Source organism: Salvia hispanica, chromosome 3, assembly GCF_023119035.1.
Source record: "Salvia hispanica cultivar TCC Black 2014 chromosome 3, UniMelb_Shisp_WGS_1.0, whole genome shotgun sequence".
NCBI lineage: Eukaryota > Viridiplantae > Streptophyta > Magnoliopsida > Lamiales > Lamiaceae > Salvia > Salvia hispanica.
Window position 1 is genome coordinate 44361871 of NC_062967.1, and position 118786 is coordinate 44480656.

Consider the following 118786-nt stretch of genomic DNA (forward strand, 5'->3'; position numbering starts at 1 on the left):
AATACACAATATTGAAAGTTATTAGTTATTACTGTAAATTAGTTAGCACACTAACGCAACCCCATTGCATGAAATACAAAGAATAGATGCAATGCCAAATCGCCTACGTGATAAGGTTTTTTGCAAGTTCATTTATAGATCTACATCAACCTGATTTTTTTTCTTCAATGATCATGGCGGATTCTTGAACAATACTACTAGTTCTCAAAACTATTTAAAGAACCGTCTTTGCCTCAAAATATTTGTTCGAGATATTCAATGAAATGATATATTTCAGAAGTACTTTAAAAAGGATATGTACGTATGTGATAAAAGATACTCTATCCGTCTCACTTATGGTGAGGTGTATTTCTTTTTGGACCGTCTCACTATAAGTGAGACATTTCCTTTTATGGCAAAAAACAACTCTCTCTTTCTCTCTCTCTCTCTTTCTCTCTTAGTTTATATTCTCTTATACTTTTTTCTCTCTACTCACTACAAAAAACACGCTAATTACCAACGGAAATATCCGTGGGTAAAATCAATTTATCCGTTGGAAAACAACATTACCAAGGGATTAGCAAGGGATAGTAGCCATAAGTAAAAGCGACGACGCTAATTTTTTTAATATCCCTTGGTAAAATTTCCAGCGGCAAATCCCTCGGTAAATCTAGCTCAGGGTTTAGGGAATTTCCAACGGCAGTTATCTGTTGGTAATTACTGATTATGGTTTAGAGAATTACCAATAAATAATGACCACCAAAATGAGAATTAGGATAGATAAACCTCAGAATTCTTCGTCAAAACATAACCAATGTACGAATCAAAAAGAAGCATGGAGTATAAAGTTTAGAAGTTAGTTTGTGAGACACCAATTCTAAGTAGTAGCAGCAGCATCATCATCATCATCAACAACATGAGTTTGACTTCATTGTTGGGGTTCCTTAAGTTAGGTTGTGAGACATCAATTCTAACCGGTAGCATCATCATCATCATCATCAACAACAACAAGAGTGTGACTTGATTGTTGGGGTTCCTTAGACATGAACCGCTTCATCATCTCTTTCAGCTCCAGCCCTTGCTTAAGAAATTCTTGCAGCCATCACTTCATGTTGCATTTGATCTCGCATCTGGTCCAGAATGGAAGGATCCAAGGCAACTGAGGGGTTTTGGGTCGAGTTGTTACATATGAGGCGTTTTGCAAAGTTCCCTGCCCCTATCATCCTCTTTTTCTTGTCTAGCTTGCCTCCAAGAGCATCATCTATGAAAATCTTGCTCAAATTTGGATTGTCACCCTTTGTTGCAGCAATAGTTTTCACTTTTGCCTAAATAATAATAAATTTATAATGTAAAATTAGCATTCGAGGAATATCAAACTTACACTTGATATTAGTTTAAGAACAAAACTATACGTGTAAATCTCATGACTGAACAATGGCCCTTCGCTAATAATCAGATGTTTAAACTAACACAATGTCAACCATAAGAGGAGTATTCACTTAACCTCACCAAAATAATTCATCTGTTTACAATCTGCCAATTCTACACTCAACTTTTCATTTGATTTCAAATCTTGACATGCAAATTTAGTTTTTAATATCTTTGCATGTTCATATCTCCTTGCTCATGAAGAAGCCCCTTTCTATCTAATAATTATGATTGTGAGTAAAAAATTGGGCTTAATTGTGGATTTTGTAAATTAAAATGTTGCATTCATCTCTGTTATTGGACAGCTGATACCACCAGATTTCACCAAGGTCAACCAGTCCATCGCCAACTATGATCTTTGCATTAGTCCATCACTAATCCCATCAAAATTACAACTTTATATTATCCTTTCCTTTTATCTTCGCAAATAAGAAAATCACAAAACAAAAGAAGCAAATAGCAGAGTGCCGTGAAGCTCAATTAATAGGACTCTTAATGAGGGATGAAGGAAGTATATACTGCATTTAACTTTAAAGAAGAAAAATAAATTAACATAACTATATATATGGAACTTCAATAATAATAATATAAAAATAAGAAAATCGAGTGAAAAATAAGCCAAAACAAATATAAAAAACTATGCTCCAACGAAACCAGAATCATACGAAATTCCACACTAATAACACCTACCATTTACCATCTCATGATTAAGCTAGAGTTTGATTTCTACTCCATGAGCTGGATATATATATTCTGATAAAAACACTAAAATCTCAAATCTCGACTCAAACGAAAACTTATTCAACAAACAAAAAATAATCTAAGAAATTGGACACAAAATTAAGATAAAAGTAGCATTGGATCGGACCATGAGCGCTTGATTCCCCTTTTGCATTTACGCAACGTGGGATCGTTCATTCTGCAACTACCATTTTTTATCCAAAAAACGAATCATCCCACGTCACGAAATTGAAACATTGAAGCTTCTCTATCCATCACCAGAATCATGTATATATATAGATATATATATATATATTGTTTTTTCAGCTAAGAATAAATGCTTTGCGCAGATAAAGAAAGTGTGTTTTTCGCTTCTGAGTTATCATGAGTTCATGAATGTAAATGATGTGTATATATAATATGAGTTGCATTAGCGTGCTAACTAATTTATAGTAATAACTAATAACTTTCAATTTAATGTATTAAAATTATCAACACAAAAATATAATTATATCAATACAGCATGTAAATTTAAATACCAACACAAAGACATAAGTTAATCAAAACAAGAATATTGATAAATTTATGTCTTTGTGTTGATATTTTCAACACACTAAATTGATATTAGTTATTACTATAAATTAGTTAGTATTTGATCGCACACCTATATAGTATAGCCCTAAATTTTCACACACACACAAAATAATATTATATAATGTTAGCATCAATATTTCTAGTATTTGTTCCATTTGTTTTGATTTTAATACAACAAAAACTGTTACTGATTTTATAAATTTCATAAAACTTGAACTTCATTATTTTTGTTCTTTTATTCGTTTATTAATTTGACGTTATAAGAAAATTCAGAATATGAGTTTTATTTTTAAATAATTAATAAAAGGGATATTGGCATCTAATATCATGAAACTTTTAAAAAGTTGAGTTTTTCCCATGAACTTTAAAATTGACAAATAATATCACGAACTTTACCCCGGGTTTATTTTTTCCCACGAATGAAAAATTCATGTTATTTTAATAGATTGAAGAACAATTTTGGAGGGTTTGCTTCAAGAAAAAATACCTTCAAAGATAGAAAAACTTTAAGTTCTCAAAATTGTTGTCGAGAAATTAAAAAAAAAAATCTGTATCATAATATTATTTGTGGGAATTTTTTCATTCGTAGGAAAAAACAAACCCGGAATAAAGTTCGTGATATTATTTGCCAATTTTAAAGTTCGTGGGAAAAACCCAACTTTTTAAAATTTTCATGATATTAGATGCCTATATCCCAAAATAAAATTAATGTTAATGTGGACTAAAAGAAGAGAGGTGATCATATTAGTGCAAATTCAAATTATGTAGCTAGCATAACATTAAGTTCACATTCACATTTGCATTCCTAAGTTTGATAAATATATTGATAGGGATGTGATCATATGATAACCCATATTTATGGTGATAACCTAATAACCTATCATTCTATGGACGAAATATATCATTTTATAGAACATAATATCATTTATGGATTTTAATATCAATTTTTTTTAGTAAAAATAATATTTTTGACCCATAAAATGATAGGTTATTAGGTTATCATCATAAATATGGTTATCATTCTAACGCACCCCTATATTGATATATATCATGTATATACGTAAGTGTGTGTATTTACGCATGCAGGGTTTAGTGAGGGACAGAGAGGGAGTGTCAATTTGGAGAGAAAGTGCAAAAGTTTGATATGGTTTTGTTGCCCTAAAGCTAGGGTCCTTTTTTAAAGTGATAAACAATTATGAATTCCAAAAAGGGTCTTTATCTAAGCTGTGTTTGCATTCTTGGATTTTTATGTTCCCGGTTTAGGTAAAGCATTTTCTTGCAAAGGAGATCTGTATTCGACTCCATCTAATTTAATTTTCTATATATTTACTAATATGCATGTTTATGATCTCTACCTTTCCACCTTCAAACCATGGAAATTTTCGCAGATTCTTTTACTCTCACTATTGAGCCATTTGATTAATTAACTGCTTGGGATACCATTTTCTCAGGTATCAAATTACATAATTTTGTTTGAGTTCTCTATTAAAAAAATCATACATACCAAATGAATTTGATCTTTCATTGACATAGATAAATTGAAATTATTACTATATAGATAGATATGGCTAATCAGTGTGTATACAGAACGGTATTCAATGAGTATAGATAAAAGATCAACCAATTTAGTTTTAATACCAAAATTCACTTTGGTCATATCCAATTCAATATATATCTTTTGATAATCACATGATATCTGTGTATGATGATTGTAAAATATTAGTACCATGAAAGAAAAATTTATTTTGTCGCGATGCTCACATGGGAAGGAAGAAGTGACATGGTCACCTAGTTAGGATCTCTAGGCTAATCTTGATTTGAACTCCACTCTTTCAATATATGCCACGACTAATAAACAAAAATGCGAAATTTAATAAATTATGATGCTGCTCATCATTGCCTAACAATGATGAATGTTAATAACCGATGAATAGCAGTTTAATCACCTTTTTAAAAAGCGTTAGAGTTATCAAAGAATATATAGAAAAGACATGATCATTATCAAGATGATGTTTAGTGATAAATTGATGTAGTGAGAATTTTCAGCAGAGTGGAGGGCATACAACATGTGGTCGGATCTGATTCTTTTGAAGTGCAGACCCAATCGATTGGACGGTTCGGTATGCGTCCAGTTCAAGACGGGAACATGGTAAGAGCAGTACATCCAAAACATGGGATTCCCACTTTTCCACTTTGTAGTAACAATTGTTGGAGTAAGATAGAAAAAAAGCCACGTTTGGTGGGGAAAAAAGCAATCCTGCTTCGCACGCCTTTGTTCATAAAGTGTTTCCTTCATGGACCAGACGTCGCGTGGAAGACAATCAAATATAGATGGAGGGCACACCAAACTAGTCTTTTCTTCTTCTTTGTAATATATATATATATAGGGGAGTGTTATATTGCTAACTCAATGCTTAATTGCTAACTACAACTCAATAATAGTCATTAGATATTCAAATTAAAGGCCTAGATCATTAACCACAAAATATCAATACGATCAACAAAAAACGTCAATAAGGCTATAGGATTAATTCCAATAAAAATCAAAGGGGTATTAATGTCAAGTTAGTTATAACTAACTTTTAAAAGAAATCTCAAAACTTTAAATTCATATAACATATATCAAATTAAAGATAGTTTTATAAGGATTCCAACGATATACTACATGCATATGTTCCGACGTCAAAATTTGAAAAAAAAAATCAAGAATTTTCTTATTTTTCGTACACAGGCTAATGTCAATACAACTAAGATAATATGTCAATATAAAGCATATACAATGTCAATCCTAAATTTGTGTTGACATTCTCAAAGCATTGTGTTGATATTTTCGAAACACTATATTGACATTTTCATCCAAAACCCTAATTTGGCGTTTTTTTTTTAATTTTTTCGATTTAATTAATAAAAATGAAAATTACACGTGGCAAATTGTAGACCACACGTTTTTTAAAATCATGTGGCCTTAAATTAGTTGTAGTTAGCAATTAAATGATGAGTTAGCAATTGATCACTCCCCTATATATATATAGGTCCTGTTAGGTTGAGATTTTTTTAGCTTAATTGAGAACTGAGAACCATTTTCTGCAAGTAGATTATATCAACTAGGGAGTATTATCTCATTTCATTTCAATAGCCAGAATATCAAATGTCAACAACCCGTATTAAAATGTCAACAACTAAAAAATAACACTTATAATTCACATATCAATACCGAGAATATCAAATGTCAACAACTCGTATTAAAATGTAAACAACTACTCCCTCCGTCCCACTTAAGATGACACGTTTTCCTTTTTAGTTTGTCCCAACTAAGATGACACATTTCCTTTTTTAGAAACTTTCTCTCTCCAATTAATACACTCAACCACTTTTTATCACTCTTATTAAAATATCCAACTTTCTTTATCTCTCTACTTTAATACTTACACCCACCATTTCTCTCTCCAATTAAACACTTTCACCAATAATTCCTAAAATCCCGTGCCGGCTAAGCAATGTGTCATCTTAGCCGGGACGGAGGGAGTAACAAATAACACTTATAAATTCACATATCAATAGCCAGAATATCAAATGTCAACAACTCGTATTAAAATATCAACAACTAACAAATAATACTTATCATTGTCTCGGGGAAGCTCTCAAATTACTCAAGATGACAAGAATAACATCTCTGTGATAAAATTGCCAACTCGCAATGAATAGTTTACAAAGATAGCAGGTCTAAGCTCAACATTTGCCCCTCTTGTGCCCTAGTGCATTGGGCGTCGGCTCTTCTTGTACGCAAAGTCGTATCATTGCGGATCACGCTTTCGTGCTTAACTTTGTCTATCATCATCTCAAAATTTGTTGCTCAAGAAAGCAATTACAGATTTATGGTCCATCCTTCGTAGTCCCATCTTAAACTACATTCTTTAGGGAAGTTCCTATTTTGTCTAGATTCTTTCGTTTCCTTGACTAGTGATATGAATCCGGGTAGCGCTAAACTAAGGAAAGTGAGGTGAAACAGGTGACAAAGAGCCAAGCCGCAACTGGAGTCAGATTTGAGCAGTGATTCGCCTATCCATATGATGCCCAAATGCTATTCGAAGGCTACCATTGTTTTCATCATTAAAAGAGCTTCGCGTGGATATCTTGCACGACTCAATCGGAGCTTGGATGAAGAAGTTATGGTCATTTTACGAAAGTCGCGAAGTCAAGCAAAGGAGGCTCCAGAAAGTTCACGCATGCGGGTGTTTTGTTGCATGAAAACACCCAACCAGGCGATTTGTGTCCGAGAAGAATTTAAAAGGCGGGATTTTGAATTATTTTGAGTGTCTTTTCATATTCCAACCCTAGTTTGAGTGACCTTTCACCTCCTAATCATCTACATCTATAAATAGGGTCTTTTGTATCATTTGTAAGAGATTAGAGTTGAGTTTAGAAAAAAAAGAGTCTCCTTTGTGAGAGTCCCTCCCCATGTTGGGTGAGATGAATGTTTGGAAAAATTCCACGGCCGGGCTATGGTTGCTTTGTGGATAGCCCGGGGTTAATCACTTAGTAAAAATGAGTGCTTGGATGAAAGTTGCCAAGGGTTGTTATCATCTTTTTGGTGGAGGTCCTTAGGTCTCCAAGAGGTTCTTAGGTCTCCAAGTGGTCATTTCCTCACACACTTTTCTTTCATTTCTATTCCCCCATCTATGCAATATTTTGTTCTACTCCCTCCGTCGTGAAAATTACATATTTCCTTTTTCGTCCGTCCCTAAAAATTTGTCACCTTTCACTTTTACCATTTTTGGTAGTAGACTCCACCTTCCACTAACTCATTCCCCTCACATTTTATTTTAAAATTAATATATAAAAGAAGGAACCACATGCCACTAACTTTTTCAACCCACTTTCTATTACATTTCTTTTTAGAGTAATATTTATTTAAGTTTCAATGTAATGTGTTTTTATGTTATTGTTGTAGTGTTTATAGTTTGTAATTTTAATTGTGTTGCTTTTACAAGAACAAGTCTTGGGCTAATTTTGAAGATTCATATCAACTAGAAAATTTTTGTCACACTTTGTCTCAGCTATCTCAAAATTCCACTTCTTCAACTTTCACTTGGTTGGTTGAACGTCTTGGAGTGTTGATCGAGTCGATTACTTGGAATGATCTAGTGAACAAGTCTAGATCTTGACTGAAGAAATGGTTGATCTCAGAGTAGGAAAGAAACTGAGGCTCTGATACCACTCTGTCACGACCGCATTTTGCTAAGGATAGCGAAAGCGGGTAAACCGCGAAGAATAAGGGGGATTAAAGAGAACGAGAAAGAAAAAGGGCTAGAACTTGAGATTATGAACAAATGCCAAGTCAACGATATCATAAAATAGAAACCAAATATTCGATAACATGGTCTCGAGATAGAATAAGCATCTCGTCAAATGAATCAGAGTTCGTGGTCTCGAGATAGAATAAGCATCTTGTCAAATGAATCAGAGTTCGTGGTCTCGATAACATGGTCTCGAGATAGAATAAACATGATTCTACAATTCTCTCTTCACAAAATCACAGCAGAATAAGTCCTTACAATTCTCACTTTACGACTTCGTGTATGAAGACACGAATCGTTGGAAGATCCACTTGATTATTTAATAACATCGACTCTAATCATCACTTCTTCCTCTTGACGTTCAACCTGCACATTTATTAATAATGCAGGGCTGAGTACAGGAGTAGTACTCAGTGGATACGTGCCGAAAAGCAAAACATACATTATATAGTTGTCAAGCTATCACAGTAACACGCGAGGGTTTTTCTTAAAAGGCCCGAGCTTACTAAATTCTTTTGTGAGCTAAAAGTTTGACTACAGACTAACTTCTTTCATTATTCATAATTCATCATTCATAATATATATTGGTCGGTTATTTCAGTTAACCGATCGGTTATCGGGTAGAACCGATATAACCGATAACTGGTGCGATGCCTTGCTCCCGGAACCGAACCGAACCGATAACCGAAATTCAAGAATTTTCGGTTCGGTCATCGGTTAACCGACTAACCGATGACCGAATTCCCAGCCCTAGATTGCGTATTAAAACACGGGTTGATTTAAATTAGGAAAAAGAGAGGAAAGGTAGAATTTGAGATGATTGCAAGAATTTGCAATTACATTTGATTTAATACATTCATACCGCAATTACATTTGATTTTGCTACATCCGAAGAGCAATTACATTTGGTAAATCGAGCCGCAAAAAATAGATTAATCTAGGTCCGGTCAATTGCATTTTAACATTCAAATAAAAATCTAGGAAGATAATAGATCTACTATGTAAGAAGCATAGATCTACATCTAATATACTATACTACCATACTGCATAATCAACTATAAATAACAACACAATCATAGGGCTGCAAGTGACGGTTGAAGAATAAAAGGAGACCTTGACCTCAACAACAAATCACTTGCAGATGTGCTTCGTATTTACCATTATGCATCATATTTAAAATTATAATATTTTATCGGTTCTTTAAAAATCGATCATATTTACCATATTAGGATATCCCTTAAAAATAGACCACTATTTAAGGAAACTTTGTTCTCACTAATAACAATACTTCAATCACGTTTTTATTCTACATCTATCTTACTTTACCGAATGCGTATTAAAACACGGGTTGATTTAAATATTGTCTATTTTTTGGACGGAGAGAGTATTATATATTCACTATTTTTCATTTTTTTTATTATGATATATTAAGGACTAAATTTCCTATATAATTATTTAGTATTATTTGTCACATTTTAACAATATATCATAAATTTCCTATAATATAGTTACAACATTATGTAAATTATTTAATAGATTTTATTTTATGTTGTTTATTACTCCCTCCGTCCAAAAAAAATAGAGCAATTGGTGCGTGACATAGGTTTTAATGTAGAATTGGTAAAGTAAGAGAGAAGGGAAAAAAGTAAGAGATAAGTAGTGTTAGTGGAATGATGTGTAGGGTTATTATTTGTTGAAAAATTTCCATAAATAAATGTGTTGTATTTTCTGTGCACGGCCAAAGATGGTAAGTGTGCTCTATTTTTTATGGACGGATGAAGTATTATATTTGAAGCAAATACAACTATACGAGTATATTTTTACTTATAGTGATGTTAATCTGGTGATACCAGTGGTCTGGCACCGACCTAGACCCCGCTGGAGCGACATTCGGGTATGGACCCTAGAGCAGGCAAGCAACGTTCAAACCTTACTCAAATATAACCCGAATTAGATAGGCATGGTGGTTGTGGTGGCTAGAGACATTGATGAATGATTCATCAATGGCGAACAAGGGAAATCATTTGGAGAGACTCAGTGACAGCGAATTAATACAACTTGGAATTCAAACGGAAAACAATGTCCACCACAATGGGATCCGGCTACAAATTGAAATGGTGCCCTTCATGCGTGAAGTTGATGCAGCCTCAAGGGAGACATATTGTTTTCAGTTTGAATTTCAAGTTGTATTAACTCGCTATCACTAGTCTCACCTAATCATTTCCCCTGTTCGCCATTGCGTTGAAGTGAGAAAGAAGTAGAAATGAGAGACTTGGTAATGGATGAAGACTTGTACAATTTTACTTTGCTACAAGCTACTAACGGGTCCGGTCATCCACGACCATAAATCAGAGTTAGATACAAGTCTATATTTGAGGTGGATTTTAACAAAGTTTATTAGTATAAATTTAGATGGTATCCCAAGTTTCGAGACCCCTATTATTTGATGTTCAAAGACTCTTCATCATTTACTTGATATATTTTAGGTAGGTTACTTAATTAAGAAAAAATATAAGTATATTAATATTTCACTGGCATAGCCAATATTTTTATATTGGGGTTTCGCACGGCACTACTATTAAAATTGTTGCATATCTTTAAGTATCGACGGCACCATAAAAATTTGAGATATAAATTAAAGATACATACAGTGACAATATATATGAGTGTTTCAATAATTAAAAGATAGATTTATATTAAAAAAACATCAATGAACATAAATGAACAAATAAACAAAAATTATAAGTACCAAATTACTAGTGTTAGAAAATTGAAAAATACTATTAATTAATTAATTACTAGCTATGAGTAAAAAAATAAATTATTTAATAGATAAATGAATTAGTAAGGAGAAAATTGAATAAAATAATTTTATGATTTGTTGGGCAGTCAAACTATTAGTGTAGTTTATTATCAAAATGCCACGAGCAGTAGTGGGATAAAACAAGAAACTATGGTAAGGGAAAAAATATCCTCCATAAAATGATTTTGGGAAACAATGTTAATTGAGATATGAAAATATGAAAAAAAAAAACCAAAAAAAACAACAACAACATATTTATCACGTAAAAAAGGTAAGTGAATTACAGTCTTCTTCTTGGAAATGCATCACCTGCTTCTCGATCCATGGTATAATATGGAGTATATGAAGGGTAAAACTTGTAAAGTAAAGCAAACATCATTAAACAAAGAGGTATGAGCAGAAGACGTGAATATAGCATTGTTGTCTCAATACATAACAAATTCATTCTGTTGTTCAATGGCCGAAAACCTGAATATAGCTGATTAATAATTAATATTACCGAGTTAATCCAGAACAAAAAGTTCCATGAGGTGTTAACCAAAAAAGTACTACTCCTAATAATAATGAAATGAATCTTTTCCTTTCTTATTGGGCTACATTAATGAAATCATTTGAAGGGGCTACATGGTCATGGTTTGGGCCGGCAGAATATAAATATTAAAGAGAATGGTTGGTTTTAAATTTAATGAGATGAAGTGGCATAGGAGTCTTGTCCGAGGATAAATTTTGGAGAAAGAATACTCATTTTTCAAAAGAGTCCACAATTTTCTAAGATAGATTTTTTTAAAGGAAAAATTACCTTTAAAGTCATGAACTTTTAAAATAGTTTAAATTTTTTTCATGAATTTTACTTTTAAAATAGTTTAGTTTTTTTAGTGAATTTTAAATGTTGCATATAAAGTCATGGACTATGAATTTTTTATCCAACCCGACCCGATAAATTTCCAACACAAACTTATCTTAGATAGCGTTTAATATTTTGAAGAGTTTTCTACTTAAAAGAAGTTCTATATTATTCATTATTATATATTTGTACAATATTTTACTTTCAAGTTTAGGATATCATTTTTGTATATTTTAAATAGGTTATGTTTGTTTATTAAAAAAAAAAAAAACTACTTTACGAAATGTTGCAATGTGCGATATAAAAGGAACTTAAAAAATTATGCTTCCAATTTCACGGACTTGTGGAGGCAGTTGTCATACAAAGAAAAAGAATGTCAAAAGCAACGAAATCAGAAGTGTTATTATAAAATATAATTGCACAATTTTATTGACGGACCACTTTTTAACTATTTATAGTCGGTTTTCTCCTCTTTTACTCACACCACTCCACCGTACACATACTTTGCTTCACCATGAATCTAAATACACTTATTGACAGTGATTTGATTCGTCTGGTGATAAACTCGTAGATTAGCAATTGTCTTGGATGTTTAAAAGTACATATTTTAGTGTTTTGAAGCACATTACTTGAGTTTTCATCTATGATCCCCTACTTTAGTGTTTTGATAAGTTTGTCGAATTTTTGTAGTCAAAACAGGTGGAAACGGGTGAAACAGCAGCCAAAGATTAGGCCGGGCGTTCTACTGCACGAAGCCGGGAGTTTGCTCCAAAGGTCGGGCGTTCCCACTGTCCCCGGGCGTTTTCCCATGGAAACTCGCTGGGGTCGGGCATTCGCAGCATCATCGTGGCTCAAGAAAAACGCCCGGGCCTGGTGTTTTGTTACTTAAAATCGCTCGGCCGGGCGATATGCCTGTGCGCTGATTTTCTTCTATTTTTCGCCCCAGGTATAAATAGGACCTACTCAGCACACTTTCCACACGCCCTAGAAGCAGTTTCCACATTTGTGAGCAGATTGAAGTGACAAAAAGTCCAATTCATCAACAAGTTTAAAGACGAAGACGAAGACGATTTGCCCATTCAATTCACCTTTGGGAGTATCTTTATTAGTTTTCCTATGTTCAATTCACTTTCTATGGATTTCTCTTGTGAACTTGCGTTGAATATGAGTGGCTAAATCTTTTGTAGAGTTTTGGTGAAGACTACAATGAACGCTTTTGATTAATTGAAGGACTTTTGATTACCTTTGCTCTTGTGATTTCTTTGTATCATTCTTGTGCTTTTTTAATTCAATTGCTTAGCTACCAATTGAGTTTGTTGACCTAGCTATGAGTAATAGAGAGATCCCTAATTAGGATTGATAAAAGAATTAACAACACTTAGATAATTTGCATTCGAGAAAAGGAATTTTAGAGTGAGGGCTTGAGCCTTTTGTTTTAAGGAATTAATTGTGAAGTATTAGACGGAGACTTCAATATTAATGATTAATCAATTGGTTGAGTGCACCCGAGAGAGGGCTTAGCCTAGACTAGCAGCTTTCCTAGTAATCCTAGAGACTTTAATTGGGTAATCGAAGTTGTTGAATTGTTCGCATCGTGTTCGTTGTAGTTGGATCTAAGGCTCTACTGTGTTCTTTTATTTGAAACTTCTCTCTTTGTTGTGTGCTTTTAGCTTGTTTATGTTTATTTGTTTTTCTTCAAAATCAAAACCAATCTTTCCAGATTCTCTAGATAGTAGTTAAAATCGGGTCATGGTACTTAAGTTGTACAATTTGTCTCTGGTACTTAAGTTGTACAATTTGTCTCTGTGGATACAATACTCTTACTTGTTTATTGCTACACTAACCCCGTACACTTGCGGATAATTCTCGTGTTTAAAATAAATCAATACGTATTGATTTTCGATATATTTTGGTAATATTGATAATACTTTTATTTGTAACATTCAGACTAATGTTTAATTATCATCTTCTTCCTCAAATGCAAAGCCATGAATAATTTGTTTGAAGATGGAGATTGGAGATGGAGATGAAAATAAGAGTATATCGTACCATTTAATCATAACAGCATAACATCAAACAAGATAACAAAAAATGCTCCTTCATTTGCAAAATACTAGTTCTACTGAATAAAAACATAAGCTAGTTGAATTGGAGACATATGTCTTCTTTGTTTCCCGTTCATCCGAATCTCTCTGTTAAATGAAAAAAGAAGTGAGATTTTAGATTAATGCAATATGGGAACAAGAATGAGCAAGAAAGACAGTCATACCTTAAAAATCTGTCTCGAAGAGAATGGTTATCCTGCTGCTATTTTGTCTTAAATAGTTTACTGAGTTCATCAATTGTACGACCATCAGTATCATCGGCCACGACCACCGTGCCTATCCAATTAGGAATATAATCTAGGAGGACCTCAAGGCATTCCACTTCTTGATGGGCTGCGCAGGCGTGCATGGAGAACTGGGAGTTCAAACTTCGCATAGTGAATTTCATCCTTCATGTTTATTCCCTCTGAAACCAACTCATTCTCACCCAACTCATTAATGTCAACGGGATTCTCCACGGTGAGAGGTGGAAGGAAGTGTGGGATAAAGAGAAAGAAAGAGGTGGAGCTAATATTTCCGGCACGGGTTTTAGGAAATGTTAAAAAAAATAGGTGAAAAAAAGTTAGTGGAATATGGGTCTCACTTGAATATATATAGTTTTAAATGATACGTGAGTAGAATAATTTTATGGATGTGGGGCCTTTTTACCATTTATGGTAATTATGAATCGGGACTCCTATTCGCGGATGGACCAAAATGGAAAAACATAACTCTTATTCACGGAGGAAGTATCATTTAGAGTGAGACATCCCAAAAAGGAAAATGTGTCACTTATTAGAGTGGGACGGAGGGATTATCTAATACTCTCTCCGTCCCATAAAAATATGTGCACTTTCCATTTTCGTCTGTCCCACAAAAATATGTGCATTCCAGTTTTGAAAAGATATCAATTTAATAATGTTGGTCCCACTATCCACTAACATTATATTAACTACCACTCTCCTCCTCTCTTTTACTTTACCATACCATTCTCTTCATCTCTCTTGCTTTATCAATTTTTTCTTAATTCTCGAGTCATATCCTCTGTATTTTTATGGGACGGAGGGAGTAAGATAACTTGAATCACTATTTGAAGTATGGTTGTCAACTGGGATGGGCCAGCTAGGCTCACTGTAGAACTAGGCTATAATTGGGCCGTTTATCAAACACATAATTAAGTACCGGTGTGCACATGCCCTTAATGTGCACCGAGACTAATAGGGAGTAGTATTTTTATATATTATCAAAAAGAGAGAAAAGAAAAAATGGTACTGTGTCAAGACATCCTAGTCGAATGAGGTTCAGAACTTGTAACAGTAGCGCTAAGGCTACAAAGGCGGCGAAAACCCTACAGTTTGAACTCACATGCGAATTATCAGCAATCACACAACTTATTTTGTCGTTTGGATAGCGTGAAGGGGATCGTCCGCCGGAGCTAGCCCGTCGGAGAATGTTGTCAGCTCTATCTACTAAAACTATTTTATCGTGAATAGATTGGGCATTGACTAAGGTGACCTTGTTCAAACTTCAAATCAAGAGGAAATAATTAAGTAAGTTATTCCTGTTGTTTCATTCCAATATTTATATTTCCGCATTTCAATTCTATTTTACAACAGACCTTAATGCCGTGTTTGGTTATTTGGTGGCACACAGTCATGAGCGGCTTAACGTGCCTTGGGCAGGGAATGGCGGCCAAGGCATGAGATTGGCTGCCGGAAACTTCAGCCATGGATTTAGCTTAAGGATTTGTTGCTTAATAAATTCTTGTTCACAATCCCAAGTTTGTGGACTAAATGTGTATTGCCTAATTTGCATTTATACCATGCACATACCATATCAGTCATACACGTTGGCCTGTTCGGTAATCATATCACTAAATTTTATAGGATGTCGATATTTATCACCATACTATAGATAAAATTTCCACATTTTCAAATGATAAATTTGCAAAAACAATAAAATTGCTCCATATTAATGCGTATATCGCTTGTCGATAGTTGATTCTTCAACCGGGTTATGTGGATAAAATCCAATGCTGTTTTTTTTTTTTTCAAATTAATTTTTTGTGAGTTGCTTGTATTTATCAAATAAATTACGTTTCACATTCAATATTATTTAATTCTGTTTCTTTCACCGACAGATGGTTGATATATGTGAGCAACGAAATTAGATTTAATTAGTTTTAATTGCCCCTTTTTTGTACATGGTTGAAAAAATGTGAACATGTAATCCTATGGGCCACTTCAAGAAACTAAGCATATATGGGCCGCTTACTAGAACGGGCCGAACAACATTGATTGGACTAATGGGCTCTCGGTCGTAGCCTGCTCCGTTATCATATACTCTTCTATAGGTTGTTCATATTAAAATACTTTAAAGTAGGTCAAACTTGATCATTTGTAACTACATTTTGTTTATCTAAATTTAATTAATATAGATATTAGCAAGTTTCCCCTATAAATTAACTTTACTAATATCAACTCTAATGGTTTAAATAAAATTGACTCTTCAGTTGTAATAGCAGTCCTACGTACGTGTATATGATCGAATATTTTGCAATACTATTAATAAGAATTAAACAAATATGAGTGATGATGATAGATTAATAGTAAAATACTAACATATTATCGAAACAACCCAAGATATTTTAAAATTCGTACCTATTTGTTTAGGGCCTTTAGGCATATTTTTAATAAACTAACAGATTATATATACTCTTATTTTCAAATATATAACAGACTATTATATACTAATCAAATTTAATAAATATTTATTAATTTGTACAGAAAAAAAAATTGTTATTAATTATCGAACTAATTAAAAACAACAAGTTGACCTTCTTTGCAAATAAAATGATGTAAAAAACTATTGTTGAGGGTGGTTGCACGATTGTGACAGATGTAAAAAAAACACCAAATTATACTACTAAATTTATTTCTACACATTGTGGGCCTCAAAATGATAATTTGTATACATAAGACATCTTTTAGAATTGCATAATTTTCTTTCGAACATACATTTGACAAAGTATACAAGTATAGTACCATGTGTTGCAATGCAATGAATGCCAACTCATTGGTGGAATATCCAAAAAGAAATAGATGCTCATTCATTGAGGTAGAATTATTTGATGTACGTGGGATAGATTTTATGGGACCATTCCCAAAACGGAGGAGTATCAATATATTTTGCTTGCAGTTGACTATGTCTCTCGATGGGTGGAAGCAATTCCTACCAAAACTAATGATCTAAACTTGTGACTTATTTTGTGAGGAAAAATATTTTTAATAGGTTTGATACACCCCGTGCACTCATAAGTGATGGAGGCTCTCATTTCAACAATAAATGGCTGGACAACGTGTTGGACAAGTATGAAGTCAAGCATCGAGTCACTTCACCTTACCACCCTCAAGCCAATGGGAAAACTGAGGTTGCGAATAGGGAGATTAAGTTCGTTCTGCAGGAAACAGTAAGCACAAATAGAAAGGATTGGGATGATGCGTTGTGGGCATATCGTACCGCATACAAATCTCCAATCGGTATGTCTCCTTATCAATTTGTTTTTGGAAAATCATGTCATTTTCCTTTTGAGTTAGAATATAGGTCTTTTGGGCGGTAAAGAAGTTAAATCAGGATTTCTACAAGGCCGGAGAAGATAGGCGCATTTTTCCTAATGAGACGGATGAGTTTAGAATGGAAGCCTATGATAGCTCGTCTACTTACAAAGCGAGGATGAAAGCCTATCTTGACAAAATGATCAGCCCAAGGGAACTCACACTGAGGGATGTTGTTTTGTTGCACAACTCAAGACTCTCTTTTTCCCGGGAAGTTGAAGTCAAAATGGACCTGCCCCTACATGATCAACAAAATCTGTAATAGTTGGACAGTTGAGTTGTTAGCTCCTGATGGAACTCTAATCCAAGCCAATGGCCACCGTGTGAAGAAAATTCTATAGCTCGGACAAAGTAATGGAGGAGGACGAGGTTTCATTGGAGAAACCTCCCAAAGAGTAGAAGGGGTAAAGTAAAGCTAATGATTATAAAAGAGCGCTTATTGGAAGGCAATCCAGTCATTTATTTCCAGTTTTTAAGTATTTTTTTGTTTTAATTTCGTTATTATGTTTATTGAAATTTCGCAGCTTCTGGACTACTCCCAGTGACCGCTAGCGCTTGCGCAGCGGTCCGCTAGGGCCTACTAGAATGGTTCTGACTCACTTCCAACGATCGCTGGATCTTTAACCGCACTCCAGCAACAATTTTTTGAGTTTTTGCTTTGTTCAGCCTCACCATGAAAATTTCAAGGTATCTATACTATTTTCTTTGATTACTCACGTCCCAACCGACTCTACAAACTTATTTTACACTTTGTTGTAAATAAGTTTAGAAGGATGACGTGGTGGACGGTGAGTTTAGGATGTTTTTGTATTTAAAACTCGAAGGTAAAATTTATGCCATGAACATAGCATGAAGAACTTAGAAACACGCATGTAGAGGGACACATTAGACTGAGTTGCCTATGATTTTAAATTCTTTCCACCTATGATTAAGTATGGCTTAACGTTTTGATTTGATGGTTTTGTGAAAAGATGCATACTTAGTTAATTGTTTGTTCGCCTTGAATCAAGCTTATACCTTGTGAGATTTGAGCCTTAATTCTTTCTTGTGTGATATATCTCCATGCATGTACATGTTTCTAGAACTTGCTCCTTATCTACCTAAGTTTACATAATGTTTAAGTAGATAAGGGAAGATGTTAGACAATCTTTTCATAGCTACTTTTTATCCAAAATTTTTGACCCTTTTCAAAAATCTCTTATTACCTTTGGAGCCAATTTTGAGCCTTTAAGTCTATTCCTTAGAAGCCAAAATAATGGGGACAATTCCTTGGGTTAGTGTAGTTTATTTTATTTTATTTTGAAGGAATTGGAGAGATAAGGGAGAAGTATATAAAGTGGAAAAAGTAGTATGCTTAAAGTTTTAAAAGTGCATGTTCTGAAATTGAAGAAATTTAAAGTGTGATTGATCTAGAGAGGATGCCTATGTTATAAAATAAATAAATAAAAAGGAAGGTTGTGAAGAAAAGAAAGAAGAAAATCAAAGGATTGGAAAGTGAGTTGAAGGAAGAATAAATGTTAAAAGTGTCTTAGGTTTATAAGAAAAGTGGGGTCTATTTTACTTTACTTGGGTTTTTTATTTTTTGTCATTTTTAAGCCAAATATTCCTCACCTACCAATGAGCCTACATTACAACCAAAATAAAGATCTTTCGTACTTTTGATGCTTCGTACTTTTGATGCTTAATCACATCGAGTAGAGGAGGGATTAGACTTTGAGCAAGCCTATGATAAACTTTGCATGATGCATGATTTGAGTGTTTATACACATTACCTTATACACTTCCTATCTTTGGAAGTTTGCCACATGTGAGTGCATGAATTCAAGGTGTTCCATGAGTTAGTAAGGAAAGTGCATTAATAAGCCTTGTTTGAATTGATTGTGTTAATTTACGCTTAATGTATTCATTCCATTTCCATGCTATGAGGCAATTCTGACGTCTAGTCCTTATGCAATCTATGCGTCTATATTGTTTCTTTTGTGTTTTGTTTGAGGACAAACAAAGAGTTAAGTTTGGGAGAGTTGATACGCTCGGTTTTTGCACTATTTTAAGGGCATTATTTGGTCTGTTATGAGTGTCAAAGTTGCATTACATGTCTATAAATTGTACTCCCTCTGTCCCTCTGTAGTAGAGGCAATTCTTTTCGGCACGGAATTGAAGAAAAGTTGTGTTAAGTGAGTTAAGTAAATGAATAATAAAGTAGGAAAGGAAAAAGGTAGAGAGATGAATACGGAATAAAGTAAGAGAGAAGAAAAGTTGTTGTATTTTGCCAAAAAAGGAAATGACTCAGCTACAGTGGGACAACTAAAAAAGGAATACGTCTTAGCTACAGAGGGACGGAGGGAGTATATTTTGTCTATTTTGGTATTTTGACGTGTTTTGTGAGAAATATGCAAAATAGAGCCTAAAATAATAGCTAAAAGTTGAAGTTGGAAATCTGAGTATTCGAGAGGTCCAGCGGCTCGCTGCAACACAACCAGCGACCGCTAAACAGATAGCGGTCCACTTTGGAAAAGTTAAGCTGAAAAGGAGGAACACACCCAACGACCGTTGGTTTGTGCACAGCGACCGCTCCAGATGATCCAGTAGCTACGGGATGATTGCCAACAACTGTTGAAACAAAGTGTAGCGACTGCTGATCAAGAGGCAGACGCTACGGAACACATTGCAGCGACCGCTGAACAACGTATAGCGGCCCACTGGGAAAATGCGGTGCACAGATTTGACCTACTTTCTCTTCAAGATTTACCATACTGTGCTGAATATTTGTCATAATTAAGGGACATGAAAATAAGGCTATAAATACCCCCTCAAGCTTCATCAACAAGGGACTTTTGCAGTATAGTTCCAGGTCAAGAATATTTTTTTAAAACACCTATATGAAGGAGAAAATTACAAATAAACTCCTATAGAAAGGAGGAAACTACAATTGATGTCAAGAGGGCTCGAACTCGTCACCTCATACAATAATGTCTAAGCACCTTGCCGCTAGGACAAAGGCTCTGGACCAGAGCAAGAATACTTAGAGAGTTCTTCCATTATTTATCAAGTTCAAGGTGTTTGAAGAAGAATTCAAGAGAAGATCAAGGCTACAAAAATTCTACATTTTGGTTTTTATCAATTTAGTTCTAATGTTTTCTTCGTTTTCCCTACAAATTATGTATTTAGATTATTCTATCATGTGTAACTAAACTCATAGTAGAATTCTAGGGATGTGTTAGTAGTGACTTTGGCTATACAGTTCTTATTTATTTAATATCCGTTTTGTTCATTACGCACAGCGACCGCTCCAGATGATCCAGTAGCTACGGGATGATTGCCAACAACTGTTGAAACAAAGTGTAGCGACTGCTGATCAAGAGGCAGACGCTACGGAACACATTGCAGCGACCGCTGAACAACGTATAGCGGCCCACTGGGAAAATGCGGTGCACAGATTTGACCTACTTTCTCTTCAAGATTTACCATACTGTGCTGAATATTTGTCATAATTAAGGGACATGAAAATAAGGCTATAAATACCCCCTCAAGCTTCATCAACAAGGGACTTTTGCAGTATAGTTCCAGGTCAAGAATATTTTTTTAAAACACCTATATGAAGGAGAAAATTACAAATAAACTCCTATAGAAAGGAGGAAACTACAATTGATGTCAAGAGGGCTCGAACTCGTCACCTCATACAATAATGTCTAAGCACCTTGCCGCTAGGACAAAGGCTCTGGACCAGAGCAAGAATACTTAGAGAGTTCTTCCATTATTTATCAAGTTCAAGGTGTTTGAAGAAGAATTCAAGAGAAGATCAAGGCTACAAAAATTCTACATTTTGGTTTTTATCAATTTAGTTCTAATGTTTTCTTCGTTTTCCCTACAAATTATGTATTTAGATTATTCTATCATGTGTAACTAAACTCATAGTAGAATTCTAGGGATGTGTTAGTAGTGACTTTGGCTATACAGTTCTTATTTATTTAATATCCGTTTTGTTCATTACTTTGCTTCTAATCTAAGTGTTGGATAATTGCTTCACGTTTGAGTGACATATTCTATGAAATTTATTGGCTTGCTACATAATCGTGAGAGGATATTGGCGAGCTAGAAGAGCTTAGTTGATGTTACAATTAACTTCCCTTAAAACGACACTATTAATTGAGAGCGAGAACATTAGGAGTCCTAGGAGCTTTTAGGAGTTATTAATCTAGGATTGACAACCCTAGTGTCTATAATCCACTTTGTGCAGCATGGACAATATAGTCGTGACTCGTTCTAGTAAAGTATGAACTGTGCTAGGGTGTTGTAGTTGGAATCTGTATAACCCTGAAAGAACATCCCTTGAGTTCCCTTATCTCATCTCTTTTCTGTCTGTGTTTTATCTGCAATTGTATTTTTCTTCGCTTTTACAAGTTTTATTTTCAAAAAATCAAAAACCTTTTATTTCTCCAAATAGTAAAAGAAACCTAGAAGATAGCCAATTTGTGTTCGTTTTCTCTATGTTCAATAACTGGTACTAACCTTTAGCTATACTATATATACCATGCATACTTGTATAATTATTTAGTGCTAATAAAAAATGCATCACATAGAATCTCCGTCAATGCACTCTTATTGCCTCGAAATTCAGCTTCAGCACTAGACAAAGCTACTACTCTCAGTTTCTTGCTTCGCCATGTGACAAAGTTCCTCCCCCACAAAGGTGAATAACTGGCAGTTGATTTTCTGTCATTTGGGTTTCTTGCCCAATCAGCATCTGTAAACCCATGAATTTCCAGATATCCATGATTCTCGAATAGAATTCCATGGCCTACCGTCCCCTTTAGGTATCGAACAAACCTCAGAGCTACTTGAGACACATGCATGAACTAATACTCCAACTGTGTAGGCTATATCGGGTCTAGTATGGGATAAGTATATCAGTTTCCCAACTAGACGCTGGTATCTGGTGTGGTGAGTAGCTTCGAGTCCTTCAACTATCTATAGACCGTGATTCTGAACTATGGGAGTGTCGGCTGGCTTACAATCCAGTATTCTTGTTTCAGTTAGGAGGTCTAGGACATACTTCATATGACAAATGAAGATCCCATTTTTTTTTTATCTTAGAACTTCTATACCCAGAAAGTAATTTAGAAGCCCCATGTCCTTCATTTTAAATTCTGCAAACAAATTCTTCCTTAGTTGACCTATCTCCTCTTCGTCATCGTCAGTGAGAATCATATCATCTACGTAGATGATATCTTTCCTTCTCTTTTCTTCAGGGACAAGGTATGATTAGAGTTGCTTTGCTTGTACCCGTATTTCTTCATTGCCTATGTCTCCCTCCCAAACTATGCTCTAGGTGACTGCTTTAGCCCGTACAGTGTCCGTTTAATTTGTAGACCTTCCCTCCTTCGAATTACATAGTAAATCCAGGAGGTGCTTCCATATACATATGGGTTTCTTTAGTTCCCCGTGTAAAAAGGCGTTTGTCACGTCGAACTAATGCAGTGGCCACTCCCTGGCTACTGCTATCAAGAAAAGTACTCAAATAGTACTAATCTTTGCCACATGTGAGAATGTCTCGGCATAATCAACTCTATATGTATGAGTGTACCCTTTGGCCACTAGCCTTTCCTTGTACCTTTCAATAGATCCATCTGGCCTTCGTTTGATGGTGAAGATCCATCTGCATCCCACAGTTCGGACTCCATCAAGTTTCAGACATATATCCAAGGTATTGTTCTTCATTAGGGCTCGCTGCTCCACTAGCATTGCCTCTCTCCACTGGGGAATTTTCATGGCCTTGCTATTGTTGTCGCGATCAGATTGCTCGCCGCAACCACCATTGCCACAACAGCCCTCTAGCGAAAATACCTATTCATCTCCAAGCAATTTTGATAATTCCGATGGAGTGAATTCCAACCTAGAAGATTCACATGAAAATGGCTATATATCTAGACAATATGGGACAAAAGGTTTTGTGAGATAAGATGTCAAATGCAAAATTGATTCTGACCTCTTCAAAGATACTTCTTGTTGCAGTGTTTCTAAGAAGATATTATATGATGCCGATGGCAGTTCAAATGAGGATCCAGAGAGACCTCTTTCTGGGGAAGATGATGCTAAAGAAACTAACGGGTTGCTATCTACTCTAGCAGTTTTTGGTGTTATACATGAAAAAGTAGGCGCTGATAACTCCAAGGCTAGTCACGACGTATCAAGTGTTTCCATAACAACTGTTTTGTGTGATTTGTTTAACAAAATCAGAATGAAGTACATCGACAGCACTGATGTGTGGACATTGGAGGAGTTCTATTCCACCACGAATGTCCGTACGCTTTGTCAGCTTTGTGCAAATCTTGAGGCGATACCTTGGCAATGCTTATGTTCGCAACGTTCTTCGTTGCATCGTGGTTCCCACCTTGAGGACAAGGTGGATTTTAACCGCGGGGGAGTCGATACATTCATTGTTCCATATCTCTATCATATCTTGCGTTATTATTTAGTTGCATTATTTAATTAGATAATTTAGAAATTGTATATCTTTTTCATATGTTGGTTGTCTTGCTCATTAAGTTAGTATTAGTATTATAAATAGAGAATGAATGTATATGAATTTACGTCTCTTTCTATTTTATTTTATGCACTTTGTTTAAGCTTGAGTTGACAGGATTCCGCCTCCCGAGACTTCTTGTTTATCGTCTCCGACGTCGTGATAAGGGAAATACCCTTATCATAATTGGTAATGATAATAAACTTAAATATATTTATATTTTGGTCTTCAAACCAAACTAACACTTAAATAATTTGTTATCGAACAAATTAAAAAAAATTTGACCTTATTATCGAACTAATTGAAAAAAGCCAAGTTGACCTTCTTCACAAATGAAATGACGTAAAAAAATCTATTGCTGAGGATTCACATCATAGTGGTTGCACGATTGTGACAAATGTAAGAAAAAAACAACACAAAATTATTCTACTATATTTATTTCTAAACATTGTGGGCCTCAAAATTGATAATTTCCATGCATAAGACATCTTTCAAATTTTTTTCCAACATACATTTGACAAAGTATACAAGTATAGTACTAAATTACACCGAATGGCAAAAAAAAACAACTTATGTATTCTCCATAAGATTCAAAATGAAAATGCATACTTAATTAATGCCAAATTACTCAAATGATATCATCTTCCTCCATCCATTGGCAAAAGAATATGATCCCTAGAGATGCTGTCATATCCCACACTTGAGTTCATATCACCATTACCAAAGTGACTCATTCCATCATCAATTCTAATCAACGACTCCATCTCTTCTTCATCGTGAACTTTAATTCGTGCCCACGAGTGCTTCCCTCCGAGTATTAGCCCTTCGAGCTCCATCGCTACCTCCTTCATACTAGGCCTATCCTCGCCTCTTACATTTAAACACTCTTTCGCGAGGACAGAAACAACAGATATTTCCTCCATATTTTCCAACCCTACAATATTTTCATCAAGAATTTCAAACAAGAGGTCTTGTTTGAGTACAGAAAGGAAATAGTTGGCAAGACTCTTCTCTTCTATCGGCCTATCAAAACTCAATGCTCTTCGCCCTGTAATTAGCTCCAACAGAACAACTCCAAAACTATAAACATCGCTCTTCTCTGTCAACTGGTTTGTTTGCATGTATTCAGGATCAAGGTATCCGAAAGTCCCTTGAACCATCGTGGATAGTTGTGCGAGATCAACGGGAACCAACCTTGAAGCTCCAAAATCCGACACCTTTGCTGTGAAAGTATGGTCTAAAAGAATGTTATCCGGCTTGACATCCCTATGTATGATGGGGGTAGAAGCTGAAGAGTGCAGATACGAGAGGACCTCTGCAGTTTCTGTAGCAATCTTCAGACGCGTGTTCCAATCAAGAAAGCGCGCCTTAGCCTTATTGTGCAAGTGGGAAGAAAGGGTGTCATTATTGATGAACTCGTAGACCAAAAGGGGGACATCAGTCTCCAGGCAACAACCAAGCAACCTAACTACATTCTTGTGGTTGATCTGAGACAGAACAACTACCTCGTTGATGAACTGCTCGATCTGTGTGAGATCAACTCTTATAGATCTCTTTATGGCAACTGTTCTTTTGTCTGCTAGCACGCCTTTGTACACGGTGCCAAAGCCACCTCGGCCAATGATCATACTATCATGGAAGTTATTTGTCGCCTTCTCTAGCTCGGATGAGCTGAAAATGGTGACCATATCCGGTGAGGCTTCTCATAATGACCAATCAAGACATATGCAATCTTCATATTGTGCTTCTTTTGGGGAAGAATGCATCCATGTTCACCTCTTCCATCACCATCTTGTTTATCCGGACATGAACATGTATAAGTCCCTTCTTCATTATTGCAATACTCCTTCATGGTGCAATTATTATGATTCGTATCTGCGCATTCATCAATATCTGTAAACAAAGAGAAAGAGGTTCATTAGTTGATTAGTCATTCATCAACTACATAACAAGGGGAAAATAATTTGGCGCAAAATAATACTTCACCTATACATCCTTTAGGTAGATAAGGGTTTCCTTCAAATCCGCCCACGCAGCGACAGCGATAGCCATATCCGTTTGTGGGATTGTAGCACTCAGAGTTTTCACTGATGCAAGCATAGGTGGTGGCATCTGTCTTGGCCTCTTCGCACGTGCCATTCCTGATAACCCAGTCAACCACCATAGGAAGCTTTCCTAACATTTGACAAGGTAGTAAGATATCCTTTGAGAAGTTGAAGGCAGAGTCCTGAACAACAAAAGCATAGCCACAGTTGTTGAAATCCCAAACATCGATATAGTTGGAATAGCTCTTGACCTCAACTTCCACCCTCGACACATTCTGGGGGATGGGAGTCTGGCAGCATCCCACTCCGGCACACGACCCTTCCGTGAGATCAGCCTCGGAACTGCACATGGCGGTGCAGCCCGTGGTGAAGCTGCGTTCGAGCCTAGTTCCCGAAACCAAGGCATAGGCATCACACCCCACAATTGTGAACTTGTTTGCAGTATTATTGACGGTGAAATAAGTAGCTAGATCGATCCACGGGTTGTTGTGGAAAGAACTTGAGCCGTTGCGGTAGTAACAATCGTTGGCTATGTAGTGCATCACTCTCATCTGGCCGTCCATGTATATGTCTGTGATTTCGACTTCCGAATCCCCAGAATAGCTTTGGATGATCGACATCTGTGCGGTTGCAAGTGACCCAGAATTGTATAGTGAGGTAGCATTCTTGTGTTGTGCCGAAAGGGAAGGGAATGCGTATGTCGCCGCAAGAGTTGTCGTCGCAGTGGGGCATAGATAAGGGATAATTTTGTGATGAAAGTACTAGTGTGGGTAATATGAACACGATCATCACCAAAATTGATGTTTGCATGTTGTTCAGTTTCTCTTAACACACATTAGTAGTAGTATTTATGTATATTTAGAAAGTAAAACTGAGCTAAGTCAATGAACGTCCGAGTCTTCGATCATCCACTTGAGCGTCTTATGTCATACTAGATGTTTGTATAATCATAATCTAAGAAAGCATTTACCCCTTCTTTACTATTTATAAATCTTCTTTTTTTTGGAATATACAAGTTGTCATCAAATAAAACAAGATGGCAGGAACTTGGTCATTCAACGTTGCACAGATATTAATGTGATGGTATTTTATTACTATATTCCCTTCCAAGTCTTTTATTAGTAGTTTCAATGTTTTTAGACTTAGTCTTATATGTTATATTTAAGTCTTCGATAGTATTAGTATTATTAAGTCTCCTGTTAATTTAATATAGTCTTTTGTAAATGGAAATTTATTTCATTTCAATGTTACATATATCCTCTATAAATTGTTTTCAGAACACTTTACACATTTGTGTTGAACTTGTACATATTTCTCGATAAGTTGTTCATTTAAAATAATGTCAACTAGGACAAAATAGATACTATACGTATATAGACACTAGCAGTTTGTTAAATAAATTAAATTAAATAATGTCAACTCTTATGGTTTAATCAAGAATGATTCTTCTCAATCATAAAGCAGTATTAACTGTGCTGCATATGTAGTCTCTTAATTATTTAAAATAAAAACATATGATCGATTTAATAGTATAATATTAAAATTTACTCTGCGCTGAAAAATTAAATTAGTTTTACCGTTTTGGATTGTCATAAAAAATTAGGCCAAATCTAATATAAAATTTTTTTAACCAATTACATACCATTAATAATGTGGACCCACGATCCACTAACACTATTTTTACTATCTTTTCTCTTTTTATTTTTTTCCATCTTTCTCTTACTTTATCAAATTGGACATTAAAACATGTGTCATGTACAAATTTGTCTATTTTTTAAGGCCGAAGGGAGAATGATATAAATCTAATGAAAACATAACAGATCGATATAGATGAAACAAATTTTATATATAAATTTTATATTTTATGCAAAATAAAGTCATTAACGAACTAGTAATTGAAAACTTAAGTTGACCTTCTTCACAAATGAGATGATGACAATAATATTACTTGTCGAGACTTCACATCATAGTGCCTATATGATTGCGACAAAAGTAACAAAAATAACTACCAACAACAAATTAATTTCACAAATAATGCTCAAAACAAAACTGGAACACCAAAATTGATTGAAATTGCGTTTCATAGTCGTATTTAGACATCTTTCACAACGGCAATCTGGAATTAAAATTGCAAGCACTAAATTGCATCGAATGGGTATAAACAACTTAATTATTCACAATAAATGAATAGCCATACTGAATGCCTATATATTCTAAGTCTATCGATTTATACGTGCTACTTCCTCCGTCCCCCAAAATTTGCTACACTTTGACCCGACACGGGTTTTAAGAAATGTAATGGAAAGTGAGTTGAAAAAGTTGGTGGGATGTGGGTCTTTATTTTAAAATATTAGTTTTATAATAAAATGTGAGTAGCAATGAGTTAGTGGAATATGGGGTTCACTATCAAAATTGGTAAAAGTGAAGTGTATCAAATTTTCAAGGACGGACCAAAATAGTAAACCGTATCAAATTTTCAGAGACGGAGGTAGTAGTAATTAGTAATGAGACCAAAACATAATTACATATTCAATCATGATATATAATCTTTCAAATAGAACTGGACAATTAAATTTTTGGAGAGAAAGAGATATGGAGGATATTAGGAATGTTGCTGAGGCATATTTCCATGGAGCAGGAGCAGCTGACGAGAAACTTACTGATGAATTTTTCCGTTCACTAAACATAGTCGGAGCGGAGATAGAAAAGTTAGCCAGAGTGAGTTCTGTAACGCGGTGGGGGCCGTTGGCAAATACCTCCTTCCAGGAGATCTTAGCCTTTTATTACTTAGGCAAGGTCTTGGTCCCATGTGCACAAGTTGTGACACCCTTCTTCGTAATTCCTATTTTTCTTGCTTGAAATGTCAAGCCAAAGGATCTAACTTCTTCTGCTTTGTATGCCACAAGATATTCACAGACACTGGGGACATGTTGAAGGTACTGGATCAAATTCTCGAGAACTCAGAGTTTGCAAATAGCCTAACTGATGATGAGTATGCTGCCCTTCCGGTATTTTCCACAAACTTTATTATTAACATACTACTCCATTTGTGTTTCTATTAGGTCAAAATATCATTATTGACCGTTAGTTTTTGACAGAAACTCAAAAAAATGATCACTTCAACGACAATTTCATTTGTTTAGGAGTTGATTTTTAAAAAGTAAATGTTCTCGACCAACTTCGTATTTCGGCCATATATTTAGGATAAAAAAGGACTTTACTCTATTGTTATACTAATTATTTAGACATTCGTTTTGTGCACTTTATAGGTTAGTGAAATTGGCTCTGAAGTACTATAAGAATTGATAGCTCAAGGTATACCTATATGCAAAACTTTTGTATTCTGTATTTTATATAGGTTTTCTTTAAAATAGAATATGAATCTCATAATTCAAAATATTAATGAACTAGCTAGAAAATTAAATACTTAACAAGGAATTTTATTAGTTTATTCTCAATCAAATCATTAGAAAGAACTTTACCATTACAACAAGGCCTCCAAATCGAAATAAAAATTATTATTCACCATTTCACCTACCCACACATTATTAATTCTTTGGTGCAAACTTGCCCTTTATCTTATCAACCTCCTTGGTGCCAATCTGAAACGCCTTGGTGAGCACATTATCCGGCACCGGTGGCGTGGCAGCGAACAAGGTGGCGGCGATGGACTGCGTTCCTGGGAGCTGGCTGTTGAAGGCGGCAACAACGGCCGCAGGGGAATCGCCGTTGTTCTTCTGAAAATGGACTAGCCCTTTAGGGAAAACGAAAACCTCCCCTTCCTTGATGGACTTGGAGATGAGGACGTTGGCGGTGGTGATGAAGCCGACGTCGAGCTCGCCTTTGAGCACGAACACGACCTCGGTGGCGCGTGGGTGCGTGTGCGGTGGGTTGAGGCCGCCCGGGGCGTAGTCGATGCGGGCCAAGGAGACGCCGAGGGTGTTGAGGCCCGGGATTTTCTGAACGTTGGCGCCGGTCACAGCTGACCCGAAGGAGTTGTTGGTGGCGCCGCTCTTTGATAGACCGGTGAAGAAGAAGTCATCCGCGGTTACGTTTGATTTGCATGTATATCCGTTCACCTTCAACTCTGTTTAGACAGAGATTTGCATTCATACAAATATACATATCAAAATATTTACTTTCGTTGTTGTTAAAATTAAAAAAATTGTATGTTCACTTTTATTTGACACAGATTCTAAGAAACGTAAAATAAAATGAGTTGAAAAAAGTTAGTAGTAGATATATAGTCATACTTTGTATATTAATTTTATAGTAAAATATGAGTGGAATTGAGTTATTAAACGCATGATAATATGAGAATGAAACTCATAGTACTCCCTTTCTTTGGTACTCATTAAATGTCTCATATTTGAAAATTGCGGGTTTTAAGAAATTGTTTAACATTATGAAGGAAAGTGAATGAAAAAAGTTAGTGGAATATGAACTTCACTTTTATATATATATTAATTTAATTTTAATTATTTTATAATAATTATGAATAAAAAGAGTTAATAGAATGTAGGACCCACTTAGAAAAAATAATAAAAGTCAAATAGGACATTTATTGTGGATCGTCTAAATAAAGAACTATGATACATTTAATGACGACTAGAGTCTTTTCCCCCTAAATTAATGGATGATAGTACTATTTCTTTTTCCCCTAAAATATATTTTATATGCTCCGTCTAAGATGACACATTTTCTTTTCTCTCTTGTTTTGAAAATATAATAAATAGGTAAAGTAAAGCAAAAGTAAAAAAGTAAGAGTAATGTTGAAGAGACCATCCTCTATATTATTCTCTTTCATACCTTACTTTCTCTCCACGTTAACTACTCCCTCCGTCCCACAATAAGTCATGTTTTGTCATTTCGGTCCGTCCCACAATAAGAGCCTTATTTTATTTTTACCATAAATGGTAAGTAGGCCTTACATTCCACCAACTTTTTCCACTCATATTTTGTTATAAAACTAATATATATAAGTGAGACTCATATTTTACTTACTTTTCTTTACGTTTTTTAAATCGTGCCATAACTGAATATGATTTTTGAATATTTATTAATATCATTTTTCTAAAATACGTGCAGAAAAATAAGGTAATATCATCTTAGCTGAGTCTGGGACAGGAGGGAGTAGTTATAAATTACTTATCTAATAAGTAGTTCAAAATATTTACGTATTGGAGTATTCTCTATAATTCAAGCTTATCTATTATATGTATTAATATTGCAACTACAGATGTATGAACATGTTTACTGTTTAGTAATGCTATTTTTAATAATTAATGAAGGAAATAAATTTGGTTGTTGAGGTGAGACCGACAGCTTTTACTAGCATCATTGATACAGATAGAAACATTATCTTTATTACTTACAAGGTGCTTTTACTTTATGGAATATACTTCCTCACGTTCTATTAAGATGGAATATTTATTTTTCAGCACATAATTTGATATGTTATTATTTTGTGAGTTAAGTGAATAGATAAAATAAGAGAGAAAGAAAAAGTAGAGAACATCCTAAAAGAGAAAATGTATCACAGTCGGACGCGAGGAGTATATAATTTTACTAATTAAATTTTATATTTTAACATATTCTACAAAGTAAATAATTTTCTCATACAAGATAGAACAAGTGACGTACAGAAGAAACAATTTCTTTTTATGACAAATTTGGAACAAACAAAAATGTTGGTAAAATGAGTAAGAAGATAAGTACCAGAAGTGAGATCAGCAACACAAACATCTTGAAGCAAGTCAGGATCAGCAAAAACTCTGCTGCAAAGCATGATAACAGCCACCATCACCACAGCAGAACCGGCACCAGCCATGACTAGAAGCAAAGTGTGTGTGTGTGGGTGAGAGAGAGAGAATGAAATTTTACTAGACAATTAAAAATCGAAGTCTCTGTGCCTTTTCTTTGGTGTTGAAGAAGATGAGCATTTAAATGAAAAACGAAACAGTACTGCCAAAGTAAGCCACGAAAATGACTCAAAATAAGTGTAGGATTGAACAATCATTGACTTAATTTGAAAGCAAATTAAATTGCTATAAGAAAATGACATGGTAGTTGGTGGAAGCACAAATGTTGTGTTTAAGATAAATACCTTATTTTTAAAGATTGTTTTTTATGATTAGGTGAAGCCAAAAGTTGGTAAATTATCTAATCTTTGTCGGAGGAGCTTTACCTAATTTTGCTTAATCGTCACACACACAACATTGATTAGTCTTCATTGATTACGATCAATTGGGAAGGAAGTGTGTATCGTCACGATTCATCTACTATTGCAGAAGTTATATATCCTCATTATCTTATGTTTGTTTCCTTTTTGGAATAACATTAGAACGATTCTCCAACTTTCACAAAGATGTCAGCAATCTTTTCTCTTGGTTCACATTGCTTATCTTCTCAAGTTTTGTTTTCAGTTTCTTTCCTAAGTCATGCGTCGTTAGTTGAGTGCATGTAACTATTTGCCACCCAATATAGATCAAACTTATACATAAAGGATTGATGTGTATTTAATGTTGTGAAAACTGTGTAAATATATAAAACACTAGCATGACGTAATATAATCCAATGAAAACTAGAGAAATTACACGCAAATAAATTGAAACAGAAAAGACAAATTAGAAACTATAAACCGTAGATATAACTGTAAACCGAGTCGATGAGTCATCTTTCCATAAGACGAGATATGCCCCGGTAGTGCTATCAGATTGGCATGTCGTCCGCAAAGATAAAACGGTTTCGTCTCTTAATTGGTAGCATTACTAGCAGTAGGGGCGGACCTATGTATATAATGGGTAGGGCTAAAGCCCTTAATAAAATTGTATTTTGAGTTTTTTTTCATTCATAAATTTTTATAAGTTATCCAAATTTAAGGCAAATTATTATGTAAAAGCCGTTATAAATAATTTAAAACACTCAAAAATATACTTTAAAACAAAATTTAGAAATCACAGCCTATCGTTATTTACTTCTGCGTCCGCTCCTGGCAGCAGAGCTCCGGCGAAATAGATGATAGCGAGGGCAAAGTTTCGACAGAAGACTATGCAGAGAAAGAGAGAGCTACAATGATATAGTGTTGAGAATGTAGGTGGGTTGAAATGCATGGACTGGGTACTAATTTAGAGGCCTAGTCCAATTCATGTGAAGGCTATTAAGCTTACTATTATGGTTTGACTATAACCTAGGGTTACAAACTTTTATCCTAGACGGGACATATCTGGACACGCCTCGCGTTTGGGATAGATCAAGATGTGGGCATCAGCCACAACACATGGCGCACGGGGCACTGGGAAGGTGGCACACGGCGCGGGGCCTGGGGCACGCGACACACCACTCATGACCACGACTGTCCATGGCCACGGTGCATGGGGCACGGCCACGACACGCGGCACGCGATTGCGTTCTCGGCGAGCCAACTACTCCAAACCAAACCCAAATTTATTAGATTTCTAATGAGTCAACCCAATAATGATATTAACCCCATAAGGTTTGACCAAAACCAATAAATTCATATGTATTTATGTCAAGTTTTCATGTTGTGTCAAAAAGTGATAGCCATACTAAACTCAACTGGGCCTTAAATTGAAACATAGATTTTGACTTGGGGAGAGGGGTGTTGGGAGGTATTTTCCAGCTGTGGTAGTTTATGGGGTAAAATGGAACATGAGGGACCTTTTTGCAAAATGAGGGTTGGATAAAAACATCCTACCCTCCCCCATTCAACCCTATCGGCCCCCGCCCCGGCCCCCTTTGTGATTTTCGCCTCCCCTTCAACCCTACCGCCTCATTTGAGAGGGCTACTTCGACTAGAACCCTACTCCTTCCCGGTCACCTGTGCCGCCTTTACCCGCCACTGAACCCTAGTCACTAAACAAGTTTTACCTTCTGTCCAGCTTTTGGTGGTTGCAACTAGGGTTGGCAATTTTTGACACGACACGTTAACACGACACGAACCGGCACGAAATTAATAGGTTTGGGTCAGAGCTTATCGTGTTCGTGTCCTTATCGGGTCGACCCATTAAGGACACGAAAATTTCGTGTCGTGTTCGTGTCGGGTTCGTGTTATCCGTTAACAATGCGTGTTCGTGTCGTGTTCGTGTTATCCGTTAACACATAATATTTTAATATTATTATTCTTATTAACACATAATATTTTAATATTATTATTCTTATTATTTTCATTTTTCAATACGTATTTTCGTGTCATTAATGGGTTCGTGTCGTGTTCGTGTCGTGTTGACCCGAAACGGTTCGTGTCGTTAATGGGTTCGTGTCGTGTTCGTGTCTGAGGGTAGCGGGTCGTGTTCGTGTTCGTATTTGAGGTTTTTTTAACGGGTCGTGTTCGTGTTTGTTGTTATCGTGTTCGTGTCGTTATCGTGTCGACACGATAACGACCCGACACGCACGATTTGCCACCCCTAGTTGCGACCGATGCTTTGGTCGTGTTGGCTGGATTCCCCCCACCTTTGGGTGCGTTGACGACTACGTCGTCGCCGTTGAGATGTAGAGGTGGGGAGAAGGTGGAGGTGGCGCGGAGGGATTACAAACACCGCCCATCAATCCGTCGGTGTAGGTGGCTCTGTCAACCCTCCCCCCCCACCCACCCCACTGCCGCTAATGCCTTTCCACCGCCACTTCCACCACCGCGCTTCCCATTCTGTCTTGCACATTTCATTTTGTGCCACTACTCGGGATATCCATGGAGGTGGAAGCATGTTTTCTGTAAGTACCTCTTTCCCATAGTGTGAGCAAGTTAATTTGCTCTAGTCTTTTTCCTGTCTCCAATTTGTGGTGAATTTGATCACCTGTGGAGGGAATGGTTGGCTCCGGTCAAATGCGTCTAGCCCTGTGGTGATTTCAGATTGGTCGGTCTCTGGTTTGAGCTCCTTTTCGTTGACTGTCTCTCTTCTCACCATTCCGTAAGCTTTGTCGACGGTCGGTATAAGGGATCTTGGTTGAGTACCTCTGTCTGATTTTGTCATATTTCTCAACTGGTGCCCATATGAATTGATAAAGTATGCGTTTTTGGGTCACCTTGTTGTATTTGTCGATGCTTTTTGGACTATCCATGGGATTGGGATCTCTGGTATCAACGGATATCCACGTATCATGGAATTTGTTCTAGAGGGCTTCCAAACATAAATCTCCTTGCTTCATCGCCATTGATTGCCAGTGCAAGTCATGCACTTGAAATGGATGTGCTCCACTCCCGTATGTGACCGCCAGACCTTCCCTCAGATCTTCGATTGTCTTGTATTGTGACACTTCATTTACCAAACTGGATTCGAGGTTACTGATGATCCAATTAAAGCAGCAGCGATCTCGTTGCTGCCATTTTGAGTAGTCGGGATCATCAGAATGAGGGGGTTCTGAACCTCCAGCAATGTGAGAAGTCGGCTCCTTTTCCCCTATGGCTCTTTCCATCAGATTGACCCAAAGAGGATAATTATCTCCATTAAGTTTATCTTTTAGGTTGATTTCTCCCAAAGACTCCAGGTGATGTTGTGGCTGTTTTGGGGAGGTTTCGAACTTGTTTCCGGATTTATTCATGAAGTTCATGAATTAGGCAAATTGTTCCGCAAAATCTACCATGGTTTCAGCTAGGATTGGTTTTATATTTTCTGCGTCAAAATTTGACATGGTTGGGTTTGTGTTGGTTTGGCAGATTTAAAAAAAGGCTGAGAAGGGTATGCGCGGGACTATGATGACATTGTTCTGAGTCCCAAACTGATTTTTCCTGCTCTAAAACCATCTTAAAGATGGTAATTGAGAGAGGTATAGAGAGATTGATAAGGCATATTGGAAGTAGAAAGTAGAGAGAAATATGTTTGTATGTTTCTTGTATGTTTGATCTGCTCATCACTCTAGTATTTATAGGGAAATTTAAGACTCTTCAAGTACACCAATAAATGAAGTTTGGAACTTTACATTACTAAGAACTCTACAATATTGAATGTAACCTAAGAACTCCACTATAATAAATAGTGGGCGCCCATTTATTCTTATTTTTCCAACATTATAACAGCCTATTTTGGCTAAGATCGTCATTTCATTTTGAACTTTGGCTAAAAATATCGGCCACAATATTTAATCAACCCTACATTATGTTATCAATCCTTATATAATCAACTTTGCAACTTTTGCAATAAATATATGGTGACGTAGGTGCCCGTGTTTTGCGGACATAAGCGTCGTTTATTTAAAACGACGTCGTCTCAACACCCCTCAAAACGATGCCTTTTTCATTCCATCATTTTCAGATTTAGAATTTTTTTTCAAACGTTCTTGGTTCAATTATTCCATTAATTTTTTTAATTATGTAAGACCTATCATAATGCCACATAAATACCATTTCTCTAAATAATGCCACGTACTAACTGAAAATTTTAGTTATGGGATAATTGCAATAATATCATAAGTTATGATTTAATTAGCTAATTTTATAAATTGTACTAGTAGTCAACCAAAAATTGTGATTTAATTGATAATTTTTCCTACCAGCTTAGAGGGGAAACTGCAGATACCAACAGCACTACTCATGCTACCAAGTGTGTGGTCCAAGACCAACATTGAAATTCATTTTCCCATAGGCATAATTTGTGTAAAAACTGCCCCTGGTAAATAAATGTCTATTGTATAACGAGATTTCACTAGTTTTTACTTCTTTTCTTTTCCATTTCTCTTTAGACGGACGGATAAATGTACACAGGGACAATACAATCTTATAGAAAGAAAAAATAAAGAATGTTATACTCCATCTGTCCCATTAGAAATGAAACGTTTTTCTTTTTAGTTTGTCCCACTAAAAATAAAACATTTCCTAAAATGGAAATATCTCTATCTCTATTTTTTCATCCATCTTACTTTACCAACCCTACATTAACTCACAAAACAACCCTACATAAAAACATGTGTCAATTCACAAATGTTGCATATTTAATGGGACGGAGGGAGTACTAACTAAGATTATCGGTGGAAGCATTTCACTTGAGAGTAAAAACAACTACAATAGAAATCCATCAGCAAAAAGTCATACTACAGTCTTCCTTCATCTATTTAAGCAAAACAAGCAATGTAAACAAGATGACACAAGGAGATAAACGTAAATGACATTAGTCTAAGAGTAAAAATAGTTAAACTAAAATATAAAAAATTCTGTTACTACTTATTATTCTTCTTGTTTCAAGAGCTTCGCTGTTTATCAATTCATAACAACTCCAACATGTACTATGAAGAAGAAGATTCACACGCAATCAAGAGACCAAGTTTGGATATGTCGTGCTACAGCCACCTATCCTGAATGTTGGGGGATGCTAGACTATGTGATCTCTTACGACAGCTAGTGAAAAAAACGATGGAAAAAGAGGATATGACTCAAAACACTACTCATTGGAAATGAATTGGATAAACAGACACAGTAATCAAGCTTCAATCAAGTCCGAATGGTGTGCCCCTGACTTACAAATCAGATTCAGAATCTTTGAAATCTTTGGAAATAGCCTTCCATAAGCTTGGTATGATCATATGGACAGTAAAATGTCCATAAATGAACCATGAGCATCACAAAATATGCAATACCATTCTTTAGTTTCGTTAAGGATTCGCAAGGCCGGAAAGAGGCACAGAGAAACTGATAAAAATGAGTGTACACATCTACGAACTATCAAGGGGCTTGGCATATCTCAAAGTTCCAATCTACCATACTACTATTAAATAGTGGATTAGCCTATACTTTTTATATCCATCGAAACTTATACTCCCTCCGTCTTTTGCACTCGTTTTGGAAAAATAATACTCCCTCTGTCCCACTTCAGGAGTTCCATTTGAGTTGCACGGATTTTAAGAAATGTAAAGGAAAGTGGGTGAAAAAGACAATGGAATGTGGGTCCTACTTTTATATATTAGTTTTATAATAAAATGTAATTGGAAAAAGGTTAGTGGAATGTGGGGCTCATTACTATTTATGGCATATTCAACCAAGACTCTTAAAGTGGGATATCCAAAAATGGTCAACCAGGACTCCTAAAGTGAGATAGAGGGAATAGTTAAAGTGGAGTAAGTAAAGTAAAACAGAGAATAATGTAGAGAAAACACTTCTATAGGAGTATCATTTTTCCAAAAACGAGTGCAAAAAGGAAGTGTGACATCGGGATGGAGGGAGTACTTAAAAGTAAACTCCTGCAACAAGTTTAATTTAAACATGCATAATTTAATCAATCTTGAAACAACAATCCCTTGGAAATTTGATTGAAGAACTTTCTCCTCAATGTACTTCAACACGATCAGACCAAACCAAAGACCCCAACACACATCATCGAACCAAACCAAATACATCACAATAATTCATTGAAAATATTGAGAGAAGATAGCCAAAACAGGACATGATTAATTTAAGATTATATCCAAAGAAACAATTTGCAGAATTGGGGATTTCCTAAATTGATCGATCAGGCATCCAAATGGGGATTGCAGTGTTGGGAATAAAAATCATTAGTTTCAATAAGAAGTCTCAAGTCGTCAAAAGTAAAGCGGGGACTATTAGGATCACTGGTGGGTGACTCACCGGAAGAATTGACCGTTTTGGGCTGTCGACAAATGCCACTCTGTTTCAGCTTCTTGTGAAGCAGTTTCTTCTTCTTCCTGAGGCGAAAAAAGAGGGGCTTTTTTCCCTTTCTCCCGCAGCGCTTGCACTTCCACTCATCATCATCAGACATCAATCCACCAAATTACATGGCGCCACCATTTGATTCTTGAAATTTGTGCGAGTTAAAGAATTTTTCGTAGGCCCCTTTAGCAATGGAGAGAGGAAGAGAGCAGTTGTCGTTTTTCACAGCTTCCTTGACAGATACTGCTTTCAATACATGTCGGTTTTCCTATTTCCTCAAATGCATTTATTCTTCTTTTCCATAATTATATTTGAATTTGACTAATGTATTTTTATATATATAAATTCATTATTAATTACGATCCGCTCGTAAATTTAGGAAATTCAAATTTAACTCAATATCCTTACTAAAGATTATGTACATATCTCAATAATTTTGAGATATGGAACTCTAATAAATGGAATTTAAAAAGATTATACTATATCTCTATCTTTTATACCAACTATTTAACCAAGCAAACTAGTACGTATATAGTTATCGACTTATCGTAGTAAAGGCGTAATCATGAAATTTTTTTATTTTATTTAATAAAAATATCAACCGGAAAATATTACTCCATGTGTAATAAAGAATAAATGTTTAATGCAAGTTACGAGTATTGAGATTAATTCTAATTATGCATTACACAAAATCCATTCATTGACAGGGCTAGAGAGAATATATGGCATAAAACATTTTAATATACAGTAAGTTTTCATTTAAACATGAAATTAGATAGGACTAGAGACAATAAATTAAATTATGTACATTTAAGTATTTCTTCCGTCACATAATAGATGTCATACTTTCCTTTTTAGTTTTTTCCAAATAAATATCATATTTTCCTATTTCCAAAAAATTCTCTCTCACATTAAAATAAATATATTATTTTCTCTTTTACACTTAACCCATAAAACAACATCTCTTAAAATCTCATGTCAATCACTAAATGTGACATCTACTTTGAACGGAGGGAGTAATAATTTTTATTTAAATTACAGTTCTGTGATAAGTTTTGATCAGTTGTTGAAATTGACTGTAATAATTTCTTTTTATAATTTTGGCTATGATCTTTTCATGGTTAAAATCGAAATTGATATGACAATTAAATATGATATGATAATAAAATAATATTATTCTATTTTAAGTATTAAATGAAACGACATCGATTAATACAGCTGCTGATTAATCTGAAACGGTTGATTCAATTTCAAATTCTATATTCATATTTGAAAAATTATAAGATTGATCAAAATTAATGCAAAGTTGTCATTTAAATGTTTATAATTTTATATAATTTTTAAAGTTCAGGCTTCAGCTACCGTTAACATTTATTTAATGATGAAATTAGCTTGTTGCCATCATATGAATTCTTTTATACTCTCTGGGATAAATGTTTCATGCTCCTTTCATTCAAAAAAAATAGACAAAGTTATAAACAGCAAGGATTTTGTGCAATTAATGAATTAAGAGAGAGAGAATATGATATAAGTAATGTTAGTGGATTAATTGTGAGTCCATGTTTAAAATAATGTATAAGGTTAGTACTGATTTAAAACTTTTCATTTTTATAATTAGTCTAATTTTGGTGGACGATCCAAAATAGCAAAACTAATCTATTTTTATAGACGGGAGGAGCATTTCCTTTCCATTCGTTTGTAATTAAGTGTCTCATTTCACTTTCAATTTTGATAAGTAAACCCAATATTCTATCAACTCATTTTATTTATATTTTATTACAAAAATTATTTTATACAAATAAGACTCATATTCCATTAAATTTTCTCTCTAAATTTAGTTAAGCCATAGGCTTAAAATTTGCCATGTCTTATAGTGACCACATTTTTTTTAATTACATACGAACATTCAATTACATTATACTCCTATTTTATTAAAATAGACCATTTTTGTTATTTTGCATATTCCTTAAAATTAGCTAATTCTGTTTCAGAGAAAACAAATCAATTGAAAAGAAGTGCACGTCACATATTCTGTCATGTCTAATGTGCATCTTGCGATTCTTGCCCAATCCCAATTTTAACGAAGCATGTTTATCATTTTATGAAAGTGGTTTTTAGGAAATTAAAATAATAAAGTAAGAAAATGTAAAGTTTTGACCTTTGACAGGAGGGATTAATAAACAGAGGTGGATGTGTTTGCGCTGTCTGATAATTTTATTTTTTTCAAAATAATTGGAGTGGTTGATTGATTTAGCATTTGGATTGTAATCATTTGGGATATGTTTATTTCCTTTGAGTTTGGTAGCTAGGTGTCATGCTTGACCATCTTCTTTATTGTTTAAATATCTTAATTATTGATTATTATTTGTGTGGTTGTTATACGGATATTGCCTTTTTATCATAATTCAGTTGACTAATAACTTCGAATGCTAATTGATGAATGAATTCAATTTTAAAGATACAACTTGAGCTAACAATATTAAAGTGCGTAGACTTCATTTACATCACTAAAATGCCATTGAAGGACCTAGATATTAAAATTTCCAACTAGTTAAACTAAAATATGTAGACTTCAGCTGCAAAACAACAGTAATAAAAATATTTAATTAAAGTAATATTATACTGATCCAAGAAGATTAAGTCGCTTCTTTTTTCATTCGTTTTAAAAATATAACAATAAATAGTTAAAATTGATAAATAGTACTTCCTCCGTTTCATAGTAGCAAAGTCATTATATCATTTTGGTACATTCCATAGTAGTAAAATTATTTTCTTTTTTATAAAAGTCAACAAATTTCTTCTAAGTTACTTTACTTTATCTTACTTTATTCTCTTTCATCTATCTATCTTTTTCATTTCCTACTTTATTCTTCTTTTATTTAACTCATTAATACAATTTTATTTAAATCACTTACATCACTAAATGCTGTTCTATTGAAGGACCTAGATATTAAAATTTCCAACTAGTTAAACTAAAATATGTAAACTTCGGCTGCAAAACAAAAGTAATAAAAATATTTAGTTAAAACAATATTCTAAAAAAGTTAAGTTGCTTTTTTTTTCACTTGTTTTAAAAATATCACAATAAATAGTTAAAGTGGATAAATAGTATTCTCTCCATTTCTATAATAGTGAAGTCATTATACCATCTTGGTATATTTATAGTAGTGGAGTCATTTTCTTTTTTAGTAAAAGTCAACATATTTCTTCTCACTTACTTTATTGTCTTTTACTTTATTTTCTCTATCTGTCTATCTTTTTCATTTCATACTTTATTCTTCCTTTCCATTACCGCGGAACGGAGGGCTTTTCTACATTATTATTGCTTTTACTTTTTTGCTTTTTTTATTATATTATATTATGAGCATTGGATGCTAAATATTTACTTTACTACTCCCTTCGTCCGCGAATATAAGTCCTATTTAGGGTTTCTTTATTGTGAGCATCGGATGCTCAATTCACGGACTACTCCCTCCGTCCGCGAATAGGAATCTTATTTTTTTATTTTAGTCTGCCCGCGAATAGGAGTCCTGGTTCTTTTTTACCATAAATGATAATAGGACTCCTCATTCCACTAACTCATTCCGCATACATTTCATTTAAAACTAATATATACAAGTAGAACCATTATTCCACTTACTTTTTGCCACCTACTTTTCTTAATATTTGTTGAAATTCGTGCCGCCAAGAAATGTGACTCCTGGTAGCGGACGGAGGGAGATTATTTATCAATTTTAACTAATTTATTATACGTGACCAAGCTTATTCTTGACAAACGACGGGCTCTCGCTAAATTAGTGTGATTAGCGTGGACAGGCAATCAAAAACACGGATTTCCGAATCATATCCTTCTCATGGAGATGGAGGCACTGCAAACACCAAATTAAAACTTTTTTTTACAAATGCTACTGATTTAAGGCAGCTGCTTGTAATTTTATCAGCGAATCAAATTGTAAATGAACACTAATCTATTATCTTAAAGTTAAATACTGAAATTGATAGATCCAACTGAATAACATTAAAATAACTCAATTTTATTTAATTCGTCAAACCACCTAATATCACCTAAATGCATTGATTTATTTACCATTTCTATTATATTGATAATACTCTCTTTAAAAAATTGACCATTTGTCATGCATGATACTTAATTGAAGAAATAATGCATTAGTATTAAAATTTGCATTGAATCTATATTGTGATTTAAGGACACAGTCTTCATAGAAGAAAATTCTACAGAACACCTCATCATTTAGTAAAAAAAATTACTATATTCGATATAAGAAAAGATTAAATTTTTATTTAGGTTCTCTTCGGACTTTTCTTTTATGTAGGAAAGTAGACATACATCATAATTGCCACTATCGATTTTTCAAGTAAACTCCTTAACCAAAAAGATAACGATATTGATTAAATTTGCACTAGGATCCGTTCTATTAAAAATATTATTTTTATCCTTGGATCAGCTGTTTCACCAATTGAGGTGCCTACAAATCAGCGCGGAGAATAGTCATTGGGACTGCCGGTGGATACCCTTGCTAATTACCAAAAAAATATATTATATTTAATAATTGAATATATATTATGTTTGATTCATTAGAATAAATCTCACATTTTAATCCTAAATGGATAAATTATAAGAAAATAAATCATAATCATCATCCCTGATGAAAATAATCTTACAACTTAATCCCATATGGATTAAAATAAATTAATAAATTTCATATGAATTTACTTCAACTTTTAATAATTTTTATATTATTACTAATAATAATAATATGGTCTATAAAATTAGGGTTGAACAAAAGGGATGGATGGGGCAGAGCTGCCACACCGGGATCAGTTTCAAAATTGAGAAGCAAAAAATGAATTATACTGCTATTATAATATCATTACTTTGCGTGCAAAATGTTCCCATGGATTAAATTCTCAATGGATCTACAGCTAGATAAATCCGAAATTCAGTTTTCCATTCGATTAAATAACCCTTCACGAATCCAATTCTAAACACTGTTTTAGTGTTTACAAAACTTTATTCTTGCAGTAAAAGTAATATTATGGATAATAAATGAACCTATTGTGCATAATGAAGTACTAATATAAACTAGTGAAACCTAAGATCATCATCTGTGTTCAAGGGAGGGAGAATGGAGTTGGCCAGGTCGTCGTTCAGCTTGACTGGAAACGCGGCATCCACTGCTTAGATTCTTCCGTGTCTTCCAGCCTCAAACTGCACAAAAACACCTTTCAGATTCATTACAATGTCACAAGGATCAATCAAAATAATAGATGAGTAGTAGACTGCTTTTGGACTTACTCTTTTAAGATTGAATTGATATCACCTCGGGGCTTTTGGACGTACTCTTTTAAGATTAAATTGATATTAGCTCGGGCTTCAGTGAAGAGGCGGATGTTCTCACGAAGCTGCACAAAATAGGCAACCATGATGTAGTCAGTATTATCGTTCTAGCGAGCAGCTTTGTGCCGTTTCATCACTATTTTAGAAGGCAAACAAATTCATGGATACAATCATACAATGATAGAGTAGTAGTCATAATCATAATCCATATACTTCAAATTAGAAAAGCTACAAATCATGTTAATCAACACATGAATGAAGAATAATACTTTGGTTAGTTCAACACTGAAGGCACTGAAACTGCAAGTACCTTGCAAGCAGACAAGTTGTTTGAAATTTGATCCAACGCCCAAGCATTATTCCTGAGAATCTGTCTAGCAGGATCATCGATAGCTGAAATTCACAAGTTTCAACGGTCAATATTGTTTGTAGAGATGTAAATGTTCTGAAAGAAAACTAATGTCAACAAGAACTCAAGAAAAATCAACACCAAGTAAGAATTAATTTTCAAGTGAATCCATACTAAAAGCTTTATTTTCTTTCTACATGAGTAAGCGAAACATAACGGCATATACTGTAATACCAACCATTCAATCTGTCAACACTGTCCACGTCCACTGACATCACTTCAAGTCCATTGACGAGGTTTGCTACTTGAGATGATTCCAGCAATGCATCTGAACCTTTTTCCTGAAATTTCCAAATTGTGCGAGAATATGAGTTAGATCAGTTCAACAGATTATAAATATAAGTATATTGATGAATATCCATTACAAGCTGATAATTACATGTACCTTTTTGCCTTCATTTTTCCTCGATGAACCAATATCCTCTTTCTTTCTCTTGCCATTCTGCTTTTTCTGCAGAACAGGAAACCATACACGTTAGCAGTAACGTAAATCAGATCAACAAAAGTTGCCTCTTCTTTGATCAACATCATCATAAATTGTGCAAAAATTGAAGAAAGGAGATTCTATAAACACATTAATTTGGATTTCAGTTTATAATTCCTTCTTCAAATAGATTCATGAATTAGTGGGAACTAAGTGTAGATCAGTCATCATGCAATATAGAAACTTTATTGAAGGGAATGATATCTCACTTTCATCCATATGCAGCGTAATACAACATCCCGAACTGTCTTGCTTCTTAAAGCATGAGCGATTCTAACATAAACGGTAGGTGTGCTTTCTGAGGCATATCTGCAGCAGGTAAATGATAAGTATAACAGCAATTTCTGTGCAGTAAGTAAAACAACTATAACCTTGAGTGTGTATTAAACAAATTTGCAGTAATGTTTTCACACATTATTCCTAGTTTTAGCCTGATTACATTCTGAAAAGTGAAATAGATCAAATTCAACTCGGCCTAGATACAGTAAATCGAAAAACAATCAGCAATTAACCAACCAATTCCCCGTTAAATGGCATTATACGTCCATAACATCAAAACCATCACTACTTCAACAATTTCACCTTCTCAAATTCAAGTAAACCCTGCTACATAATGCGAAATTGCGAACAACAATCCAATAGCTAGAAAACACGCATCAAAACACATAGCAACTACATCATCACATTCACAAAACGAAAAACGAAACTAAGAAAAGGAGAAGCTTACTTTTCCAGCAAATCTTCCAGCACCGAATCTTCATGGGGCTTCCACTCAAGCGACAATCCAGGATTATGCAAGAGCTGTCGTCGATTCGCCTTCACCGATTTGTCGCCGTTGCTATCGCCCGCAGCCATAAAATTGTAAAACTAAAAATTAAATAATGTATGTAGCTTCGATTCGAACTATCGAATTTGAAACTCACCAACAGCTCTGAATGTATATTTAATAACTCGCGGAAAGGGGATTTTATAAGAAGGCGCCAAGATTCCATGGGTCAGTTTTTGGTAAATAAATTGGTTTATTTCCTTAATATTTGCCGCATATAAATGGATATTTTGGATAAAATTTTAATATTGGCCAAGTCATCATCAATGTGTGAATATTTAGTTTAGGATAGGTTAATTTCACTAATATCTGTCATAAAAAATGGATAATTTCAACAAAATATGAAATATGGCCAAGTCAGACTGAGTAATCGTAATCGTAATCAATATGCATGTGTGGGTATTTAGTTTAGGATTGGTTTATTTCATAAATATTTATTGGCCAAGTCAAACTGAGTAATCGTCAATTCAAATGCATGCGTGAGTATTTAGTTCAAGATTTATTTAATTTATCTATTTATTAAGTAATTTAGGTCACAGTCTTCATATATGAAAATTCTAAAAAACACCTCACCATTTAGTAAATTATTTTTATATTTAATATAAGAAAGTACTTGTTGATTATTTATTTGAGTTCTCTTTAGAATTTTTAAAAAAGATAAAAATATTGAATGAAGTTGCATTCGACTTAAATGACAAGTCATTAGTGGAATTCGAATTAATAAAGTTTATATGTACTTAAGTTACTTCAACCTTTAATAGTATATTTTTAGATTATTAATAATATATATTTAGTCTCATAGATGATCAATTACTGACTCATCATTTAATTGTTAATTTTAACTAATTTAAGATCATAGGATTTTTGAAAACTTGTAATCTACAATCTGCCATGTATAATTTTTGTTTATTAATTAAATCGAAAAAGATTTTAAAAAAAAAAAAAAAACTACCAAATTAGGATTTTGGATGAAAATGTCAATATAGTGTTTTAAAAATATCAAAACAATGCTCTGAGAATGTTAACACAATATTTTAAGAATATTAACACATAGCTTATATTGACATTCTACATGTATTATATTGACATATTTTATACTTCATATCATTTCGACATTTGTTGTTGTACTAAAAAAATTTAAAAATTTTTATTTTTTAAAAAATTTTGACATCGGAACATATGCAAATGAGATCTCATTAGAATTCTTATGAAATTATCTTTAATTTGATATATGTTTGTGAAAAAATAATTTAAATCGAGAAAATTATATGCATTTTAAAATTATGAGATATTTTTCACTATTCTACAGAATATATATTATGCACGTTTTTCGTTTTTCATCCCTATATATATATATATATAGGGTTTTGATCTATGAAGACCAGATTTAAATACAGAAACGCAGAACGCGGTCATACGTAGGACATTTTTAGGTCATAGTTAGTTTATTTTTGGGTCATGCTAACAAAGCATGACCTAAAATGATCTTAACATGACATAAACCCAAATCTTATAATATGACCTAAAACTGCTTAATTATGACCTTCCGTATTTTTGGTTAATTATTGACCATTAGATCATCTAATCCTAGGGCCAAGATTTGGGCTGCATTTTTAGATTTAAACACATACTTGTTTTGATCATCTCCATATATATATATATATATATATATATATATATATATATATATATATAAAACTTGTGTGTACGTTTTGTTTCGTAGAAAAACTTTGTTTGATTGGGGTTTAATAGTTTATTGGGTTTTTTGACAATAAAGCCCACTGATAGATCAACGTTGGGCCCAAATTTACTTCTTTAACTCGTGCACACTTTTATTGGAGCAAACATTAATGGGCAAATTTTAGGAATCCAAACAAACTCATAGCTGGGAATTTATTGTGTCCAACTAATGCAAGCTTACGAAAAATTAATAACGAATCAAAGTGTGGTTGGGGGATCAAACTCGATCAAAATCGGTAATTGAATATGTCGTCGACCACACTGTGTAGCAACTCCGTCCAACTATTAGGTAGTGGGGGGTTCGTTCCGGTTTCATTTGTCATCCATTGTCACTGACCGGCCAACAGCCTAAAAATTCTATTTTCTGGACCTGTCATTGTGCCCAATTATGAGAGAATTTTGGATGTCATTGAAAATGTTCTCATAAGAGCTATAATTAAAATTCCAACGACGACAATTTTCTTGGCTCGTATCGTATTCAATGAAGATTAACCAAAGTCAAGGTCAATGTCTATTCCATGTTGGATTATTTTTTAAAAAGTCAATCTTCAATCACATACAACTGTATATTGTTGTATCCAAAGTCACAAGTCGTGAAGGTTTGAAATTTTTAGTTTGTGGAGATGATGATAATAGTAGGGGTGATTCAACAGTTAATGTTGTTTATAAAGAAGCTTTTCAAAATTTGTGAACTACTAGTTTGCTGTTATTTTTCTAATTTTTTGTTCCTATCTATGAATATCAATATTTTGTTGATCAAAATTGTTGAACTATTTATTTATTCAAATTATATGTTTTTTCCTCTTTGATCCTTAGTCGCACACTTACTTTTTAATTGTATGTCTATCTTATTCTAGCTAACCCACACATCTCCTCTTTTTCATTTGTTTTATTTTACTCCACTTATATCAGAAATTAAAAATGTATAAAATTATTTGCCGAATATGAAATGTTTCATTTAGAGTAATGGCTTGAGAGAAGTACATTTCTCTTTTTTATTATTATTTATAATATTTTTAATTATTTATAGTATTACGAATACTTAATGGAATCAAGACATATTCTTAACTATAAACATCATTATATTCTCTTTATCCTTTTTTTTAATCTAAACATTTATCTTTATTATTTGAAATTCTTATATCTTGTGTGGCATGTGTGATAACACTAGTTATTCATATGCCCTTTTTTAATGAGAATTTAAATTTTCGCCAAACTTAATATTGTATCGCTCAACTTTTCTTAGTCCATTAATAACTTTGTATCACACTTTTGAATTAATTCTATTAAGTTTTGATTAATTAATATGTATCCTATGGCTATATATAGATTGCTCCCTCTTATCACTTGTACACCAACCATAAAACTCTCTCTCTCTCTCTCAAAAAAAGAAAAGAGAAAAGTCCAAGACAATGGAAATTGGAAAAAGACAACCAAAAATAGCCACAAAAATATGGAATATAGTAAGAATAGCGATGTACATGATGAGGAGAAGCAAGGTGAAGAGGAAGATAATGGTGGAGCTCAACACACTTGTAAACAAAGGTAAAAAAGGAGCCAAAGCCATCCTCGACCACCACCACCACTACTCGTGCCGATCCAACGACACGGCCAACACGGCCTTCGTATCGGCCCGAGACTACGAGTTCAGCTGCAGCAACACTCCCGTCCCCAAGCGCAAAAACCGCCACAATCACCAGTACGATAATGATCTCAAAGTCATGCACAAGGCCTTCGGCATTCTAAGCCGTTACGACATCGTTGAGGCGTCCCCGTTCCACGGTGGGGTCGACAAGGACGCCGAGGAGTTTATCAACAAGTTTTACCGAGAATTGAAGAAGCAGAGGCCGGCGGAGACGCCGTCGCCCTACCGTGAATGGACTACCTAAGGTAGATGGTCCCATAATTAATTCTATCTACATAATTATATATGTTCGCTCAATCAATTAATGTTTTCGTTGCAGTTCAAACCATCCCATATTAGAAAATTAGAAAAAGTGCGAGCAATATATAAGTGCATCATTTATTAATTCCATGAGTACGAGACCTTTTGGATAGTGCTATGAGAATAAAACTGTGAGGGCAGTTGCAAGGGTTCGGCGGTGCACACTCGAACTCCATACCTATTAGTACTCTCTTTGTTCCATTAGTGTTGACACTTTCTTTTTCGCATTCGTTTCGAAAAAATGATGATAAATAGTTAAAGTTGAGATAGAGTAAAGTAGAGAGAGAATATAGACTATTGTTTATAGTTGAGGAGTACTGTGACATTGTCTGCTTTGGGCAAGGTCCTCACGCCTTTTTGTTTTTGAAATACTCTTTAAAATGCCGTATACTAATGGAATTAAAATAGCTTTTATATACTATTACTTTTAACGTTTAAATTTCTCCCTAATAGAGTATTTAATTATACTTTACCTCTTTTCTACGTAGCATCATACATCACGTGACTTGGGGATGACAACATACGATGGGCGAATTCATGTTTTTATCCTTCTTTTCAAATTTCTCAATAATAAGTGTTATCAATTCTATTTATGTATGTGACATATACAAACGAAAAATGTAGTTTATTGGCTTGAATGCATGTATCTAGACTACTGCTATGATATGTATTAGTAGTTAGCATTTATTGATGATATAGGTTTATCAATCCTATAGTTATAAATTTTATGCACGCATCCCTATGTGTCCATATAGTCATTGGTGTAAGATGTGGAATCTAAAATGAAATATTCAAAAAATACCGATACTAATTAATACTTTGGATAGCAAGAAAAGTGGGTTACCATCATCACTTTAATAGCTGATATAGTTTGTGGATAACAAGCACTGTCTTTATTACAAGTTTTTGTTTCTATTCTACTTGTGTTACTTCTTTGGTCATTTCGTCAATTAGTTGTTGGAAGGTCGCTATTCTTGTATAATAGAGGGAAAAGTACTACGAATTCTGTCCACGACAATTATTCCTTTTCTATAAATATATACATGAAAATAATAATTAAGTTAATTATTCATCACAACCGTATAATTCTACATTTTTTAAGTTATAAGATTTTAGGTTTGATTTCAATAGCTAACTAAAAAAATTTCATTTAGTTATGTTAGGTGATTTTATCAGACATTTGATCAAAAAGTTCTGCAATAAATTTAGCATTAAAAGTTGGGCCTGAGGATAATTAATTGATTACAGTATATCAGAATGATTAGTACTTAGTATACTTTTGGATTAAAGCTTTGATAATAGGCTACATGAATAATTACATTCAATTTTATATTACAAATAAGAAAAAAACCGTATCTCGTCATCTCAATTCATTTTCTTCCATCTATAATGAATTGCATGATAGAATGGAGAAGAAAATCAATAGGTAACTCGTACCTTCACTCAAAACATTTTAGGCTATTTGTTTGAATTTTACTAGTAAATTTTTTTGTCTAATTTCAAAATTTATGTTTGTTTGTATGCACCTTTCTGCTATTTTAAGTTAAAAGATTAAAATAAGATTTACTTTTCAAATTTGAAAAATGATTTAGTTTATTCATAATTAATTAACTGATTATCTTTACGTTTTGGGGGTGACATTACCGATTGAAATTCTTTACTCGTTGTCAGGGGCGGACACAAAAGTTAACGTGGGTAGGGACTAGATTTTTAAAATATTACTTAGAATTATATTTTCAGGTGATTTTGATTATTATTAATAGAGATTTTTATATAATGATATATATAAAGTATAAATAAATTTTAAAACTTTATAATAAAAAAACAAAAACAAAAAAAATGAATAGGGACTAAAGCCCCTTACTCATGTAGATTCGCCCATGCTCGTCGTTCAAGACTAGCAACATGAAATTTATGTCTCTCAATAATTTCGGAGAGGTTATCTTCTCTGTTGGAGTCAGATCAGCTAATATAAATAAATTTGGTTTTCATCCATGATAGTATAAGAGCATCCACAATAGCGGCTAGCCGATTGCTAACCGATCGACTAGCCGAACTAGCAATCAGCCGGCCGAGAATCAGCGTGGGCTAGCCGATTTGAGGGCGTTGGCCGCCATTGTGGCGTGCCGATCGGCCAGCGTTATTTTTTTTAAAAAAAAAAATTAATTTTTGATGTATTTTTTTATGCATTTTTTTTATTTATTACATTTTTTTAATGTAATTTTTATGCATTTTTTTATTGCATTTTAAATGTATTTTTTTATGATTTTTTTTTAATTATGTAATTTTTAAATAGGTACACAGACGACGGGCTAGGCCCAATAAAAAATTAAGACCTAAAACAGAAACATGTCATAGCGTCCCCGTTCAGCTAGCGGCAAACTATAACGGATTCAAGGCACACTATCATTTTTTAATGTATTTTTTTAATAAATTAGTGAGGAGTAGAGTGGGGCGGTGGCTCGTGTGTGGAAGCCCGGATTTTTTTTTATTATGTAGTTTTTTTATTTTTAGTTAATGTACTTTTTTTTATTTAAATAAAATTAACGAATTTTTCCCGTATATGTGTCGTAGATTTAATTCCGTATTTTGTGTTTTATTCCGTAAATGTAGTTGTTTTTTAATTATTTTTATTGCGGCTAGCCTTAGGCTAGCCTATTTGAGTAAAATGCTGATGTGGCAGGTGGATTTTTAGTGTTGATGGCGTGACAGAGAGAGAGAGTGGTTGGCCTATGACTGGCCTATTCTTATTGTGGATGCTCTAAGAGATTGATCTCCATTTAAAGTACTAGGATACAAGGTCCCATTAGTCAATACCTGAAATATAACAAAAGAAAAAATATACTTCCTCCGTCCCCAAAGAATATACACTTTGAGTTCGGCACGAGTTTTAATATAAAATTGGTAACGTAAGAAAGAGATAGATTAAAAAGGAATTAAAGTATTGTTATTGGAGAATGAGTCTCACCTTAAGAATATACACTTTAGGTTCGGCACGAGTTTTAATATAAAATTGGTAACGTAAGAAAGAGATAGATTAAAAATGAATTAAAGTATTGTTATTGGAGAATGAGTCACACTTTGTTAGAGAGAAAAGATTTTTCAAAATTAGAAAGTGCATATTTTTGTGAGACAGACTAAAAAGGAAAGAGTATTATTGTGTGACGGAGATAGTATATAAAAGCAAATTATAAAAAGACAGTAGCCATTTAAATTGTTAAATTTAGTCGAACTTTGGTCAATCTCATAACCTTCAAAACTGGAATATTAAATCTGGAGCTTTTAATTTGCGCTCATTTATTCTATTCGTACACAAATCAATGACTTTAATTTGGTGCTAATAAAAAATGACACTTTTAATAGAATGAGAAATGAAATAAGAAGATATAGGAGAATAAAATAAAAAGATATTTATTTTAGTGAAATATTCTGAAAATCATCAAAAGAAATTATATGCATGAATCACGCCGTCCATTATTTACTTGCGCACAAAGAGGTATTCCCCTTGTTCATATCAATGGAAAAACATGTTCAAAATAATTTCTTCTTCAAGCTATGAGCAATTTAGAAAATTAGCCACGTATGACTTGATAAAGATTAGGGGTGGCGAAACGGGTTATCCGCGAGAATCCACACCCGATAAGTCGGGTACCCGTATCCGATTTTAGCTAAATTTATTGTCCCAATACCCGCCCCGCAACAGACCGGGATTACCCGATACTCTTGTTGGGTATCCCGTACCCGACCCAAAAATAAATTTTAAAAGAATAAATTTATAGAACATATATTTGTTACTAATTGACTAAAATAGGTAATTTGAAAACCCTAATAGCCTACAATGTTTCATAATTAATTTACTGTATTAATTTTGATGGTAAGCTTTGAATAGATTAAAAATAAAAGTGGGGGAAACTCTATAACTAGTTCTGGTGAGTTTTCAATTGAATATTCGTTGGAATATAAAAATGCTTCTAAAGATCTTTTAGAATACTTAGATTTTATAAAGTATTAAAAGATTGTATATATAGCTAATATTAATAATATCAGATATTATCGGGACTAACGGGTATACCCGCAAAACTCTAGAACTGTAGAACATACTACCCGACCCCGTCCCATTTCCCATTATCTCCGGGTAGCGGGTACCCAATATCCGGCAGGTATCGAGTCAAAATGGGAATTACCCGCTACCCATTATGTCAACCCTAATAAAGATATTTTAAATACAAATATCAAGGTGGATAAATCTTTTGTTAGATGCATAAAGACCTTCTTCAATTACCTTTTGTGTGGATCTCTAGGATTTTCTTTCCACCGGCACAAAATGAGAGAAAAAACGGGAATAAAAGAAAGGATCAAAAATAAATGACTCAAAATTATGAACTTTAGAGAACTTTTTAAGGCGTGGAGATCTAATAGAATTTGAATTATGTGAAGTATATATCTAATATAGGTTATGAACTAAGCTAAAAAGAGGAAAAAATCACGTCAGAGGTCGTTGGGTTGAGCCAGTAGGTCACCGAGTGCAATTTGGGCATGCTACTCCGAGCCAATAGATCGTTTGGTTCACGAATTGCAACTCATCAACTCGATTGGTTATCACTACCATGCACAATCTTCATAAAATAGTCATAACTTTTTCTACCGGACTCCAATTAAGGTGTACGAGGTACCCACATGAAGAAGCTCTTTCGAAGATAGAGACATTAGATTCGATAGACACATTAGTAATATTTAACGAGAGTTCGGATATAATCTTTGTTGACCAACTATTGTTTACATTTTTACCTTCATTTGTCCGCTGTGCCATGAGTTATCACCTATAAAGGCAAACTTACAACACACTGAATATATGAAACACTTAAAAGTCCTTCAAACCAAACAATTAAAACCACAAAAATTGGAATTCACATAAATAACTCTCCCAACAAACTACAATCCTAACAACTAACTTAACCATCTTACTAACATCTACAACCAACTAACTTCCGTACTGAGCTGGTTGAAGTTGGCTCAATTACTTCAACAATATTTTATACTTGTGGGTATAATTCATCTCTAGTTTTCTCATAATGTATAATTTTCGCTATTAGCTCTTTTAGTTTTGTGCATAATATTAATTTTTCAACATTTTAGTCTTGCACGAACAAACAAAAATCGTTATTCAAGAGTTGCCAAAATTTAACGCCGTTGTCACCAAGCCACTGGACAAGTGCAGATGAGGAGGATTAACGCCACAAGCTTGGTGATTGGGTGATGTAGAAGGGGTTGGGGAAGAAGGAGTTGTTGCAACCGGAAATAGCACAGGGGTTGGAATGGGTTGAAACATAATACTACCTCCATCCACCAAAATTTGTCCCACTTTGACCTGGCACGGGTTTTAAGAAATGTAATGAAAAGTGAGTTGAAAAGGTTAGTGGATCGTGGATCATACTTTTATATATTAGTTTTATAATAAAATGTGAATAGGAATGTGTTAGTGGAAGATGGGGTCCACTACCAAAAATGATAAAAGTGAAATGGGACAAATTTTGGGGGACGGACGGAAATGGAAAAATAGGACAAATTTTGGTGGACGGAGGTAGTAATATCTACACGAAACAAGTCCCCATAAAGCCGAGGCCTTGTTCGCATTGTTCTCATACTTTACAAGGTAAGTTGTAATGCCTAGACAATTAATATGCAATACCATGTTACAACATAGGAACGGACCGACTAAGTGCTCACTTCAACAATTCGCGCAGAACTGACGGTGACATCATCAACGGCTTCTCCTTGTGAGCAACTGATTTCCAGGCATAGAGACTGCACAGTGCAGATCCAGCTACTTTCCAAGCAAACCCACACTTCTCCACGCTCTCCACCATGTCGTATGTTACATGATATATAGCAAGGGATTCCTCATACAACACGGTGGTATCCTTTGCACTTTCCTCCATTTCAGGAGCATCGTACAATAACTGCATTTTCGTATATCTCATTATAAATGCCTTCTTTCTATAAACATTCGAAAAAATATCATACCTGCTTGTATTTTTTAATCACATCATCAGCAGCATCATTCTTAACTTCATCATCGCGGCTTAGGGCGTTTGCCATCTCCCCGCAATAGCACTTATACCTATCTCTCCACTTGATGAGATAATCCTCAGGGATTGGAATGTCAAAGCATGGCATTTTCCAGATTTCTACACCATTAAAAAACAAATAAATAAATATAGTAGCATTTTGTTGTACTTGCCACAAATCTGATGCTTCTTGCAAGAGCAAGGTCACCTTACTTCGCATCACCATTCACGTTTGAAACCAATGCATACTTCATGATAATATAAGAATGCGCGTGATATTGTCAGATTTGCTAGGAATGTCAGTGATTGATTTTAAGGAACACTCACCTTTTCCAGGAACATCAGCATTCTGAAATTCCTGTACTCTGTCATATATTAAACCCAATATGGAGGAGGAGTGATAGCTATTCTCGAACACTCTTCCCATGTGATGCGGAAACAATTCTGCTTTCAAATAATCAGGTAGATTGATCTGTTTCCCAAGGAGACAATAATTTGTTATTGGTACATGGTAACATAGATGTACAAATTATATGTATTTGAGAGAGATGTAAGGATGAAAGAAGAACAACAAAGTAAACTGACATTAGGATTTAGGATCTCCTCACTACTCTCCATGATTTCCTACCAATACAATCTGTACTTTATTTATGTGAAATAACATTATAATATGTTCCTTATAATAGATAAATCAATCAATCCTTAATTTAAATGATTTTCTTTACCTTCTGTGGTATACAAAGATGTTGAATAATTTTTACGATACTTGAAACCTATTTGTTCTATCAGTACGAGAGTGAATATTTTGATCTATCACAAACTACAAGCTATATGGTTAACCCACAGGTGACTCGCAAAAGTTGTCTCAATCATATCAGCTGAGGCAAACCATGTGATATTTAAATCCAGCATAACTTTATATAGAGATGGAATCAGCTCTTTGTTGATTGACATCATCACCAAAAATCAAAATCATAAATTTACCAAACATCTGTCCTTGAGATAACTAAATGGCATACATTAAGACAATATTAAGCTGGACTAACCACCACAGATAGTTTTAATAGTTTCCAAGGAGAACAGATGTAAATTCAAGCGACTTGGGGAGCCTACAGATTTTCTGGGAAATGGATATACTGTAAAAGAATAGTGCATTTTGAACTAGCATACAAGTGTGTGCAAAAACAAATCTGGTTGAGTACAAATAACACATTTTAGGAATGCTAGCAGGGCCACTACATGAAACAAGCAGCTCACTCAAAACAATCTAAAATAAAACCAAAATCTACCTTTTTGCCACTTTTTGGTGCATCTATTGCATCATAGTAGATGTCAATCAACTTAAGCATTTTTGCTTTCAGAGAATTTTTCTCGGTTGTACGATCAACACCTAGAGACAGCAGCCGATCCATGTATGTGAGCCAGCTATCTGCTGCAATGCCCATGGTGTGGCTGGCACATGGAAAATGACAGAAAAATTCGATAGTACTATTAGAATTTATGCAAACACAACAGTATTATCAAAGTGAACACAAGGATTCTGATGCATTAGCTGTGTTTTAGCTTCCTACCTATTTATTTAGCTAGTTAAAGAGCAGGATAGTTTAAGAGGGAGACAAAAAATGTATACATTGCAGGATAGTTCGAATGAATAGGACCATTATGGCGTGGGTTTTGCACCACTTTAACGCAATTTGAGCTCCAAAAATTTTCTCAATGAATCAAAAATGATATTCCATTAAAGCCAGCACAAACTTGGTCTCAACTGGAGCTAAATGGTGTGACAATAGCACCAAATTGGTGTTCTGGTGGAGAATTGGAGTTGGTCTTAAATTTGGAAAATGAATAAGCATTCCCTCATGCTCCGAAAAGATAGCTTGTGCGTCATTCTAATTGAAATAAAAAATTCATAGACTGTGCATGGACTACTTTATGGAACTACTAATAAACAAGCATGCGTCATAAAGATACTCCCATCTGTGATCAAAAGTGATTACCTCGGTGTCCTAGAATCAAGGAATAATTGAAAAAGTTCATGTTCTAACTGCAAACTTGAATACTGATGCAGATCTTTCTTCTCAGCGTGTGGGGCTGGGTACACACGACTCCATGGTTCACTTACTTTAAAAAATTTCAATAGCTGCAAGGGTTGATTAAAAAAATACAGTTAAGAGGAGATTTTCAACAATTTTTACTTACATCTCCAAACCCCATCATTATACTAGTACAAGTTATAAAAGTTAACAATGACCAATTATACTAATTACTACATAACAGCTTGGGCAGAACTCTAATGCTATTATACTTTAGGCTTCTAAGTGCATAAAATTGCCACATCCCTGTAAAATACATAAACTACCTAAACATAATTTCCTAAAAGAAAACTAAGGAATAGGTAAACAAACAAAAATGAATCTTTATTAATCTGGGCTGCTACCCTCTAGCATGAGACATCATAACTTGCCATCATTATGTAATTCCACTCTGTGTACAATGTCACTTAATGTGAATTGACCAAAAAGTGTTTTGGGCAAATGTACGAGACTAATTTTGAAAACTGGACTTTAGTATTTATTTAACAGAACTATGAACTAAAAGCAAATGGGCAAATATCAACAACTTATGACACATTTATTCACCAGAAAAGATACAAACCCACAGGTAATGTGCAGTTTAATGTGTCAATTCAGAAGAAAAGAGGGGGTGGGTGGCAGGGAGAAAGGAGTTATAGATTTTAACCTCAGGGTTTCTGGAAACCCAATACATGTCACCATCAAAATCGCCAGTTGCCATTTCATAAGCTGCTGATCTCTGGCCTTTGGTTGAGAAGAAAATGCCATACTTGGCATTGCCAACAAACTCTTCCAATTCTTCAATATACACAGCCTTCATGACATGAATATCTCCAAAATGCATTCCAGGATTCCTGTATACTAATACATTCCCTGATATCTGACCGCTATCACTACACAGAATAAGTCATCAACGAGAATTATTTTTTGAAGAGAGCTCATTATATACACTTCATAAAAATTCAAAGAAACAAAAATAAGATATCAGGAGAAGCATAAGTGTTAAAGAGAGAACCAAAGTGTCAGCGTCTAAATTCATGTCGAACACAAAAGTGTTTCAATTTTCTACGAGATGCTTACTAATCTTGTCTCAGCAATATATTTATTTGCTACAAGAAGTAACGTGCAGGATGACTGAATCATAACTCACAAAAACCATGATCAGAATATGAAACTTGCAATGCAACATTCGAAAGTGGATTTAGCAGCCCACGGGACCAGATATAGTGAAGAAAGCATCAGGAGAAAAAGCACTTTTACATACAGGATAACGCAGACTTGGTCATTATGTAATACACCAGTCGGATCAGCAGTCCCCATTAAGTAAAAGCTTTCATTCACTGGTATCCTGCCTTCTTTAAGTTTAGTTCTCTCGCTACTTTCCAAAGTCACTAGACAATGTTGGAGAAACGGTTCATCAAGAGGTACCGCGGAGCAAATCATTCTCTGGGCTATAAAACCTAAAGCCCAGTCATCATGAAGGGAAGCAACTGCAAGAAGAGCCATCTTTCTATTAGCAAACAAGTTGCATCAATGTTTTCATATAAACCAATAAGAGACAGTTATTATATGGAAAGAAGCAAGAGGCTAGTTGCTAAAATCTGAAGGACTGAACTAGGAAATATTAACACATTTGAGAAAATCGAGGGAGCGGGAAACATGATAATGACCATTGGGACATGAACTATAAAGTGTCTTCAAGAAGTACCTCTCAAAGCCGCTCGCCTATTGGAGAAGACATTTCGCGTCTCTTCTAAAGCTTTATTAAGCAAATTGAGAAAGAACTCTTGAGGAACCCCTCCATAGCTCAGCAAAGCAATCAAATATTTTGAAAGATAACTGCGGTTAGGTCTGTGACTGATAGATGAAGATAAGAATTAGGAAATATTTCCCAAGGAGAAATAGGCATTGGATAATAGGCTTCCTTTAACTGAATATATAGTACTACAAAACAGAGATATATCAACTAAAAGGGAACTCCTGTTTACAGTACATAACTATATACAGATCCTTGATGATTAGGAATTGAGATAGAATTCAAGGAAGAATCCAACCATAAAAAGTGAGGAGACCTGACTAGATTTTTATCTTCATTACAGTGTTAACGAAAAATAGACGTAAATACCTTATCAGATTTCAAACATACTTTGAGAAATACAAGAACTATAAGGTTTTATTGTGTTCAATTGAGATCATTAACCTTTCAATTACATGTGGTGTCATCATATATGTCCTGTTGGTCAACTCATATATACATTTATTTGGAAGGTACCCTCTTATCTTATGAAGCACCTTAGCATCATCAATGGAAAAATGGAAGCAAAGTATTTAGAATTGAATTATCATGGAAGATACCTAATGGTGTTAATCTCCAGAGAGTTGAACGTAAAAATTTCTTCACTCTCCAGTGCTTCGTCCTTTGGCACCTTAATCATTGATGGCCTAATCTGAATTCTTCCTGGTTCAAGCTATAGCAATCGATTGCCAGAAGAAGAAGAAATGGATCACAACGTCCAGAGAACAAAAAAACATCTCTAACCAGTTGCACCTCACACATCCACTGGAAACACTAGACCGTTATCCTCACAGTCATACTAAAGTTCATACAATATTATGAGAAAAGAAGGAAATAGCGATAGAAAAGGAGACCATATAGTATAAAGGTAATAAGCTGATACACTGAGCACTAGCACATAATATACTACTGCAGAACTAACTAGTAATGTGTAAAAGATACGTACTAAAAGATACGTACCAGGGTGACCATCTTTTCTGTGTTACTGTAAGATGAAGACCCAAATAAAGAATACAGAATGAACTATACAAAACAACTCCATCAAATGCAAGGAGAAACTGAAATCCCTACAATTTGAAATCACCAAGTAACATACGAGGAAATCTGCTTCCAAGCCCCATCCACAATTAAATACCACTTCCCATAACTCTTGACTGATTTACCATTTGCTCACAAACGTTCCAGGGATTTAATCAAAAACAAATTTATTAAGCATAACCGAAAACAGTCCCAGGCTTCGAGCTCCTTTAACAGGTTATTCCACAATTTGAAGAAAAAAAATATCAAAGAAAAGTATGGTGCATGCAAAACTACATATCAGGCACCAATTCTTAAACATGAGTTATGAGAAAGACCCGCATTGGAGGTGCTATTCTGGCAGCTAACCTTATGTTTATGCTCCCTCAAATTAAATAAGGTGTTAGCAGAACCAAATGAAGTATGATTACCTTTCTATTCAACAGCAGAGTCCCCTTGACAGCAAAGCCATCATGAAACAAGCGGCATTGAATCAGTAGAGGCTGAAAGATTGAAACCAAACAGCACATAGCTAAGAATATGAGCATAGAGAATGCTGAACTTAAAAAATTGTCAAAACTGTCTAACAAGAAACTTTTTGTGGTAAATAGAATGAATTGCCAGAAGCTAGAATTACAAAACAATGCTAGGTTACTTTTAGTTTACTAGTTTTTCCATTCATAAAAAGGACAGGATGAATTTGTCCGTCTTTAGTTTTTGGAGTGTGATTATCCTTCAGAAGTTATCATTATCAAATATCAATCTTTGCAATTCTATTATAAGATTAAGTTCACAGAAGTATGAGATAAAGTAACACAACTGATTCAAGATCTGGTACGGAAAATATTAGCTGTACAAAGGAGTCATTAAACATCTGTGAGGAAAGGTTAAGTTTAATAAAGCAGAAACCATGGAAATTAAAGAGTAATACACAGCTTCTCCAGGTGAAAACAAAGCAGAGAGAAATAAAAAAAAATAAGGTCGAAGCTTTCATATTAACCAGGCCCATCCAAGAAAAGAAATTGAAGCTGCAGGGAAATTTCATAAAATTGAGTTAATAAAAGCTAAATTGAAATGCTAATTACACATGCTAATCATTTTTTCATGATATAAGGCTCCAACAAACTAGATTAACCAATTATCTAGAAAGGCCAACTTCATCAACAAACACGATAAACAATTTATCCAGTGTCCAATTAAAAATGGACAGGTCAGAAGCAGAAGGAAGTAATACACATGAGGCTTATTGCTTTGAACTCTTCACTCATGCTCTAACCACGGTACTTGGACGCAGAAATATAGAACTCAATTTCCACACATCGCGAATTAAATATGGTTGAAATACCTTTAACCGTGCCAATTTCCCCTCACGGGTGATACGCATCACTCATAAAGGAGCCGTGAAGGAAAAGTCTAAGTGCAGGAAGTTAGTGAAGGGGTATCGTTTATTTCAATCATAGTATTTTTTATTTCATTTCATTAGTGTTCGATAATTTAATTTCTCATTTGCTTCTTTTCTCTAACAATGACTGACAACAGAGAACAAAATGGAAAAGTTGTACACTAAAAGAAAGGCAAATTACTGACCTCAACACTAATGTCCGTATTATGCATTGAGGCGTGTAAATCTTTCGAACACTTCATTGCCAAGTCTTCAGAGATATATCCAGTTCCATCAGTATGTAAGATAGGCTTTCCATCCTCGTCATGAATAATAGAGCCATTCTCATCCTAAACATATGGAACAAGAAAGATAAATTGTATAGTTATGCAACTCCTATGGGAAATAAGAAACTTTACAAACATCATGGAGTTGAACATACGAAATCAAACTGAAACACAACATTCATACCTGAAATGGTATATCTTCGATTATCTCCACTATGATAGCAGCAAAATCAAGATCGATCTTTGTAGTCTTGGACAGAATAAGAGAAAGCCTGAAGGGCATCAAGATAATGAAGATCAAGCTCTAAACAGATATGAATTGTTGTAAAATAAGTATCCCACATTGGTTATGTATCCTAGTTAGGCATAGTCTCGTGTAATATATATAGATGCTTTGTCAAGTGATAATAAAGCTACTACTTTTCTCTAATATGTCTAGACACTTTGCTATCTATGCTATATTTTATTGTTCTGCATTGTATCAGAGCGGATGCAAATCCGTCTCTAACTTAGACAAACTAGGGTTTTTGCCGCTGTCTGCTTACTGCTCTATCAGCTCGTTTCTACGACTCCAGCTGATCTGCTTAAGGTTTGCTCTACAAATCTTCTATTGGGACGCATGCTACTACGGATGCCAACTACGAGACCAGTGTTGTTAGGGGTACACGGCGTACCGGGGAGATGAGATAAAATTCCATGGGGACGAACTGGGTTCATCTTGTTCTATATTTGTTGGGGGAAACATTTATCAGGACATCGTGTGTGCCAAGGTGGACATGATCGATATATATGCTCCAGCTTGAGGGGGTGTTGTAGCTACACATCTCACATCGACTATCTGTCCTAGTTAGGCTAGTCTCTTGTAATATATTTGTATATATAGGTACTTTGTGAAGTGATAATATTGAACTATTACTATTTTCTCTAATATGCCTTAATAACTTTCCATATATGTCTAAATTTATGTTCTACATGAACAATAAAAGAAAAAATACATTGACGCCAACCTGGCCATGTACTTTTCTATGGTTGGTAGTTTGTGTACATGCATGAAGAGGCCCCTTGCTTCACTGACAGATTTTCGAAACAAAATATAGTCTTCCTCGTGATCATGGGATGAAATGGAGTCAAAATGGACAAAATAACACTTCACATCAGAGTAGGTAGATTCCTTGTCCCTCCCGACTTTGTTTTTCTTTTTCCTCAGTTCATCTTTGAATACTGTATAAACACCATAGAGATCATTAAACATTTCAAGATATATTCCACAGCCCATTTTTTGACAGTGAATAACTCCTCAAAGATAACAGAAGGTAAAGCTGCCTACAAATGCAAAGTAACACTTGTAAAGGTGTTTCTGTTAAAAGTGGTGACTCGTTCAAGACTTAATTTGTTTCAAGATGATTCCACCAGACAACCTTCATTTGACTACAATTAAATGTAGTATTGGTTTAAGAGGTTAGAAGTCAAGAATAATTGAATTAAATTAACCATGTCAATGGCAGACTGTATTTTCAGATATACTCAAAGCAGAACAGCTATAAATAATATTTTCTGAACAATATGATTACTGAGTTAGGGAAAATATCTAAAATTACACTCTTAATAGGGAAAACTGCCAAATAATCATAAACTATAATTAGTTTTTGCAATTTCAACACCACTTTAAAATTCTGTAATGAAGTAGTACACAATTTTTTTATGCAAATTGAACTCAGAGAGTATTACCGTGAATTTGGCTTTTGGAGCCATGGGTTTTTCTACCATTTTCCTTCTCATTTTTGATTCAGCCAGTTCCTTGAGGAGAAGCAACTTTCTAGGTCCCTCTACTTTTAATTCATTGTTTCAGTAGGCAAAGCAACTTTCTAGGTCCATCTACTTTTAAGTCTTTGTTTCAGTAGGCAAAACAACTTTCTAATTCCATTTACTTTTAACTTAGGCAAAACAACTTTCTAGGTACATGTACTTTAAAGTCTTTGTTTCAGTAGGTCCTTGTTGTAAACCTTTGTACTTCCATAGTCCTAATCCAGTCTCCAGATGTCTTTTTTTTAATGGATTTACCTAAACCGTTAACACTATATGTAGAAAAGGATTTCATAGAAAAGAACTAGATGCACAAAGACTTTCAAAAAAAATTGAATGTACAAGTTCCATTAGAAATAAAAATGTTTATATTTTTTGGGTAGTTTACACTGTGAAAACAATTCAATGAAAAATAATTAATTTGTTATAAAGTATTTTTATGCACATTTTATGGAATTAAGGGTAAAATACAGCAACTGATCCTTATAAATATATAAAAATATCACTTGTACTTGTGGGAAAAATTAAATACTTACTAACTTAGTAGATAAATATTCTATATAAACTCATACTGTATTACTCTCTCCGTCCCCAAAGAGAATGAACTTCAGGCTCGGCACGAGTTTTAATGCATTATTGGTAAAGTAAGAGAGAGAGAGATAGAAAAAGTTTTTTAAGTATTGTTAGTGGAGAATGGGTCGCACCTCATTAGAGAGAAGAGAGTTTCCAAAATTGAAAGTTCATACTCTTTGGGGACGGTCGAAAAAGGAAATAGTGCATACTCTTTACGAACGGAGGGAGTATTTTATATCTCTAATCTCTATTTATTATAAAAATTGCTATATGAAATAGCATGGTCATTATAAACTTACTAATGTTATTATGAAACTATGAAATAGCATAGTTATTATAAAATATTACTATTACTAAATGATTCACATGATGTTAAATATTCTTGAGAGAAATCCAAGCCAAGTCTATAAATGAAATGTAAATAAAATAATTACCGAAGAATCGATAACGCCTTAGACCAACAAACAATCCTTCTTCAACAATTTTGCGTGCCGGATAGTCCGCATTCTCTAGAAACTTTACTGTCAGTACATTATCGTCACCCAATGATCTTTGCAGGTGATTTCTCGAACTATTAAGATATGGCCCCTGTATCACCCAGAAGATGTGACAATAAGAATTATTATCATGATAGTGAGACCAAACAAGATTAAAGATTCACCAAATCATAACAATCTAAAATATTCTAAACAACTTATGAAGTGTCATTTCTTTAAGTTAATGGAAGTCAAAAACACTTCTGAGCATCTGCCACTTGAAATTCGTAAAATATACTGTTATGCAAATATACTCACTTTTCCAAGCATTGGATAAAGAAGTGCATACATTAAAGTTCAATACTAACCTTGAAATAGTAATTTCCATCTGGGTCAACATGGCAGTTATAGATATGAGTTTTCCCAGAATCCCAATCAAGATGCTGAGTGAAAAAAGAAAATGGATCATATGAAATTCAAACAATGAAGAGCTTATACACAACTGTTAAATTAACACCAAATAAATCTCACTAATTCTCATATCTTTCAATTATTTCAAACAAAAAAAATAGAAAAATAAAAACATGTATATGTAGCAGCTAGAAAGAAAGGAATGTATCAAATTCTGATATCTAGAAACAAAAAATAAGAAACAGATTCATACAAGTAAACTTATACATGTAGTATATCTTTATATGAAGATACTAGGTAACCTAAATTTGAGCTACTAATCCCAAAAATTCAGATTACATTGCTGCTTTTCAGCCACTTCATAACTCACCTGAATGCGCTCTGATTTCTCGCAGTACTTGGAACCAAGAAAATTCCAAATGTAGTGTTCAAAAGCTATCATGGGAAGACTGTTATTAGTATAGACTTTATTAGAATCTTCGATGCTCAGGAGATCTTCCAACTTCTTCCTGTGGTGTCAAGTACTCTTTTCTTTCAGGTTCAGTGACTATGAATGTCCCACACAACAACACAACAGAAATTAACTAACCCTTTGGTGTAGCTTAGCAGCAAAAATAATTTCCTATATTCAAGTTTGTTCAGGATCAACAACTGTGGACTTATTGTTACAGGCTCGGACTTCTCATTATGTTCTCGGGAAAGCAGAGATGCATCTCTTACAATACAACTCTGGCTTCCCATAGCCTCATCTTCAAAAGATAGCTGACGATTTATATTTTGAAAGCCTGTCCTTTGCATGCTTTCACCATCTGCACATGATAAAAATGTCAACATGAAAGGGATAGCAGTTTCTGTTTATGTGAGCAACAAAGCCATTACTTCTTTCATGTTCCAAGGGTCCACTAAAACATTTATCATGCATTCAAAGGTCCAAGTGCAAGCTAAACAGCAAATACAATATCTTCTTACTGGTTTTGATCCAAAAATACAAAATGACTCATCGAAAAAAAGGTACATTTTTTTATGGCAAAGATGGACTGCAAGTTATGCCCCAAGTTAACAGCCATTATATAATCAAAAAATCTCAGAGCCAACCATGAACAATGAACAAGACAGTTATGACCTCACAAACTCTTGAACCCCTTTCCCCTCACTGCCTGTTGTGATTGAGGCTGAGATTAAAAATTTCGCTCAAATTGTTTGATAATCCAAACTCCAAATCGAGAATTCACATCGTAGTAAGTATGAAGAACTAGGAGTTAGAAAATGTTAGCATTCCCAACATTCCAAAGCAAACCCTAACCAACTAAATAGTAATTACGATAAACAATTGACACACAAAACAGAGCAGAGATGACCGAAAAAATAAAAATAAATAAACATAAAATAAATACTGCGAGGGATAGTCGGGGAGGCGGAGGATGGCGAGCTGATGCCGAGAGGGGATGAGTTGTAATGGCTGAGAATGGCATCGGCTTGAATTGGGTGGTTTTTCTTCACCATCTTAGAAACAAAACCACTAAAGCTCGTAACAGTTTTGGAGGAGTGCACTATCTTCAAAATCTCCAAAGATGACTGCTCCCCGATCTCACGCAGCATTTTTCTCGCGTAACTCTTAAGCGGTGTTTGCAGCTGCTTTTCCACTAAAATTTTATTGATCGCCAGCTCTACCAATTCCGGTAGACGCACATGATCGCCATTAAACTCTTTTTTCTGCTTCTTGGCCTCCATTTCTTTATGATTTGAGTTTGGGATTTTGAATTTAGAGAGAGTGAGAGTGAGAGGAAGATACACTGCAGAGTTTCATCTTACTGCTATTGTTGGCATTGGCGGACACAGTAAGGGAGGGGGAAGGGCCCTCCCAATAAGTAGTTTTTGTGTTTTTTTCTACTTTGAAAATTTTCAAAATTTTCAAGTACTTTTATCATCCCTCACCTAATTAATGCGAATGAAGAATAAATCTCTGAAAGTTGAATGATAGGAAGGGCTGAACTTCTAAAACGGCTGTTGTGTGTGTTCATGAGGAAGGAGACGCAACTTTACTGATGTAGCTCTATTACATACACACGTACACGTCCATCACTCGTGTATATTTGTATGTACTCCCTCCATTCCTTCGTAGTTGAATCATTTTTTCATTTTGAGAAGTTCCTTCATAGTTGAGTCATTTTCATATATAGGAACTTTTTCTTCTTTCTTACTTTACTCCCTCTTATTTTATTCTCTCTACTTTATTCACTTTTTACTTTATTCTCTCTACCTTTTTCTCTTTCTTACTTTTTTATTTATTTATTTAACACACTCAACATTCATTTCTTAAACTCCGTGCCGAAAAGTTCCGCCTCAACTATGAGGGAACGAAGGGAGTATTAGGAGATGAATTAGGATTTGTCGTAGGTGATCCTCTCCATTAAGAAAGAAATGACTCAATTCTCAAAGTGAATAATACTAATAAATGATACTCCCGTCTCGTATTAAGAGTCACTTTTTCTCATAAAAGTCCGTCTCAGTTTAAGAGTCACATTTAGAATTTTTCATATTTGGTCATACAATTTTACTCTTTTGTTCATCAAAATGTCATTATCTATCTTAAAATAAACTAATAAACATCTTTTAAATCTAAAATGTCAAAAGGGATCCACCTTCAACCAACTCACTTCATTTATTACACACTCCACCATCTTACTTCATTTATTACACACTTCAACTTTTTCTTAAAACTCGAGTCATAACTATATCTAACTCCTAATCTGAGACACGGAGGGAGTAGTATTTTTAATTAGTGTTGTTTTAGCTTTAGAAATTAGAGCCGTGCGTGTCTCACATTTTTAGATTGGTTCATACTTATATTTTGTACTTTTTGGGGGTTTTATTTTCATAAATTGCTGCATATTTTAAATCATAGAAAATGCAATATTTTTTTTACGGTTGATGCAATAAATATGTATTTATTTACGAACTGTATTTGGATTATACTTGCCTGACTCAAGTGATTTTATTTAACCAACAGGTAACAAGCGCCGAAAGGGAGGAAGCAATTAGTATGAGACTGGAAATGACGATGGTGAAAATTTGCAGTAAACACAAAAGGACATAAAATGACTATTCCAAGAATTCTCCGAAAAATTTTGCGAGTCCGATTGCAACAATTTGAAAAGGTGTTTCCTAATTTTAATGGAATATGCTCTGATTGAAACACCTGGGGACGGCTCAAACCAAAGATTCGGAGTTTTATAGACTACATGTCTGATGTCACCGAGTACAATTGTAATTTTGTAGTAGAATTGTGATATTTTTATGATCCATTATTTTGGATTGGTAGAATGTCTTTTAATGTTGATGCATTTCGTAACATGTTGTGCAGACTTGTATGCTCATGTATTTTCAAACGAGTATTGTATCCAATATGTTTACTGATGCAATTGTTTTGGTACTAAATGCGCACCTTATTTGTTCCAAAGCAACGTATATCCTGGTACAATGAAATGCGATGACATATTAACATGATTATTATGGTGCAATGATTTGAGTATTGTTAATTTGTTAGCAATCATATATTTATAAAATGCAAGCAATTTCTCGTGTATAAAATGCAACTATTTGTGCATTCAGATGCAACTATTTATTTGGTAAAGCATATGATGCACTTAGTAAAACATAAAACTCAAATACGAACCTTATACATTTCATTCCAATTAAATCTTTTATTGAAACTAAAAACGAAATAAAATACTTAAATCTGCAGATGAAATACATTTTTAATTAGACCGAAATATTACATTCTAATAGATGATATTCATGAACACTCTTGTCAATGAAATTATGAAATTCGACATTGTAGAGTTTAAGCTTACAGTTAATCTGTAAATTTTTATTTAGATAATTATAATTATTTTGGATTTTTGATTGAGATATTTTGTGTTGAAAAAATTGTACTCCCTCTGTCCCATTAGAAATGAAACGTTTTCCTTTTTAGTTTGTTCCATTAAAAATGAAATGTTTCCTAAAATGGAAACATCTTTATCTCTACTTTTTCATCTCTCTTACTTTACTCTCTCTTCATTAACTCACAAAATAACACTACATAAAAATCCGTGCCGATTTCCAAATGTTGCATATTTAATGGGACGGAGGGAATATAACCTTAAAAGAAAGAAAAAATAACTTCCCATATGTAAAATAGTTAATGCATCAACAATATATGGGAAGGTAAATACAACTAACTGAATTGATTGGCGTACTATAGGGTCAATGCAATAATAAGTATATATGCAGCACAATAACTAAATCCCAGGTGGATGTTTCCAGATCGTCTGATGTATTAATCTAATGGATGATATTTATAGAAAGTTGTGAACTCAAAATTTGATATTTTTGAGTGCATCCTTAGAGGAACTGTGGTTTAATTTTATTCCTCACTCTATATTCCTTTTTATATTTCCTTTCATCGTCTTTATTTCTCCAGCAGCCACATTTTATTTTTACTATTTAGTCACACTCAAAGATCATCACTTCTATTTTCTTTTCATCACATTCTCTTTTTTTTTTTATGTTTTTTTAATTCATTTTTATATCATTTTTCTTTCCTCACGGTAACAATTCTTTTCCTTCATTATTTTACTTTTTGTGTACGTACACATTGACTTTTCTTTTCCAATTTTAACTATCATATGAACAAAAATATACATACATACACGCACACCCCTAAAAACATATACTACTAAAATCCTAGATTTTCCCATTTCTATTTCTAAATTATAACTTTGGGATATTACACTTTACATGCATAAAAATATAATAGTGGTTTTATTTAGAAAATAGGAGAAAGGGACATTGAATACTATTAGAGAAGATAATCGGGTTATTAATAACAAATTCTAAAATTAATGAGACTTGGGTGCACTGGCGGAGCCACGGTGGGGCCAGGGGGGCCCTTGGGCCCCCCAGCCATTTCAGTTATCGCTATATATGCTATATGTACGCAAAAATTAAAAATGACGAATTGGTGCAGTTGGCTTGAAAACTTGTCACTAATTGAAATGGGCAGGGTTTGATCCTTCCTTCTAGCAATATGATTTTGAGTATTTTTTATGCCTCTTTTTGGACTTTAATTTCCCTACCAATTTAATATAATCTTATTTTTTTATGCCGCTTTTGGACTTTAATTTCTCTACCAATTTTATACTCCCTCCGTCCCAAGATAAGTGACCTACTTTTTTTGGGCACGGGATTTAAGGAATGATATTTAAATAAGTTAAAGTGGAGAGAGTAAAGTATGAGAGAGGAAAAGTAGAGGAGAGAAGAGAGAATATAGTATGTGGAGAATAAAGTAAGAGATATGACTTTTTGCTAAAAATGGAAATAGGTCACTTATAGTGGGACACTCCAAAAAGGAATACAAGTCACTTATCTTGGGACGGAGGGAGTATAATCTTATAAATTTATTTTATGCTGTAAACAATTTTTCATAATAATTTATCTTGTATAAACTTATTAGCTATTAATTTTGTATAAATAATTTTATTTATAATTATATACAATATAGAATAGAAGAAAGTAATTCTATAATTTTGTAAATATATAAGTACTATACTACTATATATTATTGGTAAAACCAGTTTCAATAGTACTATGATCTTTATTATAAAAATATTATTCTTTAACTTTTTTCGATGGTCGACGTTTTTACAGTATTTCTAAATTTTCTATTACTAATCCTCTAATTATTTATCTCATTGTCTATCTCTAGCGCGCAATACTCTACTACTTATGTCAGGGTCATTTCCGCGTCGTTGACAAAAAAACACTACAAAAATTTTAATATATTAATTTGGGCCCCCCAGGACTAAAATCCTGGCTCCGCCACTGCTTGGGTGCGGCTTGATCTGATGTCCCCTTGCTTACTTCCATTGGCTTCACGACTTGCCAGTATTTCTCCTTTTGTTTTCCTATTCTTTTGCCATTACGGTTTTTGTTGGGTATTGTTGGTTTTGTGGTTGGAAATTTGAAACACATCCTTATATACGATACTCCCTCCTCCGTTCACAAACAATAGATCATTTTATGTATAGCACAAGTATTAATGTAGAATTGGTAAAGTAAGAAATAAGGGAAAAAAGGTAAGAGAGAATGAGAAAAATTAAGAGAGAAGTAGTGTTAGTAGAATGTGGGGTAAGAGAGAAGGAGAAAAAAGTAAGATAAAAGGAGAAAAAATAAGAGGGAATCTTTCCATAAATGCTTGTGATCTATTTTTTATGGACGGCCAAATATGGTAATTGTGATCTATTTTTTGTGGACAGATGGAGTATGAAGTAAGTAAAAAGTACTCCCTCCGTCCCTGAAATTTTGTCACATTTTTCTATTTTCGTCCGTCCCACAAAATTTGTCACATTTCATTTTATACTATTTTTGGCAATGGATCCCACATTCCACTAACTTATTCTCACTCACATTTTATTATAAAACTAATACTTTAAATGTAGGACTTGCATTCTACCAACTTTTTCAATTCATTTTCCATTATATTTTTTAAAACCCGTACCCGGTCAAACTGTGACAATATTTAAGGGACAGGGGAGTACAAATCAAATTTGCAAACTAAGATGACCGTGTTGTAACAATATACAACTAGTGTGCATTCATAAATTGCACCGACAATGTCAAAGATTGTTGTTGACTTCACATCCCGGTCCGACAGTATATTATAATTCCTCATAGCAATTAAATTCGTATTATGAGAGAGAGATACACATTCAAACAAAGTATTAACAGAGAGAGAGAAAAAAAAGTCTTCTCGAATTGAATTTGAAATATAGGTATTTTTTTTAGGGGAAAGTGATGAAGGAAATCGTGTTAATATGATTTGAGTGTTGGGTAATTGGCGCAGCGGAAATTGCAAATTAAATAAATCCACAAAAGAATCTATTTAGAAGATTATGTGGATCGATTCAATTTCATGCTTGAACATGTAGAGACATATTATTACGCAATTAATCACATAATTTATAATTAAATTATGGTGTTAAATACTTACAATTATGATTCTCCAAAGAATTGAAGTGGCTTGCTACTTCTCCACGTGTAGATCTTGAAGCTTGATTGTGATTGCAAGACCAAGGATCTTCTAAGCTGTGATCCTACTCTATAGATCTAAATTCCTTGTGGGAGGAATCTCTTAGAAATTATAAGGATCTTGAAGGAGAAGACAAGAAAGCCAAGAACACACAATATGGAATGTTTGAGTTCCTCTATGAGAGAGAGAGGGCCGAAAATCCTTGATGTGGAGGCTAGGGTTTTGTGTTGTGTTGTGTTTTGTTGTGTTGTGTGTTTGTCTCTTCTCCTTACATCCTTATTTATAGAGTTTATGATGGGCTAGGTTAGGGATCTATGGGGCTTGGACTGGGCCTCCCCAATTGGACCTTCTTTACTAATTCAATTATAACTCGTAATTCAATATAAGACCAATGGAATATTTCTTGTGTCGCTATCGAAGAAATACTAACCGCCCATCCAATCCGTGATTACAAGCAATCCGAGTTATCCTCTTTAATATATTATTTCCCGTGTCTAAGACTTTCTATATCTATTAATTAATTTGTAGTCTAGCAACAAAGACGTGTCTATACTTTAGATCCGTTCAATGCTATTGTGATATCCCTGACCTGCATCACATATTATTTTACATAATAACATGTTTTTATTTTTATTAAATATTAGTATGAAGTATTATTATTTAAGTTATAGAAATAATAAATAAGTATCAAAAATTATATGTTAATAAATTATGTGAAAGTAATATAGTCGCTTACATACATACGAGTGTACGTGTGTTTAGAGTAAAGTAAAACAATGTGCATTATTCTATTTTTACATATTATATGTACAGTATATACATATGGGACGCCATTTATATTTGGGCTTTCAGTGATTAAGCTTTATCCTTTTAAGAGTATTTTTGTGAAGAAATATATACGTATATTACATAATTATTGGAAAAGTATGAGTGTGTGTGCATGTGTAATAATGTGAATATGTATTATGGAAATATAGATTAAACTAATTATATATATATATATAAAGATGGTATAGGTGTATGAGAAATATATTAAAGGTTAACAAGTATGCATGAGGAAGTGTATATATGTGTGCATATATATGTAACGTGTGTGTGCATGGAATACGCCCTTAATGCATGGTGATTAATAGTTTGATAATTAATATAATATAAATAGGTTGCATGACATATGTGCCTACAAGAGTTATACGTGTGAGTAATTTAGATAGTAGGCAAACACTATGATAGTTGAAAAGCTAGTCATATTTTACACCGACTCTTTAATATATATTTATATCTATATGACTAGAGTTAGAAGGGGGAATTTTTTTAGAGGAAGTCTACGAGAAAATGGTAGACTCAAAACGTGAGCTCCTAATTATAGAAGTGAAGAAACAATGTTCAGCTAATATTTTGAAAAGGTAGAATAGCAAACTAAATCAAGCCAATTTGGCGAAGAAGATGATACACAGTCCTAAGTAGAATCAAAGGCTCAATTAGAGTATCTACAGTATTCAGGTGTGTATAAATCACACTTTTAATTTTACATATTTTATGTGATTGATTGCTATCTATTAAATTGGAGTGAATATTTGTATTATATGATGCGGGATTAAAATAGTTATGCGTTATTTGATATTGATGGTGGAATATTGAATATGTGAGTGGTGCTATGAATATATTTTTATATAGCATTAGAATTATTTGCATCATTAGATTAAAGAGGGGGTTATTTCTATTTTTATTAATGCATGTTAGTAGAATTCCATTTTAATGAAGGGCTTTAGTTTTATTCCAACTTAGGGAGTGACGCATAATCATTATGCGTCTTCAAAAGTAAAACGCACAACGGTGATACGTCTTTAATGGATGACGCATAAGTCTTATGCGTCGTCGATCAAAAACGCACAAAAAATTTGCGTTTTAGAATGACGCACAACACTGATGCGTCTTTAGTAAGTGACGCATAACCCATATGCGTCTTTCTTTAGTGACGCATAAAGCTCATGCGTCTTTTGTTAGTGACGCATAAAGCTTATGCGTCTTTCAGTCGAATTTTTACCAGCGGCAGAACGCAGACAGCAGAATCGCGAAAACAAATTGAAGAAGCAGGCGATTTTCCATCTTTTCCGACGCGATTTCCATCTTTTCCCGACGAATTTCAGACATATTTCGGTAATTGCTCTTCAATTTGGCTACATTTATTCTTTATTGCTTAATTTCTGTATGTTTTCCCTAATTTAACAAAGTTAGGGTTTAGGGTGAAATTGATGAAATTTCGGACGATTTTTGTTGTTTTGTTGCCTATTTGTGTGTTTCACATGTATATAATTAGTAAGTGACTCAATTTTTGATGAAGTTGGATTGTTGAAGTTGAATTTTTTGATTAACTTGAATTGAAGTGTGTTTTTCAGTTGTAGTTGCAATTTAAGTTGGATTGTTGAGTTTTTGTGATTAAAATAGAATGTTGATTAAAATTGAATGCTGATTAAGTTGGGTGATTATTTTTGGTGATTATTTTGAAGCTGGAATGTTGGAATGTTGATTAAGTTGGAATGTTGGAATGTTGGAATTTTTTGGAATGTTGGAATGTTGATTAAGTTGGGTGATTATTTGGGTTTAGAGCTTATGATTAAGTTGGAATGTTGATTCAATTTGGTTGATTATTTTGAAGCAGATGGCATCTTCAAGTTCTGAAGAACAATTATGTTATGGACCTGAGGATCCATCATTACTATTTCATCAAAACGAACACATTTCAGCCTCATTGTTGGCGAATGGCACATCAAATGTGTTTAGAGTTCGTCGGACGGAAAGTAAGGTCTGGATAGTGCAAATGCATCCAACTGTGAAGGATTTGCTTGATGTATGGGGTTTCAAAGGCTTGTTGGAATGTGGAAGGCCGATGAGGGTAGACAACGAGCTTATCACTGCCTTGATCGAGCGCTGGAGGCCTGAGACACACTGTTTCCACCTACCAGTTGGAGAGGTTACTGTAACCTTACAGGATGTGCAAACCCTGTGGGGCTTGAGAGCAGACGGTCGTGTTTTCACTGGCCGTCACTGGCTTGAGACATTTTTTCTATAAGCCCTAATTTTTAATAAATTGGGTAAAACTAACAAAGTAGAGCAAAATTAACATGAATAATGATGAATGTAGCCAAATTGAAGAACAAATACCGAATATGTTTGAAATTCGCCGGAAAACATGGACAAATGCGCCGGAGAAGATAGAAAATCGCGACTTTGCTCGCTGCCTCTGTCGAAATGTGTTTCTGCCTCTGTTCTGCTGTTTAAATCGCGACTCGAAGACACATAACCATTATGCGTCACTAATGAAAGACGCATAACGGTTATGCGTCACTAATGAAAGACGCATAACAGTTGTGCGTCACTCCAAAACGCTAATTTTATTTGCATTTTCACCTAACGACGCATAATCCTTATGTGTCATTGCGTAAAGACGCATAACCTTTATGCGTTTTACTTTTAAAGACGCATAACCTTTATGCGTCACTCCCTAACTGGGAACAAATCTATTCTTCTTCATTAAGATGGAATGCAATTAACATCCTAGAACAAAAGAAGAATTAACCCTTAAAGAGGATATGTGACAATCTAGTTCTGGGTCTGATATCAATGGAAATGAAAATAGACCTACGAGTCATATACCATGATAGTAGACCTATGGGTCAATACAAAGAGCAAAGAGGGACCTTCGTGGAAAGGTCAAATCAAAGAGGGGCCTTCGTGGAAAAGTCAAAATATGCAAAGAGGGGCCTTTGTGGAAATGTCAAATCAAAGAGGGACCTTCGTGGAAAGGTCAAATAAATATAAGGGACCTACGGGTCGTGTACAATGGAAATCTCGGGCAGATACAAGACTTGATCTGTCACAGAATAATAAAAAAATAAGGAATTTTTTGTAATATCTAAAGTAAATGTATTGAACCAATCAGCTGAGGACAAATGTGCACGGTGAAGTCATATTTGTGTCCTGTGTAAAGTCAATACCTCAAAAACCCGCCTTCACTCTCATTCTCTCACTCAACAGCGTCGATGGCCGCCCAGGAGACTACTTCTCAATCCGCCACTTTCCGTCACGCATTCGGAAATGTGCTCTCCTTTGCCGTTCTGTTGCTGATCGGCGTTATGGCTTTCTCGATCCGTCTATTCTCAGTAAATCCTACTCCTCCTTCGTCTGCGTCCACTCATTCATGCGCATTTGTGTAAATTCATAAATTTGATCGATCGAACCCTAAGTGGAAAATGTATATTTGTTAATTTCTAGTGAATGAGCTGAATCGACGATTTATATATTTTAATTTAATTGTTTGATTTTTTGTTTTTTGCTTTCAATTTTTTTTGCGCAGGTTATTAAGTATGAGAGTGTGATTCATGAATTCGATCCTTATTTCAATTACAGAGTGACACAGGTTAGTCTGTTTTTTTATGAAATTTATGGTATTCTTCATGATCAATTTGTGTAAGAAAATGAATTTGCTTCTTTCCTTGTTTCATTGTGACGTGTTTTGAATGGGAGAATTGACGTTAACAAAAAATGACTTACACTACAACTTGCCAAATGGGTTTAAATATCTGCATTTGGAAAGATATTAACATGATAAACAAAATTGTGTAGGTCTATAAAGGTTAAGTTTTTATTCTTTGTCATTCTCAATGGAATTCAAATGCAAATCACCATTCATGTAATGTGGTGTGTTTCTAAAACCCATGATTCGAGAGATAAAATTTTACTCCCTCCGTCCCACCCTAAGGGGAGCGTCCTTTTTGGCACGGGGTTTTATGTAGTGTTGTTTTGTGAGTTAAGTGGATAGAGGATAGACTACGAGTGAGAGAAAGTAGAGAGTGATGCTTCTATTTTAAGAAATGTGTCATTTAGGGTGGGACATCCTACAAAGGAAAATGTGTCACTTAGAGGGGGACGGAGGGAGTACTTTGTATGAAGATTCAAATGAATAGAACTTATTAATGTGTTATATTGGTCAGATTAGTTCAAATAATAATAATTTCTCACATTTTTTGTTAATAATTTCTATAAGCTGCTCATATAAGGGTTCTTGGCTATCTTGGTGGTAGAAATAGCATATTTGCCCTGTGGGGGTGCCTTGTATTTCCATCTCATGTTTGATATGGCACTCAGGTTTCTAAAGATCTAAAAACCCTTTGAATTGGTCAATTGAATTAGTAGTATGAGATGTCTTATCGTAAGTTCCTAACACATGATGTAGCCTGTAGGGTACAAGTTTTGGGATAATATAATTGCAATTTACCAAAAAGTATAAGAAAGTTGGATGCATTTATACTCGAGCATTGAAAAAACACGCTTAACCCTAAAGGGAGTTTGAAACAGAAATGTTGATTTGGAGAACAGATCAATGAGCGTAAGAGAAAAGTATAGTATATGATCTGTATGTGGAAGAGAGATGGATTTTATTATGTTCAAGAAACTTGGTTTTGACCCCGTCTCCTCCAAATATGAACTGAATATGAATCTGCCAATGACATACATTGAAAAGTTAAAACAACAGCGTAGCCCAGATCATGTCTGCGAGGTTGGTGTGCTTGACCAACTTTTAATTTGGTAAACTTAACTTTTCATCTTTTGTCTATATAAAATTGGTTATCTAAGTTCTCTGAGGACTCCATTGCATCAAGTTGTATTTTTATACGTGTTGTAACTTAAGTCAGTTTTAACCTCTTCACAGCACAGAAGACTGACCATCTTCTGTATTGCATTTCTTGTGCCTTGTCTTCTATATGTCAAATCTACATTTCTTATCCTTCTTTGGATTTTGATGTCTGCATGAAGCAAATTTAGTGACATAAGTTTGATGATTACAGTTTCTTACAAAAAGTGGAGTATATGACTTCTGGAATTGGTTTGACGACCGAACATGGTAATTTCTGTATTTGCAACACCTAGTTTGTGTTTTGTGGGAAAATTTTATGATTGTGCCCTAATTTTGCTGTATTGACATTATTTCGAAATCTTGGCAAGGTATCCTCTTGGACGTGTGATTGGGGGAACTGTATACCCTGGGCTTACTCTAACTGCGGGTACTTTATGGTGGTATGGATTACATATTTTGGCTCTGTATAAATAACAATATATCCATCAGAGAAGCTTTAGTTTATGCGGTTATTTCTATTGACAATTATTTAGTTGTTCGATTTTCATCAAATCATTTTTAATAACACCGCCCTTGTTTTTCTTATAGTCCTGTTTCACTAATTGATCTGTTTAAATTTATTGACAGGATACTGAACTCCATTAATATTCCTCTATCAGTAGAAACTGTTTGTGTATTTACAGCTCCTGTATTTTCTGCCTTTGCTTCATGGGCCACATACCTTCTAACTAAGGTTCTTTATAAATCTATTGCCTCTCTTCTTGTGGCTGCTGCCTAGGCTAATGGACTTTACCAGGGAATCTTTATTGGACATGTTTTTTGATGAGGTATATGTTTTGTCTAGGAAATTAAAGGTGCTGGTGCTGGCTTGACTGCTGCAGCTCTTCTGGCCATGGTATTATGTTTTCAATTTCTTTGTTTTAGTTATTTTGTGTAGATCCGGAACACATTATCTTGTATTTTAGCTTTTGCAATCACATCATACATTCATGTAATTCTTTTTATGTTCTGTAATTGCTTCCCATGCCTATGTAAATGATTTTAGCCCTGACCCTGATTTAAAACATGTGATGTTCAATTAACCTGTACTTAATGTGGTTAAAGCAGTTGCATTCAGTATCCATTGCTTCCCATGTGTATGTAAATGATTTTAGCCCTTACTAAAGTGAGGTCATGTAATAGGGTAGCAGTATAGCATCTTTAAGGTATACAAATCTAGCTTGGTTAACTAATTCTAACATTAGGTCATGTAAATGTAATATGGCATCAGTATAGCATCAAAGTATACTTATTTCCAATTCCACTTATCAGAGGCTATGCTGCAAATTAATTGGCAGTAACAAAAAATCAGTTGCTTATGTAATATGTATGACAATCACCTTCTTTCGTCTTTTCCTTTGTTTTGTTTTGAGATATCCTTGTGGGAAATTATTGTATAATTATTTATTTCTCTTCTTGCAGGTGCCATCATATATATCTAGATCTGTGGCTGGGAGCTATGACAATGAAGCAGTTGCAATATTTGCTTTGATCTTCACTTTCTATCTATATATAAAGGTGAGATTTCAATCTGTGTTGTTTCTGAATTACTAGTTTTCTCCTGACAAAGAATTTATTTTCTCGAAGACTAGAGCTGATATTCTTACTTCTGCGAGCTAATTTGGAATCATGACTCGATATATATTCATTCACTGCAGACGTTGAACACTGGATCACTTTTTTATGCTACACTAAATGCAATTGCGTACTTTTACATGGTGCGTATTTTGCTGAAGTTTTCGCTCTCCTCTTTTTGTTTCAGGCTCAATGACAGTGTTCATGTTGTTCATATATCATTTCAGGTTTGCTCCTGGGGAGGGTACACCTTTATTATAAATCTCATCCCGATGCATGTGCTGCTATGCATAGTAACTGGTCGCTATTCTCCACGCCTCTACATTGCTTATGCCCCCCTTGTAAGTATTTTGTGTATCTGTACTTGTAGCAAATTGTTTATGAATGATTTGGTAATTGTGATGAATGGGTTCTTATCAGCCAGAATTTAAACGCTGTGATGATTAAATAACACTTTTTATACCTTACAAAAGGTAAGGATGTTTGCGTGAGAATCGTTAAACATTACTTTGGAAAGAAGAGATTTGTCTCATCTAGAGCTTCTTCTCTAATATTGTTAATCCTTTCATTAGGATATCCCAATAAAATAAAATAAAATAAAATGCTAACCCTTCCCCATGGCTGAATCATCTAATGGTTGATCTTGGTATTTTCAGAGTTGTACTGGTATGCACGGTCGGAGAATCATGGCAGAACACTTTGTAGATCTCTATTTTACCAGGGCTGTCATGATTTCCTTACTTAATGTAAATGTCTAGATGAGAAATGGAAATTATTGATTCAGGCTCTAGAGATGGTGAAAAACTGACTCTTTAGGTTAAGCTTTTGAATTGATTTATGGTGTCTTCTTAAATCAAATTCAAACATTGTAGGAAACAGAGGCAAACAAGTTGAACTTGGCTTATAATCAATCTAGTTTTTCTTTTTCTTTTAGATATTGATTCACCTAATAAAATGCCTACTAATCTAGATTTTTGGAGGGATTTAAATTATTTGTCAAACACAGTGCTTTTCATCCCATTCCTCGTGACTATAATATGATGATTTGGAATTGAGTTTCTGGTTTCTCTCAAGAGAATAGGATCCTTTATTAAAAGATGTTTATGGTTAAAACTTGAGGGATGTGATTAAGGCCATGTGATTATGGATACATATATAAAGTTGAATACTACCAATCAGAACGACTCATTTTTTTCTGGGAATTTCCTCTTTCCCATTTTTTCCATTGAAATACTTTGGCTGCTTTGGAGGTGGCCGGACCTGTAACAATGCTCCTGATGATTACCAAAAAATGATTGATGCAATGACCATGTTGTCCTTCTCCTGCCTTTCTATGCTGCTGAAATATACTCCCTCCGTCCCACTATACGAGGAGTTTCTTTTGGCATGGTATTATTTAAGAAATGATATTTATTGAGTTAAGTGGAGAGAATAAAGTATGAGAAGAAAAATTAGTAGAGATAAGGAGAGAATAAAGTTAGAGAGATAAAAGTGTTGCTTTTTGCCAAAAAAAGAAATCAATCACTTATGGCGGGACAACCCAAAATGGAAAGTTGTCACTTATAGTGGGACAGAGGGAGTATTAATTTTGAATCACTTTTTGGTGATGTGTTATTTTCCTGGTAATGCTCGTACCATCATATCTGTTTTACTATGAGGCACATGTTTTTTATTTCTGTGGCCTTACTGGAGATACTTTATATTTGTATATTTTTTCGTGGTCTATCATTGTTTTCACCAACACCATAAATTTTTGTATTCAGGTCGTCTTGGGAACACTGCTAGCAGCTTTGGTGCCTGTTGTTGGTTTTAATGCTGTCATGACATCTGAGCATTTTGCGTCATTCTTGGTTAGATGTCCAATTTCTAAAGCTCTTTTGCAATTATGTCTGATGAGTTATTTTCTCGGGTTTTCACTCTGATTCCTGTAACATGCTTCGAAGCTGCATATGATCTTTTCGAATTCCAGAGTTTGCAGAATCCATTATCTTACTATCTACTGCTGGACTACGTGCAATACGTTACTTGAGGCACTTCTTTTTTGGACTCATTTGGAAAAAATAATAATAAATAGTTAAAGTGGAGAGAGAGTAATATAAGAGAGAAAATAATATGGAGAAGACTCTTATCTAAATGCCTCAAGTAACGTGGTGGGACAGAGGGAGTATTGCTTACTTGAGTTATAACTTGCGAGGTCTTTTTCTTCCGCTGTTTGACGTATAATTGTTAGGTCTGATGTTGAACGCGAGAACTGCAATTAGAGTAAAGGGGAAATATGGTATATGTCGTAGTTGCAACTCAATGTTGATAAAGTTAAATTATTAGGATTTAGGAACCTCATATTGGTTCATTCTGTGCTTTTCTAGAACAGGGTTTTCCTTCTGAATTTAACTGCAAGAGACAGATGAAGTGGAATTTGGGAATTTCTTGTTAAGGGCTTGAGGGAGAAATTTTATAAAGTGTGCGACAGAACTTTCTTGCCCATATTGCATTAGCAGTATCATGGTTTCTGAACGAAGCAAATAACTCTAGGAAGGGCGTGGGATGCTTTATTAGTTCTAGGACATTAAATAACTGTTGATGTAAACAGTTATCAACAATTTAGGTTTGGACCTGAATATTATATAGATTCCAGGAAAGTATCAGAATCCCTTACTTTACAAAATTTCCATAATGCCTTTATGGTCATCAGCTGTACCACACAAATGAGTCAACAATATCTTTGGATGTTCTCTCTCTTTCTTCTTCATGCATAAGTGTATTAAGTCTTAGACAATCATGGCATATACCTAGATCCATAAATGTTCTCAATTTGTGTTCTGTGTCTGGCCTATACATCAGTTTTTTGGTTAATATCCCCAAAATATATTGGAAAATATTGAAGAATTTCAAGGTTTTCATTTACTGGATTGACCCCCTATTTGAGCGTGGTGTCATTCTCGCTTAACCAAGCTTCCTATTTGTTTTGTTTGGTTTAGATAATAAACAGGTTATCTTGTTAATACATTTTGAAAGTTAAACCATCCTGATTACAGATGAATGTATGTCAATTGTCTTGAGAATGACTTCCCCTCTTGATATGAAGAATATACTTTTGCTGTGGATGTGTTTCTTCACAAATCACAAGTCATACTAGTGATTGAAATGTTTCACATGGTTTTATTAGTTGTTACTGTAAGTGACAGCATAATCCTAGACACTATCTCTGTTTCTCAGATTATTAAGCAGTGGTTCTTCTGACATGTATACTCAGGTCTTTATCATAATACATGTTGTGGCACTTGTCTATTATATCAAAGGAATTCTGACCCCGCAAATGTTCAAAGTAGCAGTTACTCTTGTTGTATCGGTTGGGATGTAAGTCTCTTCTCTAAATTCTACTTTATTGCTGATGTTTGTAACAGAATGAGAAATATGCAGCATCATATCCAACCAACCTCTTTTCTATTTTCCTATGTTCTTATTACATTGTGCATTCCTCTATAGTAGTACTGCTTGGGCTATCCAGTTAATTAGAATGTGATAGGGTTTTGGTGTGGAAAATTCTGTTCTTCTTTTATAGGGACAGATTGTAGACTTAGACTTTTTTGCCAGTCACATGTAATTGTTTCTCATGTTCAGGGTTTTGTGTGTTGCTGTACTGGCTGTGCTAATAGCATTGGTAGCATCCAGCCCAACAAAAGGCTGGAGTGGACGAAGTCTGAGTCTACTTGATCCGTAAGTTGCTCTATATTAATATGTGTAGTATGCTATTTATTGCTCTAATCATGCATGGTAAATGGCTTTACAAACTAATGGATACCTGATTTATCTGTATAAGAAATATGCTGGCTTTTAAAGCCGTTCTTTTTGACTTGTGACCTATTCTAACTTCTAAAATATTGTTATCATCTAGAGAGTTCATCAAAACATATATATCTTTTCATCAATATTTATTTCAAAGATCTGTTTCCAGCTTTGTCCTGTTGAATTGACCTCAGTAATATATAAGCACCATGGGCTGATGTTTCTTCTCTAAGATTAGGAGAAAATCATACTATTATTTTTGGCTGACTGCCAGCTTCAGCTTGCATGTATCAACAACTAAACAAAGCAAACGAAAAGTTAATTGCTAGCTGTAAAATAACTTGCAGACATAACATTTCCATCTTCCAGTTATGCAAGGCACATAAAATTGTATTGGTATGAAAATTCACACTTTGTAGATTTTGGTGCAATAAAACTTCCTCCTAGAGCCATGCTCTTACTCTGTATGTAAAACCTAAAACCATAACTTCTATATTCAGATTCCTGTTTCAAAAGGTCTTATTGTGAAAACTGAAAAGTAAGTCTGAGGTGAAAGATCCCAATAATATTTTTTACAAATGTTCTGTAATATGCTACCGCCTACCCCAAATATATTTGCTACCGCCTACCCCAAATATATTTGCACGGACTTTGTTTTCTGTCCCTCAGAATTATTGTTATTGCTATTAATTATCTTTTGGCTCTTTTCTCCCGTTTAAATTGGAGACAGAACCTATGCAAGCAAATTTTATTTCTATGTTATCATTTCTGTAACTGTTATGAATATATTTTTGGCTGTTTATCCTATGTAAATGGAGAACAGAACCTATGCAAGCAAGTACATACCAATCATTGCAAGCGTCAGTGAACATCAGCCCCCTACTTGGCCATCTTACTTTATGGACATCAATGTTTTAGCATTTTTGGTTCCCGCTGGTATTATTGTAAGTTCTCAATTATTTGTTCTCTTAGAAAGCTTTACTGACGCGATGTTTCTGTTCCTCCCTTTTTACTTAAATACTAATACTAATTATAATAATCTGTGTTGGAATATGCAGGCATGCTTTTTGCCATTGTCTGATGCAAGCTCCTTTGCAGTTCTCTACATTGTTACATCAGTATATTTTTCAGGGGTCATGGTATGCATAGCTGAGACATACCTCAATCACGATGTTGTTTTACTTTCTGCTCCCAAACTAAATTACTTAAGTTACAATGTGGTAGGTGCGCCTAATGCTCGTACTAGCTCCAGCAGCTTGTATAATGTCTGGTATTGCCCTTTCAGAAGCTTTTGACGTTTTCACTAGATCAATTAAATTCCACTTGGTTGGTACAACGCAAAACCCCCAAGACAATGTAAGTGAGTTCATTATGCAAGTGAATCAAGTGATTGGTATAGCCTGTAACTAAACTAGGATGAAAATTTTCTGATCTTCACAAGGCAGGGGATGCCACCAAAGTTACTCATAACGATGTGAAGTCTGAGAAAAGTGAGGACACAGTAAAGGAACGATCTTCAAGGAAAAGTAAAAAGAAGGACAAGGAAAACATAGAGAAACCGTCTCTTGTATCCCGGGTTGAAAAGAGGCTTCTGGTCTTGCCCCTGGAGACATCAGTGATGGCTGTTTTCTTACTTGTCTTGCTTGGAGCATTTTATGTGGTATGCACATGATACATCGCTGAGCAATTATATTTTGACAATGTTTCTGCAATGTCTAAGGTGTCTAAGGGATTATGGTTGTAAGAAGAAATTGTTGCTGATCCGTTTTGTCTTACGTGATTATTGCTTCATTACATATTATCTTTGTCATCTGTGTATGTAGCCTAGTTGAATGAAATATAAAAATTGTGTAGAATCGTTTAAATATGGAGTTTTATGTATCTTGATGCCAAAATGTGCTAGACCCTTTCTCATTGTTGTGTATACTAGTGCTGTATTCAGGTTCTGATCTGATTTTCAAATAATTAAGAATAATTACTGTTGTAGGTTCATTGTGTCTGGGCTGCAGCAGAGGCTTATTCTGCTCCATCAATTGTTTTAACCTCTCGTTCTCATGATGGTCTCCATGTCTTTGATGACTTCAGAGAGGCATATGCTTGGTTGAGCCATAACACTGAGGTGGATGATAAAGTAAGTAGTTGGGCTGCCTCTTGATTTCTTTCATGTCAATAACAAGTTCTCACTATAATCCTTCTGCTGGTTATGCAAGTCTTTGTTTTCTTTTCTCTTTTTAAGGTTAGGTGTGTGAGCATGTGTACATCTGTAACTTTGGCTGTGCATATTCATGAACATATGTCTCTGAAGCTTATGCAGGGCTTCAAATCATAGAAATCCAACTCAAAATCACCCTAACCATTAATTAGTTAACTATAAAAATAGCAGCGGAAAAAGAGTAGGCAATTATAGGAGCAGCAGTGCATCATCTAGTGTTAAAATTCTCCACTATCACTTGCACTTGTCAACAGTACTGGTGTTTATAGGACTATTTATGTAGCTTGTTACCTTTGTTTTAAATTTAAACTGTATTTCTTAACTTCACTAGTCTCAATCTAGACATTTACTAGCCCTTATCACTGTAGTAAAAAATGGTTATGATTCACATGATCGTGCGGATTAATCATGTGAAATCATTTAATTAGTTTCAGATTCTGAATTACCAGGGTATTTTGGCAAGAGTGGCTAGAATTTATATAATCCATCCCTTATAAGTATGTTCCCACTTTTTCGGCATAGTTTTTATTTTAATAGTACATGATACATAAGTGTGTAGATAAGTGAAAATATTGGCCAACATTGTTATAGGGGTATGTAGATCCTAGGGAAATGGGCCAACTTATGTTTGGTTTTTTTGTGTTAATATAGTGAGGGTAAAATATAAGATTAGTAGTGGGTAGTTCCCTAAAGTGGAACTTATGAGGGAAGGACTGAAATGATAAAATGGACACATTTATAAGGGACGAAGGAAGTATTTTTAACCAGTGATTGCTAGTTATATATTACTTCGCTAAATGGCTACTATACTTTTTGCCTCTGCATGTGAACCTTATATATGTGACCCTCATTTTCTTCTTTTTTTGCCGCAATTGTTTCTTTTATAACTGGTGAAAGATTTTGCTGATGAAGCCATGCATAATGCCCTATAACAAGCTGTAGCTGCTCTGTCCATTTTAGCATCCCAGGAAAATATACATTCTATGCCATTCATAAAAATTGTTGGCTTTGGGTATGCTGTAAAAATGTTTCTTTTTTTGTTGAAGAAATGGGGTGTGCCATGTGCAATAATTGACTACTTGGATTAGGATTTTTGAGGATCTAATTTACACTAAAATTGGAAATCTGACAAACCTTTTTCGAAGAGCATTATAGCAACATGTTTGTCATTTAAACAAGGACAATAAAGCCTTCTCTTGTATGTATTGATAATGAAATTTAAATGTACAGCTTAGACTTCTACTTAGATACTGCTGGTGATTGTTAAAAAATATTTTTTCTCAAAATGGATAATAGTAGAATTGGCGGTTTCTCAATGAGGTCTGATTCGTTTGCCCTTAGGACCCCAACAGATGTCAGTGGCATAAGTTTCATTGCTAGGTCAGATATATAAATTATATCGGGTGATAGTTTCAGAACCATGTGCACTATATCTTCTTAATGTTAGAGTTAGACGTTAGTGTACCTGTGTTGGTGAAGCTTGTTATACAAATATGAGATATTTTTGATGTTGGTACTTAGTTTAAATGCTCAAAATCAAAATGATAGGGACTCAAAGCCACTTTTGAAGTAAATTTGAGCACTCATTATCCTCTCTTGTTCTATTTGAGGTTCTGAACCTGGCTGTGCTTGGACTAGTACAACATATGTCTATGTTCACGCCTTACCACTTCACACAAAATGCCGTGACCCTTTTTCTTGATGACTTCAGCACGAAACAATACTAATTTCTGTCCACTGAGCTTTTCTGTGACAAATAATGAGCGTTTTATGACAAACTAGGAAACAAGCTTATCGGTCTTCTTGCTGCTGCTATTTTGGTCCAGGTTGCGTCTTGGTGGGACTACGGTTACCAAACAACTGCTATGGCTAACCGCACAGTGATTGTTGATAATAATACATGGAACAACACACATATTGCAACTGTCGGTACTGCAATGTCATCTCCAGAAAAGGCAGCTTGGGACATTTTCAACTCGTTGGATGTAAAATATGTTTTGGTTGTTTTCGGAGGTTGTCTTCATTACTTGTCAGAGAGTTTTCTTAATCAAGGAGAATATTATCCTGACAGCTGTCACTTTATCTCAGGCCTTGTTGGATACCCTAGTGATGACATTAATAAGTTTCTATGGATGGTTCGGATTGGTGGAGGTGTGTTTCCTCACATCAAGGAACCTGACTATTTGGTGAGTAGTTGATAGCAGCATTCTGTTTTTTAATGTAATTATTTGTTTGTTATGTCTCTAGTCATTGTACTGGTTGATTTTGTCAATCCGGTGTTGCTTTTAATTTCTCGTCTTTCTTCATAATTCCAGTATCAGCTAATGTGCAGTGTGTGTGGTTTTGTCTAGATATGGAGTTTTTTTTTCCATTCAGGCTTTTATCCGATGTCATGTTTTTTTCACTAATTCTATCCTGGCATTAAACAGAGAGACGGTCAGTACCGTATTGATTCTCAAGCTACTCCAACCATGCTCAACTCCCTCATGTACAAACTTTCATATTTCAGGTGCGTATTTATCGGTCTTATATATGGATTTCTCCTACCACATAAAATTTGCCATATGATTTTTGTTTTGTCTTGTAGGTTTGTAGAGACAGATGGTAGAGGGTATGACAGGGTTAGGAACACTGAAATCGGGAAAAAGCATTTCAAACTCACTCACTTCGAAGAGGTAAAGTTCCGTTCTCACAAAATTTTACTATAGTTTCCTGTGATGATAGTTTGGACGACTAGACATTCATACTTGTTTTGCAGCTCTATCTTGTTGGTGTCATTGTGTAGCTCTCTATTATCTTATTTCTCCATGTATGTGTCTCGTCTTTAGGTCTTCACCACTCATCACTGGATGGTCCGGATATACAAATTGAAGTCGCCCAGGAATAGAATCCGTGGGAAAACCAAGAGATCCAAATCGGTATGCAATGCCACACTTATGTTCAATAAATAATAAGTGACTGCAATATAAAAACTTAATCATCACTGACTGACTTATGCCAAACCATTGCAGAAATCTGGCACTTCGACTAGCTCGAAAAGAATTACAAGGAAGAGGAACCCTTGGCAGTAAGTACGATAATGGGTCAAACGACTTTGATCTTTAATATCTAGAAAAGAATCAGAAGACGAGGTGATCGATTGAGATTTTGTGGTCTCTTACGTCCAGATATTGTAGACTACTTGATCAATGAGCAAAATTCAGAACAAATTTTGACTTCAGTATTAGCTAATGAGGCTGTTGACTGTACACGCTTCAGAATATTATTGCAGAACTGTGAAACATGTAATCTAAATATAGCTGTTTTAGGTCTGATCCTTCTTTTTGCTGCTACTGCTACAACTTCCACTTGATAGCATACCACAAAAATTTGTTTTGAAATTTAATTTTTTCTGCTTTGCTTCGTAATTTTTAGGCTTTTAATCTTCTAATTTTTTGAATAGGTAGTCAACGGCATGCACTGCCTTTTGAAATTTACCGCTGTAAAAGCCATGCTCACATTTCAGATGATTATTTGAACGGGGGAATTCAAAATTTGATTTGCGACAAGTTTTAATTGAATTAAATGTTTATTTAAATTGGTAACCATTACCATCCTATCGATTAATTAACCCCACTCCCATCACGGGTTAATAACTGCGAAACAGAATACTAAATACTAAATTCAACATTTTTATAAATCTTAATGGCGCATATTATTTATTGATATTGGAGTCTAATACTCCCTTTGTTCTTCGTTCTCTCATAGTTGAGATGAAATTTTTCGGCACGTAGTTTAAAAAATGAATGTTGAGTCTGTTAAATAAATAGATAAAAAAATAAGAAAGAGAATAAAGTAGAGAGAATAAAGTAATAGAGAGAGTAAAGTAAGAAAGTGAGAAATATGGAAATGACTCATAGTAAATTTTCCGAAATGAAAAAATGTTTCAACTATGAGGAAACAGAGGGAGAGTATCATGAACTTTTTCAAAAAAACAATTTTTTTTTATCAACATGACATATAATATCACAAACTTAAATAGTTGTTGAATTTTTTCCACTAGCAACAAAATCCAGCTACATAAATTTTCAATTGAATCAAAATATTTTATTTTTTCAAAATAATACTACCTCCGTCCCCCAAAATTTGCTACACTTCGACCCGACACGAGTTTTAAGAAATGTAATGGAAAGTGAGTTGAAAAAGTTGGTGGGATGTGGGTCCTACTTTTAAAGTATTAGTTTTATAATAAAATGTGAGTAGAAATGAGTTAGTGGAATATGTGGTCCACTACCAAATATGGTAAAAGTGAAGTGTATCAAACTTTCAGGGACGGACCGAAATAGTAAACTGTATCAAATTTTCAGGGACAGCGGTAGTAATTTATATTAAGAATAACTGTAGCTTTTACAACCGCCATTATTATTCACAAAAGGTATTACGTTACTCTTTTCGTCTGCCATTAGGAGTCACTTTTGAGCTCGGCACAGGTTTTCAGAAATATAAAGGAAAGTGAGTGAGAAAAGATTGTGGAATGCGAGACCCATTTTTTATATATTGGTTTTACAATAGAATGTGAGTGATATGAATTGGTGGAAAGTGAGCTTTACCTACCATTTATAGCAAAAATGAACCGAAACTCCTAATGGTAGACCGACTAAAATAGTAAATCGGGACTCTTAATGGCGGACGTAGGAAGTGTATTCCATATATTGTATATCCATTCATAATAACAATCACTTTTATTGGACACAAATCATAAATTAGTCACTGTAAATACAATCCCTTCTAACAATGTGATTTTAATGTATGAAAAGTCGAAAACAATAATATTGTCACAAAGCTTTGTTGTGGTATTACATACTTTCACCTAAAAAAGCTCTACATGTTGAATTAGGGAGTAGAAAGCTGGGACTATGGAGCCCCATGACTATCCCACCAATTTAAATCATGTTATATACTTTTGGAATCAAACTCGGGCCTTCGAATCAAATGATTCTACAAGCTATTCCTAGACCATTTGCACTAAAATTAGAATACGTAAATTTATGGATACGTATTATATATATCTAGAGCTAAATTTATTGGAGGTCCTAATGACCCGCCATACTTAAACGTACGGCCGCCATTGATGATACGTATAAGAGTGGATAGCTTATTGTGAATTAAATTTAACTGACGCAACAAATATATATAGATTGAAATAAAAAAATAATTGACAGTATATCTGGATTTCAAAATTTGGCCAATTCGATAGAAGATTGTCTAATTACATTAAAAAAAGTCCAATTCATCCAACATTCACTTGGTTTGGGGTAGGGTATTGGCACCTAAATTAAACATAACTATAACAATATCATACATTAATATAAAAAGAAAACTAAAACTAAGTTTGATAGATCACTCCTGCTATCACTAATTAATTTTGGTATAAAAACCTATAAAATATCGATAGTCCTATGTCTAACTAAAAATTTAGCCATAATTATTGGAGATAATTTGACGTGCGTTTTGTTTGTTATTTTTCCTTCTGTCCTTGCTTCAAATAAACAATACACCACCTTGACATAAAAAAGTAATAACTGCAAATATATACGGGATGTGCATTCCTAAAATATTTGTTTGATTGGATCTGTTTGCTATCTTCTTAATATGTTCAGAGTTCTTATTTTTTCAGCATCTCGGTAGAGGGAGTACATCACTACAATTTCTATCTTCTTCCTTCCTCTCACCTTTCATCTTTTTCATCTATTTTCGTTCATCTCCAAATTCTAATCTACAGAACTTCAAATTCTCCTTTCATTCACAAATTCTAAAATCGAAATTCATCTTCAAATACCTATAACATAATCAAGAATCCAACAAAATCGAAGAATCCCAAAATTGAAAAACCCAACAAAAATGGGAGAATCTCAAATCTGCAAACCAAACAAAATCAAGAACCCAACAAAATCGGACAAAATCGAACCAACCGACGGCGCCGAATACTTCCTCTCCGCCGCCGCTATTTTCCCCTCATCACACCCTTCCTTCTCCCCCACAGTGAGGTACGCCACCTCCCCTCCCGTCCTCGTCCCCCAATTTCAATTTAATCTCAATTTATCGATCGATAATTCCCACCAGAAAAACCTTATCCTCTCAATCTCCCCTTCAATTTCAAATACCCCTTCGCTCGGTTTTACAAAATTGAAAAAATTGGGGCTAGGGATTTCGAAAAATGAATTCCCAAATAAAGAGTGGATTTTTCTACAGCTTGAAGCAGAAGGCAGAAGCAATTCAAGCAATTGAAGAGGATGACAAAAAGGAGAGAAATTTGTTCGACCTGGCGTCGCCGGAGTCGCGGCCGGCGGCGGCGAAGAAGCTGGAGTGGATCGTGTTCGGGGGTGGGTGACGATGGGTTTGTAATATTTATAAAAATAATTAGAGAGTAAAAAATCAGAACTAAAAATTTAATTTGGTCAAAATCGGGATTAAATCCATTCATTGGTAGTTTTTAATGGAAATGTTGACGGGAGGATTAATCGTGATTCGATTTGAAATGTGCAAGAGCAATTGTGATCCGAATTAAAATGTGCAGGTCCAAAAATCCAAAGATAATGTTTAGGACTAAAAACATAAAATGACCATATGTTCAGATCCAAAGATAATGTTTAGGACTAAAAATATAAAATGACCATACGTTCAGGATTAATTTTAGACTTTACTCTTAATTTATTTTTTACTTTAGTTTATGAATTTGCACACATCAAGTTTGATTTTAACTTTAGGCTTTACTCTTAATTTTTTTTTACTTTAGTTTATGAACTTGCACACATCAAGTTTGATTTTAACTTTACTTTATGAACTTACACGCATCAAGTTTGATTTTATTTGAACCAAAACAAATGGGGCAAGTTCTGTCGGTGGAGTGCATACATTATGAAATTTGTATGTTATTATTATGTAATGAATTATTACATGATAAAAAAATGTTTGACTTTACAATTACATTAATTAGTGTGTAAAGATTTCTCTGGATCGATATACAATGATGAAGCACTGTACAACATATTCTCGACATTAACCTCTCACCAACCAATTATTTCATTCATTTTAATTATTTCTACTTTTTTCTTTATATTTTGCTTTTTTGAAGTTAGCTCACAGGTTGTGATCCTCTTTCAATCGTAGTAGGCCTACTAATTAATATATTAGTTACAAATCTAAATATATTAAGTTTATTATGATTATTTATTGAATAAATATTTTTTATCCAGTAAATGAATATACATATGAATAAATACTCCATATAAGTGTTTATGTCCTAACATATAGTATTACTTAGTATATAAATGTTAGCCAACAAATTAATAAACTAAAATAGAGTAAGTTTGACTTGAAGAGACATACAAACCTTTCGTTTAACTTGCCAACATCAACATCTCATCCATTTTACCACTATACCCATCTCAATTCTATTTTTATGAGTTATACCCCGGTGGTGAAGCCAATAATTTTATACCCACTATATTTTGTGGAATATTATCCTTCACTTTAGACAAATAAATTTTGTATTGCTTGAGTAAATCTTAGATAGATAGGATTCAATTTCAACTTTTATTATGATCTCAATGTGGGATAAATAGTTGTTTTCTAGATATGTTTTTAACTTCAAGTTTCTTTGTAATTTTGATGTGGGACAATTAGTTTTAGGCATGGAATTCAATCCTTGGAATTAGAATTGGAATTGGAGCCTCCAATTCCAATTCCGTTATTCGGTATCACAAAATGATAGTTATTTAAAAGTACGAGTAGTAATTATTTTAAAAAGTAGTTAGTTAAAATTTTTGAATTTTAAATTGAACTCTAATTCAATTCCAATTCCTTTGTTTGAGTTATCAAACAAAGGATTTGGAATTATAACACAATTCTATGTAAATTCTTTAGTTATACCGAATAAAGGATTTGGAATTGAATTAGAATTCAATTCCTTATAATCCAATTCCATGGAATTCCAATTTCAATTTAATTCCAATTTCATGTATCGAACGGACCGTTAATGTTTTACACCTCTCATGCTAACTTTAACTTCTGTGCCTTGCTACTCAATCAAAATAACCTACGCTTATTAGTATACCTTTACACTGGGCTTCATCCTTAAACAACCACACAATAGCCATGAAGGAAAACTATTGTATTACGCCACAGTCCACACAATATATAAAGTGTAAGGGCAAGCTAATTGCAGCTCAAATGTTTCTGGTTATGTGTAATTCTTGATTAACTTGTGTCTTGCAATATTAATCTCACTATTTTATATGATAATGTAAATTTAATTTAAGTAATATAGTTTTTTTAATTAAGCAACGTAGGTGTTTGTTTAAATTTGTTGTGTTTAATATAATATATTTTCTATTTATAAGGTGTGAAAACAAAAATAAAAAATAATAATATTAAAAATTAAATGAAAAATTAGTTTTAATTGATAGGGTTGATACTAGTTCGAACCATTGCAAAAGGAATGGCCGGATGAAGAAATGTTGATGTGGTGACCACTAGTCCGCCCTACAATTGTGGATGCTCTAAATGCCTGGTCTACATTTTAGAAGTAGTTACCTAATGGTAAAGAGCATGCTTTTGTATGATGATTAATTTATTTCCTCTCTAGCTACAGTATGACTATCGACAAGATATATGCTCCTTTTTTCATGGGTGTAGTGATTATGTTTGCGTGCCTAGCCAAATTAGTGACAGATAATAAGGAATAAAGCAAAATACCCAAATCAACCAATTAATAATTTTGCTTAGAAATCACGATTTCATCAACATGCATGTAGCATGCTACTAATCCAATTCAATGATCATCATTTGGGTTTCACTATCTCTCATTTTCTCTTCCTTTATGTATAAATAAGAGTCCATGATTGTTAATCACAACAATATATATATCAAGAAGAAGCCTCCCTCTTCTCCAACAAAAGAAAAATAGAGAATTATGTATATTAGTATGGCCTTTGGTGCTACAATGTTAATAATAGTATCATATGTTTCAATGGGGAGTGCATTGAGCATGAATAGGTACGATGTATCATGTCCCAATGTTGAGGCTATTGTTGCTAAGGTTGTAAGAGATGCAACATCTAGAGATAAAACAGTCCCTGCAACACTTCTTAGAATGCATTTTCATGATTGTTTCATAAGGGTAAGTGTTCATTTAAATGTTTCTTCTGTAACTTTTTACACTCGCTTTCCTTCACATTTTTTAAATTTGTGCCAAGTACATGTATTGTTGAGCGGGGGAGTACTTTACTACTACTAGCATTATGTGAACTCGAACATGAGATTGGCCATTGCACTACTAGGCCAACACATATATATTGGAGAATAGTTATTAGAACTAGTTTAATTAAGTTGTTTTGAAAATAATAAGCAGGGTTGTGATGGGTCGATACTGCTGGAGTCTCGAGGTGGAAATAAAGCAGAAAGAGATGCACCACCAAACAAATCTCTGCATGCATTTTATGTGATTGAAGCTGCCAAGAGAGCTGTTGAGGCTGTATGCCCCGCCGTTGTCTCGTGTGCTGATATTTTGGCCTTTGCCGCTAGAGATGCGGTCGTCCTCGTAAGCATATTATTTTGCACATATTCTTTTCCAAATTAGATATTAATTTATTGCAATTAGATTTATCAACTGCGAGTCAAAACTCGTATTGTTTCTATAGTGACTATTTTTAGGGGACAGATGAGAGAGTATAAGATGGATATTGACTGCGATATCTTAAGCAAGATTTAATGAAAAAAAAAAGTCATATATGAAATGATCACTTAGCAACTGTTTCTCTCTTTTTTGCCATCTCATTATACTAGCATGTTCATTCAATTGTCAATCATGGTAAAGCACGCAAAATTAAAGAGTTGCAATGATCAATGTCCTTTGCAATAATGCTAACAAACTTTACTCTGTTTTATTATTATTACCTACAATGTCAAAATATGAAGAAAAATACCCCAAAAGTAAACGATGCTTGCTTTATTTCAACATGATATGTCGTAGCTCACGTCCCTTTATTATATCAATACTTTTTATTTATGAAATGACCTTGATTTATAAAATCAATTTGTATGTTTAAAGTTTAATTTAAGATAGTAATGTAACATGCTATGTTATAGTGTCTTCATTTCGAAATATAGCCCCTCTTTAATTTTCACATAGAATTAATCTATATTTTCATTATCTATGGTTCAATATCACTTTTACTATAACACTAAAATAATGTTATTTTAGCAAATTTATTAGTAGCAATATATCTGAACCACTAAATTTTTACTCGTAGTCAGGAGGGCCGAGATGGGAAGTACCAAAAGGAAGAAAAGACGGGAGGACATCGAAAGCAAGCGAGACCTCAACACTTCCATCCCCACTTTTCAACGTCTCCCAGCTCGAAAAATCATTCGCCCTAAGGGGCCTCTCGCCACAAGAGCTAGTCGCCCTCTTAGGCGCACACACCCTTGGCTTCGCGCACTGCTCCACCTTCGAGAAGAGGATCCGCAACTTCAACTCCACCCATTACGTGGACCCCACAATCCGCCCCTCCTTTGCGGGGGTGCTGAGGGGCGCGTGCCCCCTCAAGAACAAGGCCCCCAACGCGGGCGTCGCCATGGATCCGTCCTCCACCACGTTCGACACCAACCACTACAAGCTCATACTCAACCGGCAGGCATTGTTCGCCTCCGATCAGTCACTCCTCACCGCTCCCCAAACCAAGGCTTTGGTTTACAAATTTGCAACCTCCAAAAGGGCTTTCCACACTGCTTTTGCCAAAGCTATGATCAAAATGAGCAGCCTTAATGGAGGCCAGGAGATTAGGAAGGACTGTAGGTTTGTTAATTAAATTTAGTTTACAAATAAGCATTACAATTGTGCCTTGTTATTATGTTATTTTCGACAACTGTTATTATATATCCTAATGAAGCCTAATGTTGCTTCTCATGCATACTTGAAGGCTGCTGGAACTTTTTTATTTTTTATTCATGGTGTATGTCCGATTTGAATATTATATCTAATAATTAAATATTCATTATATATAGTTCATTATATTGAATCTCACAAATAGTTACAGATATAATCATACCATAATAAATCATAACTATAACTTCTAATTTTTATAATCTCACAACTTAATAATAAATAAATAATTATATAATAATGAGTTATACTATAATTTCTAATTTTTATAATCTCACAACTTAATAATAAATAAATAATTATATAATAATGAGTTATAGTAACCGCCGTTCCCTAAAACAAAATAGTCAGTTGATAATAACTGATCACTTATCTAACCATTTCTAAATGCGTATATTTCTCATTTTCGCTACATCTTTTTGGGAAAGTAAAATTAAAAATCAAATTTATATAGTTATAGACTGTGGTATTAATATTGCACTAAAAATACACTACAACAAAAACACCCGGAGAAGAACACGTTTTAATAGTACTATTATGGACACTAATTTGTGTTTTTAATTGTACCATCAATGCGTGTCTTTATTGTTAGTGTCTCAATTAAAATTAGAGGAAACAAATAGAAATATCCTAAAAAAGCAAAAATTAAGATAATTTGCCCTAATTTAGAGACACTTTCTTTTGCGTCTTAAATTAGAAGTAGCAGTTATTTTTTAAAATTTTCAACGCTAGTAATTTCATTTTAATTTTTATGTCCCTAAAAGATAAATCCTTGTAATGATTAATTTTCACCCTCTCAAAATCTGAATTCAGGTTAGTTCAGTAAATTTCATTGCCCAGTTAGTAATTTTAGACAAAGGCTTTTTTTGCGGCATATTACATTGATTGGAACATTAATCTGTGAGTGCTGCCGTGAAGCTCCATAATCGACAGCCAATTGAGGGAAACTCCGCCCTCAAACCAACGAAAGGTATATCTTCATCTCTAGTATTGAGGAGAAATGAGGATGAGAGTAACTGGCAAATTAGAGGACAATAGAAAGGAGAGGAGAGAAATACATATTGTGGTCTGTGGAAGTGAAGAAAACAAATGAACATGAGGAGAAAATTGAATGGAAGAAGAGAGAGAGCTTGGTGAGAAAAAGTTGGAGTATCAAGGAAAGAGAATTGTTGAAGAAGCTCATTTTTTAAAATATAATTTACAGTATGTTATAACTAATTAATATATTTAAGAACTATATGGCAGTTTAATCTATGCGTAATTCATTTAGCTTATGAGTAAATTAATAGTTTATGAGTAAATTATAGTTGTATACTTGTACGATATATTCCTTGCATTTTAAACTTAACTACCGTGCATAACAAAATAAAAATAAATTTTAAATTTTAAAATTTCTTATAATAATTATTTTAAAAAATATTTTTGTAAATAATAATAATTAAATTAGTAAGTACTCTCTCTGTCCCACTAGAAATAAAACGTTTTCCTTTTCGGGTTGTCCCATTAAAATTAAAACGTTTCTTAAAATAGAAATAATTTTATCTCTCCTTTTCCCTCTCTCTTACTTTACTCTCTCTGCTTTAACTCACAAAATAACACTACATAAAATCTTGTGCCGAAAAGCAAACGTTTCATATTTATTGGGACAGATAGAGTATATATTACTAATTCTTTTATCTGATCCCATAATTTTTATTTCCTAGGTCTGTAATTGAGATCACACAATAGGGCGGCTTGTAATTTTATACATCAAGTGGATTAATATACTAATAATGGAGTAATAAGTAAACTAATTTGATCCATAGGCTATTATAGTATACAAAAATTAATTTTGTTAAGTAATTCATATGTCCAAAATTTAAAGTTTTATTTAAGTTTTTAATTCAGCACGAATTTTAAGATATGTGAAATAAAATTGTATAAAATATAGATCCTATTTAATAGTAGTATATTAATTTTATAATAAAACTAGTATTTGAAATCAGAAATAAAAGAATAACCAAAAATAACATCATGTACGTATATGATTGTGTTTTATTTTAAGTGCTCCGAGAGTCCATCCTCACATCTAGGGAGATCCCAATCAAGAATATTTAAACCATCGCCTTAATTTAGGTAAAAGAAGCATAATGGGTAAATTGTTGAAGCCACTTGCCATCCTCTATCTCCTTCATGGATTCCTCGCCAAAATAATTATATTCCCTCCGTCCTTAAAAACAATGTGAATTCTTTCCTTTTTTTTTTTCCATCTCGAAAAATATGAACATTCTAGTTTTAGAAATTCTTTTCTCTCTAATAAGTTGAGACTCATTCTCCACTAACAATACTTTAAAACTTTATATATCCATTTCTCTCCTACTTAACTAATTATACATTAAAACCCGTGTCAAACCAAATATTCATATATACTGTTCAGGGACGGAAAAAGTAATAAAGATCATGCCAAAGAGATACTACCTCCGTCACCCAAAATTTGTCCCACTTTGACCCGGCACGAGTTTTAAGAGATATAATGAAAAGTGAGTTGAAAAAGTTAGTGGATTATGGGTCCTACTTTTATGTATTAGTTTTATAATAAAATGTGAGTCGGAATGAGTTAGTGGAATATGAGGTCCACTACTAAAAATGGTAAAAGTGAAATGGGACAAATTTTGGGAGACGGACGGAAATGGAAAAATTGGACAAATTTTCAGGGACAGAGGTAGTATATGTCTAGAAAACCAAGATATCAAATTTGGATTTTTTAATAGATTCTGTAATACCCGCACCCTTATTTCCTTTCTTTCGTTTTGTTATTGTCGAACTAAAGATGTAAGTTCTCTTTTCACGAAGAGTTATTGGAACTCGAGCCCTTGTTATGAGATTTAATTCTTTTTAGTTGCAAGTAAAAGCTAAAGTAATCAAATGAACTAAACAATTGGAATTTACATTGTAAAATATCACGAATTTTCGAATAGAAATTTCTTATGCAATTAACGAGCAACTAATGTTCAAATACTACAATACTTAGAACAAGGCTTAATTAATGACAACTAAGAAACAAAAAAAAAAGATGAAATATGCATGGAACAAATGGCATCGGGTCTCTTCTTCCGGGCCGGAAGTCGCAGCCCTCTCCGATCAGCCCGTTGGGCCGAGGCATCAAGCCGTCTCGGACAGCAGCTTGGCAGCCCAAGTCCCCTCCCAACCTGCAATGTAGGGACCAGCTTAAATTGCTAAGAAACAAAAGGAAATAAGGGGGGCTACTAATTGAAGAAAATGGACAACATCTCTTTAGTGGAGAGACCAAAGACTTACCCAAAAGGGGGCAAGTCCAGCCTGCTAATCCTCCACCCTAATGCAGCACCTGTTTCTCACCAGCCACAAGCAAACAATGGGAGTTAATAGCCAAGTACTAAGTATTCAAATAGAGCCAATTCTCAAGTATATCTTGCTGCAGAAACATAGTCAAAAGGGGGATCTCTGCAAGAAGGGAATAAGGTAGTATAACAGCCAAATTAATTCCCCATAGTACACCAAAGCTCAGCCTATAAAGACCTCTCCACACCACATACCAACTCCTTTCACACACACTTCAAAATTTCAGCAAAAACAGAGAGTTAGAGGGTGGAGCAAGTAGTGAACAGCCGCAAAGTCAGCCACTCCTTCGTTTTCCAGAGGTAATACACCTCCATTTTCTTTTTCTCCCAATCAATTTTCATGTCATCATATAGAGGCACCACAACTTAAGAATCACAATCAATATAACACAAGCACACCCTCTGCCCTTGTTTAGAACATCATGCTAGCTCAAGAACACAGAATCATAGCTATAGAAATCTCATAACAGTAGTAGCATTGTTAGAGCTTTAACACATAAATGGAACAAGAGTACAATAGGCTGCCTTTATGCTCGAAATCAGTAGCACGCATATGTAGAATTTCGTTTCAGGGAGCTAATGTCCCTCCAAAATCAACTCTTTTAAGCACAATCAAATCGAACACCCCCCCCGGCTGTTAATTGAAAAAATATACAGAGAAGAACATAACTTGGAGTAGAGAACTTATCTTCGGGGTGAGTCGGGGCTGTTCGGAGTTGTTTCGGGGACTACCGTGGCGGTTCGAGAGAGACTCGGCGAAGGACGGTGGCTGCCGGTTTCGTATGGGCAGCAGGGGCTGACCACGTGACGAAGGCAGCAACCGTGGCTGGAACTCCACGGCGAGCCTAAGCTCCTGAGGTGAAGACGGCAGCGGCGAATCGCCGGAGAAGAGGGGGAAAGGCGGAGATGGCTGGAGCGGCGCAGCAGGCGGTAGCCCTGCTCGTCGGGCAGCCGAGGACTTCTCCGAACTCGACGGAGAGAGAGAGAGAGACGGGAGTTCCCACCGACGGAGCTCCAAATTTTCGCCGAGGATGAGAGTGACGAATGGCGACGAAGCACCGGCGATTGAAGGAGGCGACACTGAATTCGCCGGGGAAAAGAGAGCGGAGCCATTTGTGCAGAGAGAGAGAGAGAGGCGATGCCTCCTCTCCTTCTCCGACGGTGCAACATCAGCAGGGCAGCGACGCGGGATGCCGAGGGGAAACGCCGGCGGCGCTCCGGCAACCCGGGTGGAGCGGCGCTTTCACCGAGAGGAAGGAGGGGGATGAGTCTAGGGATTTTTCCCCCAAATCGATTTCTGTGAGAGCCGATGGAAGTGAGAAGAAGTTTGGGCCTCTTTTGTTTTATTGTTTAGGGCCTCTTCTTATTTACTTTGTTGGGCCTCTCTAATTAAAGAAATATGGACTAAGGAAATGTTTTAGAAATGGGCTGCCTTGTTATAGAATTTAATTATGGAGTTTGGGCCACCAACTCAAATTAAAGTATGGACTAGGAATTTAATTAAATCATGAGCCCACCTATGTTGCTCAATCAAATAATTGAGGTTAAGTAATGGTCCGCCAATTAATTCTACGATGATAAACTTAATTCCCGGACTTTAGTATTAGCGCTCGAATAATTTATGGTGCGAAATGATGAATAGACCTCGAGTCTATTTTAGTGCTTGAATAAAATATATAGGAGGTAACGCTCTTTCGTTAAACGAATAATTGATAGACCTCCACACCAAACTAAATCGCAAGATTTATTTAGTGCTCAAGGACTTCTTATGAATTAAGAAAAAGGAATAAAATGATCACGCACTTAGGATGCTTCATGTTTAAGCTTAATGGATATCTCAAAATCTAATTAAGTATCATTTTATTTCCTAAAGGGACGTCGTCACGCGTCGTCTAAGGCCAAGTTAAAGAACTTACGGATAGAGATTTTGCTTTGAGGTGAGCATTCTTTCAAAACGTGATTTTAGTATGAAAATGTGAATCTTTGCTCAAGTATGTTGTCATGCCATGTTTTGTTTTATGATTACCTATCTGCTTGGCTATGTCAATTTAAGTTAAATCGAATTCGGGTCCAAGTAGGGCCGCAAACCCTACTCGGACTAGTGTACACATGAGGGGACCGTGAGCTAACATAGGAGTTGGCCGGTCCAGTGACCGTCGTGGAATGTGGCCACATTCCCGGTTCACACAAAGTTCAGATATGGTATATCTATGTTACGTGATTGCGCAATCAAATCTTAATGAAAAGAAAAGTATTTAGTGACTCGGGTCTTTTAAGTAAAACCCCGTGATCACTCAACTGTGGCATTGACAAAATAAAGATAGAACTGTTTTTGGCAATGTGCTCACTGAGTATATCAAATACTCAGCCCTGCATGTTATTTTCAAATGTGCAGGTTGAACGTGGACGAGCAGGCGAAGGTGTTGGGAACGATCCTTAAATAAGTAGATAGGTAGCCCAAGGTAGTATGTCTCCATACATACTACTTTGTCTTGGACTTTTCCGATGCATTAGGATTTTGTACTAGGAATTTATGAACCTAGACCGCACTCTGACTTTATTTTGGCCTTGATTCACATTCGCCTATGAGACTAATGTCCTATGTTCGACTTATCAGTTATGTTTATCCCATTATATTGTTTCTAAAGTGTTATTTAGTCACGTATAGATGCAATCACTACCACTAGGGGGTATGTGGTCGTGCACTACAAAAAAAACGCCTGTTTCCAAGCACTTTTTTCCTAGCGCTGACGGTGCTCGCTAATATCAGCCCCATTCCATGCACTTTCCGAGCTAAATGCAAAATCTCCGAGCAGCTTTGAAACAATTCGAGCGGTTTTCGAGCACCAACAAAATGCTCGCAAAATCTGAGGATTTTTCATTTTCCGACTACCAATATGCGAGTGAATTAAATGTCCTCGGTGTATGCTCGGTGTTTGTAGCAATATTTCATAGCACAAATTCAGGTGCTCGGAATCTTCAAACTTATGGGAAAAAGTAATACTACTATTAAATGGACAGACGTGACTGTAAATTCAAACTTACACAGTAATCATTGTTTTTTGGTAATTGTAGTACGTATCATTTTTTCAATAAGCTGTTTACTTATTTTGTATCTCTAGAAATAAATGAATTACTAATAACAATACCTATACTGTTTCCCACGCACAATTTCGTAGCACAATTCTTGGAAAAATAAGGACTTTCAATAATACGGCGCTAATATACTCTTTCCCACGCAAAATTTCCCACTAAAAATTCACTCTATCGAAAATTCTCTAAGTTTAAAACTATCACCGCCTAAAATCCTCAAATCTCTCTTGCTCCTCCGGTCTCCTCAAATCTCTCCGTCGCTCTCTCAAATTGAAAAACATCAGATTTCGTTGAAGATTCCCCTGCTGCAATCCACTCGTAGAGGCGCTGCAGATTTCTCTCTCACTTCGCAGCAACAGGTAGAAAATGATTGCTAGTTTTCGATTCTTCTGTTTATGCATCGGTATTTCCGCCTCGAGCTCTTAATTTTAGTAAACAATTATGTTAGTTTGTGTTTTTTTGATAGATCGGGGCTGGATCTTCGAAGTCTGTGAGGTTTCATTGTTGTTATTTGGTATTGAGGATTTGTGCTTATTTTGTTGTTTACTTTATTAGGTTGGCGACTGCATGTTTGATATTATGTTTGACCTTCAATGCTTATGTTTCGCATCTGTATGTGTATGAATTTTATGGTTGATTGTGTATGGATTTTGGTCGTTCTTTTCATTTCAATCCAAATCAAATGCCTCAATTTATATTAAATCTATTTTGAGATGGATCCATAGCTATTGATAAGCTGTAAACTCCAGTACTGCATAGTTCATACGAACATGAAATGGAGAAAGGAAGTGTGCTCACTCTGTTATCCTAGCCAATAAAGTAAACTCCAGTGTGCAAATGTTTTGTTTTGTTTGGTTATTTTCCTCTCTGAGTGAAGTGAAGTGTAGTGAAGTGAAGTGAAGGAAGTGTGCTCACTTCACTCACGTTATGTTGTGTATAACTCTGAGGAAACAATGAGTATAAAAAAGTGTATGATATGACTTTCAGATATTTAGTACTTAAGTGTTGTAAACTTTAATTTCATTGAGAAGAAAACTTATTGATAACTGAATAAAATGTGTATAGTTACACCTCTTCATTACTCTCTGATTTAAATGAAGTTTGGTTAGGAATTATGTGTTGCTTTTGTCATAGATGTATTATGCAGTTTATAGTATTTGTATTGCACAATAATGTACTATCTATTGGATGGTAGAAATGGTTCGTGGAGGATATGCAAGGCGTATATTTTCATCTTTCATTGACACACACCTTGAGGATGTCTTGGACCTACCCGATGCTGAATTGCCCTCTGATGCTGTTGAGGAACAAGATATAGGTGGGGGTCAGCGACTACCACCTCCACCGCGTCCTCTAGATGAATGTGGCCGAAAGTATATACTCCTCAGGAATGGAGAGTAAGTGAACATAAATAAAACTACGTTTTTATAATCTTTTTGAAGTTGCTAACCATTTATTGATATTGATGCAGATTGTATCCTTCAAGAGCTGCCGCCAATATATGCCGTGATATCTTCCACAAGATAGTTCACCCTGATGCATTCACCCGAAAAAAACTTTCTAAAGCTCACATTGACATTTACTGGACAGAGTTCAAGGTAATTGTGCATTTTACAGTTATGTATGTTATTCTTAATTAGAATACACTTTTACATTTATTGGGATGATGGTGTTTTACAGTTCTGTTGAGATAATAGCCATGTCAGGCAACACATCCTTTCTACTTTCTACTTAACCCGTCTCTATCAGCTGCTAATGCTTCTTCAACTCCCCAAGAAATTACATATCATTTTCAGAAACAATCCTTAACCAGCATTTGCTATTTATTTTTCAGAAACACGCAAACGCAGAGAGCTTTGATGAAAACCTCTATAGGATTGCCTTTGGTGATAAATGTAAAGAGAGATATGGGGATTATATATATAATTTGAAACAGAAGAAGAAAAAACCAGCGTACTTTACCCAGGCTTTGTGGAATGACTACTGCAATGCGTGGAAGACACGTGCTCATGTTGAGGCATCCAAGCGATCATCTAAAAATCGCAAGCAAGGCCGGGAGACTGCTATGGGCACACATAGCAATGGCTGTGTTTCATTTGCTGAGACAGTAGAAAAGATGGTTAAAACTGAATTTTTTGGTTTATCTTGAGTACATCTTTTTATAATGCTGCTAACTCATATTCGATAATATTTGCAGACTAGAGAGAATAACGGGAGGCGCCCTACATTTTGGGAACTCTTCAACAAGACTCATAGGCTAACCCAAAAAGACTCACATGGGATGTGCTCACAGCGCGCCGCGGAAATTGAAGTAATTTCGTTTTAAATTGCTTACTAATATATTTCTTACCCTGAGCATGGTAATTTAGAACAATTAATTACTTTATATGTGTTTGTTTGTTTAAGGAGCAAGTTTAGGTGATTTAGAACAGTTAATTTAGTTCTGATCAGTTGCAAGTAAACTGAAAAAAATAGCTTGAATGGATAAATTTGATGATCAGTGATTAAAGTGATGAAAACCAGCATGGATTACTTTGAAGATCAGTGATTATGTGATCAAAAGTAGCATGAATGAATCATTTGATGGATCATTGATTAATTGATAAAGTGTGAAAGGAGAAACCTGATCTTATTTCACTTAATTTATGGTGTGCTGCTCATAAACTGATGTGTTTGTTTTTTGAAGGAGCAAGTTTATGCAAAGGCTGATGCATTACTGGCACAAGGGGTTGAAAATATTGATTACGATGCAATCTTTGCCGATCTTTTTGGGAAGGTGAAGAAGAGGAAACAGGTCCCTGGTGCTGGACAAGCAACGAGCATATATTTCCCGTTTGCTACTAGCTCGTCCACCTCTGCAGCTGCGCGCTCAGCTGAGGTCGAGCAACGAGTCCAGGAGTTACGCGAACAAGTCAGGGTTGAGGTTACAAATGAGGTTCAAGAGAGAATGCAGCTTGTGATGCAGGACGAAATTGCCAAAGTGCGTGAGGAGTCGGACAAGAAAACAGCGTCGTTGCAAGACCAGCTGAAGATCCTTAGTGAACAGTTCAATCAATTGACAAGAGGCTAGAGTCCATTTGAAGTGAAACAATTATTTTGAACTCCTTAACTATCTTTTCCCGAAGTGAACCAATTTAGTTTGAATAGCCTAATCAGCTAACTTCCTTTGAAGTGTAAAACTATGATATTTTGTTTTATGCAATTTTTTGGATCTTGCTATATATTATTGTTCCATTACATAATGGTTTATTTTTTTAATTTAGTAAATAATAATAATAATAATAATAATAATAATAATAATAATAATAATAAAAACCACTGTATATTGAATTTTCGCAAATCACCGAGCACAAATTAATAGTCGTTACATTGAGGAGAATTCCGAGTACATTAGTGCTAGCAAATTTCCTAGCACATGTACAATTAGGATAATTCCGAGCACTAATAAGTACTAGCACATTTCCTAGCACACAAACTATGCTCGAAAAATTTCAGGCTGAGTCTTTTTCCTAGCACATCCATGGTGCTCGGAACTTTTCGGGGTCACGCTCGGAATTTCCTCGGAAATGTTTCCGACGAGCGAAATGCAGAGCACGCCTTGTGCTCGATATATGCTCGGTATATAGTTATTTCCGAGCACTTTTTGACATTTCCTAGCACATCCGGTGCTTGGAAACAAGCGTTTTTTTTGTAGTGGTGACAGATTCAATTTGGGTTTCCCAGTTGCCCGGAGACCGGCCGATGAAAACCCCGGGTCCGTCTTCTCACTTGGCTCTTGGGAGATCCATTCCAAAAATACAAGCGTTTCTGCGATGCACATACAGTTGATGCTTAACAACAAAGCTATGGCATGACTCCACCAGCAATGGTCTGTCTGAGATTGAGAATGATCCACCCTTTTGTACCCCTCGAGTTGGGGGCAGATAGACTGATCCTCAACAAGACTGTACGACCCATGTCGATATTTACACCGCTCGACTTAGACCCCTCAAGGTTCCATTGTCTGTATAGATTCATCTTTCTTTCTTACTTTTTTAACGTTTTAAGGGTAATTTGCATGTAAATTCTTAAACTTTTGCTAAATTATGATTTTGCATTCCAACTTTAAAATTTGTGTATTATTTATCAAACTATTGATTTGTTCTGCTTTTGCAGTCAAAATTATTGATTTTTGACTTATTTTGCAACCATGTTTGATGCTAACATACAAATTGATGATTTACTTATGTGACCTGTGACTATTGGATGTTAACTAAAATGTTTAATTTGTTGAATTAGATATTAATAAATTTTCTAATTAAAATTATTAATTCATGGACACTATAAATATTGACTAAAACTATTAATTTTAGTTATTTAATATAATATTCAGCTGAATTGAAGAAGTACATAAACATAATATTAATCATGATGGAAAAATAAGAGTTATTCTATTTAGCCTTCGTTCAATTGTTATAATTGCTTGTGAATATTATGAAGTTGACTAAAAATTTAATACTACTAAAATTTTTTATAAGAGTATTTTTGTTGAATTTTTTTAGTTAATTTTGATTTGTTTTCAAATTAATAAACAAAAATTATATTAGTCATACATTAGATGCATATTTATTTCAGAATAAATCGTGTTATGTGATCTATTTATAATTAAAAATTAAAACTATTAAATATTGATTAAAACTAAGACGTCGTCATACCTTATTGATTAAATATTATACATTATCAAATACTATTGATTAAAACTATTAATTTTTGTTATTTAATAATTTTAATAATTAATAAAAATTTATTGATATTTAAAAATTAAAATTTAAAATTTAATTTTATAAAATTAAATCTAATATTGAAATAAAGAAACAAAGTGAAAGATGACAAAAGGGAAGAATGATAATTTTGAAATAATATCAGATTTAGTACATCACTGAAATAATATCAGATTTAAAATGTTAAAAGTGTGAAAAGATCAAATTGCCCAAATGTTCAAAAGGGTATTTTTTGTATCAAAAAATGGTAAAAGGACCAAATTTGAGACAAACCTTTAGTCCAGGGATGTCTGACGATATTATTAAAGTACAGAGACTATAGACGAGATAAATCCATAATCCAAAGACCATTTTTATAGTTAACTCTTTATTTTAACAATCGTATCAATCTAATATTTACTGAGATTATAGTCGCGATATTACAATGACATACTTTTTCATATTGCAACAATATGGTCTTCAATATTTTTTCAGTTACCTTTTTATAAATAAAATGATAATCAAATTTTAAGATTTCCAGCATCATAGATATTCCTTTTTATAAATAAAATGATAATCAAATTTTAAGATTTCCAGCATCATAGATATTCTAACTTTATTTGTTATTGCGATTTCAAGAAATAAATTACTGTTGTTATTTTAGAAGGAAGATTAAATGTGATTTTAATTATGGAGATAAAATGTTTTAAATTTTAATTATTTAGCACTACTTTGTAGACTATCAATAATCTAACGACACTCAAATAGAATTGTGTCAAGAGTTCAAAGATCAATTGATTGATTAGTAAGAGAAATACAAGAATTATAGTATATAATATCTCAACATTACGAAGAAATTAAACATGCATAGGTGTTTCTTTTTCAATTTCATGAATTTGGAACACCTTTTATGCATTGATTGCATCAAAATATAATATACTGTAATAATTATTGTTTAGGTTATCAACTGATTATTGGATCTTTAAATATAACCAAAAAAAAAAAAAAAAATTCAGACTTTCTTCTAGGATATTTTGCCAGAAAATTTATAAACTTTTGTCAAATTCAAGTTTTGTACACCAGCTTTGAAGTTGAAATCCGACTGCAAATTATTTAACTATTGATTTGTTCTTATTTTTGTAACTAATTACAATTTTGATATTGACATGGCTTAATAGGATTGTATTAAGATGACAACCATTTTTAAAATGACAGTGTACCACCGATGAGAACTCTTAGATTTAGGAGCAAATTTAATCTTAGCCTGTCACGTGGCAGACTTGCTTGCCTATGTATCGTAGATTGCTTGATTATCTTTAATTTCGTATCACATATTACTTGGAACCATATGACGAGTTGCTTGCCTATATATCGCAGATTGCTTCCCTATGTATTGCAGATTGCTTACCTAGGTTGTCATTTTATTTATGATGTCATCATAGTGCTATGATTTTGTATCTCAGATTGCTTGACTATGTATCGCAGATTGTTTGACTTGATTGTCATTTTAACTATAGTGTCACTATAGTGCACCCTATATAAACTATTCTTCAACAATGACATTATTTAATTTAGTACAAAATGATATTATTTCATTACGTAAAACATGACATGATTTTGGTTAACGTCCAATAATGTAAGCTATGTCAACCCTGAAATAATAATTTGCTGTCAAATCAAAATAAATTAATAGTTCTGTCATCTACAGTTGGATTTCAAATATGTTAAGCAAAACTATAATTTGATGAAAGTTTTGTGCAAATCATCACGTTACAAGGTAAGCTGATAAAAGAATTGCAACTAATGTCGTGAAATAGGTAAGGAAAAGCAGCCGTGTTATATAATGGTAAGTATAATCATGTACTACTATCATTTACCTAAAAAAAAAACTTTTATTAAAAGTAGCCGTGTGAAAACGAGTAGAAAATAACTAAACTCAAAAACACACAATTAATTAAACAATTTTAATCAGTTATTTGAAATCCACAACACACTATAAATACCACCTTGTATCCATACTTTTTATTTGTACATAAAAATAGAACTCAGTTCTCTTGAGGTCTCAATACATATTTTCCTGCATAAGTTACTTGTCTTTTTCACTTTTTATTTCAATATCAACTTATACATTTTTCGTGCCTCTTTGCAGATTTTTGTTGATTAAATTAAGTGCAAAAACCTTAATTCGAAATGACTTCAAATCTTTGGGTACTTAGGAATCAAATTCATGTTGTATTTGTGGACCATGAATTGAATCGTTTATACACCGCAAGCCTGATGGAAGCATGCCAGTATAGAGGTAGATATATTTTTAATGTTTTAATTATTTATATAAGTTCTACCGATATATTCATACATATATGGTCTTTTTTTATAGTTAAGTGAAAATAAATTTAAGGGGTCTCATCATGGTGAATTTGAACTTGAGACCTTTGATTGCTGAACTTGATATTTGGTTACCTTTGATTGCTGAACTTGATTTTTGGTTCTCCACATGAACGTGTCTATGGTTCTATAAGAATTAACATCATCCTTTTTGCAATTATAAATCTTGCAAAGTATTGATTTATAGGTTGCCATATAATGAAAAATAGTTTGCATTGGCGATGATAGTCCATAATCCTACGAAAAAGATATCGGCAAACAATTAAACAATTTTTAAATTGAGTTGTTTTTGGATCACACACCTATATACATATGAAAAAATGAAAGTAGATCCAATAAATGTCATAAAATTTAGATATATAATGATTATTTTAATTTAAAGTTTCTATAAATAATCTTGTATTTCACCTACAAAAATCTATTTATGCATGTTTGATAAGCTTAACTCTATCCATATGTATGTATTTGAAACCCATAAATTATTTGAAACCCTAAATATTTTCAATTAACTTAAATTTATCTTCTTTTTTATTTTATTTCTCTTTTTTTTGGTACATTAGTTACTCATTTCCAATTAGCTGGCGATGCTATCTCAATGTTAACAAATGGAAATACGAAAATCGATTTGATCATAGCAAATATCATCTCATCTGACGTAGGCAACCTTCTTCAACTAGCAGTAAGCATGGAAATACCAACAATTTGTAAGCTATTTAATTTTCTCCAAATTTGGACCTTTTCATTTCAATATTTATTTCAATTTGTAAAATATTTAATTCTCTAATATTTCATCTTGTACACATCTAGTGATGTCGAACGATGACAACCCGAGCACGGCCATTAGTGTGATTGAGAACGGGGCGTTTCTCTACATCAAGAGGCCAGCGACCCTCGAGATGCTAAGATACCTATGGCAGGATGTGGCGAGGGAGACCAGGCGCGTGATGAGAGAGCGCGAAAGGCTGGCGGCCAGCTACATTACGCCTCCGTGTGGCATCGAGTTTTGGGAAATGGAAAACCCTAACAACTTGTTCAGTGTGGATAAAGGTAAGCGTAACAGAAGCGATTACTATAACGAAAAATATGTTGAAAACGAACACAGCTTCGATAATAGTATGATGAGCCAAGGAAATGTGAAAAAAAAGATGTGCATCCATTGGACCTCAGAGCTACGCGAGAAATTTGACGAGGCTTGTTATCAACTAGGGGATGGAAGTAAGAATATTTTCCTAAATATAAAATTTTAAAACATGAATAATGCATACTATTGAAACTAGCTAACATTTATTATTTAATAATTGCTTCAATTTAGATAACTTTCCAGCGGAGATAATGAAGAAGATGAATGTGCCTGGACTAACAAGATTGCAAGTAGTAAGTCATCTTCAGGTTTGTTTTTCAACGACTTAAACTTACAATAAGTTATATCTAAAATATTTAGACATGTCAATTTTTATAGCCTACTTGTTTTGCTTGCTTTTTGAAATTAATTTTCTCTCTTATACTCTTAGATAAACTAATTTTACTTGTTAACTTTTTTTCTTATTTTATTAAAAACTAATGGTTGTAAACTTGATGAAACTTATTTAAAGGGGACGGTGTATTGAGAAGACCCTAATTTTTTAAAATTATTTTTAGAAAATGCGCCAGCTTGGCGGTGAAGACCCAGAGTCAACCCAAACGGATCCCAAGTCATCTGATGGTAAGAGGTCCAACAACAAGCGGAAGCGGTTTGGGCTCATGCCCCGAATCTTGCATGACAAATTTAAAGAGCGGGTCCAGTCATCTGATGGTCAGGGGTCAAGCCACAATCCAAGTCGGTTCGGGTCCATGCCCGAAATAATGAAGGACAAATCAAAAGACCGAGTCGGCGATCATGGATCAAGAAGAGAAATGGAGGGTGTGGCTAATGAAACAGGGATGGCTAACCAGTCCACAAATGATAATGTGGAAAACGAAACATTCTACACAAATCCCGAAAATATTGCACAAGACAAACACTCTTCTTCTTCAAGCCACTTATCATTTGATGATTATTCCTATTTTCAGTGATCTTTGATGTGTGCAGTAATTGAGCATTCTTCAATTATGTATCCATAATTGTTTTGTTTAAACTAGCTTGAAGAAGTCGATCCACATAATGATAATAATTTTATTGCTTATATATTCTTTATGTCTCTATATATATAAATGAAGTCATGCAATTACAATGTGTGTCTTTGTTAATTCGAATAAAATTAATTAATTATCATATTTAATGTTCAATCATCTTTGTATCATTATCTATTTTTACTTATATCATTATCTATTTTTTTTACTTATTTGAGAAGATGATTTGACTCAAATAAGAGGTATAATTGTCATAAGCGAGGATTTTTTCAGGTGCAGCGATGATGGCAATGGCACTGGCCCTTGCGATATTTAGGACACAAAAACAGAGACGTGGTACTTGTGTTAAAATATACTCCACCAGTTCCATAAAAATAAGGACACTTTTCTTTTTCATATGTCCCATAGAAATATCACATTTCCATTTAGAAAGTTCTTCTAAACTCATTACCAATATACATTAATTTATTTACAATTTATATCACAGGATCCACCATTAAACACTAATAATGTGGGTCATACTATCGACTAACACTATTTTAACTATATTTTTCTTCATCTCTCTTACTTTACCAATTATACATTAATTACCGTGCCATTCCAAATATCTTCATTTTTCTTGGACGGGGAGAGTACAATTTAATATGCAAAACAAAACATCCTAAATTAATGACAAATTATCTTAATCTTTTGGTTCTTTTAGAATGTTTCATTTGTGTCCCCTAATTTTAGTTAGGACCCAATAAAGAAGGATGATTTATGAAATATTGGCAGTAAATTTAGAAATTAGTGTCTTTAATTGCATTAAAAATGTCATATTCCTTTTGTTTTAGTAGTGTCGTCGTGGTGGAGCTCGAGTGGCTTGGTGCTGCCCGTGCTGGTGGCCGCCGGCTGATCGTCCCCATCAAGTCCACCGCTTCCTCTATATACAAGGGATACAATTTCTTATTTTCTAGCATAAGTTTCTAGTTCTTTTTTCACTTTTTATATGAACATAATCGTCTCATTCAAACTCTAATACATTTTCGTGCCCATTTGCAGATTTTGTTGCATTAAATTAAGATCAAAAACACTAATTCAAAATGACTTAATATCTTTCGGTTATGAGTGAACTTCATGTTCTCTTTGTGAACCATGAATGGAGTTGTTTATACACCACAAGCCTGATGGAATTATGCCAGTACAGAGGTATATATACTTTTGATGTTTCAATAAATTTATGTGCAAGTTGTATCGGTATAGTCATATAAGAATACTGCTCTTTATTACACATTAAAAAAAAAAAAGACATAAACGTGTCTGACTTTCCTAATTTTGCTTTGACTGATGTTTACTCATCTTCTTCAATTGTCAACATTCAGTCAATGATGAAAAACAAACACTTGTATCTAACATTAGTAGTTAATTATGGAGTTTGAAAAATAAGCTTTTATGGAATCACATTTATTAACATCACAAATTTCAGTTCATTTCAATTCATCTTCAAATTTTAATTTACTATTATAGACTAAAAATAAAATAATAATGACGTTAGATGCCTTCTTATATTGACCTATTTTATTTGGTTTTGCGTTCTGAGGTGTTTTGCCTTTAACGCAGCCCCAAACATTATAACATAAGTATATCCAATAAAAAATGAAAGAAAGATCCAATAACATGTCATAAAGTTATATAATGATTATTTTAATTTATAGTTAATTTCCATGAATAATCTTGTATTTCACCTAAAAAAATCTATATACGTTATAGGGGATGTAATCAATTGCTAACTAATTACCAATCCCAAATTGAGACCAATTTTCAACTATTAGATTAGAAGATCTTGTGGTTAATATAATGCCAAGTGTAATATATTTTAAATTTAAATAATTATTAATTAAATTAAAAGGGTATTAATGTCAAATCCTATATGTAGTAATTATAACTAACTATTTTCTCTCTCCTCAAAATCATCTCAAATCTTTAAATTTACGTAACTCTCTCAATTTAAATTATTTTTTCGCAAAAATATATCAAATTAAAGATAATTTAATAAGGATTCCAACGAGATCTCAATTGCATATGTTCCGACGACGTTCGGATGATGAAATTTGATATTTTTTATTTTAGTTTTCGTAAATGTTGATACCCAAATTTTTATCAACAAATACATCAAAAAATCTCAATAAAACCATGTAAAAATCTCAATAAATATGTGTTGATATTTTCTTGTACTAATGTTGATATTCTTATATCATATTGTTGATATTTGTAATACACAATGTTGATATAAAAAAACACTCACGAAAATGATCATATGATAACATAATGACGATATTACCCTTTTGTTGATATTTTGTCTACTATTTATTGAGATTTGTGAGCTTTAATCTCATCCACTCATTTTAAAATCCAAGGGTGAAAATTTAGTCTTGATTTTGGATTAGGGTGCTATAAGCATTAGAATAAGACCCTATGTTATAGTATTTCATAAGCTTAACTCTATCTATAATTATGTATTTGACCCCTATACATTACATTTTCTTTTATATTAATTTCTAAATATTTTCAATAGGTTAAATTTATTTTCTTCTTTTTTATTTATTTTATCCTTTTTTTCGTATTTTAGTTACTCCTGTCCAACTTGCTGGCGATGTTATCGCAATATTATTAAATGGAAAGACGAAAATCGATTTGATCATAGCAAATATCACCACATTTGATGTATAAAAGATTCTTGAACTAGCAGTAAGCATGGAGATACCAACAATTTGCAAGTGTTAAAATTTTTAAATTTTGTCCCACATCGACTTAGTGAAGATCCTAGCTCATCTATATAAGTATGGATAATCCTCCCTCTTATAAGTTTTTTTAAGGGATGAGTGGCTCATTTCTAATACTCCCTCCGTCCCGCTTCAGCAGTACTCTTTTCTATATTATTCTCTCTTACTTTACCATTTCCCCACTTTAACTATTTTTTATTATTTTTACAAAAAGAGGGCAGTAAAGTCAATGGGACTGTTAAAGCGGGACGGATGGAGTATGATATTTGAGCGGACCCAAGTCGATGATAAATTATCTCTTTATCTCTTCTCTTGCCTACCTCCGTAAAGTCCGATGCGTCATTCCGGCCCACACGTGAGAGGGCGTGTTAAAATGGAAAGTTGATCACTTGTGGTGGGACGGAGGGAGTATTAATATTGCATTAAAAATACACTACAGCAAAAAAGACCGGAGTTCGACATTTTTTAATACTATTAAGGACACTAATTTGTGTTTCTAATTAATACTAGAAATCACCTTTCGAGTGATTGAATACTGTTAAAACTCTTATTTTATTTCCAAAAGAATAAACAGATTATTTTTGTCATAATGTTGTTATGTTTTACATTTAATGGATGTTTATTACATGTTTAAATGTATAAGTAACTTAACAAAGTCTAAATCTTTGTTTTAGTAGACCGGTTGTGGGCGTCGTTCACTTTAAGATAACACGGTCAGTTCTGAACAAAGAAAAAGAAGAATTTCACAACCTAGATAGGCTTAGACTACCTATCGTGAAAGGTTGCAATGTCAGTTCGATTATTTCTAAGCCTTACTGAAATAAGATGACGTTCGTGTGGTATAGCAATGTCAGTCCGATTATTTCTTAAGCATTTAAATGTTTGGAAACCATCTTGTAAATGCACAAGCAAACACAATATAATAATAATATTGATTCTATTCGTGCGAAACTGCTCGAATAATACTGAATTGAGTTAAAAGTGGATTGTAGAGTTTTTGTACACAAACAATATACTATTCGTGCTCGAAACATGTTTTTCAGTAAACCAAACCTAACAATGATGCTGCGTACTTGTTTGAACTAAGCAAAAAGAGGACAACTACAATAAGCAGTTGCGAAAAAAAATATTACCTACATCCCATAATAAGAGTCACATTTCAATTTTACCATAAATGGTAAGTAGGCCTCAAATTTCATCAACTTATTTCACTCACATTTTATTATTACACTAATTTATATAAATGATACCCATACTCCACTAACCACTATTTTAAAAGCCGGACTGGACCCGCCGGTCGGACCGGTTTTGGCCGCGAAACCGGTGCTTAGCCCGGTCTGGTTCACACTAATAAACCAGTTGACATTTGGACCGTTTTGGACTGGGTAAACCGGCCGATTTGATCGGAAATCGGGAACTGGTTGAACCGGTTTTTTCCATTTACTAGTATTTTCTTAAAAATATAAAATTGATCCTAACAAGAATCAACCCCTTGACCTATTTGTTATTAAAGCATGACCTCTGCCACTCCACCACTTCCATATTTGTGACATAACATTAACTTTAATTATAATTATACGCAATAAAACTCTGAAATTTGTTATCTATATTCAATAGTATTATATTCTTGTAACTAAATAACTAACAATTTATGCATATGAAGTTATTGTGATTAAGAAAATCATTAATATATATATATATATATATATATATATATATATATATATATAGAGTCCCATTATCCACAAATCCTCTCTTAATGACCGAACTAGAGACCAAATTTGGGCCCTTAGATGTAGTTTTTAATGGATGAGATTAGACCATGCTTTATTAATTTCACTCCTTCATTAGGTAAACAATTTACTTCAATCCAGGGGTATTTTGGCCAAAATACATTTAGGGTAAAAATTTTGCAGCAACCTTCATTCAATTCACATGATTTTCTTCATTTTCAATTCTCTCTTTATCTTCTTCTCCAAAATCGACGAATTTCTTCTACAAATCGACGAATCTTCTGCAAATCAACGGATCTTATCATCAATTGAATTGAATCTCATCCTCCTCCGATGAGCTCAGCTGCAGCAGCAGCATACTACTACACCGGATGCGAACACGACTACGAGCCGCACTTCCTCGATTCCTGCTCCCTCTGCGGCAGATCGCTCTGCCAAAAAAACGACATCTTCATGTACAGGTAAAATTAGGTGAAAATCCAAGAGATTTGGAGCTGAATTGGTTAGCGGAGTTTCTAATTTGGTGGATTTTTGCAGAGGGAACACGCCGTTCTGTAGCCAGGAGTGCAGGCAGGAACAGATAGAGATGGATGAGGCGATGGAGAAGAAGAAATGGAAGAGGTCTTCTTCCTCCAAGAGATCGAGCGCTGCGAGACAGAGCTCCGACGAATCTGACATCAATAAAGCTGTACGCACTGGAGTAGTGGCTGTGGCCTGAGATTATAAACTTGATTTCAAATAATTAAGTATACAGTATTTGAGAAGAGACTACTGATAAGTTCATCGGTGAATTCACAACAACTGGATTCATTATAACAACAATTTAGTTCATTCAGTTGTGTTATTACCTCATTATAACAACAATTTAGTTCAATAAGAGTCGAATTGATGGCATACTTCAATGTGCAAATAACACATCAGTTAAAGATGTTACTTCATTATAATGTTTTATTACTTCATTTTTGTTGTGATTTACTTCATTATTATGTATTATTACTTCATTTTAGTAATAAAACCTACTGTATAAATAGATCATTTATATTACTTCATTATCATAACTTATTACTTCATTATATGAATTCAATACTTCATACTAACTAGATTATAGTTAATAGGAAAACAGATCATTTATATTACTTTATTATCATAATTTATTACTTCATCTTATCAATTTACTATTTTATCAAAAAGAATATGTAGTTCATTTTAATGTGTTATAACAACAATTTAGTTCAATAAGAGTCGAATTTATGGCATACTTTAATGTGCAAACAACACATCAGTTAAAGATGTTACTTCATTATAATGTTTTATTACTTCATTTTTGTGGTGATTTACTTCATTATTATGTATTATTACTTCATTTTAGTAATAAAACCTACTGTATAAATAGATCATTTATATTACTTCATTATCATAACTTATTACTTCATTATATGAATCCAATACTTCATACTAACTAGATTATAGTTAATAGGAAAACAGATCATTTATATTACTTTATTATCATAATTTATTACTTCATCTTATCAATTTACTATTTTATCAAAAAGAATATGTAGTTCATTTTAATGTGTTGTAACAACAATTTAGTTCAATAAGAGTCGAATTGATGGCATACTTTAATGTGCAAACAACACATCAATTAAAGATGTTACTTCATTATAATATTTTATTACTTCATTTTTGTTGTGATTTACTTCATTATTATGTATTATCACTTCATTTTAGTAATAAAACCTACTGTATAAATAGATCATTTATATTACTTCATTATCATAACTTATTACTTCATTATATGAATCCAATACTTCATACTAACTAGATTATAGTTAATAGGAAAACAGATCATTTATATTACTTTATTATCATAATTTATTACTTCATCTTATCAATTTACTATTTTATCAAAAAGAATATGTAGTTCATTTTAATGTGTTGTAACAACAATTTAGTTCAATAAGAGTCGAATTGATGGCATACTTTAATATGCAAACAACACATCAATTAAAGATGTTACTTCATTATAATATTTTATTACTTCATTTTTACTGTGATTTACTTCATTTTTATGTATTATTACTTTAAAGCGAATTGACGGCCACCGGCGGGAAGGACAGCCACAGCAAGGTCCTGACATCGCGAGGGCTAAGAGACCGCTGCGTTCGATTAG

The 118786-nt window shown here is 34.2% G+C and overlaps 8 protein-coding genes, 1 long non-coding RNA gene and 1 pseudogene across 9 annotated transcripts in view; 5 read left to right on the forward strand and 5 right to left on the reverse strand.

The window, feature by feature from the left end:
• Positions 1 to 24425: 24425 nt before the first annotated feature.
• Positions 24426 to 26741, reverse strand: LOC125210286 (annotated as a pseudogene).
• Positions 26742 to 29355: 2614 nt separating this feature from the next.
• On the reverse strand, positions 29356 to 31865 carry LOC125216634 (germin-like protein 5-1). The gene is made up of 2 exons (XM_048118392.1): positions 31650 to 31865; positions 29356 to 30018 (listed from the first exon to the last, which is right to left on the reverse strand). Exons 1-2 carry the CDS (start codon positions 31759 to 31761, stop codon positions 29480 to 29482), a joined length of 651 nt encoding a protein of 216 aa, XP_047974349.1. The 5' UTR covers positions 31762 to 31865; the 3' UTR covers positions 29356 to 29479.
• An 11628-nt stretch (positions 31866 to 43493) lies between these two features.
• LOC125208878 lies at positions 43494 to 45713 on the reverse strand. The gene is made up of 7 exons (XM_048108376.1): positions 45524 to 45713; positions 45006 to 45105; positions 44698 to 44763; positions 44491 to 44593; positions 44214 to 44296; positions 43862 to 43968; positions 43494 to 43774 (listed from the first exon to the last, which is right to left on the reverse strand). The coding sequence occupies exons 1-7, from the start codon at positions 45649 to 45651 to the stop codon at positions 43714 to 43716; spliced, it is 648 nt and encodes a 215-aa protein (XP_047964333.1). The 5' UTR covers positions 45652 to 45713; the 3' UTR covers positions 43494 to 43713.
• Positions 45714 to 48727: 3014 nt separating this feature from the next.
• LOC125212625 lies at positions 48728 to 50035 on the forward strand. The gene is made up of 2 exons (XM_048112840.1): positions 48728 to 49252; positions 49796 to 50035. The coding sequence occupies exon 1, from the start codon at positions 48775 to 48777 to the stop codon at positions 49249 to 49251; it is 477 nt and encodes a 158-aa protein (XP_047968797.1). The 5' UTR covers positions 48728 to 48774; the 3' UTR covers position 49252; positions 49796 to 50035.
• A 4821-nt stretch (positions 50036 to 54856) lies between these two features.
• On the reverse strand, positions 54857 to 67204 carry LOC125216708 (probable RNA-dependent RNA polymerase 5). The gene is made up of 18 exons (XM_048118472.1): positions 66585 to 67204; positions 65780 to 65999; positions 65561 to 65699; positions 65148 to 65222; positions 64738 to 64891; positions 62935 to 63148; positions 62112 to 62199; positions 61847 to 61990; positions 60691 to 60762; positions 59803 to 59915; positions 59156 to 59304; positions 58712 to 58937; positions 58115 to 58340; positions 57373 to 57515; positions 56665 to 56827; positions 55703 to 55847; positions 55332 to 55495; positions 54857 to 55267 (listed from the first exon to the last, which is right to left on the reverse strand). Exons 1-18 carry the CDS (start codon positions 66919 to 66921, stop codon positions 55031 to 55033), a joined length of 3009 nt encoding a protein of 1002 aa, XP_047974429.1. The 5' UTR covers positions 66922 to 67204; the 3' UTR covers positions 54857 to 55030.
• Positions 67205 to 76255: 9051 nt separating this feature from the next.
• Positions 76256 to 88916, forward strand: LOC125215391 (dolichyl-diphosphooligosaccharide--protein glycosyltransferase subunit STT3A). The gene is made up of 23 exons (XM_048116796.1): positions 76256 to 76422; positions 76617 to 76679; positions 78109 to 78164; positions 78266 to 78337; positions 78525 to 78630; positions 78742 to 78792; positions 79359 to 79454; positions 79595 to 79654; positions 79739 to 79852; positions 81275 to 81361; positions 82765 to 82868; positions 83133 to 83228; positions 84121 to 84241; positions 84356 to 84436; positions 84522 to 84653; positions 84739 to 84957; positions 85285 to 85428; positions 87336 to 87522; positions 87598 to 87695; positions 87939 to 88018; positions 88097 to 88184; positions 88338 to 88427; positions 88521 to 88916. Exons 1-23 carry the CDS (start codon positions 76303 to 76305, stop codon positions 88578 to 88580), a joined length of 2325 nt encoding a protein of 774 aa, XP_047972753.1. The 5' UTR covers positions 76256 to 76302; the 3' UTR covers positions 88581 to 88916.
• A 5483-nt stretch (positions 88917 to 94399) lies between these two features.
• Positions 94400 to 96495, forward strand: LOC125212379 (peroxidase 64-like). The gene is made up of 3 exons (XM_048112535.1): positions 94400 to 94669; positions 94901 to 95089; positions 95802 to 96495. Exons 1-3 carry the CDS (start codon positions 94463 to 94465, stop codon positions 96357 to 96359), a joined length of 954 nt encoding a protein of 317 aa, XP_047968492.1. The 5' UTR covers positions 94400 to 94462; the 3' UTR covers positions 96360 to 96495.
• A 2922-nt stretch (positions 96496 to 99417) lies between these two features.
• LOC125215947 lies at positions 99418 to 101088 on the reverse strand. The gene is made up of 2 exons (XR_007175326.1): positions 99731 to 101088; positions 99418 to 99621 (listed from the first exon to the last, which is right to left on the reverse strand). It is a non-coding gene; the product is annotated as an uncharacterized LOC125215947 (long non-coding RNA).
• Positions 101089 to 103083: 1995 nt separating this feature from the next.
• LOC125216773 lies at positions 103084 to 106100 on the forward strand. Its single transcript, XM_048118537.1, has 6 exons — positions 103084 to 103244; positions 104081 to 104282; positions 104357 to 104483; positions 104720 to 105004; positions 105083 to 105196; positions 105572 to 106100. The coding sequence occupies exons 2-6, from the start codon at positions 104083 to 104085 to the stop codon at positions 105953 to 105955; spliced, it is 1110 nt and encodes a 369-aa protein (XP_047974494.1). The 5' UTR covers positions 103084 to 103244; positions 104081 to 104082; the 3' UTR covers positions 105956 to 106100.
• Positions 106101 to 117501: 11401 nt separating this feature from the next.
• Positions 117502 to 118786, forward strand: part of LOC125210287 (transcription factor TCP24-like) — a 1707-nt gene continuing 422 nt past the window's right edge. Inside the window, exons 1-2 of the mRNA XM_048109842.1 lie at positions 117502 to 117542; positions 118704 to 118786. The exon at positions 118704 to 118786 is cut by the window's right edge and continues 422 nt beyond it. Of these exons, the coding sequence (XP_047965799.1) occupies positions 117502 to 117542; positions 118704 to 118786 (124 nt within the window). The remainder of the gene's footprint in view (positions 117543 to 118703) is intronic.

Bases quoted from the DNA above. Each gene is read 5' to 3' on its own strand.
- LOC125216773 (XM_048118537.1), top strand. From the start codon at position 104,083: ATGGTTCGTGGAGGATATGCAAGGCGTATATTTTCATCTTTCATTGAC. The intron at 105,005-105,082 runs GTTAAAACTGAA...TAATATTTGCAG, and splicing joins CTGAGACAGTAGAAAAGATG to ACTAGAGAGAATAACGGGAG. The intron at 105,197-105,571 runs GTAATTTCGTTT...TGTTTTTTGAAG, and splicing joins AGCGCGCCGCGGAAATTGAA to GAGCAAGTTTATGCAAAGGC.
- LOC125212625 (XM_048112840.1), top strand. From the start codon at position 48,775: ATGGAAATTGGAAAAAGACAACCAAAAATAGCCACAAAAATATGGAAT.
- LOC125216708 (XM_048118472.1), bottom strand. From the start codon at position 66,921: ATGGAGGCCAAGAAGCAGAAAAAAGAGTTTAATGGCGATCATGTGCGT. The intron at 65,700-65,779 runs GTTAGTTAATTT...TTGACACCACAG, and splicing joins CTGCTAAGCTACACCAAAGG to GAAGAAGTTGGAAGATCTCC. The intron at 62,200-62,934 runs GTTGGCGTCAAT...GATGCCCTTCAG, and splicing joins ATAGAAAAGTACATGGCCAG to GCTTTCTCTTATTCTGTCCA.
- LOC125212379 (XM_048112535.1), top strand. From the start codon at position 94,463: ATGTATATTAGTATGGCCTTTGGTGCTACAATGTTAATAATAGTATCA. The intron at 94,670-94,900 runs GTAAGTGTTCAT...AATAATAAGCAG, and splicing joins TTCATGATTGTTTCATAAGG to GGTTGTGATGGGTCGATACT. The intron at 95,090-95,801 runs GTAAGCATATTA...TTTTACTCGTAG, and splicing joins CTAGAGATGCGGTCGTCCTC to TCAGGAGGGCCGAGATGGGA.
- LOC125216634 (XM_048118392.1), bottom strand. From the start codon at position 31,761: ATGGCTGGTGCCGGTTCTGCTGTGGTGATGGTGGCTGTTATCATGCTT. The intron at 30,019-31,649 runs GTACTTATCTTC...CTGTCTAAACAG, and splicing joins TGTTGCTGATCTCACTTCTG to AGTTGAAGGTGAACGGATAT.
- LOC125215391 (XM_048116796.1), top strand. From the start codon at position 76,303: ATGGCCGCCCAGGAGACTACTTCTCAATCCGCCACTTTCCGTCACGCA. The intron at 78,338-78,524 runs GTATGGATTACA...ATTTATTGACAG, and splicing joins ACTGCGGGTACTTTATGGTG to GATACTGAACTCCATTAATA. The intron at 88,019-88,096 runs GTGCGTATTTAT...TTTGTCTTGTAG, and splicing joins TACAAACTTTCATATTTCAG to GTTTGTAGAGACAGATGGTA.
- LOC125208878 (XM_048108376.1), bottom strand. From the start codon at position 45,651: ATGGCTGCGGGCGATAGCAACGGCGACAAATCGGTGAAGGCGAATCGA. The intron at 44,594-44,697 runs GTACATGTAATT...TGGAAATTTCAG, and splicing joins GGAAAAATGAAGGCAAAAAG to GAAAAAGGTTCAGATGCATT. The intron at 44,297-44,490 runs GTTGGTATTACA...TGTGAATTTCAG, and splicing joins CAGTGTTGACAGATTGAATG to CTATCGATGATCCTGCTAGA.